At 36.6% G+C, this 144,179-nt stretch overlaps 3 protein-coding genes and 1 long non-coding RNA gene across 6 annotated transcripts; 2 read left to right on the top strand and 2 right to left on the bottom strand.

Annotated features, from left to right (window-relative positions):
* The first annotated feature begins 14,026 nt into the window (after positions 1 to 14,026).
* On the top strand, positions 14,027 to 15,483 carry LOC127547102 (olfactory receptor 6J1-like). The gene has a single exon (XM_051973935.1). It carries the CDS (start codon positions 14,249 to 14,251, stop codon positions 15,242 to 15,244), a length of 996 nt encoding a protein of 331 aa, XP_051829895.1. The 5' UTR covers positions 14,027 to 14,248; the 3' UTR covers positions 15,245 to 15,483.
* Positions 15,484 to 68,388: 52,905 nt separating this feature from the next.
* Positions 68,389 to 83,422, bottom strand: ABHD4 (abhydrolase domain containing 4, N-acyl phospholipase B). 2 transcript variants are annotated; one of them, XM_051980428.1, is made up of 7 exons: positions 83,309 to 83,422; positions 78,679 to 78,767; positions 76,745 to 77,117; positions 76,082 to 76,236; positions 73,095 to 73,206; positions 70,725 to 70,911; positions 68,389 to 69,871 (listed from the first exon to the last, which is right to left on the bottom strand). In XM_051980428.1, exons 1-7 carry the CDS (start codon positions 83,329 to 83,331, stop codon positions 69,782 to 69,784), a joined length of 1,029 nt encoding a protein of 342 aa, XP_051836388.1. In that variant the 5' UTR covers positions 83,332 to 83,422; the 3' UTR covers positions 68,389 to 69,781. The 2 variants fall into 2 exon arrangements, with proteins under 2 accessions (XP_051836388.1, XP_051836387.1); XM_051980427.1 differs by lacking the exon at positions 83,309 to 83,422 and adding an exon at positions 79,020 to 79,165.
* A 6,093-nt stretch (positions 83,423 to 89,515) lies between these two features.
* Positions 89,516 to 91,467, bottom strand: LOC127551030 (uncharacterized). Its single transcript, XR_007950999.1, has 2 exons — positions 91,295 to 91,467; positions 89,516 to 90,045 (listed from the first exon to the last, which is right to left on the bottom strand). It is a non-coding gene; the product is annotated as an uncharacterized LOC127551030 (long non-coding RNA).
* Positions 91,468 to 91,564: 97 nt separating this feature from the next.
* Positions 91,565 to 125,261, top strand: DAD1 (defender against cell death 1). 2 transcript variants are annotated; one of them, XM_051980426.1, is made up of 3 exons: positions 91,565 to 91,939; positions 112,176 to 112,347; positions 125,143 to 125,261. In XM_051980426.1, exons 1-2 carry the CDS (start codon positions 91,645 to 91,647, stop codon positions 112,304 to 112,306), a joined length of 426 nt encoding a protein of 141 aa, XP_051836386.1. In that variant the 5' UTR covers positions 91,565 to 91,644; the 3' UTR covers positions 112,307 to 112,347; positions 125,143 to 125,261. The 2 variants fall into 2 exon arrangements, with proteins under 2 accessions (XP_051836386.1, XP_051836383.1); XM_051980423.1 differs by lacking the exon at positions 125,143 to 125,261 and adding an exon at positions 122,802 to 123,065 and having other exon boundaries at positions 91,567 to 91,939.
* Positions 125,262 to 144,179: the final 18,918 nt, after the last annotated feature.

The following is a 144,179-nucleotide window of genomic DNA, read 5'->3' as shown; positions in this document are numbered from 1 at the left end:
TACTTTAGAATATTTTTATTTTTGTGAATATTCCATCTAATAAATGTAAGTTCTCTACTTTTTTCAGTCATTTTTCCTCCTCTGGCTATCAAATTCAGTTTCCTTCATGATATCTTGAAATCCATAACTCTTCTTGTTTATTTTGTTAAAAATGTATACTACTCCATTACTGAGGTAATGGAATCTCCTCTTACCAGTTAATCATCTAATCTTTTCTGTAGCTCAGTTTACCTCTGGGATCAGATGGATCAATCTTCATTCCCTTTTTTACTCTGCTTCTGACATTCTGGACTTTTCTATTACAGCTCAGCTGCAGCCTCCCCCAGGAACATCCTTCCATCATTTCTCTTCTTTCTCTCATTCGGTTACCTTCCTCCTTACTTCCTTGTTTTTCAGCTATTTTTTTTTTCTGTATTATCATCTTCTACTGGAATATAAACTTTCTGAGGTCAAGGATTGTTTTTCTTTTGCTTGTGTTTATGTAGCACAGTCCCCGATACATAGAAAATTATTTTTTTCTAGTTAATTAATTTATTTTTAATACACATTGTTTTGTTGGGAGGGAAAAATCAGAGCAAAAAGAAAAAGCTATGGCAGAGATTTAAAAAAAAAAAAGAAAAAAAGAAGTGAATACAGAATGTGTTGATGTACATTCAGTCTTAGTTCTTTTTATGGATACAGATGGCATTCTTTGTCCAAAGTCTGTTGGGATTGCTTTGAATTACTGACTGAACCATTGAAAAGAACCAAATCTTTCATGGTTGATCATCGCACATTCTTGCTGTCATGTTCAAAGTATTTCTGGTTCTGCTTGTTTCACTCAGCATCAGTTCATGTCAATCTTTCCAGGCCTTTCTAAAATAAGCTTATTCATCATTTTTTATAGAACAATAATATTCCATTACCTTTATATATCACAACTTGTTCAGCCATTCATTTCCCAATTGATGGGCATCTACACAATTTTCAAATTTTTTGCCACCACAAAAAGAGCTGCTAAAAACATTTTTGCACATGTGATTCTTTTTCCTCCTTTATGATTTCTTTGGGATACAGATCAGTAATGGCAATGGCAAGGTCAATTTTTGTGTAGGTGCCATGTGCTGTACCTATTCAATTTTCTCCATATTTAAGTTTTCTAGGATCCTACTTTTTTTCTTGTTTATTTTGTGGTTAGATTTGTCTGACTCTGAGAGGGAAAAGTTGAGATCCTAGAATAATTTTTTTGTCTATTTCTTCCTGTAAATGCTTTAAAATCTTCTCTAAGAATTTGCCCACTCTAACACTTGGCACATACATGCTTAGTATCCTTATTACTTCATTATTTATGGTACCCTTTATCAAGATGTACTTTCCTTCCTTATCTCTTAATAATATCTCTTTTTACTTTTACTTTATTTGAGATTAGAATTGCTACTCCTGCTTTTTTTTTTTTTTTTTACTTCAGCTGAAGCATAACAAATTCTGTTTTAGCCTTTTATCTTTACTCTGTATATGTCTCTGTGTCAAATGTGGTTCTTGTAAACAACATATTGTAGGACTTTTTTTTTTTTAATCCACTCTGCTATTTGTTTCCATTTTATGGGAGAGTTCATCCTATTCACATTCACACTCATGATTACCCGGCTGTATTTCCCTCCATCCATTTTCTCCCCTGTATATATCTTTCACCCTGTTCTTTGCAGTGTTTTTACCCACCCCAGCCATTACCTTATCTCCTATCACCTCTATTCACTCCACCCCACTACTTTATTTTCTATCACTCCTTACCCCCTTTCTCTTACTTTTTCCCCTAGTATTTCTGTCCTTCCTTCTATCCTGCCCCTCTCTTTTTGTTTCATCTTTCTCCTCCTACTTTTTATAGGGTTAGATAAATTTCCATGCCCAACTGAATAATTATTTCCTCTTAGAGCCAAAATTGATGAGATCAAGGTTCAGACAATGTTCACCCCCATAATAGAAAATTCTTAATAAATGTCTGTTGTCCATCTTTCCTTTATTAATTTAGTTGCTATATCACCAGTCACATATATTTAATTGTTAATAATACCTTTAAGCATGTTATAATTTTATTATATTTTGTTTGAATTTTTAAAATTTGAATTTAATAACCATTCAAGAAAGTATATTTTCATATACAAATTAGAATATAATAAAAGATTATATATGAAATCACATATCTCTACTTTTTACAGCGTGCATTTATAAGTATATAATAAATGTAGCATATTGCTTTTATAAGAAGACTTAAGTAGAAAAAGATTAGGTTATGAAAAGCTTTAAAAGTGAAATAGAATTTTAAATTTGATTCTGGAGGTAATAGAACACCACTGGAATTTATTGAACAGGAGAATGACATGGAAAGACCTGCTGTGATAGGCTCAGGTGTCTCTCTACCTAGTTTTCCACGATAAGAATTACTTTTCCCTAAAAGGCAACAAAGATATCCCCAGGATCCAGTTGATTGCTATCTCCCTTGACATAGCTTCCTGCTCACATAAGGGCATAAAGAGTCCCACTTGTGTGGAACAGAACTGGGGCTCAGCCAATTTGGTAGACATCTGAGGACCATAAGACTCGCCATATGATTCAGACCATTTCCAATGGTCTTGTGATGTAGGGAGCCATCTGCAACCAGAGAGAGGACTGTGGGAACTGAGTATGAATCACAACATAGTATTTCACTTTTTTGTTATTGTTTGCTTGCTTTTTTTTCTTTCTCATTTTTTTCCCTTTTTGGTCTGATTTTTTCTTTTGCAGCATGATAAGTGTGGAATTATATATAGAAGAAGTGCACATGTTTAACATATATTGGATTATTTGCCATGTAGGGGAGGAAGTTGGGAATGGGTGGGAAAAAAATTTAGAACACAAGATTTTGCAAGATGAATATTGAAAGTTATCTATGTTTTGAAAATAAAAAGCTTCAATTAATAAAAAATAAATTAAAAAGTCACCATACCCTACCCTGCTGAACAAACATGATTCTATATGGAGATGGGAAGAGCTATATCAACAGAAACTAAGGGCCATTGTATCATTGCTACATGTACTTGCTATGAACAAAAGTTCAGTTATTTCAATTGTGTTTGATTCTTTGTGATCCCATCTGAGATTTTCTAGGCAGAGATACTGAGGTGGTTTGCCATTTCCTTCTCTAACTCATTTCACAGATGAAAAAATATACTGAGGCAAACAGGATTAAGTGATTTGCTTAAGACCATACAGCTAGTAAATGTCCAAGTCCAGATCTGAACTCAGAGAGATAACTTGTACTGACTTTAGACCCAGTATTCTATTCCTGGTGTTATCTAGCTGCCCCATTTGTTATGTTAGGGCAAAGCAAGTCTTCTTTGATTAACTGTCAATGACTTGTGAGTGACCTATCATATCCACATCAAACCTGAATTAACAGTATGCAAGTTTCAGGCCTGCCCCTAATACTTTTGTTCCTTAAGAATATACCTTAAGAAGATTACTTTGGCAGCCAAATATCAAATGGAGTTGAGTGGAGAGAGATGAGTTTAGATGACAAACAAAAGTCTATTACAAAAGTCCAGTATGAAATAATGAGGGATTATGATATGAGAGATTTTATGAAGACAGAATTGTCAGGACTTGGAAGCAGATTGAGTATGTGGGATGAGTTAGAAGGAGAAGTGTAAGATGACCCCAAGAATGGGAGCCAGAGTGACTGGGAGTATTCTTGATGAAATCGGGAAGTTTGGAAGAGGGAATGGTTTGGGGATGATGTGGAAGAGATAACAAGTTCAGATTTGGACATGCTGATTTTGTGATCAGTACCAATCAATCATTCAGTTTAAGATGTTCAGTATGTAGTTAGGAATGTGAGACAGGAGAGCAGGAGAGAGGTTCGAATTGGATAAATAGTTCTAACAATGATCTACATAAAGATGATACAAGTCTTCTCACGTTTCTCTGAAACTGTCCCTTTTGTCTTTTCTTAATCTTCAGCCATGCTCTAGTTTCCAGAGCTAAAACACTACTGAATTAAAGTAAAACAAGAACAATTGCAATGTACCTAGCACTTTCAGGTTTGCAAAGCTCAACAATCTTGGAAGACAGGTGCTATTATTATTCTCATTTTATAAGTGGGGAAACAGGTGCAGACATAAATTAAAATAAGCCCATGTTCGTATAATTAATGAGTGCTTGAAACTAGATTTGAACTCAAAATTCTCAGTCCAGTGCTCTATCTATTATACCACTTTACCATTTTTCCTTTTGTTTTTGGTGAAGGAGATTAATCTGAAGTTTTCAACCTTGTGAATTTGGAAGGTCTAGAGAATAAAATCCTGGGATTCTGAGAGTCTTTAAATCCGGGAGTCTGACTGTCAGGTCAGGTTTTCCAGCCAGCCCAACATCAATGTTATGGGGCACAAAGAGTGATCTATAGGAGTGACCTATGGCAGAAACCAGTCCAGTGGTAACTCAGACAAGGATTCAACTTATAATGATGTCCAATTTAGACCTAAAACTGGTGGGACTAATTCTATTTAAAAAACTACACTAAATTTGAACCCACTTTCCCAAGAGACCAAGATAGTATAAGACAGAATGAATCTATAGGATGCCAGGGAGAAATGTTGGTACTTTTACTACCCTTTGTAAAAGCTATGTGATGTTAAGTAATTGTCACTGAGATGCTAGTTATTTTCTGACTACAATAGGGGGAATATAATTGGTGGGGACCTTAACTGATAGCATTAGATAAAAGACAAATCCTCAAGGTTCTAGGAAGATGTAGTAAGCCTCCCATTGAGAAGGGGAGACCAGACCATACTTGTTACTTAGTGATCCATATCCTTTTCAGTTGAAAGAGAGGAGTCTCCTGGGAGTCCTTTTAGCACTGTGATAACAAGGCCCCAGGCATTTCACACATACCCCCTGGCTCTTACTCTAGTTCTGGAACTGAAACTTTTCTCTATGATTAGATGTGACTAGGATTCTGCTTTTGATAAAGTTTATCAAACTTGATTATGGAGGAATATGGCTTGGCAACCTTGTGTCCCAACTCAGACTGTACTGTAATAGCCATGGACTAAGTATAGCAGGAGTAGCTGGTTTAGCCCAGTTTAGCCCAGATTTCTTGCGATATTAGTTGTAGAAATGGGTGAAAAAAAGAGAGTCTCACTTTTCTAAGAGCCCATCCTATCTCTTTACTACCATTACTTAAGTAAAATAGCAAAAGAATGGCACAGTTTGACCAGAGAAGCATATGCTTGCCCAGAAGCATACTGATCAATGGATATTTTATGGAAATTTATGGTATGAGATATAAAAACATTTTGGGGAATAAAGAGCAAGAAAAAAAAGCTAGTTTTGCCAAATGTGACCATTTTAATAAATTCCTATTTTCTGGAGTAAATGAGCTTTCTGTTTGAATTCTATTGATTATGCTTTTCTTTACTTTTCTCATCTGAAGTTTACGGCTTTTTAAAAAATATCTTACAGCCAGTGGCCTCATTAGGAGCCAATTGTACCTCAAAACAGTAACCTTGATTAAATCTGGAAGAAGCCCTAATATCTACTAGGAAGTGACCAGTTGCTTTATATTACACAATAAAGGAAAAAAACTACTCCAATTGAAGGCAATGATTCATAACCTGAATTTGTGAATGTCTTGATTTTGTCATTTGGTTGAAGAAATTTCTGTTGAACTATAAAGATAACTATATAAGCCACATGCTTCTTTATACTACATGCTTCCTTGGCCAACACCTATAAAAAAACCTTTCCAGGTTTTCTGGCCTAAATATGGCAATTCCTATTACCTTCATAATATTAGTCTTTGATGAATATATTATGATACCATATATTATGTCATATATTATCTAATTTGATAGCTATCCTGAAAGTAAGTGTGATATTATTATCTCCATTTTACAGATGAGGAAACTTAGATTTACAGAAGTGAAATGACTAGAATCATACAACTAGTAAGTATCTAAGAAATGATTTGAACTTGCGTCTTCCTAATTTGAAGTACAGTACTCTATCTATGGTACCATCTAACTGCTTCATTCATTTTTTTTAAGTGAAAGTATGCTGACTTTCTGCGTTGGACCTTCAAATCATGTAGGTCCCACCCAGAATATTACCATACAGGCACAGTTTTGTCAATTGTTTTTAAGTAATTGTGTTTCCAGGTAGAACTAAAAGTCTTTGCAAATACTAAGCATCTATTTATAATAGGCCCAGCACTTTACTAGGTACAATGGAATTATGAAAGAACTATAAGACAAAATCTGAACCTCAAGAATCCCAAGTTGAAACAATAAAACAAAGATACTTAGTTCACAACTAAACACTCACTAAGTTGTATGATCTTGAATGTAAGTCTAAATAATTAAAAAAAGAAAGAGAGAGAGAGAGAGAGAGAGAGAGAGAGAGAGAGAGAGAGGCAGACAGACAGACAGACAGACAGACTGGTGTGGGTTAGAATAGAATCAGAACTATAGAATATCAGAGCCAGGAGAGATTTCCTTCTAATATGGCTGATGGCTACCTCTGGGCATCATTATTTTAGTAAGTAAATTTACCTGGTCTAAATTTATTTTTCATTTTAAAAATACTATTTTGATGCCTTTTATCTTGATCTCATAGTTATTTCCTGCCTTAGTCTCTTCAGACAAAGAAAAACAATTAAGTAAAAACATTTAATAGACACAGTGTTTGACAGTGTATACGATATTCTGTCCTACTAATTCTCTAACTTCCTCCTATGAAGTAGGAGTTATTCTTTATTATTTCTTCTCTAGCCCATCATTGGGGGATTTTTCTCTCATTATTCAGAATTTAACTTCCTTCTTAGTGATTTTTTTCATCTTCATTGTTATAGTCATTCTATACATTATTCTCTTAGTTCTACTTATTTCATTCTGAATCCCTTCATAAAAATTCTCTTAACTGTTCACAGATCATTTCCTACCACACAGTTATATTACATTAATTTGCCATAGTGTCTCAATTATTTCCCAAAGGTCACCACATTGTTTCCAGTTATTTGTTACCACAAAGAGTGCTGTTATGAATATTTTGGCGTGTAATGGACCTTTGTTTCTGTATTTTACTTCCTTATATTATGTACCACACAGTAAGGGATATAGACAGCAGAATCACTTTTTTCATATTGCAAACAAATCTAGACTGTACTACTTCACAGTTTCACTACCAGTGTGTACATCATTGTGTCTATCTTTTTATACCCCCTCCAAAATTAACTATTCCCATTTTTCTGACTTTCATGGTGAGATATAAAACCTGTGTTATTTTACTTGGCATGTCTTGTAAAAAATGAGTTAGAACATATATTTTCATGTGGCCATTTATAGTTTGTTATTCTCCTTTTGGAAACTGTTTGATCTTTTGACTACTTATCCACTGGGGAATGGCTCTTCCTGTTGGATATCTACATCTAGTTCCATGGCTCTAGATTGGATTTTATATGCATCTTTATCACTACTGGCTCCTACAATATTGGTGCATATCATGATACCCTTTGGAGCAGCATGGTACTCAACCCTGGTCCAATAGAGAAACTCCTGAATTCTCTGCTTTGGTCATAATAAGGGGAAAGAGATTCAGATACCTTAAATATTTGTCAGTATCATTTTCCCAAGCTTCAATTAATCTTTCTGCCCACATGTACATAGCTTATTTTGTGATAATAATAACTGACATTACATAGGGCTATTATAAGACTTTCACAGTGCTTTATATACACTATTTTATTTGAACTTCCCAACAACCCTGTGAGGCAGATACTATCTCCATTTTACAGAAGAGGAACTTCAAGCTCAGAGACAGTGTGACTTTCCCATAGTCATAGAGTTTAAGTGTCAGAGGTGGAATTTGAAACTTAGTCTAATGTTTTGATCACTATCACATATTCTATTCATAGACTTGCCTGATTCAATGTACACCAGCATTCTTCTAATTGTGTGGCTTCCCTAAATATTGGCAGAACTACTGGTACAATCAGCCACCAACTCACAGTTGACTCATCTGTCTAATGCAGTTCCAAGGTAGCAGACATAGGTCAGGGAAGTCTTTTGTCTGCTTTCTAATAGATCATCTCTCCCTCACTGATCTCCATACTCTGCAATGCTTCATCTCCCCTGCTTCCACCTTTTTTTTTTTTTTCTGATCTTAGAGATTATCTAGTTCATCCCTTCATTTTACATATGATAAAACTGAGGTTCAGGGCAGGGAATTGGCCAATCAGAAAGGGTCTCATTGAGGAGATAAGGTCTGAACTAGGCTAAGATTTTTTTTTCAGCAAGAAAGGATTTGTGGTTTGACCTTCATTTTTGAAGAGGAACCAATTACATCATGGGTGATGTTTTGACTGTAAATTGGATTTAAGTGAGGCAGAATTGTACAAAGTTGTCAGCCTTACTCTCTCTTCCAGAGTAATGAAGTTCAATGGCAGGACAATCATCAAAGTTGGCTCTTGATCTGGGATGCAGTGGATTACCATGGCATCTTTGATGTCTAATGAAAGTCTAAGTGTTCCACAGCACTTGCTTTGGCCATCTTCATGGCTGTTGGAACAAATTGTCTTCGTCTGCCCATTCTGTTGGGGAATATGCTTGGGACAGACATCCCCCTACTCTCCCATGGGTTTAGGCCCATCATTTATAGGTTTAGTTCATTGGTATCTGTCAAGGCACTTTTACTGGGCTGTGGCCATGGGGCATGCAATGAATGAAGAGTTTCCAGGGAAGGAATGGGAGTGAGCAAAAATATGGCAGCATAAAGGCACAAGGAAGATTAGAAAGACAATAAACAGACTAATTTGACTGGAATGGAGAGTTAAGAAATAACATAGCATAGTGAAAAGATCCCTAATTTTGGATTTAGAGGACCTCTGCTACTTACTCCTTGGATGGCCTTGTTACTGGCTTTATCTTAGATCTATTTCCTCATCTGTAAAATGAGGTGGTTGAACTAGATGAATGTCTAGGTCTAAATCAAGATCCTATGACATCCTGAAAATTCTGACTCTGACATTACCCATAGAATTTTGGTAAGTCACTTGAGCCCTTGGCCTCAGCTATTTGATCTGTAAAATGAGGGGGATAGACTAAAGGATCTCCAAAATTCTTTTGACTTTTAAGACCTTTGTGACAAAGAAAACAAGGCTAGATCAAAGTTGTAGAGAGCAGTGAATCATAGACTAATAAATCTGGATTTTGTTCTACTAATAATGACTAGTTCTTACAGGTTTTGTTTTGTTTTAACAGGGGTATACATACAGATACATATAAAGATATGTATATTGTAAAGGGCTGAAACACTTAAATGGTGTGCTTGATCAGACAGCCCGGCACTTAAGGCTAATTACCTATTGGACAATAACTCTATTAGCATGTTTGGAATTTCTTTTCTCAGAGTTGATCATAGATAAATATTTGGAGTTAAGAGAATTGTAGGTAAGGATTAGGGGATGGAGTGAGAGAGGCAAGAGAACTTCACTTGGTCTCAGGACGAGGAAGAGAAAAGTGTAGAGATTCGTGGAGATTCTGGACTCTAGAATCAAGAAAGGATCATTGGCAAAACTCCTGGCAGTTTTGTCCATCTTTTTCACTTCTCCCCCTAAAGACTAAGGACTTTTGCTTATCCTGACTCTGGCTGATTCTGAGGCCTCCAAGGAGCTAGTCAGATTTTACAGTATATATTTAAAGTGAGATTTTAAGAAGATTAGTCTTGTAAAGGAAGTATAAGATAGACTGAAGAAGGAAGAACCTAAAGGTAGGAAGACAAGTTAGGAGATTTTATCTGTAACTTAGACATTCAATGAGAAAGGAAAAGATGGAAATAAAATGACAGATTTTAAAAAAATAATAATAAAATGACTGATTATTTCAAGAGTTCTTTACCTTTTCTGTGCGTCATGGACCACTTTGGTGGTCTGAAAAATCTTTATAGACCCCTTCTCAGAATAATGTTTATTATTTACATTTGTGATTGAAGGAAATACTAATTTTAATTGGAGGTTAGTAAAAATAAAAATATAAATTTCATTTCATCATCCAAATTTATGAATCACCTGGAATCTATTTATGGAACCTGAGTAATCCTCAGAGCATTGAAGTAAGATTTTGTGCTCAGGGACATGTTTGTAAATTGTGCCCTTTGAGAAATCCATACTGATTGGGTCCTAGAGGTGCCTTGACTGAATTACAGTAGTCTACATGTCTAGAGTACCCTGATGATGATACTGCCATTTCCCATAAGCCAATTCAAGCCCATAGCTGCTTTGTGACTTGTCTTTGATTGTCTTCTTAAGCCTGAATGTGTCTAAGACTAAAACCCAACAAGTCTGAGCAGGGGAAGTTTCAGTATAGAAGCTTCCTGAAGCACTGGATACCCCAGAACTCTGAGATCTCAAAGCACAGAGAAAGTAGTAGCAGCTCTAGCCAATTGCTCCAAGAGGTACATTAACCCAGGTGGTGACATTTCCTTTCTCAGGATAATATAAGTATTTTGCTGCTTCAAATTTGTTTTTTCTAGAGGAGAATGTAAGAAATAGGTGGAGAGCTTTCAATCCCGTGACTCATAGGGCACTTATTAACCTGGGTCACAAGGAAGTTTCTCAATAATAGGATATAAAGTCTCAGATAAATTTGTTTGTAATCACATTGAGTCCAGGATAGAATGCTGCTGGTAGGGAACAAGCTTAATCATAGTAAAGGAAAAGAAAGGCTTCCTACGATTTAGTGGGAAAGACAGTTTATGCTTATTGATATAAATGGAAAGTGTGAATGGAATTCCTTTACTACATTTTAGGAGTATGCGTGGTGTTATGGCTTGTTGGACTCTGAAACAGTCTCTTGAATGGGATGCTATGGTTAGAAGAAGAGGTAAGGGGGAAGTAGAAGGGTGGTGTTGAGCCATTTCAGTCATATCCAATTTCCTTCTCCAGATCATTTTATAGATAAGGAGAGTGAGGCAAACATGATTAAATGACTTCCCCAGGGTTACACAGCTAGTAAGTAGCTGAGACTGAATTTGAACTAAGGAATAGTTTTCCTGACTGCAATAGGGTATTCTATCACCTAGATGCCCCAGTCAATCAACCACAAGTTTAAAGCATTCATGATGTGCCTATTATGAGCTTGGATAGTCCAGTCAGAACTGCATCAACCTTCAAATCAGAGTCTAGGTTTCAAGTCTTTTTTATAGATTATTTATTTATAGGGGAAATACAGCTTTGGGGTTTTTTCCAGAAGAGAACTTAGAGAGTATACCAAAGAGTCAGATGGAATGTACTTGGCAGATTAGGTCCCAGACCTGTCTAAAGATATGCTAATCAATATTTCAAAGGTTGTTTAAAGGCTGAAGGATATATAGACAAAGGAGCTTAAGCGATCCTAACAATCATTATATAAACAAGACAGTCTGGGAATTGATTAGATCTAATAATAGTCATTTGGGCTTCTTCCTGATGAGAAAGAGGTTGTCCCATCACCATGACTTAAAGAGCTGACTTCCGAGCAAAGAAAGCCTGGGTTCACGCCCTCTAAACAAATATTGGCTAAATGACCTCAAGCAAGTCATTTAATCACTCTGCACTCTTGGCAACTCTCTTTTGCCTTAAATTGCTGAGGAGGTATCAGTCTGCATTAGTAGAAAGAGTTTCCTCCTTCAGAAATCCTCTACAGTAGTGAAATCTTAGGTCTAGTTCTCTTCCCTATCCCTATATGCCAGGCACCATGATGTGAACTTCATGACTGTTAGGTAACTTCCTTTTTCTCTTTTGAATCATATGATTATAGGTTTTAAGATTGGATACAATCTTTAAAATTATCTAGTTTAGTAGTTCTCAAATTCTTTGATCTCAAGGCCTCTTATATTCTTGAAAATTCTTGAGGATTCCAAAGCACTTTTGTTTAAATGGATTATTTCTTTCAATATCATATTAGACATTAAAACTGACAGATTTTTTTAATGTTTATTAATTCATTTTAAAATAGCAACAATAACATGTCATGACATGTTAAAATGAATATTTCACAAACCCCCAATATTTTCAAAAACAAAAATAGTAAGAATGCCATTTTTTTACAATTTTTTGTGAATTTTAAAAAATATATGGTGCAATAGAATAAAATTCTCATAATTGCTTTTGCATTCAATCTTTTGCTATTTTATTTGAATTATATGAAGAAAATTCAGCCTCACAGATAGGTAGTTCGAAAGGAGGAGGATTTTAATAGTCAAACAACAGATTATTTTGCAAACAGTTTTTATCCTGAGAACCCACAGGAATCTTTGGACCACACTCTGAGAATTGCTGATCCAGACCAAATTTTTCATTTTACAGCTCAAAGAATTCAAATGAATCCTCCAAAGTTTTTTTTTTTTTTTTTTTTTTTTTTTTTTTTTTTTTTTTTTTAGGAGTAAGTAGCAGAAACAGAATTTGTAGCTATGTCTTCAGACTCTAAATTCAGGGTAAATGACAACAACAGTGTTATATTCAGTTCCAAAACCTTAAGATTTAGATTTAGATTTTGGGATTTTATACTAGAAGAATTAAAAAAGAGACTAGGAAATTGAGTATTCCCAATAATTTATAATGTTGGCTTACTACTTTCTGTCTCCATCATATAGTCTAAAGATAAAAAGACATCATCTTCTTAGAAGAAATGTGCACACATTTTAAAAGAATTCACAGCAAGAGCCAAACAATAAAGTTCCACAGAATGAATCCAGTGGTGGGAATAGATCTGGGAAGAGACAGTTTATGTTTCTCAAGCATTATCCCTATAAATGTGTAAATCACTGTTTTTTGAGGAGATGTGGTTCAAAGTAATAATGATGAGATGCAACTATTGAGAGTAAGAGATCCCCTAACAGCAATGGGATCCCCTTGGCAGGTAGCAGGCTTTGCGAATAAACCTCAATGAATACAGACAAGAAGTTTGTGGCAAAGGACCTTACTCCTTACTCCTCTTTACCTCTCTGTCACCATTTCTCTGCTAGAAACTTTTTCTTTCTCTGCTAGAGGATTTCTCTACTAGACCTTTACTTCTCTGTTAGGATCTTGTCCCTAAGGAAGTCATCAAGCAAAAGCTGACTTCCCAGTGCCAATAAAAACTTCTTTTGCCTGTCTAACTTTTCAGGTTTGTACATTTATGAAGGATCTGCACCTACCAGAACGGGGTTCCCACAACTGTCTGCTCTGAGCTGAACCTCATCAATCCTAATTCTGGCAAGTATCTCACTTTTCATGCTATTGAATCCCAGGCAGTGAGTCAGGAAGACCAATGGTTTGGGTACAGAAAGTGCTATTTGATAAAATCAACTCCTAATACAGGTTCTCTAATTTGGTGGAGAGAATAAAAGACCATAAATCATTAAACAACTGCCTCTTTAATATATATAGCCCATACAATAGGAAGAGTAGATACTGGTAATAAAGCCATTTCAAGAAAAAGAGAGGAAGTATTTAGCTTGCTTAAGAAGTTTAGTTTAAGCAATTTTTCTACATTTTATCTATCAGGTTTAGGTTTATGCATAATAAACCTGAAAAAAAGACAAAGATTCAAATGTTCCTGCAAAATATGAGGAAGTTACCTAAGGTCAAGGAAATGATCTGTTTTCCATTAAGTTTTCAGTATTCAGTTTTCAGACTTAAAATGATAATTAGGCAAGTTCATTGTTTAACCTTATCTTGTAATTTCATAGAAATAAAGAATTTCAGAGGTGAATATTGAATTTTAGAACTAGTTATATCCCATCTTTTTGAAGCAAATGAGTCCCAACGAGACTTATACAAGATTATACAACTAATTAGTGGCAGACATGGAACTTAAGCCTAGGTCATCTAAGACCAGTGTTCTTTCCATTGCAGCAGGATTCCTCTATCATATTCAGATTTCCTAATTACAAAGTAGAAGATACCAGAAGATTTTAAAAAATAGTTGTTGGAGGATATTTGTCAAAAGTTAGTAAAGAAGATCTAAAGCTTCTATTTTTCAACATTTTTTTTCCTGCCTGGTCTTATACCATGATCATAACTCTAGTTTAAACACTAAAAAATTGTAGTATAATTTCTTAAGTTGTTATGTCCTGGAGCTGAGATGACCAAAATATTAATCTCTTCCCATAAGTTTCCTTTTCTTTCCTAATTACATAGTGACCAGTTGTGAATTTCACCCATTCCGATCCATCTCATTGAATTCTTTCCTATTGTTTCCCCAGGAAGAAGAGATCCAGGATGATCTTGCCCTTGAAGAATCAGACCACCACAGTGACTGAGTTCATTCTGCTCGGTTTTCCCATCAGCAGAGAGGTGGAACTACTGTTCTTTGTGCTCCTTTTGCCCACGTACCTGATGACACTTTTAGGGAACATCCTCATCATCTGTATTGTTGTGTCTTACTCACGCCTCTACACACCCATGTATTTCTTTCTCTGTAATCTCTCCATCTTAGACATTCTCTTCACCTCGGTCATTTCCCCAAGGGTTCTTGCCAATTTGGCCACTGGCAATAAGACCATCTCCTTTGCTGGGTGTATCACCCAGTGCTATTTCTACTTCTTCCTGGGGACAGTGGAGTTCCTTCTGTTGACATCCATGTCCTATGACCGCTACGCTGCCATCTGTAACCCACTGAGGTATAGCACCATCATGAGTCCTTCTGTGTGCATTGGGCTGGTTCTTTTCTCATGGGTGGGGGGTTTCTTGTCTGTTCTTTTCCCCACCATACTCATCTCCAGGCTACCCTTCTGTGGTTCCAACACCATTAACCACTTTTTCTGTGACAGTGGGCCTCTATTGGCCTTGGCCTGTACAGACACAACATCCATTGAGCTGATGGATTTTCTACTGTCATCCACAGTCATCCTCATCTCCTTAATTCTCATTGGATACTCCTATAGTTACATCATTATGACCATCTTACGCATCCCATCAGCCAGTGGAAGGAAGAAAGCCTTTAACACCTGTGCTTCTCATTTGACAGTTGTTGTGATAGCTGGTGGAATCACAGTCTTTATCTATGTGATTCCCTCCCAAAAAGAAACTCTGGAGATCAACAAGATACCCTCAGTGTTGAGCAGTGTGGTGGCCCCTTTTCTCAACCCCTTCATCTATACTCTGCGCAATGATACTGTGTGTGGGATACTCAGGGAAGTCTGGGTTGGTATCAGAGCTTCAATAGTCAAGAGAAGGAGGTCATTCCTGAAACTGCTGTCCCACAAAGGTCACTGACAAAGAGATTGGTGGTCTCTTTTTTCCTACCTTAATAATGGCCATTTTCTAATTCCTGAAAATGAATCTAAGGCACTTAGAAGTCTAGGACTGGGAGACACTACTTTTGACAAGAACAGATGCTAAGTTTGTGCCCCCAGATAGCCCCTATGGAGATGCTTGGATCTGTGTTACATTCTGATCTGCTCCTCTCTCGGAGGCAAGGCTTAGGCTGGCCTTCCAGTCAGGGAACATTTTTTTAAAAATGTACCATCCTTCCTATTGAACAACAATAACAACAAATATATATGTCTGTATGTATGTATGTATGCATCTTTTAAAACATTTTAAAGGTGTTTTTAAAATATCCATCATAGGAATTGTGGCTCTAGAATTGGAAGGTACTACAGCAGCCAATTGACCTGAACTCTTTCCTTTTTAAGCCAAGGAAACTAAGATTTGACAAAAGTCACACAGAAAGTTAAGTGTCAAAGGTGGAATTTGAATCCAGATCATTTTTCTTCAAATCTTCTTTTGCTGTAACATAACCTCCCATTCACTTCCCAATAGCTCCTCTCTTCTCGTTGAGCCTTTTAAAACAAAGAAAAATAGGCAAAAACATCCATGCAGACCTTATTTGTGGGTAACAGCTTGATTATTTGAGCTTCTCATACATCTGAATGAGTTGGTGTATTTGTTGAATGTAGCACAGTAGAATTATGGTTTCATTGACAGACGTCCCAAGGATAAGATCAGGCTCTGAAACTTAAAAACATTTCTTTGAGGCTTAGTTTTCTTATTTCTTTAAGTGGGGATGATGACACAATAATGATCTCATTGGGTTGTTTTGAAAGCAGCACTTTCCAAGACACAAAACATCCCATCAATAAGCAGGCATTTATTAAACTCTTAATATGTTCCAGGCATTGTACTAGATGCTGGGAATATGAATAAAATGAATGGAGAAAAAAATCCCTATTGGCAGGGCATTCACAAGTTTCCTAAACATGAGCTATCATTACCTCTAGCTATTATTAGAATCCAACAGCTTAACCCACGCATGATACATTGTTTACCTTAATACACTTTTGTATTGATGGTAAATAGACATTCAAAAAAATTTCATGTTCCTTTCTCATACTTCCCCTAGCTAAATTGCAAGTTTCTCAAGAACTGGTAACATGTTTTAAAGTTGATCCACTCTGTTCCATACTATAGAATCCTCTTCTGTTATTTCTTTAACGGGGGAGATTCTGGATTTCTAGATCCACAGAGTTTTGCTCACTGAAAATGTTACCCCGGAGCTTTAAACAAAATCCTTAATAAGTAACTCTCTGTAGATGTTTCCTGCTCTACAGGTACTATTAAATCCCCACATTTCCCAGGAACAGATAGCTGAAACAATCTGCTTGTATGGCAGAATTCCCAGCCTTGGCCAAGCTCATTCTTACTGTTTCTTGGCTCTGTTTGTTTCATTTTGGACTCTGCTATTCTTCATTCCTTCTCTCTCTGTTTCTGTCTCAGTCTCTCTATCTCTGTCTCTGTCTCTCTGTCTCCCTCTCCATCATCTTCTCCTCCTTCTCTTCCTCTTCCTCCTTTTCCTCCTCCTCTTTCTTCTTTTGTCTTCTTCTTCTTGTCTTCTCTCTGTGTCTTTCTAATTGTTTCTGTGTCTGTCTGTCTGTGTCTATCTTTCTGTCTGTTTGTCTGTCTTTCTGTGTCTGTCTCTCTGTGTCTCTCAATCTCTCTCATTCTACCCAATCCAAAGGGTACTCTTTTTGGAAGAATCACAGAATCAATGAGAAAATGAGAGTAAAATAAAAGTTGAATATTCACCCTTTTCATTTTCACTGTTAAGATCATCCCAATGATCCTATGGTCCTATCCCTTCTTTGAACTTCCTTTATCTCCATCATAAATGTGTTTGTTTTTGCCTTTAGCATTCATCAACAATATTAGTTCATTCTGGGATTTAGGGTTCCTGACTTTCTTATAAGAAAGTACTGTGTGCTCCATCTTCCATCATAAATTTTTTTCTGTACATATCAAATATCCCATTGTGCAAATGCTGTTGGAAGTAATTTGCTCACATTGCAGAATATCTGCAATTGCACAGTACTATTCTACTGCTTCCTTGCTGTCTGATCTTTTCAGCTATGGACTGCACTTTTGTCTATTCCCTCACTCAATAATTCTCCCTATTTTTGATTTGTACTGTCTTGGATCATTTCCTTGGTAACACCTCTTTGCATTATGACTTTTCAGTTTATGTCTTTCTGTTTAGTCTGAATATAGGATGCTCTTAGCCGGGAAGACTATTTCCCTCCACCAGGTTACAAATAGATGTTACCATACCTAAGGTCTGCTCCAAGGTTTTGGCTCATGCCAGGCAGTTTCTTCATTGCTGCAATTTGCAAATCCATTTCATGATTTTCTAACAAGAGGAGAAAGAAACACTACCAGGACAAGTTTGCTTGATGACCAAGGAAAGTTGGTGCTCTCTCCTAAATTGAATGAGTCAAGAAGCCTTTAAAGATGCTACCAGCTTTTTGATTCAAGTTACACAAAAATGGCTTTCCCAACTATTTACTTAGTCCAGTTAATTTACTTAACCAGTCCATCCCCCATGGATTTGAGAGTAAGTATTGTGGAATGGCTACTCAGTTGCTGTGAAAATTTTATCACTGAACTCCAAATGGTGTTTAAGAACTTATGGGTTCTCCTGAGTGTGGACCACAACATAGCATTTTCACTCTTTCTGTTGTTTGCTTGCATTTTTGTTTTCTTTCTCGGGTTTTTTTTTCCTTTTTGGATCGATTTTTCTTGTGCAGCAAGATAACTATATAAATATGTATATATATATATATTGGATTTAACATATATTTTAACATATTTAACATGTATTGGACTACCTGTCATCTGGGGGGATGAAGGGAAGGAGGGGAAATTTGGGAACAGAAGGTTTTGCAAGGGTCAATGTTGAAAAATTACTCATGCATATGTTTTGTAAATAAAAAGCTATAATAAAATTAAAAAAAATTATGAGTTCTCAAATGAAAAGTTATAAATGGCCTTTTGAGTTCTATAAGTTGTGTATAATAACTAACCCAGGATGCAGATTGGCATGAGGTGGTGAACCTGTTCTAGGAAGCCCTAGTGATCCTATATAGAATGACCTTTTGAAGAGATTTCATTCATCTTGCCTATCTTAATCTATTAGAACCTCTGATTTAAAGGATTACTGAATTTTGTAAAAACATTTTTTAAAAAATAGATTTTTATTGATGTCTTCTGTTTTAACTTCACCTTTCTCCATTCCCCACTTTCCCATAGGGGAAGCTTAAATTAATCCCTATATCCTATCAACCACAGACCTGGCATAGTTTAATTTTGCCCAGGTGAATTGATTTGGAACATAGCTGAGTCTTTGGATGAGGAGAATGTATAAAAAGTTTTAGAATTTTGGGCAGAAGATCTGATATCCCAGTGCTGATTGTTTTTAATTTCTTGCCTCTGGCTTTTACTTTCCTGGGTTGTTTTTTACTGTTTTGTGGATTGCCTTTTACCTGGGGGTTGTTGAATGTTTTTATTAAAGAGATTGTTTTTCTGAACCCTGAGGATCTGAAAGATTTATTGCACCAGATGTGAAATGATGCCAAGAATATCCCCCTACTCCCTCCCAGACAGCAATGCTTTATAACAGATTTTTTTAATAAGAGGAAGAGGAAAAAATCAGCAAAACCCTTCAACAACAAAAAAAATCTAATGTACAATGTTCTACTCCTTTGGATCTCCAGCTTCTGAAAAGGAGAAGAGGAAAGGAAAAGTGTCATCTCATATCTCTTCTTTGGGGCCAAACTTGCTTTTTCTTCAGCTTTGATTATTTTATGGCTATTGTTATTTCCATTCCCACTGTTGTAGTCATTGTGTTTATTGTTTTTCTGGCTCTGCTTAATGTATCTTGTATCAGTTCGCATGTCTTTCCATGCTTCTCTATATTCATCCAAGCCTTAATTTTATAATAGTAATATTCTATTATATTCATGTGCCACAACTGCTAAGCCGTTCCCTTTTCAATGAGAATCCATTTTGTTTAAAGTTCTATGCAACCACAAAAAGTATTGTAAATTTTAAAGAATAGAGGTGGAGTCAAGATGGCAGAGAAAAGGTACCCAACCTCTCTCCCAAACCACTCCAAATCCCTTTAAAGAACGACTCTAAACAAATTTAGAGCATAAGAACACCCAAAAGATGGAGTAGAACACTTTCCAGCCAAAGACAACTTAGGTCAGTAGCAAAAGTCTATGACACTAGGATGAGGGCCTGCAGTCCCAGCACAAGCGGCACCAGTGTAATCCCAGCCTAACCTGGGACTGAACATCAGCAAAGCAGAACTCTCTTGATTTAGCACACTAGATCTTATACTACCGTGGAGCAGAGACATTCCTAACAGCTCCAGGGCAGAAAAGAGGGCTTGTGGTCAGGTTCCTAGAAGGATTTCTGGAAACAGTTGCACAATACTCCTGAAGTTTGGGACTGCACCCTCCACCCTAGAAATAGAGCGCTAGTTAAACAAAGAGTTAAAAGCCAAATAATAGGCTAGGGAAATGAGCAGAAAACAAAAAAAAAAGTTTTTGACCATTGAAAGTTATGTTGACAAGGAAAATCAAAACACACACTTAAAAGATAATGACAAAAATCAAAATTCCTACATCCAAAACCTCCAAGAAAAATAATAATTAGGCTCAGGCCATGGAAAGACTCAAAAGAAATTTTGAAACTCAAGAAAGAGAGAGAAAAAATTAGGGAAAGAATTGAGAGTGGTACAAAAGGAAATGCAAAAAGCTAACGAGGAAAATGTCTTAAAAAGCAAAATTGATCAGTTAGGAAAAAAAGTACAAAAGCTCACCAAGGAAAATAATTTCTTAAAAAATAGAATTGAGCAAATGTGAGCTAATGACTTTATGAAAAATCAAGATATAATAAAGCAAAACCAACCCCCCCCCCCCAAAAAAATAGGAATAACTGATCTGGAAAATAGATCCAGGAGAGATAATTTAAAAATTATTGGTTTACCTGAAAGACTTGATCAAAAAAAGAACCTGATCATCATCTTTCAAGAAATTATCAAGGAAAACTGTCCTGATATTCTAAAATTAGAGGGCAAAATAAAAATTTAAAGAATCCACCTATCACCTCCTGAAAGAGATCCCAAAATGAAAACTCCCTGGAATATTATAGCCAAATTCCCAACCTTCAAGGTCAAAGAGAAAATATTGCAAGCATCCAAAAAGAAACACTTCAAATAGTAGAGCCACAGTCAGAATAACAAAAGATTTAGCAGCTTCTACATTAAAGGACTGAAGGGTTTGGAATATGGTGTTTTGGACAGCAATGGAACTGGGATTACAACCAAGAATCATCTACCAGTAAAACTGAGTATAATTTTTAAAAAAATAATTATAACTTTTTATTGACAGAACCCATGCCAGGGTAATTTTTTACAACATTATCCCTTACACTCACTTCTGTTCCAATTTTTCCTCTCCCTCCCTCCACCCCCTCCCCCAGATGTCAGGTAGTCCTATACATGTTAAATATATCACAGTATATCCTAGATACAATATATGTGTGTAGAATCGAACAGTTCTGAGTATAATTCTTCAGAGGAAAAAGTGGTTATACAGTGAAATAGAGGAGGATTTTCAAGTATTTGTGATGAAAATACCAGATCTCAATGAAAAATCTGATTTTCAAATACCAAGACTCTGGAGAAACATGAGGAATTAATCAGGAAAATGATCATCAAAAGGAACTTAATAAAGTTTATCTATTTACATTCCTACATGGGAGGATGATGCTTGTAACACATTAGAATGTTTTCATTATTATGGCATTCAAAAGGAATATATATAGACAAAGGGCACTGGTGTGAGTTAAATATGAAAGGATAGTATCTTTTTTAAAAATGATGAAATTAAGGGGTGAGAGAGAGGAATGTACTGGGAGAAAGGGAAAGGGAGAAGTGGAATGATGCAAATTATCTGCCATAAAATAGAGGCAAGAAAAAATTTTTACAGTGAGGGGAAGAGAAGAATTAAGAGGGTGAATGAGTGAACCTTACTCTCAAAAGAATTGGCTCAAAGAGGAAATAGCATACATACTTAATAAGATAGATATCTATCTTACTCTGAAGGAAAATAGGAGGGGAATAGAATATGGAAAGGGGGGAGAGGGTGATAAAAGAGAGGGCATGTTGGGAGAGGGAGTAGTCAGTACCAAAACACTTTTGAGGGGGCTAAAGGAGAAAGAGAATAAATGGAGGGAAATATTGTAAAAAGAATTTCAAAGCAATTTTCTCTGATAAGGCCTCATTTCTCAAACATAGAGGGAACTGAATCAAATTTATAAAAAATAAGAGCCATGCCTTGACTGATAAATGATCAAAAGATATGATCTGTGCCCAAAGAACTACAATTCATGCATATCCTTTGACCTAATAGCACCACTACTTGGCATGAATACCAAGAGATCCAGAAAAAGTGAAATTTACCCATATAGACAAAAAATATTCATAGAAACTTTCTTCTCAGGGTAAAAAAAAAAATTGGAAATTGAGGGGATGCCCATCAATTGGGGAATGGCTCAATAAACTATGGTGTGAGTTTGTGATGGAATATTATTGGAAAATCCTCCATGAACTCAAGCAAAGTGAAATATACTGTATACAAAGTAGAGCTATGTTCTGGGACGACTAGCTGTGAATAACTTTGCTGTTCTCAGTAGTACAATGATCCACAACTACTCTGAAGGATTTATGATGAAAAATCCTATCCATACTCAGAGAAGGAACTGATTGTGTTTGAATACAGATTGAAACATTCTCTGTCTCCATCTCTATCTCTGTCTCTATCTCTCGAAAGTTAATTTTTCTTGAGGATTTTTATTTTCATTAGAGTACAAGACCTATGGTTTTTTCTCCCACTTTTATGGAAATGTTTTATGTAACTTCATAAGTGGTTTCTTAATTGTGGGTGAGGATAAGGAAGAGAACCTATAACTCAAAATTTTTAAAAACAAATGCAAAACAATTTTTGTTTTGAATGTAACTAGGGAAAATATTAAATAAAACATACACACAAAAGAATATATAGAGACTTTCTTTTGTCATTGACATTATTGAGGTATATATAGGAGTGTTCTAATAGATGTTTAACAAGCAGCTGTTCGGGGAAAAAAAAGCATGCATAGCATTTTAAAGTTTAATCTGCATTATTAACATTTTCTCCATCATTTTCTTAAGTCTAAATCATCAATAAAATAATAAATCAAAACTTTATTAATAGCATTTATCAATTTCTAAGAGGTAAATGCTTACAAGCTGGCATAAGCAAGCTTTGGAATACCTATGATCTATGCTTAGCAAACATATAGGGAATAGCTATTTTAAAGGGAAAGATATTTTCAAGAGGAATGGATATCTTAATAATTTTATTTTCATTATTCCAAATTACTTTTCAGTGAGGTTTACCAATTCACACTTTTGCCAACAATGCATTAATATGCTTGTCTTCTCATAACACTCCCAATGTTGACTATTCCTATCTTTGACAATTTTGGAGTATAAGAAGAAACTATAGGTTTTAATAAGAGTTTGTATTATTAACAATATGGAACATTCTTTCACATGGTTATTAATAGTTTGCAGTTCTTTTGATAACTATCCTTTGACAACTTCTCCTTAACCACAGAGACAGAGAGAGAGAGAGAAACAGAAGCAGAGACAGAGAAGACAAAGACAAAGAAAGACAAAAGACAGAGAAGGAATGGCTTTTGGTTTTATATATATATGATCTGTTGGCTGTCTGTATATCTTGGATATCAATAGCTTTTTAGAATTCTTTATATTTTCCCCAGATATCTGCTTTTTAAATTCTATATATATTTAATTCTGGATAAAATCTTTCCAAATTTATATAATCAATATATTATTTATCTTAACTTTTATAATTGCCTCTATCCCTTGCTCAATTACAAATTCATTCTCTTCCTCTAGTTGTAATGGTATATAATTTGTTTCTTAAAAAATTTTTTTGATATGAAATTTAATCATATAATCTTTTGGAATTAATTTTGGAATGTGAATAGTTGAGTTCTTTACCTTCACCATGGAGGTGAGATTTCCTGTCCCATTCTATAGACCCTATGTCACTGATCTACAGATCAGAGTAGCCTGACTCTGACTCTCTCTAAGATAACATGAACTCCAATTCAATCTCTATATGTGACCAAGTGAGATGCTCTGTGGGTATCTTCCCTGTTAAATATCTAACTAGCTCCCGAGGGAGGGAAGGTTGTTGTTCCTCTTTTAAAAAATGGTCATGAGTACTACCCTGATCTCTGTATCCATACATACCGATCATATTCCATCTTCCAGACCAATATATCCTCTGAAATCTTGACATTGTTTAATAATCTCTGAGTGCTCAAGAGTGTCACTTCCTCTTTCAAGTCTTCACTGATTCCCACCACCATTAGTGTGCTTTCCTTAACATTACCTTAAATTTCTTGGGATTAAAAATCATGTATATATAACTAGAAGGAATAACTTTTTTTTGGGTACACTGAGGTATTTATCCAATAAAACAGGATCTCCTTGAAGTCAGGGACTAGTTTTTTTTCTTTTGCATCCCCAACACAGAGTAGACATTCAAGTTTCTAACAAAAAGCATTTACTAAGCACTATGTACTAGTCATTCTGTTAGGCACTGAGGATACAACGACAAAAAAGCAGAAGTTCCTACCCTTTGAGGTGCCTGCATTTTTAATGTTTGTTGAATTGTATAGAATGGTAGATTCAATCAGTTTGGGAAATAATAGATCAAGATTTTATTCATCTTTCATTTGCCATTTATCATTCATTCTCCTTTGGGTTGAAGGGCCACTATAATGTGTTCAACCCTTCTAAGGTCTACATCTTTTCATCTTCATCCCAGTGTTTGGTAGAGCGAATTTATTTTTTCTAGAATTAGGGGAAAAGGCGATTTGGGAGTTTCTGAAAACTAATTCTCTTTTGGGATTAATCTGTCTATTTACTTCTTACAGGGTTCAGATATTCTCCAGAAAGAACTAGATTATGCATTATCACAGTTGTAATGATTGTCGGGTTCTTGAACCAGTTACCATTTGCGTTTAGTATATGTTCCCATTGATCTCCAATCTTTTAGATTAGGTTTGATGGTACCACAATTTACAGAAAACTAGATCAATTTAGTTCTTATTCAATTAATTGTATGAAAAACTATACTAAATCTGGTTTGAATGTTAATAGAGTACCAAGATGCTGTTTGGACTCTATGAGCCCATAGTCTTCTAGTAGATTATGAATACCATATTTAAAGATCTGTTAGACCAAAAGATGACAATATATTCTTGGTATCCCATTCCCCACACCAGTTACATCTGGATAGACCTGGTATGCCTACAACAAGACTATTTATACCTTATATGCCGGGGAGAGATGAATAGGATTGTTAAAGGCCAAGTTTTGGGGTCACATTCTCTCTTTGAAGAGAATTTGAATTGAATCTCTAAAAACTGACAAAATTCTGAAATAACGGGCCTAAAAACACTTTAAAAACCCTATCTTCCAATAGTTTGTGAGGATTTGCATATTACTATTGTACAGAATATAGGAAACATTTCACTTGGAGTCAAAAGATATGATTTCAAGTTCAGGATCTGAAACTTCCAGCTTCTATGTCTTTGAAAGGACTTCTGTGCATCTCAATTTTCTCCATCTGTAAAATAAAGATTATAGTTCTTCCCTTGGGACTGATTTGAAGAAAATGCTATATAAAATTTAAAATGCTATTATAATACTAATTTTGTCATACTTTCCCTTGTCCCAGAGATAGCATTTGGCAAAATGCATATAGGCTGAGCTTTGTAGTCAAAAAGACTTGAATTCTGACATACCCCAGTTGTGTGGCCATGGGCAAATCACAACTTCTGTGACCCAGACTGTTTTTTAAGAGTAAGTTACAGATAAATGGCATGAGTACATGAGTGAAAGGAGTTCCCTATACCAGTTAGATTAAGTTCTGGATCAAAAAACCTTCATAACTCTTTATTTCCTATTTCTTCATCTTGACTTTCTTCCTGTCCCAATTTCTTTTTTTTTTCTTTTTTCTTTTCTTTTCTTTTCTTTTTAACTAAAGCTTTTTATATTTGTTTATTTTTTATTTTTTGCTGAAGCAATTGGGGTTAAGTTACTTGCCCAGGATCACACAGCTAGGAAGCGTTAAGTGTCTGAGGCCAGATTCAAAGTCAAACTCCTGACTTCAGGGTTGGTGCTCCATCCACTGCACCACCTAGATGCCCCTAAAGCTTTTTATTTTTAAAACATATATGTAGAGGACCACAGATAGTGAGAAAACTCTGGATAAGGTATAAGACCCTTCAGCACAAAGGGAACCTGCTAACAATGTCTGGTTTGATTCCCCATCTCCCCTAAGGGCTCTCCGCCTTCCTGAGAAGTAAGGGAGCAGTGACAATCTATGTTGTGATTGAACCAGAGCAATACCAGGTGGCAAACTACCTACAATAGCAAGTTTATGTGATCCCACAGGCACAGTATATACTTAGCGCATGCACAGTATTGCTTATATAAGGGGTCTGAGGGTATATAAAGGGGAAAGAACTAGGAATAAACAGACTCCATATTTTAGCCATCCTTGGAAGTCTTGCCACATCACTTCTTCACTAAAACAATATGTTTTTTTCACCTCTGTGTGGGGGCTCTAGAAAGCAGGACACAACACATATGCATGAGACAAGATTAGAAGGGAAGCAACAAACTGGAAAAACATTTTTACAGTCAAAGGTTCTGATAAAGGCCTCATTTCTAAAATATATAGAGAATTGACTCAAATTTATAAGAAATCAAGCCATTCTCCAATTGATAAATGGTCAAAGGATATGAACAGACAATTTTTCAGATGAAGAAATTGAAACTATTTGTAGCTACATGAAAAGGTGCTCCAAATCACTATTGATTAGAGAAATACAAATTAAGACAACTCTGAGATACCACTACACACCTGTCAGATTGGCTAAGGTGACAGGAAAAGATAATGACGAATGTTGGAGGGGATGTGGGAAAAATGGGACACTGATGCATTGTTGATGGAACTGTGAATGAATCCAGCCACTCTGGAGTGTGATTTGGAACTGTGCTCAAAACGTTATCAAACTGTGCATACCCTTTGATCTAGCAGTGTTACTACTGGGACCTGTATGTGCCAAAATGTTTGTGGCAGCCCTATTTGTAGTGGCAAGAAACTGGAAAGTGAATGGATGCCCACCAATTGAAGAATGGCTGAATAAATTGTGTTATATGAATGCAATGAAATATTATTGTTCTGTAAGAAATGACCAGCAGGGTGATTTCAGAGAGGCCTGGAGAGACTTCCATGAAGTAAGTGAAATGAGCAGAACCAGGAGATCATTGTACATAACAATAAGACTATATGATGATGAATTCTGATGGACACGGCTCTCTTCCACAATGATATAATTCAAACCAATTCCAATTGTTCAGTGATGAAAAAACCCATCTACACCCAGGGAGAGGACAGCAGGAACTGAATGTAGTTCACAACATGGCATTCTCACTCTTTTGTTGTTGTTTGCTTGCATTTTATTTTGCTTCTCTTTTTCTTTTCTTTCTTTCTTTTTTTTTTTTACTGGTTTGATGTGATTTTTCTTGTGCTGCATAATAATTGTATAAATATGTATGCATATATTGGATTTTATATATATTTCAACCATGTTTAACATATATTGGACTACTTGCCATCTAGGGGAAGGCGAGGGGAAAGGGGAAAATTGGAACATAAGGTGTTTTTCAAGGGCTAATGTTAAAGAATTGTCCATGTATATGTTTTGAAAAATAAAAAGCTTTAATAAACTTTAAAAAATATGCATGGATAATTTTTCAACATTGACCCCTGCAAAATCTTGTGTTCCAAATTTTCCCCTTCTTCTCTCCATCCTCTCCCCTAGATGGCAAATAATCCAATATATTAAGCATGTTAAAATATATGTTAATATATACATATTTATACAAATTATCTTGCTGCCCAAGAAAATCAGATCAAAAAGGAAACAAAAAAACAAGAAAACAAAATGCAAGCAAATAACAACAAAAAGAGTGAAAATGCTATGTTGTGATCCCCACTCAGTTGCCACAGTACTCTCTCTGATTGTAGATGGCTCTCTTCATCATAAGATCATTTCTGTCCTCTTGACTTCTCATTGCCTCTTTGAAGTACATCTTGTCAGTTTCCAATATAAAACATCCCAATTTATACCAGAGATTCACAATGGACAAAGATATCCCTGGTACCAAAGGTGGAGGAATATGAGATAAGTAATCTCTCAGGCTGGTTGGAATTTTATGCAGCCACACCTTTGTGCATTCTTAACTTACTTTTATTTATCCAGAATAGTACGATTTCAGGCTTTTTAAATTTTGTGTCTTTTTATTTTACATTTCAATAGTGCTTTATTTTTCCAATTACATATAAAGAGAGTTGTCAGCATTCATTTTTGTAAGATTTTGAATTCCATATTTTTCTTCTTCCCTCCCTTCTCTCTCTCCTCTCCCAAGCAATCTGATATAGGTTATACACACACAATTATTTTAAAGATATTTCCATAGTCATGCTGTTAAAGAAAAATAAAACAAAAGGAAAAAAAAAACAGAAGAAAGTAAATGCAAATGACAATAAAAAAGGTGAAATTTGACATATTCTTCAATTCACATTCAACCTTCATAGTTTTCCTTCTGGATATGAATGGCATTTTCCATACCAAGTCTACTGGAATTAATTAGCACTAGCATTTTCTAAGTGATAGATAAAAGGCAAGTGACTAAGTACTCAATTCGCGCTTCACTCTTGTGGCGTCAGAACTATTACATTCGATGTATCTGTGGAACTCTTCTTCCTCAACCTCTTCAGGCCTACCTTCTCAGCAAGCCAATTTGAATGACCTGTCAACCACTTTCAGTAATTTTAAAAAGAAATTGTGACTAGACAATATTCCAAGAGCAAAAAATGCTAAAGATTAGCATAGATAAACAGAGTTTATTTTAGTGGTTTAGGGAGGAGGCAGTTATGCTGATAGTCCTGGGTAGCTGCTAATATTTATACTCATGGCTAGTTGCTCCCACAAAAAGCAAGGCTGAATTTGGAGATAACTTTATTGTCAAGTAGTCACAGTCCAATCCAAGGAAAATAAAAGAACAGGTCAAACATTTCTGGGCTAAGCTGAAGAAAGGAGAAAGAAGGGAAGAGATGAAACACAGAACAGATTGGCTTGAAGTCTCAAAAAAATCTCCTCCCAATTCTTGATGGCATACTATTTTGTTATAAGAAGTGATGAGCAGAATGTCCTCAGAAAAACCTCAGAAAAAGATTTCTATGTGCTCATGAAAAGTGAAATGTACTGTGTACAAAGTAACAGCAATATTGTAAAATGATCAGCTGTGAATGACTTTGCTATTCTCAGCAATACAATAATTCAAGACAACTCTGAAGGACTTATGGAAAATGTTATCCACACTCAGAGAGAGAATTGATTGTCTGAATACAGATTGAAGCATACTTTAAAATTTTTATTTTTCTTGAGGTTTTTTTGAGGGGGATTTAAATTTTCTTTCACAACATAACTTATGGGAATGTTTTGCATGACTTCACAATGAGGTGGGGTAAGGAAGGAGAAGAGGGAAAGAATCTAGAATTCAAAGTTTTGAAAACAAATGCTAAGTTATTTCATATATAACTGAGGAAAATAAAATATTAAGGAAAAAGAAAAACAAGAAAAAAACCCATCAATTCTGATAACCCAGTGAAACTCAAATAATAATGTTCTATTTGTCCCATAAGACTCCAGGAGTGTCTCATTGCCAATGAAATGTCTCAGTGCTTTCTAAAATAGCAATTAGGATTCCTTTGAATTAATAAATTCCTTCTTCCAAACAATTTGGAAAGACTTGACAACTATGAGCAGCTTAACAACTCACCATGATTTCAAAGGATTAATGATTCATTAATACTCTCTTCCAGACAGGGCTGTAATGGTATTAAAATAAGACATATATATTTTGTACATGACCCTTGTGAGAATTTATTTTGCTGACCTATGCATATCTGTTATAAGTTTTTTCTTTTTGATAAATGAGTGTGGCATGAGAAAAAATAATTATTCATAATTTTAGAAAATTAAAAAAAACTATCCTTTTTTTTTTTTTTTGAAGCAACTGGGGTTAAGTGACTTGCACAGGGTGACACAGCTAGGAAGTGTTAAGTGTCTGAGGTTAGATTTGAACTCAGGCCCTCCTGATTTTAGGACTGGTGCTCTATCCACTGTACCACTTAGCTGTCCCACTATCCTTTCAAAGTACAGAAAAAAAAGTAAAGTTGTTGCTATTGGTGACAGTGGGGATGAGGAGGTAGTCATCCTTTAGTAAATTATTTAAGTTTATTGAGGGATTTAGACTCTTCATGGGGAAGAAGGAGCAGTAGTTTGGGAACTTGGAAAAGGCAAGAATGAAGGAAATGGTGATATAGGTTTTTGGATATCATGGAGGGAGCCACTAGAAAAGTTGAGGGCTTTTAGCACCTAAGTATGGAGTTAGAGGAGGAGATATCAAGAAGTAAGAGAGGGGCAGCTAGGTGGCGTAGTGAATAGAGCACCACCCCTAAAATCAGGAGGGCCTCAGTTCAAATATGACCTCAGACACTTAACACTTCCTAGCTATGTGACCCTGGGCAAGTCACTTAATCCCAATTGCCTCAGCCAAAAAAAGAAGAAGAAGAAGAAGAAGAAGAAATAAGAGAGGAATACAAATGGGGAGATGGAAGAATACCAAAAACAATTTTTCCCCCACTTCAAAATTTTGTCTAGAGTTGTTCCTGTCCTCTTTTCAAAGACTAAATTAGGTAGGAAGATTTTCTTGTTCAAAAATAGGATCCTAAATTGTGAAATAGTCCAACCATTCTGGAGAACAATCTTAAGCCCAAAGGGCTCTCAAACTGTGCATACTCTTAGGCCCAGAATAGCCACTACTGGGTCTGTATCCCAAGGAAATCATAAAGAAGGAAGAAGGACCCATATATGCAAAAATTTTTGTTGTTGTGTGTGAGGCAATTGGGCTGACATGACTTCCCCAGGGTCACACAGCCAGGAAGTGTTAAGTGTCTGAGTCCACATTTGAACTCAGGTCCTCCTGATTTCAGGGCTAGTGTTCTATCCACTGCACCACCTAGCTGTCCCTGCAAAAATTATAGTAGCATTTTTTTTTTTTTTTGTGGTAGCAAAGAATTAGAAAATGAGTAAATACCCATCAATTGAGGAATGACTGAATAAGTTGTAGTATATGAAGGTAATGGAATATTATTGTTCTATAAAAAATGATGAACAAGCTGATTTTAGAAAGATCTAGAAAGATTTACATAAACTGATGCTGAGCAAAACAAAAAGAACCAGGAATACAGTGTACACAATAACAGCAAGATTGTGTGAGGTCAACTATGAAAGACTTGGTTCTTTTCAGTATCTCAAATCCAAAGTAATCCCGATATACTTTGGACAGAGAATGCCATTTGTATCCATAAAAAAAACTAAGGAGACTGAATGTAAATCAACCTATGCTATATTCGCTTCTTTTTTCTGTTTTGTTTTTTTTTTTCATCTCTCCTACGGTTTTTCCCTTTTTTTCTGATCTTTCTCTCCCAACATGATTCATAAAGTGATATGTATTAAAAATAAATAAATTAAAACAAATGGAAAATAAGACCCTAGAGAAAGGGAAGTCCTGTTGTCTTGACTTCGAGACTGTGAAGTGACAGGGCATGAGGAAGGACCCTGGTTGCATAATTCCAGTCCTAAACCATGAGCCTCCCCTGGTCATTGAGAGATCCAGTTCCTTTTGTTTTTGATTTGCTTCTTGAACCTCCTTGTAAGATTTCCCCACCTGCCACAAAGACAATTTTTGAAATTGAATTAGGAGGGACCTAATGAGAGCTTCTATTTTCCCATCTTTGTCTGCTGAAATATTTTTCTTCCTTTTATATTTTATTTGATGCCTTTTAAAAAAACATCACAATCATTTTCTATGCTGTATCTCCCTTCCTAGCATTTCCCTGCCTCCAACAACTTTGTAACATCTTTCGTAACAAAGAAAAATATTCAGGCAAAACTGAATGATACAGTGACTGCTTCTGAGAATATATGATATATTCCAGTTCTCCAACACTCCACTGAGGGGACCTCAGTTTTTTGTCACCTGTTTTTTGGAACCAAGATTGGTCATTGTAATTCATCTGAATTCAGTTGCTATTTAGTTGTTTTATTTATATTTTATAGTCTTTATATAATTTTATTTGCTTTCTTTGTTCTATATCAGTTCACACAAGTCTTTCCATATTTCTATGAATTTTTCTTATTTGACATTTTTTATAGAACAATAATATTTATATGTGCATGTGTGAATATATATGCATGTTTACATGTACACATGCCTGGGAGTTTCCTATACTAATAAAATCACAGTTGTAGTCCCTATTTGTATATCATGTTTTGTTTAGCAGTTCTCCAATCTATGGTCATCTATTCTGTTTCCACTTTTTTTGCTGCCACAAAAAATCCTGCTACCATTATTTTGAATGTATGGGATCTATCTTTAACAACTTTGGGGTATATGGATCCAAGGGAATGAAGAGTTTTGTGATTTTTCTTACATGATTGAATCTTGTGTTCCAGAACGTTTGAATGAATTCATAATTTCATCAATACTGTACTAGTCTGCTAATCTTCCCATAGCTCCTTTAGTACGGATTTATTTCTGTCATTTATCATTTTACCAGTTTTAGATGTGATGTTAAACCTGAAAGTTTTTTTAGTTGCATTTCTCTTGTTACTAATGAATTGAAAATTTTTTCATATGGTTGTTAATAATTTACATTTCTTCTTTTGAAAAATATGTGTTCATATCCTTTGACCAAGTATTTAATTATTGTTGAATGGCTCTTGATCATATTTATTTTTTGAATTATCTTTATTATCAAGTTTCTATAAGATATTAAATATAGAGATTTTGACTTCATTCATTTTGCCTATGTCAAAACCTTTTAAGTATCATGTTATTAAAATTGTTTGGTTTTTGATGACCTCAATTTCTTCATTTTTAATTTATTTTTTGTCATAATAGCTTTTTTGTTTTTCAAAGTACATGCAAAGATAATTTTCAATATCCACCTCTGCAAATAATTTTGATCATTATTGCTTTTAAAAATATAGATCTATTATTGCTGGCCATCTTCATTCCTACATTTAACTTTCATTATTTCCTCTTGAGATTCTTGATCCGTGTTCCTTTAAATGATTTTTGTTACTATCTTACTAGTTTATAAAGTCACTTGGTGATAATTTGTTATAGCACTATATTGATAAATTCATTTTTATTACATTAGTGTAGCCCAACTATCAACAAAGAATGTGTCTAATTATTTGTCTTCTATTTCTTTCGAGGCAGTTTTGTAATTCTATTTATATGTCTGTGTGTGTCAAAATGGGTTAACACATATTTTATGCATGTTAGTTATTTTGACTGAAATTTTTCTATCTTTCCTTTTGGAAATTTTGCTAATAATTTCTGTGGGTTTATTTTATATCTTGCTACTTTACTGATTCATTTAATAGTTTCATTTAATTTCATTTAATTATTTTGTTGAACTTTTAGAGTTTTAAAATTAAATCATCCTTTTCAAATAAAAATTGTTTATTTGTTTATGTTTTCTGTTTTATTTTCTTATTTTATTACTATAGCTAGTTTTTCTAGAACTTTATCAATTAATAATGGAAATATAATCTCATGCTTTATTCTAATCATACTGGGAAACTTTTATTACAAATAATATTAGCTGTTGGTTTTAGATAGATATATGTGATCATATTAAGGGCAGGTCTCTTTATTCTCATGCTTTGTAGTGTTATAAACAAAAATTATTATTGTATTTTACCATATATTTTGTCATACTGTGTCTATTGAATAAATTTAATTTATTATTTTTAATTTAAATTTTTTTAAATTTATTTTTTACTTTTAAAATTATTTTCATTAATAATGTGGTTTATTGAGAGGACAAGAAGAGGGCAGAGTCAAGATGATGGAGAAGAGGCAATCCAGCTGAACTCTCTCAACATTCTCTTCCAAACAACTTTAAAATAATGCTTCAAATAAAATTTGGGGGTAGCAGAGCAACAAAAAATGAGGGCAGAACATTTTTATCATTTAAGAAAACTTAGGAAGTCAGCAATTGTAGTTTGTGACATTGTAGTAGAAACCTGTCCTCCCTTCTCCTCCCCCCCAACCCTGCACACAGCTGCAATAACAGTGGCAGCATGCAGCAGCAGCTAACCCTAAGTACAACTCATATTGATTGGAAACTATTGTACATACACAATTTTCTGCTTTGCAGTTTCAGGGCAGAGGTGAATACTGGGAATTGTTCTTAGAGAAATAGGAGTCTGATCTCACTTCCAGGGCCAAGAGGAGTGCTAATTCTTGAAGTTACAGACAAGTGTCCTTTTCTGGGTAGAAATCAGAGAATAAACCAAAGAACTGACTATACTTCTCCCCATATCATACCACCTTGAAAGCACCCAAAACCTGCAGACTTTTAGAACTACATCTGAAAATAATAGCACAAAAAAAGCATGAAGCTCAAAACAGTGCTCTCCTGTCTCCTGGTAAGCAGAGCCCAACATTACATAAAATTCAAAGTCAAGAAATGAGTAAATAACAAAGAAAAAACAGTGAGAGGAAAGACCAAGACATAAACTCAGAAAACAACTACAAACAAAGCCTGAAGGAAAAATGTTAATTGGATCCAAGTCCAACAAGAATTCTTGAAAGAGTTAAAAAGATAAAAGTGGTAGTGAAAAAATTGAAAAAAGAAATGAGAGTAAAGAAAATTATGAAAAGAGAATTAATGTCTTGGGGAAAGAGGCATCAAACATACTAAAGAAAATAACACCTTAAAAAAAAAAAAACAAATTGGCCAAATGACAAAAATTCACTGAAGGTCTCCTTGACAAGGGGAGCCCCGAAACTCTCTCACTTTTTCTCTTTGGGGGGAAAGTTTGGGAACTCCCTCAGAAAAGCTCTCCCCTGAGAGAACTGTCCCAGGGAATCGAGATAAAGTGGTTTCATTCTGTTATCTGGGTGGGACTAGTTGAGTCCAGGACCACTCCCTACTTAGCTCAAATTTAAGTAATCTCAAGATCTAGATTTGGAGATCTAGATTTCTGAGGACCTCTACTGAGCTGAAAATTGGCTCAAAACCACTCCAAGTAAGTAGTCTTATCTAGGCCTGGAGGCAGTAACAGCATTGAGGGAATCTCATTCAGTTATAACTTCTGTCTCAGATTTCCTTACAAAAATGGCAATTTTAAACTTGTTTTTTTTTGCAGAGGACCTAATATTCCATGCCAAGGAACCTCTCTCTCCCCTTGGCATAAGCTGCAACCCTCTGTCCACTGAAATGATATTGTCTTTCAGCATTACTTCCACTTTATCTCTCTCTCCTATTTCCCTAACAAGACCTTATTCACTTTCTCTGCTAGATCTTTAATAATAAACTTCTTTTGACAGTTTAATTTTTTGGGTTTGTAAATTCATTTATGAAGGACCTGCGCCGCCATAAGGAGTTCCCACAACTCCTTGTCCTGCACTGAACTTCATCATTTGGCCCCCTGACCAGGAATTGAGAGGAGCCGAACCTCATCATCCTTAAAAAAGCAAAATTGGTCAAATGGAAAAAGAGGTACAAAAATTCACTGAAAAGTTGGTGGGATTTTCTCTCTGTTTCAGGAAGTAAATTTGAGGCCATCATTTAGCTCTTTAAAAGTTTTCCAAATATAGTTTGCCTTTCTTAAATTTCTTTTGTCTGGTCATTTTCTTTCAAAGACATTACACACTTCTGATTTTCTCAGAAGGAATGCTTAGCAATCTAGTATTTGATAAACCCAAAGATCCTAACTTTTGGGAGAAGAATTCATTATTTGATAAAAACTGCTGGGATAACTGGAAATTAGCATGGCAGAAATTAGGCATAGACCCACATTTAACACCATATACCAAGATAAGATCAAAATGGGTCCATGATTTAGGAATAAAGAATGAGATTATAAATAAATTAGAGGAACATAGGATAGTTTATCTCTCAGACTTGTGGAAGAGAAAGAAATTTATGACCAAAGATGAACTGGAGACCATTACTGATTACAAAATAGAAAATTTTGATTTTATCAAATTAAAAAGTCTTTGTACAAACAAAACTAATGCAAACAAGATTAGAAGGGAAGCAACAAACTGGGAAAACATCTTCACAGTTAAAGGTTCTGATAAAGGCCTCATTTCCAAAATATATAGAGAATTGACTCTAATTTATAAGAAATCAAGCCATTCTCCAAATGATAAATGGTCAAAGGATAAGAACAAACAATTTTCAAATGATGAAATTGAAACTATTACCACTTATATGAAAGTGTTCCAAATCACTATTGATCAGAGAAATGCAAATTAAGACAACTCTGAGATACCACTACATACCTGTCAGATTGGCTAAGATGACAGGAAAAAATAATAATGAATGTTGGAGGGGATGCGGGAAAACGGGGACACTGATGCATTGTTGGTGGAGTTGTGAACGAACCCAACCATTCTGGAGAGCAATCTGGAATTATGCCCCAAAAGTTATCAAACTGTGCATACCCTTTGATCCAGCAGTGTTTCTACTGGGCTTATACCCCAAAGAGATACTAAAGAAGAGAAAGGGACCTGTATGTGCTAAAATGTTTGTGGCAGCCCTGTTTGTAGTGGCTAGAAACTGGAAATTGAATGGATCCCATCAATTGGAGAATGGCTGGGTAAATTGTGGTATATGAATGTTATGGAATATTATTGTTCTGTAAGAAATGACCAGCAGGATGAATACAGAGAGGTTTGGAGAGACATACTGATGCTAAGTGAAATGAGCAGAACCAGGAGACTATTATATACCTCAACAGCGATACTGTTTGAGGATGTATTCTGATGGAAGTGGATTTCTTTGACAAAGAGACCTAACTCAGTTTCAATTGATAAATGATGGACAGAAGCAGCTATACCCAAAGAAAGAACACTGGGAAATGAATGTAAACTATTTGCATTTTTGTTTTTCTTCCTGGGTTATTTTTACCTTCTGAATTCAATTCTTCCTGTGCAACAAGAGAACTGTTCAGTTCTGCACACGTATATTGTATCTAGAATATACTGCAACATATTTAACATATATAGGACAGCTTGCCATCTAGGGGAGGGAGTGGAGGGAGGGAGGGGAAAAATCGGAACAGAAGTGAGTGCAAGGGATAATGTTGTAAAAAATTATCCTGGCATGGGTTCTGTCAACAAAAGTTATTATAAAATTTAAAAAAATGCTTAGAAATATAGTTATCTCTTCCACATTGAGACTTTCTCCATCACAATTTCAATATATTGGGGTCAACATAAGAAATTAAAAGAGAAGTTTGGAGGAATTTTGCAGAAGTCCCAGACAACACGTAGCCTATGACCAAATACTTAACCCAAATTTTACAATAAGATAGTGTCAACACTCTATATAAGAAAAAGGAAAACATTCAGACTTCTCTGCTACAAAGGAGAACCAAAAAATTTTATACAGATTTTTCAGATCATCAGCCACACCCCTAATCACCATGATGTGGAAGAGTCTGTTAATAGAGTCTATTAAAAATCCACTTTCTTCTTATATTCCAGCTTCTTAAACTATGGTTCATGAGTTCATGGGGGGGGGGGGTTGTCTTGTAATTGAAATTATTGTGAAATTATGATTTATCAGTAAATGTTTAATTTATATATCTATTTTATATATTTATAGACTCTGCATCATGTAAAAATTTCTCCAGTGATAAGGAGTCACAAGTGGAAAAAAGTTTAAGAAGTCTTGCCCTATATGATTATACTGAAAACTTTCAGGATAAATTGAGCTCAAACCCTTATCCTTTTTCTTATGAGACATAATATAGCAGACACCTGCCATGTTCCTGAAATCTGTCCAACTAGGCATGCATCAAGACAAAAACCCACACTTTGACCCCATCCCCTTTCTCTAGTGTTGTAGAAAGCTCAGCTCCAAACTGTAGAAATCTGCTGAGGCCTTGATTAGTCAATGCCATAGCATCATTCTATGCTGCAACAAAGCTCTGCAGAAGAGTGAAGGACAGGACAGTGTGTTTATGGGTTTGTAATAAAGCTCAAACACTCCCCTTGACTTTCTCCCACCTTTCAGACCTCCCAGAGCCGTGGACAGCCATATCCAAGTCATAAGAAATCTCTACAGGCCATACCTGTGCTGACGATGTTAAGTGCTCTGTATTACTGGACAGAGAGCTAGCTAATGAATATAGGGAGAGGGCTCTTTGTTTATGGAACCATATAGCACCTCACTGAGCCTGAGGGAGAGTCCAGCTTCCATCTGGGGCTAGGTCTATCCCCCCCCAAAAAAAAAAATGGGACAGAGACATATGCTGGTGAACTGTGAATTATTCAGCATGGGAGAAAGTTGAGATGTATTGAAATCTAGTACCCAAAGGGCTAGAAAAAAATCTAAAAGTGAGCAATGGGAAAAAATAAGGGGAATTAAAAAAAAATAACCTAAGGTCTTAGAAAAAAGAGAACTCAAAAATCTTAAGCATAAGCAGGTAAAACAAAAGAGAAAAGACCATTAACATCAGAAGGAAATATGGCTTTCAGGTCTAACAAATTTGTTCAGATTATCTCTGAATAAATTACTGCAAAACAAAGGAAAATGATTCAATATTCAATTAAGACAAAGGACCTTGTGGTCTTCAAGAAAATGAAACTGATGTGGTTGAGGTAACAATACTAGTTCAAAGTAAACATGTGACAAATTCACAATAGCTCTTCCCTTTGACAAAAGCAGGTTTATTTAGCAGAATAGGTTACAGACAAAATGAAAGGATAAAATAAGTATCAGAAGTGGCAAATATGAAATAAAGTTGGGAGAGCATATATCAGCAAGGAAAATGACAAATTCCTCAAGGAAACTCACAATTAACCAGGAGAAAGTAACTACTTCATGAGGTAAGAGTAAGCTATTGAATGGCAGGTTAGTGATCTTGAATAAAGAGAAAGGCACCATTACAGGGAAGGCACTGAGGCGGAGAGAGACTTCCTCATAGTAGGCTTAGTTCTGAAAGGAACTTGGCAAAGATTTTCCTCCTCAGTAGATCTTTAATAGGGGAAACATGGCCTTGGGGTTTCTTAGGCCCAGTGACAGACTCAAAATGGAGGATCAGAGAGCTAGATGGAATGCACCTGACTTAAGAGGTCTAAAACCTGTCTAAAAGTATGGGAATCTATCTCAAAGATTGTTGTGAATATCTTTAAAGATGCTAAAGATGCTAACTAAAGATGCCATCCTGGAGACAGGATGGATGAATTAATAAATTCTGATTTCATGTTATTCTATGCAAACAGGATTTGGACTTCTTCCTGACAGAGGAAGATAATAGTTCACATCAAAACCACAACATGTTGTTTCTTAGTGATTTAGAAGAGAACTGAGAATTGTGAGGACAGAATTTATGGCTTGCATTACAGAAATAGCTGCAGAAGAGAACTTGAATCTGTGGAGACCAGTTTCATCAAAGAAACAAGAGAAGTAAAAATCAATTATTAAAAGATAATGTTGAAATTTTTTTCTTTCCTATATTTAATGAATAATGCTATGCAATTATGACTATAGTTTCATGGCATATACTCTGTCTCTTCTTAGCTAATTGCAGTATCTTTTTTCTGTAACCTATTAGCTCTGATTTGGAAATCATATTTCTGGATTATTTATGTAGAGTTTCTGGTGAGAAATTGTAGGTTTTTATCAGTTTGCACTTTGCCCTTTGCTTTTACATTTCTGGTAAATTTTAAGCTCTCTTGAAATATATATAGATATATAAAAAGCTCAGTGTTCTTCAGGCAGCCAGATAATACTTGCTTGGTCTTTTGTACTCGGGATTTTTTTTTTTTATAATAGCTATTTCACCTTTTTCCCAATATGTCTTTTTGACTAATATTTTGATGAGGTCGTGAATGGTGTGTGCAGAGAGAAACTAAAGAATTGATCCTTGAGCCAAGCAAGAAGAAGGCACGGATAGACATCACTTTAGCACCATGGTCCCATCCTTTGGGGTAGTCATCAGTCTAAAATCCAAGTTATGTCAAACCCCAGACCCACCCTCTATAGAGGTCTCAAGCAGTCTCATCTTGCCATTCACTGTCAGAAATCCCAGTCATGTCCCTAAGGTTAAGTTTTTCTTTACTCCTCCCTCGTGCCATGTGGTAGTGAAGAGGTTTGGGGTTGGGTCCCCAAATGATGAGGTTTGGCGCAGTGTCCCCTCCATTCCCCTAGGATTTGGTGCAAAGCAGAGAGATGTAGGAACCCCTTTGGTTGACACAGAGGTCCTTTGTAAAAGAATTTACGAACCCAAAAAGCTAGACTGGCAAAGAAGTTTATTATTGGTATGGGGAAGTCAGCCTTTACTAGAAAAACTGAATTCCTTGGGAAGGTCCCGACAGAGGGATATAAAGTTTCTAACAGAGAAATTCTCTAGCAGAGAAATCCCAGCAAAAAGGTAAAGAGGGCATAGTCCTGTTAGGGAAACAGGAGGAAGAGATAAAGATAAAGAGAGAGTAATGCCGAAGGAGAATATCATTTCAGCAGGCAGAGGCTTATGCCAAGGGGAGAGAGAGGTTCCTAGGCATGACATGTTAGGTCCTCTGCAAGGGGACCTCTCTGCAAGGAGTGAGCCCCTAGTTGCCTCTTTTTATAATTGAAACCTTGGCTAGAAGCTGGAGCAGCTCTTGATGGGGGCTGGGAGCAGTTTGAGCGGAATCAGAATAGAAAATCTTGGAATTGAATGAGTGTCTCTAGGCTAATTTCCAACTCAATAGAATTAGAAGTGGTACTGGACTCAACCAGTCCCATCCAGATAACAGAATGAAAACCACTTTATCTTGATTCCCTGGGGCTGGTCTCTCAGGGAAGAGCTTAGTGTTCCCCCCAGAGTCAGAGAAAGGGAAAGGGTTTTGGGGCTCCCCTCATCAGTATCTCCTCTAACTTCATTATGCTTCCCAATCCCAATTCTCCTCCTTACAGATAACTAACTCTTTTAGGTTAAGTCCTGTTCAAGATTTAGCCTGCCAGTTAAGGGCATACCCCATCCTCATAGGGTAATTGTGAGTTCCACTGGGGAACTTGTCTTTCATGTGCTCCCTTACTCTATTTCATATTTATCATTCTTGGTATCTAACTGTATTCTTTCATTTTGTTAGTAACTTCTTCCTAAATAAAAAATTGCAAAAAAAAAAAAAAATGGCCATTGTGAATTTGTGTGGGACTTGTACAAGACCCTCTTTCCCAAATTAACTAGTCAGAGACATCTCAGATACAAAGAGAAAGCATTTATTTAATCCCTGCAGAGAGAAGCCCAGACATACTTGGGAACCATCCCAACTCCTGCCATGTGCTCTTAGAACCTGGCCAGCTTCTGGCTTACCCAGGACTTAAAAGCAAAAAACTAGAGTCTTCTCACTAGTTAGATTAAAAGGATGTAATCATCCTTGACCAATGGTCACCAATGTTGGCTGCCTCCCACAGGTCACATCACTTCTTGCAATTTCACTGACTTCCGGTACCACAGGGTTCAAAGGGATTATCCCTCCAGAGATCATGTGAGCCCCCCCAGGGTCCCAGTTCTGGGAACAGAGATCATGTGACTCAGTACTGAGAAATACTCCATCCAATCAGTCACATTCAAATTCTTCACATGATCAAACCCCCAGCTTTTAGTCCCTGCCATCATCTGGTGTCTACATCACCCACATCAATTTCATTGAATTTTTGAATTGTTTCCTCCATTCTTTCTTCGGTTTCCTTTGCTTTCCTAAGATTTTTATCAACTTTATATTTTAAGTGCAGTCTTAGACTTGAGACAAAAATTGTTATTGAAGACTACAGTAGGAACTACTGTAGCAATCAGTCAGTTGGACTATGGATCTGATAAAGGCAGATTTGCCATTAAAAGTTTTTCTGTGGAGATTATCTTGCAGAAATTTTTCTTTTGTTGTCCATTTAATTGATTTGATACCCTTCTTATTGGAAGTGGAGGTGGAGAGTATGGGACTATTATTTGGCCATCTTTCCAGAGAACCATTGAATTGGATTGAATTCTTGGAAATGCTGTTTTAGAAAAACCTGGTTAGATGGATTTTCCCCCCTTAATTTTAGAATTCCTGAACTATCCCTATAGAGAGGAGTGATTTTTGGAGCCTCAACAACATTCACATCATCATCCTGGAAATGTCTTGTCAGAAACAGTCCTGGGCCATGATGCTTGGCATATGGGACTTTGTAAAGTGATTAAACACTGTCTCTGCTCTCTGATGATTGATACTCTCTCTGGTGATTGATACTCTACAACTGATACAGCTGAAATTGAAGAAGTGTGATTCATACATAATAAAGAACATAGCAACATAGTGTTCCTGAACTTGCCATTCTAAACTGGTATGGAGGTAGAAGTGGACATGGGCTCTTTGACAGGATTGATGTGGGCTTCATGAAAAAAAAAAAGCTGCAGATAATTATATAAATATGTATACATATATTGGGTTTAACATATATTGGATTACTTGCCATCTGGGGGAAGGGGTGGAGGAAGGGAGGAGAAAATTTGGAACACAAGGTTTTGCAAGGGTCAGTGTTGAAAATGTATGACATACATATGTTTTGAAAATAAAAGGCTTTAATTAAAAAATGGGCAACCTTTAATATATATAAATTTATTTATTTACTTTAAATCTATCATTTGTGTAACTGGAGGTAGGTAGCATATTTTAGTATGAGTCCTCTGGAATTATAGTTGGCCATCCCTAAATTCTTCAAGTTTTTTGTCTTCACAATATAATTGTTATTGTATTTAAAAAAATGCTGCAATAGGTAAAACTCATTGGATCTGAGTTCTGAGTCCAGCTTCCTGCTTATTATTATATGTGACCTTAGACAGAGGATATTACTCCTATGGGCTTCCTTTCTCTTTTTTGTAAAAAATAGCCATTTCTATAATCCTTCATTACTCTAAAATTCTGTGATTCCTATTGTCCTTTCTCAGGACCATGTGAATTTGAGGCCTATTTTCTTTCTTCAGAAAAGGAGTGGACTGCCAGAAAAAGGCATAGGCCAGCTTTGCTCCCCAAAGCAAGGTTATCTATTCCTCAGGCTGAATAATCCCATGATGTCAAGTTAATAAGTAGATTTTTCTAAATGGACCAGGACAATGTTACTTCATTGTTCTTCAATAGGAGGTCAAGTATATAATATTGGTCAGCATTGAAGGATGGAGAGACGAAGGATTAGTATTTTTTTTAATGAAAAAAGCAATAAGATAAACGATTCTGAGGGAAGAATAGTGATAATTGAATTTTCATTTTTTTTTTTATTATGGACTAGTATGGGAGAATGAACTGTATAGAAGTATCTACGTGGTCTATAAAATGAGATCTGTTATCTTTATAGCTGAAGATGATGGTATTTCCCTGTTATAAATAGGATAGCATTGTCTTACTGCTATTTTCTGCTAAATTTCCTTCAGAAAAGATATTTAATTCTGAAGTTTTGTTTGTCTCTCTTTTGCCCCAAAGCAATTGGGATTAAATGACTTGCTCAGAATCACATAACTAGGAAGGAGTAATTATTTGAGGTCACATTTGAACTCAGGTGCTCCTAATTTCAGGGATGGTGTTCTATCCGCTATATCATCTGGCTGTCTCTCTGAAACGTAATTTGAAAAGTCTGGTTAACCTGAGAAGGCAAAAGGGATAGAAGAAGGAATAAAGATGATAGAGGAAGAAAACTTTTTAAGGGAAAGATTATATTCATAGTGATATTAAGGCACATATACACATTTAGGGGCATAAGAGCTGGATGCAGCAAAATAATTCCATGGCTAAATAGGATTCAATGCTTTTGTCTTCATTATCCTTTAACTCCTAAAAATCAATTTCTCAAAGTCTTATTTACTCTTAAGCACAATAATACCTCTTTCATCCAGTATCACCAGGATTGAGACATTTCTCATAGGTGACTTGTCTTAGATAATTGAAACTTGCTCTCTAAGCACTAGTACATTTTTTTAAACAGTTGCACCAATTTGGAAAAGAACTTTCTCTGTGTTACAATCTTTAGCCCACATAACATGTTTAACATAATTCAATAATCTTATGAATGACTAGAAGTCATAATAATTACATTACAGTTTGCCTTGTAGGGCTATTTTCTCCTATATTAAATGATCATAGACTGGGATGCATTTTGAGTTCTTGAGTCTTCTATTATCTCTTTTGATGTCACCCTGAGTGCATTACTTTTTTACTGGTGATGTAGCAAGTTTTGTCCCAGTGGTCATTTTTATGATTTATTGTTGAAGCTATTCTGTTGAGAGTTGGGAAATCAGTTTTTAAATGTATCAGAATTCTTTACAAAATAAGAGTCAATAGGAGCAGTTCTATGAATAAATTATAAGAACTTCTGACAAATGACTTAGATTATCTAGATGAAACCTGTTTTTTTCTTTTCTTTTTTTTTTTAAAATACTTTTTCATTATTTGACATTGCTAAATGAATGGTTGGTATCCTTTATGTAAAATGTTACTATACTTAGGTAATGGGTTTATTTCATTATTTGGTTGACTGTGCTCATTATCACAAGTCCAACCAAATATCTTCACATTGGCATCACAAATTACCTTATTTCAAATTATGTTGACATTTCACCTGAAGATGAAAGGTTTTTAATTAGGATTCCAGTGGATAAAGCTCATTCTTTTTCTTATAAAATAGTAACCCAAGGACAAAATTTTAACACCTTTCAAGTTTGTTTTTCTTTTAATTCTCTTCTCTTCTCTCCATTCTTGTTACCTTATGTACTTCCAATGATTGTTCTGAGGTAGACAAGGTGTTAGATAATTAAAACTTACCCTTACCAGAACTACATATTTATATATATTACACATACATATGCATGTGTGTACATACACACACACACATCTTAAAGAATCTCTTAGGACCAAAAAGCTTGAAAGAACAGAAAATTAAAATTTAATGGTGGAACTTTGACCAATCAGTGGGGGAAGAGATCTTTTTTTTTTCTTTTTTGGATGGAAAGTTGTGGGGGCTCTCTGGTGTTGTTTTATTAAGATGGGAGCAGTGAAATAGTGCATGCAAAAGGGAAGTTTTTTTTTAGTTTAGTGATATGGTGCTCAAACAATTTTCAACTCTGGGATTCTGTTCTAGTCACAACCAAGTGAGAAGTGCCAGTCCCTTTATTCCATCTTCTCTGGTTCCTGCCTTTCCATGTGATCAGGAAAGGCTGAGTATATTAAGGAATCAGCCTCTGACAGCTAGGAATGCCCTATATTCACATGGTGGTCAAAGTTCCTCAATACCCAAAAAGTCCTAGGTGGAGTGTCTGTTACTCTGGGAGCAGTTCAGATTCCGTCAGTATCAAGGACACCAGAGTATTCCTTATCTGGTGGTACCTGTGATTCTCCTCCTTCTCACCCCCATCTCCAGCTTCCCATAGTTTGGAGTATGGGGGTATAGGTATCATAATTCCCATAGCTGGCTGACTCTGCCAGGCCCGGCTCTCATTCCTGGATGGTGATGTGTCAGTAAACAAAGTCTCCATGGTTGGATCCAGATTCTCTTGAGAGGTTAGGGAATCTCTTTTTTGCTGGAAGAGAACATAAAGAGCCAATTACTAAGGGCAACTGGCTGCAGAGGAGTAAGAGTGCTTTAGCCCAAGGTATCAAACTCAAGTAGAAAAACATGGACCACTAATCCATACATAAGGATCTTTGTAAGTCACATATTCACTAGGTTTTAAAATATATTATCTATGTTTTATTGTATTTTATTAATAATTTTAGTATATTTAATGTATATTATTAGATTATAATTTATTTTATTTTAAATAAATTTATTTTATAATTTATTCATTAATTAAAATTTTTTAAAAATTTTAAAACAATTTATATTATATTATTTTATTTTGTTAAAAATATTTTCCTGTGTTTTAATCTAGTTCAGCAAGACTAGGAAGAATACACTATGTCCCATCAGAAACAGAAGTAGGTTAGAAGCTGTAGAAAAATGAATGAGATGTTAGGAGATGTCTAAGCCTATTTTTTCCTATTTATTTCCCTACCAAAAAAAAAAAGTATCATGGAGATGCGTATGTTTGTACATTTGTGTTAATGAGAAATCAAGTCTCCATATTCTAGGCAGGATTTGTGTTTATATGATCTAATTTGAGAGATTGGGGGAGGGAAATCATTTTTCACTTTTGAGACTACAATATTAATGAGTGTTTTGTTGTTAATTTTGGCAATTTGGACCTTATCAGTACCCTACAAAAACTTAAATTGAATCATGTAATTGTTGCAAAGACCTGGTGTAGATAGGGAGAATATTATCACTCCCACTTTGCAAATAATGAATTTGAAACTCTAGAGGTTAAATGACTTTAAGGTCAGCAGGAGAGCTGGTATTTGAAACCAGGTCCTCTGGCTCCAAATTCAGTGTTTCTTTCAATATAGCAGGCTGTTTCTTGCCTTAACTTTATTTAGTTTTTTGGATTCAAAAATTTTAAATTGACTTTTGAGAGTCAGAATAGTATAGTGAATCCCCTGGCATGAAGATGTAGATTCAAGACACTCAAAACACATATGGATTGTGTGATGATGGACAAATCACTTAACCTCTTAATTAAATTTTTCCAGCAACTTTAAGAATCTAAGATATAGATAAGTTATTTAATCAAAGATTAGGATGTAGCCCCCATCTTCTCAAAAAAAAAAGAATGGTAAGAAATATATTTTTTAGGGGGCAGGTAGGTGGCACAATGGATAGAGCACCAACCTGAACTCAGGAGGACTTGAATTCAAATGTGACCTCAGACACTGAACACTGCCTAGCTGTGTGACCCTGGGCAAGTCACTTAACCCCAACTACCTCAGCGAAAAATAAATATTTTTTTTAGAGGCTTACAGCCTCTAGATTTCTTTAGTGAGATTTTCTGGGGACTCCAGTCTTCTGATGGGGTTCTAATGAAAGAGAAGAAAGATCAGAAAAAAATATATATAGTAAAGTGATGCTTTTCAAATTTACCCAGGGCTAACTCTGATACTGAATATATTTGTAGTGTGAATGTCATGTAAGTTGTGGTACTGTGCCATGTATGATCAATATCTCCCTATAGGATAATGCGATGGGATGATGGAGCTGAATGTTGGCAGGTGCATCCCAAGGCAGTGCCACTTGACCCTTTCCCCTAAGTCCCCTCCCTCAACACTTACAGCCCCATTTCTCCTTTTTACCTCTTCCAAGCCTGGGACTTGTCCCCTGGCCCTTTGCTTTGACTTTTGGTTTCTGGAGTAGAGATTTCCCATCCTGTGCCCAGGTAACCCCTCCTGATCCCACAAGAAGGCTAAGATGTCTCAGGAAAGAATAGCTGGAAAGGAGTCAGAAGAAGGAACTATTTGTGACCTCATTTGTAGCTACGGATACAGGAGGCAATTGAGCCTCCTGCCTGGCCCTGATTGGAAGGTAGAACTGTTCTTAAAGAAACAAGAGATGTGTAGTTTAAGAAAAGTGGGAAAGTAATTTTTTTAGATGCTTCTTCTCTGTGATGTCTTCTTGAAATGATTCAATAAGAGCTAAAAGATACCTGTCTTTAGCCTGCTCTTTATCCTAATGATATATTTATACTATCTTCCATGTCTAAAACCCACTTTTGTGTTTAATCTGTCATTCAAATGTATCCATATCACAGAACTGGAAGATCTTAAATTTGAAAGGAGAGGACTTCTGAACTGAATGAGGCAGGCAGATCAACTCTGTCCCTACTGCAGCAAAAACCTAAAAATTGATCTAGAATAATGATCAGCAAGTGCAATGAGCAACTACAGTAAGTGACTTTTGCTATCCTAAAACTGTATAAAAAGTCAGCCAGAAGTCCATGGGCAGTAGGAAAGGAGGGCTCCAGTAAAGTCAGGGCAAAGATAGGTAAACAAACCTGTAACCTCAGCTCAGCCAGAAACACATGTAGCCTGAAGAATTCTATTTTGGAGGAAACAAAAATGGAAGGCTCCAGTAGAAAGCCCCAGCGTGGTCAGGACCCAGTAGCTGGGACCTTGAAAACTATGAAGACCATGGGAGAGGTGTGTGGTGATATATGTTTCACCACCAACGCTCTGCTGCTCATGGCACACTGTTAAGATTAATTTGCATCACATATTTAACATATATAGGACTGCTTGCCATCTTGGGGGCGGGGGGTGGAGGGAGGGAAGGGAAAAAACGAAACATAAGCGAGTGCAAGGGATAATGTTGTAAAAAATTACCCTGGCATGGATTCTGTCAATACAAAGTTATTATTAAATAAAATAAAATTAAAATAAAAAAAAGATTAATTTGCATCATGAACATTTTCTCCATCACTTTTAAGTTCTGACAACACAAATCAAGCCCTGATTTGTAGCTGCTGATTTCTTGGGAATAAAGGCTCATGCTGAAGATTTAATAGTCAGCATTTTGGGAACCCTTGTGAGTTGTCCTTATGGGAGCCCCTGATAGAGACCAATGTTGGCAGGGTTTGGGCAAGGCCAGTCCAGGCCTCTACTAATCTGTCCTGAGACTTATCCTGAGAAGGCCTTAAGACCCAGAAATCTGAACTTCAAAGATCCAGAGTAGGGGGAGAATAACTCTACAAGATGGAAGGAAAACTAGAAGACTTAGGTCAACAACAAGTAGAGCCAATCTTTCCACCTAACAAAGCAGGAGAAGGAAGAACCAATCCCTAGTATGAAATCTTAATTCAGGCACTAAGGCTAGAGTGATAAGTAAATCAGAAATAGACCAATCATTATAAAAACTTATTGTAGTTCCAGAGGTGTCCCAATACAATCTAGTAGAGGACTAAATACTATAAAGAGAGATTCAGAGATGCTTTTCTGTCACTTCTGCTCCAGGTTCTTCTGGAGCAAAGCAAAATGACTTATACTACATAATAATCCTTATAAATCTTTTTTTTTTTTTAATAGTCCTCTTACTGTAGTTTCTAGATCTTTCACAATGCTATTACCACCATTCCTGATGTACCAGAAGCTTTGTTAAAATGAAATTGGAATGGAAGTTAATGGCACAATAGATTAATTAATACAGGGCATCTAATTAGCTTATCAGAGTTGCCAGCAAGTAAAAAGTGTCCAAGACAATGGAACATAAATAAACATTTATGTATTTATTATGTGCTAAGTGCTGTGGACAAAAAGAGGCAAAAGACAGTCTCTGGCCTCAAGGAGACTCCAGTCTAACAGGGGAGACAGAAATGTCCAACTTTGCATTTTGGAGTTCTCTTGAAAAAGATGCTGGAATGTTTTGCCATTTCTTTTTAAAATTCACTTTACAAATGAGGAAACTGATGCAAATAGCGTTAAATGACTTGCCCCAAAGCACATAGATAGTAAGTATGTAAGACGCATTTAAATTCAGATAGAGTCTTCCTGACTCCAGGCCTAGTGCTCTATCCACCTTGTCACTTAACTGCCTTCTTACAATGTTGTTATTTTATAAGTTGTCCCAGTTCATATAATTCTTCCCAGATTTCTTTTTTGATGATCATTTTTTCTATTCATCCTTAAATAAAAAATTATAAAACTCTTATAATAAACATAGTCAAGTAAAAATAAAAAGCTTACATTGGCCACATCACAAAATATATATTTCATTGTGCATTTTAGTCTATGACCTTTTTGTCATGAGGTGGGCAACATTTTTAATCAGCCCTCTGGAATAATGTTTGATTGCCCCATTGATCAAAGTTAATTCTTTAAAGACTGTCTGTTTTGACACAATGTTAATTCATAAATTATCCTTCTGGTTTTTCTTATTTTACTTTGCATCAGTTAATATCAATCTTCCCAAGCTTCTCTGAAACTGTCTCTTCATTTCTAATAGCACAGTAATATTCCAATATATATATGCATACATATATCCCTTTAGGTTGCATTTATTTTTCACTACAAAAAGAAATGCTATAAGAATTACATTAATTTTGTTTGTACAAACTTTTTATATAATCAAAATTATTCATTTTATTCTTGTGATCTTCTGTCCTTTGTTTAGTCATGAATTATCATCCTGCTTAAGGATCAGAAAGATGATTTCTTCTTTGTCCTTCTAATTTGTTTATGATATGACCTTTTATATCGAGGTCATATACTCATTTGGAATTTACCTTGATATATAGTATATAGTATATCTATATCTATTTATCTATCTATCTATCTAGTATGTGTCTAAACACATTTCTTGATTGATATTCAGTTTTCATGGAAGGTTTTGTCAGAGTGAGTCCTTACTTAAGTAGCTTATGTCTTTGGTTCTAGCAAATACTAGATTATAAATTTTTTTGTCTGCTTTTTTATGTTGTGTACTTATTCTGTTCCACTGATTAAATAGCTAGTACCAAATTGCTTTGATGATTTCTCCTTTGTAGTATTGTATGAGATCTAATATGGCTAGGTTCTTTTGTGTAGAATAGTGATTACTAACCCAAAATAATTCAGATAGATGTTTCTCAGATCCAGAGCAGAAAGCAGTTTATTCAGTTTCTGCAGAAAAAGGGCATCACCTCCATTATCATAGTTTAATGGAGTAAAGCAAAGGATAGGCAACAGAATAGATTTTTTATAGCCTAAAAATTTTATCACATCTTGGCCCCAGCTGTCCCTGACTTACTCCACTCTCAGGGTTCAAGAACAGGGAGACTATAGATTATAAAGCTAGTTTGCAAGATTAAGCAAAGGTACAGGCAAAGGGGGGTTTTCCTGGGATTGCAGCCCCAAACTTTGGCAAGGATCAGTTCTCTGAGAAGGGCTCACATTGATCCCACATAATGCCTCCTCTTTTTGACCATTTGAGGACTTCTCACACCAATCCTGATACAATTTTTCAACTCCTGTATCTATCTCCTCTTCAGGACTTCCCCTATCTTCCTGATTTATGAGGTCCCACCCCTGAATCCTCATTAATTGAATATTACAGAAGTTATAGGACATGAATCTCCATCTTTCATTATATAGCCAGTCCCTGAAGGTAAACTCTACCCCTGACTATTCCTTGCTGTCCTTGTGAGCTTCAATCCTCCAATTCAAGTTTTATCTCTCTAATCCAATTTTCACAACCGTGAAAATAACCAGTGCCCATCTATTCTTCATAATTCCACTTTTTTTCTTTTTAATAAGTTGGTTTCCACATCCTTTTCTAATCTCTCACGTTTGGCTAATAATTTTTTACATCCCACTTCATAAAAGACTATTAACCTCTGCAAAGATCTCCTTACACAGGATGGATAGTTAATCCCTTAATTCTTAGCTAATTCTTCTGATAGGCCTGTACTAGGAGAGAAATTTCCAATTGTAATTAATACATGTTCCTCCTCTTCCTCCCATTAACCTTTCTAGAGCAATTCTATTTTCCCATGCCATTTTGCTAATGCTACTCACCAGAGTAGAAATGACCCAAATCCAAAACTAGATTTCAAGCCCTGAATTCATCAATTACTACCCCTGACTTAATTCTTCCTGATTTAGTCTTTCTTATTTCATTGAATGCCAAGGTAAAAGGAATAGCCAATTGGATTGGTGCACAAGTGCCACTCAATTCCTGGGCAAAGCCAGTTTGAGAGTGTTACCTCCCCAAGATTTGCTTGGGGAATGCTCATCCAAGAAATTGCCAGAGCTAGTCTCAGTTACATTCCAGACTCGGGTACATGCTTCTACAGTCTGTGGATTTTGCAATCTTTCATCCTACTACAAGAGGCAAGCTTTTTAATTTCTAGAGATAAGGGATTAGTATAAAGTATTGCAATTTCCCCCAGGAATTTTATTTTGGGAACAGGAAGAATTCACTCTAGTGTTTTTCCATACCCAAAGGGCATGGTATTATCTGGACATGGGGTAACCTGCAGGACAGACATAGAAATTGCTTTTTGTTCAGGCTCTTTTTTTTTTTTTAACTTATTTTTACTTTACCAATTGTAAAGGTATTGGTATCTATCACTTACCTTATATCCTTAACTTGATTCTAAATCTTCCTAAGAGATCTATGCCTATTACATATAACCAACTTACTATTTGATCTGAATTTTTTAAATGTCTAGACCTTGTAGCAAACCAAACATTATTCCAAATTGGACTGGCAATTCCATAAAAGCCTATTAGGACACAATTGTACCTACTTGTCAAGGCTGATCAAGCCTCTACAATTCTTTAATTGGACAAGCATCAAAATGAATTGTTTATGTGATATCCTTTCCTAGTAATATTAAACCAAATCTTAACCTGATGTCCCTATCTTAAGCAGCAGAAGATAGCATTAACCTCCCCTCTTCACAGGATTGATGGATTCCTTACAGGAAACCCACTCAGATACTGGGTAGTTTGGGGTCTATTCACCAACCAGTTCCAGTTCCTTCTCAAATGGGGCCCAACGTCTTTTAGGGCATGGGGTGATGAGCTCAACTTCTGAAACTTCCTGCTGAGAATGGACTTTGAACTGAGTTATCTTACAGGGTCCCATTTAAAGGGGTTTAAGCTGATTGAAGATTCAGTAGATTGAGTCAGACCCCTGAAACAGGTCAATACAGCTGTCTTGTGCTGATCATTTGAAGGTGAATTGCTCAATCTATTGTCCATTGTTTCACCTGTCAGGGAACCCAATGATCCCCCCAAGTTTTTGAAGTCCTGCAAAAGTCTTTTTATATTTTAGGGAATCCAATGATTCCAGCAGATCTTGAAGTCCTGTAACAGTCTTATCATTTCTCAGAAAATCCAATGATTCCTGAGAGCTTTCAAGTCTTATGTCTCAAAGAATCCAATGATTCCTGAAGGTTTTCAAGTCCTACAACAATCTTATGTCTCAGAGAATCCAGTGATTCCTGAGGGTTTTCAAGTCCTACAACAATCTTATCATGTCTCAGAGAATCCAATGATTCCTGAGGGTTTTGAAGTCTTATGTCTCAAAGAATCCAATGATTCATGAGGGTTTTCAAGTCCTACAACAATCTTATGTCTCAGAGAATCCAGTGATTCCTGAGGGTTTTCAAGTCCTATAACAATCTTATCATGTCTCAGAGAATCCAGTGATTCCTGAGGGTTTTGAAGTCTTATGTCTCAAAGAATCCAATGATTCCTGAGGGTTTTCAAGTCCTACAACAATCTTATGTCTCAGAGAATCCAATGATTCCTGAGGGTTTTCAAGTCCTACAACAATCTTATCATGTCTCAGAGAATCCAATGATTCCTGAGGGTTTTGAAATCTTATGTCTCAAAGAATCCAATGATTCCTGAGGGTTTTCAAGTCCTACAACAATCTTATCATGTCTCAGAGAATCCAATGATTCCTGAGGGTTTTGAAGTCTTATGTCTCAAAGAATCCAATGATTCCTGAGGGTTTTCAAGTCCTATAACAATCTTATCATGTCTCAGAGAATCCAATGATTCCTGAGGGTTTTGAAATCTTATGTCTCAAAGAATCCAATGATTCCCGAGGGTTTTCAAGTTCTATAACAATCTTATCATGTCCCAGAGAATCCAGTGATTCCTGAGGGTTTTGAAGTCCAACAATTTTCTATGTTCATGAGTCAAACTCCATAACTGCCATGCTCTTTCAATGGTGAGCACAATCAGCAACAGGACCACCCGATATTTCTTGGGTCTTCTCCTTCATTTCAAGGGTCTGCTCCGTCTCTCTGCGGTGGACAAGGCTAATATGGCTCATTGGCACCCATCTGATTCCTTCTCTTCCTGTAAAAATATAAGCAAACCCTCTTCCCCAAGCAGTTAACCTATCTAATTCCCTTCTATTTACCACTTTCTGGATCTCTCCACATCACCTGGTGATTATCTAAAGATAGTGGAACTGTTTGCACTGGACACTGCCCTGTTGTGTTAAAAGGCCTGTAACCTCCCCAACTGTAATCCTGATTGCTTTTCTGTTGTTTGATGACATCAGAGTCCTGAATTTCTAAAGACTCTCTGGGTGTAATCTCAGTTGCTATCATGCCCCACCTATCTTTTGATTGATACCTTGGAACTGGGCCCTGCCTCTCATTTCTCTGGGTCAATCTACATTCAGAGGTCCAGTGAAAGCTTCGGTTACATTTTGGACGCGGGGTTTGGGGTTTTATTTTCTCACCCTGTCTTCTCATTCTATCTCCATATCTATAATGAGCTCTCAAATGTCCAACTTTTCCACACTGAAAGCATCTATGAGTCTCTCTGGAAGTCCCTTGCCACAAGGGACCCTGTCTCCCCATGTTTGGATTTTGGGAAGTCTGCATCATAACCTGGCTATAAAAGGCATTTGTGCCCACTGTGGCACAGTGTCTTATGAGCTCCTCTAAAGGAGCATCCTTGTGCAGTCCTAGTATGATTCTTCTGCAAACCTCATTAGCATTTTCCTTAGCAAGTTGCCTTATCAAAATGTCTGTTACTATATTTTTCCCATTTGTTCTTGTGATAGCTGTCTGCAAACGTTCCACAAAGTCAGCAAAAGGTTCATTTGGCCTTTGTGTTATTTTTGTGAAGGCCTCACCCTTGTCGTCTTAATTGTGGAGAGAAGCCCACGCTTTGATAGCATTAGCAGCAATTTGCTCATATGCTGCTATGGAATAATTAATCTGTACTGCGATATCTGTATAGAGACCTACACCTGTTAGTAGGTCACAGGTGATTGCAGCATGAACTCCACTTTGACTATTTTGTTGGGCTTGTATCCTACAGAGCTTACTATATTCAGAAAGCCACAAATAGTTTTGTCCAGGTTCTAGGCATATCCTTGCTATAGATTTCTAGTCATTAGGGATCAAGATTTCAAAAGTCAAATTCTGTAATAACATCTTAACATAAGCTGATGTAGCCCCATAATGAGTGCAAGCCTTTTTCAGATCTTTGAGGATTTCTATATCAAAAGGAGTGTATTTTCTACTTTCTTGACCTGAAGAATTAAACTGTTGAATTACAGGAAAAATGTGGTGTTGAAATTCCAATACATTTCTCCCTTCCACTTTGGCCTTAATTAGTCCCTTTTGCAATCTAGTCATAGGAGCGGCTGGATGCTGGGGGGGGGGGGGAGAGGGAGGGGCTGGTGCTATCACTGCCCTCCCCACTACCCCTCCTCCCTCCATCCCAGAGGGTGGAGTTGATGGAGGAGAGTCAATTACCTGCTCCTTAGGTGGGGCTGAAGCTGCCTCAGATTCACCACACCCTTGAACCTCACTTAAGTCTCCATGCCCTGTGGGGATATGGTCATTAATCTGTTTATTATCTTCCTCCTTTATCTGAGGCTTCTCCATTTGGCTATTCCTAGAGTTTTTTCCTTTTCTTCTATAACTTATCCGATTTCTTAAGGCCAACTGTATTATATTGTATAAATAGAATGACTCAATGGAAATTGAATGAAGACCGTTTTCATTGTAATATGCGGAGAGCTGTTGCCCAATTAATGTCCAATTATCTGGAGAGATTTGCTCTTCTCTAAGAACCAAGAGATGTGTTTTAATGTACCCAGAAGTCTAGCTGTCTGTTCCCAAGTTATAAGTAGCCCTTGATCTTCTATCAGCTTAAGCATGCTTTCTATAACGCCACTCCTGGGTGGGGGTGAGGGTGGGGTTGGGCTGGGGGATGGAGAATCTTTAGCTAGCATCTGGCCCATTTCAGCCAAAAAAGGTTACTAGTTTAGTCTTTAAGAAAATAAGTTCCCTGTTTATTACAATACTCACCTAAGTTCCTGGTCACAGGAGACTTATTCAGTGAAAGTAGGGTCCTTGGTTCCCACACTTGGGCGCCAAATGTATTGACCGCATATTTAAAATCAGCCAGAGTCAGGAGTTCAGGTTAAGAGCAAAATCTTCAATCTTTATTCTTTTTGAGGTGAAGAAGGATTGTGATAGCAATATAGGCAGCTGCAACAGGAAGCCAGCTAGCAGAGGGGGATTGGAGGTGAATGGGGGGGGTCACGATAGCAATGCGAGCAGCTGTGTCAAGATGCCAGCCATCAGTCTCTCTTTCCGCTTCCCTTTCTACTCCCTGGCCTCCACCCACCAAAAACATAATTTCCTATACAACACATCAGAACTTGCACAAAGAGTGGGAGGGGGCCATTCTTTCTCCAAGCATATATATTAATAGAGTATGGTCCAATTACTATTTAGCCTCACGTGCTTGGGACCTCAGTGCATCAACTCAAGCCTCAGCCCATTACACAGAGGTATTCACAGAATCCTTCATTAATAGGTCTCATTTATTTATCAAAAGCAGCATAGTGACAAAGATTAACCCAAATTTCTGCATGAGGCATATGTGTAAAGCCTCTGCCAATATATATGTGTGTGTGTGTGTATATATATATATATATATATTATATATATATATATATATATATATATATATATATATATATATAAAATTTTTATTTTTTTAGACAAGTATTCCTATAACTCTTAAGTTTCAGGAGAAGGGGGTTCAATGGCTCACTTGAGGAGTCACTTGGGCTCCTACTTTGAGACCAGTGAAAATAGATTTCACAAGAAACTTTATAGCCTGTTGTAGACTTTGAAGAGTTTCATGAGCCTGACTCTGGGATTAAAAGTTGGCCTGAAGGCATTTAAAAACCACTCAGATTTCTATAAATTTTCCCATTGATTTAACAAAATATTCCATAAGATGTAACTTATCTAAGAAATAAGTAAACCTTAGTACTAAGAAAACCTGAGTACACTAAAATCCTCTTCTCTAAACCATATGAAAAATATTTCAGCTTCAGTTTCAATAATAAAATAATAGATCCCACAGACAGTTGTATCAATTGTTTTTATATTTACATAAGGTTCTTAAAGGACCTTATTTCATACAGACACATGCATTTAACAAACAGGTGACCAGGACAAATATTTATTTAATTATAAGATATAGTGACTTCATATTTTCAGGTCAAAACTAACAAAATATAACATACTTAATCTGTGCTCATGGCTTCTATTAATTACTTACTCTGATTATATAAATTTGCTAAAAGAGGAAAAAGCAGATTTATGATGATAATAGCATCAAAACTGATCCTTCAAGGCCTCAGTCTGAAGGTATAGTTGGATAACCAATCATGTGGTAGTAATCCTACTTTAGCCAATTCAGTTCTTAAATGGTGAGTTACTAACTTAATAATTCATATAATCATTCAAACAAAAGCAAAACAATAACAGTTGTAATCTAATTTCAATAACAAATTTCACTAACCAGTTTTTAAATCCTAAACTATCTATCCCATGTGCCAAGAGGAAGAAAGCTCTAGATCATATTCATTTTTAAAAAGTGAATGCACTTAATAACTATGAGATGATTTGCTGAATGGATTTTAAAATAACCACTTTCAGAGAAATTGCAGTTAGCCAGAAATTTAACAAACTTCTCTTAGACGGTCCTTGCCTTGCTAAGTGGTAAAAACCTTTGAGATAGCATCACAAATGACTTTGCCTTAAAATAACCCCAGACTTGAAAAATGAAAACAAATATTCAGTTAACAGCATATTGATGTGGGTCTAGTGGTAGAGTATTGAGCTGGGAATCCTCTTTGGTTGGGGCAGGTCCAACATGAAAGAATTCACAAACCTGAAAAGTCTGAATGGCAAAAGGGATTTTTATTGGCACTGAGAAGTCAGCTTTTTTAGGAAGACAGACTCCTTAGTGGCAAGAGTCCTATTAGGGAAATAAAAGTTACCACTGAGAAGAGGGTATCTTCACAGAGGGCAGGAGTTCTGGCAGGCAGCTGTGCCAAGAACAGAGGTACCTTGGCAAAGCACAATCTTACTTCGGACTTCTGCAAAGATTTGGAGTTCAGAATTGTCCTTTATAGCAGTCTGAGGCTAGAGCTTCCATTCACTATTTAATGAGAATCCCTCAATGTTGTCAATGCCCCCAGGCCTAGATTTCCAATTGAAAAAGAATACTTATCTTGGAGTTTCAAGCCACTCACTAGGAATATCAGGCCCAGATCTCCAACTGAATGAGACCACTTAAGTTTGGGCTACTGGGAGTGGTCCTGGGCTAATCTTCAACTCAATAGTTGCTAAGTCTCTTTCAGGATTTAGCCTGGCTGGCTAAAGGCACATCCCAACCTCATGGAGTGTTTCCTTTCTCCTGAATCTCCATTCCATCATTAATTTTTAAAACCCCTTTCTATGCTCTCTCACTGTATTTCATATTTATCATTCCTGGTGCTTACTCTATCCCTCCATTTTTGGGATAACACATCTGGAAGCACATCTTCTGGTGTCACCCAAAATATCCTACTGTTCTCTGCAATACCCTATCACATCAATAATCCTTAACAATTTTAGGTTTCAGAGAAAGAAAATTATAGACCAATCTCCCTAATGAATATCGATGCTGAAATCTTAAATAAGATATTAGCAAAAAGACTATAGAAAATCATCCCCAGAATAATATACACCATGATCAAGTAGGATTTATGCCAGGAATGCAGGGCTGGTTCAATATTAGGAAAACTATCAGTATAATTGGCCATATTAATAACCAAATTAACAAAAATTATATGATCATCTCAATAGATGCAGAAAAAGCATTTGATAAAATCCAACATCCATTCCTATTAAAAACGCTTGAGAGTATAGGAATAAATGGACTTTTCCTTAAAATAATCAGTAGCATCTATTTAAAACCAGCAGTAAGCATCATATGTAACAGGGACAAACTGCAACCATTCCCAATAAGATCAGGAGTGAAACAAGGTTGCCCACTATCACTGTTACTATTTAATATTGTATTAGAAATGCTAGCTTTGGCAATAAGAGTTGAGAAAGAGATTAAAGGGATAAAAACAGGCAATGAGGAAACCAAATTATTACTCTTTGCTGATGATATGACGGTATACTTAGAGAACCCCAGAGACTCTACTAAAAAGTTATTAGAAACAATCCACACCTTTAGCAAAGTTGCAGGATACAAAATAAACCCACATAAGTCATCAGCATTCTTATATATCACTAACAAAACCTAACAGTTAGAGTTATAAAGAGAAATTCCATTTAAAGTAACTACTGATTGTATAACATATTTAGGAATCTATCTGCCAAGGGAAAATCAGAAACTTTATGAGCAAAACTACAAAACATTTTCCACACAAATTAAGTCTGATCTAACCAATTGGACAAATATTAAATGCTCTTGGATTGGGTGAGCAAATATAATAAAGATGACAATACTACCTAAACTAATCTATTTATTTAGCGCTATACCAATCAGACTCCTAAAAAACTATTTTGATGACCTAGAAAAAATAACAATAAAGTTCATATGGAAAAAGAAAAGGTCAAGAATTTCAATGGAATTAATGAAAAAAAAATCAAATGAAGGTGGCCTAGCTGTACCAGATCTAAAATTATATTATAAACCAGCAGTTACTAAAACCATCTGGTATTGGCTAAGAAATAGACTAGTTGATCAATGGAATAGGTTAGGTTCAAAGGACAAAACATCCAATAACTTTAATAATATAGTGTTTGACAAACCCAAAGATCCCAGTTTTTGGGATAAGAATGCATTATTTGACAAAAATTGCTGGGAAAATTGGAAATTAGTATGGCAGAAACTAGGCATTGACCCACACTTAACACCGTACACCAAGATAAGGTCAAAATGGGTTTATGACCTAGGCATAAAGAATGAGATTATAAATAAGTTGGAAGAGCATAGGACAGTTTACCTCTCAGACCTGTGGAAGAGGGAGGAATTTATGACCAAAGAAGAACTAGAGATCACTATTGACCACAAAATAGAAAATTTTGATTATATCAAATTGAAAAGTTTTTGTACATACAAAACAAATAAAGACAAGATTAGACGGGAAACAATAAACTGGGAAAACATTTTTACAATCAAAGGTTCTGATAAAGGCCTCATTTCCAAAATATATAGAGAACTGACCCTAATCTATAAGAAATCAAACCATTCTCCAATTGATAAATGGTCAAAGGATATGAACAGACAATTCTCAGACGAAGAAATTGAAACTATTTATAGACATATGAAAATATGCTCCAAATCATTATTAATCAGAGAAATGCAAATTAAGACAACTCTGAGATACCACTACACACCTGTCAGATTGGCTAGAATGACAAGGAAAGATAATGTGGAATGTTGGAGGGGATGTGGGAAAACAGGGACACTGATACATTGTTGGTGGAATTGTGGACACATCCAGCCATTCTGGAGAGTAATTTGGATCTATGCTCAAAAAGTTATCAAACTGTGCATACCCTTTGATCCAGCAGTGTTTCTACTGGGCATATATTCCAAAGAGATACTAAAGAAGGGAAAGGGACCTGTATGTGCCAAAATGTTTGTGGCAGCCCTGTCTGTAGTGTCTAGAAGCTGGAAAATGAATGGATACCCATCAATTGGAGAATGGTTGAGTAAATTGTGGTATATGAATGTTATGGAATATAATTGTTCTGTAAGGAATGACCAGCAGGATGAATACAGAGAGGACTGGCGAGACTTACATGAACCGATGCTAAGTGAAATGAGCAGAACCAGGAGATCATTATATACCTCAACAATGATACTGTTTGAGGATGTATTTTGATGGAAGTGGATCTCTTTGATAAAGAGAGCTAATTCAGTTTCAATTGATCAAGGACGGATAGAAGCAGCTACACCCAAAGAAAGAATGAATATAAACTGCTTGCATTTTTGTTTTTCTTCCCGGGTTATTTATATCTTCTGAATCCAATTCTTCCTGTGCAACAAGAAAACTGTTTGGTTCTGCACACGTATATTGTATCTAGGATATACTGTAACCTATTTAACATGTAAAGGACTGCTTGCCATCTGGGGGAGGGGGTGGAGGGAAGGAGGGAAAAAATCGGAACAGAAGTGAGTGCAAGGGATAATGTGTAAAAAATTATCCTGGCATGGGTTCTGTCAATAAAAAGTTATTTTAAAAAATGTAGGTTTCAATATTATGGCAAATAACTTAATTAGCAATTTCACAATTGTCATAAGTGATGGCCAAAAAGACATAACATAGGTTATCATAAAAATGGATAGGAATCTCATGTGATTTACAGTTAAGTTTCTAATTTCAACATACACCAATTGAGAAAAAAATTATTTTAAAAATAATACTTTAACCTGTGAAATTATAATTGAAGGTTCCATTCAAATGTATCAATTGCATTTGCAAAGCAATCTTTCTTGTCCCTCGTTTTTAAACCACTTGAAAAAAATTTCTAAACAACTTTGGACCAAATGTCATAAAACTTATACATATATCCAGCAGAGCTGGCTAAATTTTAAAGCATATTTCATAATTTTTATAAATTACCCAACATACAATTTAGAAAGCAACATATTTTATCTATTTAAGAGATACTAACGTGATCTTTGTAGGTTACCAGAGAACCAATTTTTTTAACATAAAATCAAATCAAAAACAAATTTAAACTTCTAGTATCAATACCACAATATTAATACACATATATTTCTAAAATCTTATTCCCAAGTGCATCAGTTGAAACTAATTCTATCATATACTATTTAAACACACAGTAATTTAAGTCACATTTTTGGAAGAAAACTTTTCCTCCTCAAAAACTCCTTTTTCCTAGACTGCCCAAAATCTTTGAAATGGCAATGAAAATATTTGAGACCTGAGATAGAACACAAGCCTCTGGGAGCTAAATGGCAATGGTTCCTATCCCCTCCCTAAATTTTGTACTCTTCCTTGTAAACTGCTATCCCCAAGCCACATGGAGATAGATCACACCCTTTTATAGAATCCAAAGTCCTCTGAGAAGTTGGGACTCTCTGGGATAGGGAACATAGGGACCCATCTAGAGAGAAACTGAGACTGACTCCAGAGCATGGGGTATTGGAGGAGGCTACCATTCTTTGGAGACGCTGGACTGGACCTAAGTCCATATGCGGCAGCCCTGGTCATTCCCAGTCCCCTCTTGAAAGAAAAAAGCTTGAAAGTTTAAGAGAAATTCAGCTTACTTTGCATCAGGATGCACAAAACAAGCACTTCTAAATCCCAAAATGGCCATTTCTTTTACTTTGTAATTCAGCTGACTGAGAAAAACATTGAAGATAAAACACAGACTCACACCCACATGTCGCTTTTAAATTCCTTACATATGAATTTAACTTTTGACATATCTAATCCTCAGAGGACTCATACTTGTACTAAATAGTATGTCTTCCAACTTACACCTAGGGCACTCACCCCAATTTTCAATTTGTTTCTAAGATTCACATTTTGATTTATTACTGAATACCAATTACAGAGGGGTTGCCTCCTTCCCTCATCATCTGAGGGCCTTACTGGGTGCTTCCCCTTTCACTGGATCATTATCTCTAATGATTCCAGGGCCCTGCTTCATCTCGGCTTACTAGACACTGCCCCTTTCAGGGGCTCCTTTCAGCTTTTACACCAGAGTATATGCCATACACCTTGTGTAACTATTTTTCTCACCACTGCCCAGGCTTTTCCTCTTTTTATTCTGTTGGAGCTTCTTCTGGTTTCTGCTTTGGCGAGTTCAACTCTTTGGGCTCCTGATTTTCCAACAGTGGGATCTCCCCTATCATGTCCAAAGATTATTGGGGCTGTTCCCCTGACAGATGCCTGCCTTTGGGAGTGACAAGAGTTGCTAGTGAGAGAGTACAATCCTGGATGAGCCCCCAGAAAACGGCATGTAATAGCAACCACTAACCCAAAATAATTCAAAGACACGTTTTTCAGAACCAGAGAAGAAAGCAATTTATTCAATTTATGCAGAAAAAGGATGTTTTCTCCATTATTATAATCTAATGAAGTGAGACAAAAGACAGGCAACAGCATGGTTTTTTTTTTTTTTTTAATATCCTAAAACTTGATCACATCTTGGGCTCCAGCTGTCCCTGAATTATTTAACTTTCAGGGTATAAGAGCAGGGATACTATAGATTTCAAAGTAGTTTGTGTGAGATCAAACAAGGGTACAGGCAAGGGTTTTTTCCTGGAACTGTAACTCCAAACTATGGCAGGGATCAGTTCTCCAAGAAGGCTTCACATTGATCTCACATACTTTCCTTCCCATTTTTCTCCCATTATCTTCCCTAAGATTTTTGACTTTTTGTTTGTACAGATAAATGTCTAGGTTTTTTTTTTTTTTCTTTCTAGTTCTATAAAGTAATCCTTTGAAACTGCAATAGAAGCAACACTGGGTCCAGAGCCAGGAAGTCCTGAGTTCGTATTTGTCTTCAGACATTCATTAATTGTGTGACCCTGGGCAAGCCACTCTACCTTGGTTTGTTTCATTTCTTTCAAATGTAAAATGGAGATAATAGCATCTCTTCCCTAGGCTTGTGAAGATCATATAAGATTGTTGTAAGAAGTCCTTAGCATAGTGCTTAATGAGTAATAGGTGCTACATAAATATTTATTCCCTTCCCTGCCTTTGCTGAATACATAAATTAATTTAGGGTAGTAATTTTTATTTTATTGGTTTGCTTTGTCTGGGAGTGATTATTACTTCAATTATTTTGGTCTGTCTTTATTTTTATAAGCAGTAATTTATGGTTGTATTCATATAGATCCTATAAATTTCAGGGGAGGCAGATTCTCAAATGTATTATACTTTCTATAATTATTTTAAATAGAAATTCTCAATTTTTCTTCCTTGTGAGCTTTGTTAGCTAGTAATATACAGAAGTACTGATAATCTGTGTGGTATATTTTATATTATGCAACTTTGTTGAAGCTATTGTTTAATTTTTAGTTGATGCTCTAGAGTTAAATGCATTATCTTATCATCTTATAAAAAGGGGATTTAGTTTTTCCTTCACTTATGCTTTTTTCTTTAATTTCTTTTTTTTTTTTTTTTGATTTCTAGAGAGAATTTTTAGGACTCTGTTAAATGTAAATAATAACAATGGACCTTTGTGTAATATTCTTCTCTAAAATGTATTGTTCTCTTGGAGCAGATTTCTTTTCAGTTCAATAGTTCAGTTCAGATTTAATAATCACCTCAAATGCAGCCGGGAGTTAAATTCCAAATCCTTTATTGTCTCTTTCCAAGTTATTGTCTCTTCCCTGCAGCCCGGTTAGCTTTCTGGAGGCCTATCTCTCTCTCCTTGGTTCTGAGAGGCCTGCCAATAGTCCTTTGCTTCTGCCAGCTTCTGCCTCTATCTCCCTCCAATTGAGCTTCTAGTAGGTTTCTGTCCTTTGGCCCTGAGAGCTCCTCCTTATATATGCTCTCTTAAAGGTGTGAATCTTGTGGAATTATAGTAAGTACTAAGTAGACGTAAATTAGGGAATCATTATCTCATCAATTCCACTGACTTGGCACCTTGTAAGAATCCAAAACCTTTGCTTTATCCCTGATCTTATTGGAAAGGACTCTTGGTTTATCCCCATTACATATATTGGTGGTTCTTGGATTTAATTATATACTATTTACTTTGTTAAGAAAGTTCTTTTATTCCTATTTTTTGATGTGTGTGTGTGTGTGTGTGTGTGTTTGTGTGTGTGTGTATGAATGTATGTGTTAAACAGAAATGTGTTTTTTCTTTTGTCAAAAAGTTTTTTCTTTGTTTAATTACATGATTTCTTAGGTTCTAGGTCTTTCATCTTTTGGATCAAGAGCAGATAGACTGAAGACCTCCTCTTTATGTCGGAGTCTATCCCTGATAAGAATATCAGTATTATCATACCATATCAATATTAGAAGTCCTGTTCCTCAAACTGACTCTGAAGTTCTCCCCTTTCTAAGGAACAAGATTAGAGTGACAATTATGCCTCTGGGGTTAGAAGATGTCATATTAGAGTCAGGGAATGAATTCTGTATTAGCAGGGGAGTTAAGCTGTATTTCTTCTTCCTACTTCAACATCTTGACAAGTTTCTTCCACATCTGTTTATTTGGCTCTGATCTTCTTTTGTTTCTCATCTGAATTACTTGTGATTATATTTCCTTTCTTGGAGCTTTCTGTACTTTTTGAATTTCTTTCTTTTTGCAGTGCCTAGTCATGAGACTGTGGTTTTTTTCGCCCCATAAATCATTTTAAATATGCTTTCCTCAAGTCTAGCATATATGTCTGACTATCCCAGATTCTTTTCCTTCAGTTTTGTAAACTCTCTGATGCTCTGGTCACTTTCTCCCAATGTAGTTGGTTGTTATGTCAACACCACCACGAGTTGTTTCTGTAGGACAAAATTGAATCTAAAAGTAATTATGCCTTTTACTACTTCCTCAAATTTATGGAAATGAAATAGTCAGAAAGGCATGTTTTTAAGAAATGATTTATTACAAGCAAATTGAGACTTTTTGCAGATTTCTGGAAGGTTGAAGAATCCCTGATAATTATATATTACCCTTTGATACTTATAATCAATATTCTGAAAGCATCATTTATAGCTTCCCCCTTATTTGATATTATGTTATGCTATGGTATATATCTATAATTTTATCACTTTGGCTTTTTCTCTTTTTACCATGCTTCAATGATCAGGTGATTCTAATAATAACAGCTAGTGTTTATAGTACTCTTGGCTTGCAAAGCACTTTGCAATTTTGCAAAGGAATTCTTACAAAACACCCTGAGAGAAGGGGTACTATTATTATCATTGCCATTTCATAGATGAGAAAATTGAGACACAAAAAGACAAATGACTTGCTCAATATCATGCATTTAGTAATAATGGATTTGAAATAAGATTTTCCTGACTCCAAGTAGCATTCTATGCACTGTTGTTTTTGTTATTTGTCCTTCATTCTCAAAGAGAATCATGACATTAGGAAGCTGATGCTATGACATGCAAGTAAGTTGGATTTAAGTGAGGGAGGGCTGTGCAAGGTCACCTGCTTTACCTTTTCTACCAGAGCCATCTGGGTCGAGTGGTCCTGGATGTAGTGGAAGAGAAGTGCTACTTCTATAGATGTATAATTTGACATAATGGTAATCTTCAATTCCTTCCATTATATTTGTTTCCTTTAAACTTCTTTTTTTGATTATATTAGAGTCATGTCTTCCTATCAAGTTTTAGTGATACCTATGGGATTATATTGACATCTTTATTTTAGAATTTCAAGTTCACTTTATTACCCATACTCTATACATTGATATAGTGACATCTGCAGTCATATGTATTTTTCCTGATCTTTTGTTCTTGTGTAACAACACAAATTATTAAATTGTACTTGTTATCCTCCAAGTTATCATATAGTTTTGTATAGTTTATTTGGGGAAGCTAGGTAGCACAGCAGATAGAGAACTGAGCCTGGAGTTAGAAAGACTCATCTTCCATAGTTCAAATCCACCCTCAGACACTTAACTAGCTGTGTGATCCTAGCTAAATCATTTAGCCCTGTTTGCCTCAGTTTCCTCATCTGTAAAACAAACTGGATAAAGAAATAGCACATCACTCCAGTATTTCTTCCAAAATAAACCCCACCACCAAACTACTCAAAAACCCTCAAACAAACAAAACTCAAGTAGGGTCATGAGGAGTCAGATGTGACTGAAAACAAATGAACAGCTTTTATCTGGGCATTTTTAATTCTTCCCTAAAATCATTTTGATCAAGTTAGTGACGTTGCTGCCAAACATATTCTTCTCAATGTCTTTGGTTTTGTTATATTCCTTTGTCAAGAGTTACAATTCAAGACAATGTAAAGATTGTTTTCTAGAGCTTAGTGGATATTTAATGAATGTTTACTGTTTTTGTCAATAATAAATATAATATAATAAATCATAGTCCAGAAAGCCAAACCTTAGTTTTGCTTTTTTTGTTGTTTTGTTTTGGGGGAGGCTACTAATTTTATCTCTTCGTCTTTTTTTTTTTTTTTTGGAAAGGAAATTGGGGTTAAATGACTTGCACACAACTAAAAAATGTGAAATGTCTGAGGTCACATTTGAACTCAGGTTCTCTTGACTCCATGGCCAGTGCTGTACCCACTGTACCATCTAGCTGCCCCTGGCTACTAACTCTATAATCAGCTTTCTACTTTCCTTCTCCTTGCTATTCCAAAGTTATGATCTTCAAGTAGAAAATAAGATAGACATCCTTGTCTTAAAGTCCTTCATTTTCCTACTTAAGATTTAGGTAAATCTCATAAGTATTGGTCAGCTCTCTTATCATGTGTCCATTCTGCTCTCCAGGAAGAGAGCACAATGATAGATTAAACAAGTTGGAAGTACTTATATATCCCCCATCAGTATGTCTTCCTCTTGCTGTAAATAACAGGAAAGCATCTCCTTTGTTGGCATCTTTAATTTCCTTTACTATTCTCTGGCACATAGAATGTGAAGCCTTTAGAAGTCTGGACCAGTGAACTCAACCTTATAGCTACAGTACTATAGAAAACTGTCCTTGTCCTTTGTCATATTTTTCACCTCTCTAACACAGAGTTTGATTATTCTTGGGCTCCTTAGAATACTTCTTTCTGGTTTCCTTGCATTATTTCTTCTGTCTTTTTAATGGACCTCTTCTTTCTTGTATTAAGATGAAGAATTAGAAGGTATTCTTCAAACCTTTTTTTTTCTCTTTAGTTGGGAATAAAGCTTACAACTATAGTATACAATTGGGGACCACCTCAGGCAGGAATATTATGGTAGATACCCCTGCAAAAAACTCAGTTTCCATCTATACCTTTAAAGATGTCAAGTTCAACTACTAAACTCTATGATTAGCCCTGGGAACTCCTTCAGAGTATCTATTTTGGCCATTAATCTTTCAACAAGTCTTTCATTCTTGTTGTCCCATTGTTATAGTTATGTTTGACCCTTTATGCCCCTATTTGGGGTTTTCTTAGCAAAGATACAGGACTGGTTTGCCATTTCCTTCTTCAGCTCATTTTACAGAGACAGGGATCACAGGACTAGTCAGTTGTCCAAGGCCACATTTGAATTCAGGAAGACGAGTCAACCTGACTCCAGGTCAGGCACTTTATCCACTGCACCAGCTAGCTGCCCCTATGAGTAGGCTTGTATTCAGAAAAATGAACTTTGTTGAGGATTGAACATTTGGGTATTCATACAAAGTAAATGACTCTTCTGGGAGCTGTCCCCAAGTAATACCTGTGGCAAGTAACTCCTATGGGAAGGCAGTGGCTAGAGCCAAAATGGCATATAATTCTGGAGACAACAGGACCCGATTCTCCCCATGAACTCCTCAAGCATAACTTGAGGTTGCCCTCAATCCTAGGCCCTGTTTCCTTATGAGGAAGAAATTAAATTTCCCTCTTCTCTGTAGGATCCTATATTGGTAGGCCTCAAAATCTTTCTGGTTCCATGAAATGGTCTTTGGAAGAGTAGAACTTTAATTGCAAGACTACATAACCAGGGAATGTGCCGTGAGAGTTGGCAGAGAACAGTGTTTTAGTTCGCCGTCAGGGTCTATAAGAACAGGATAATCACCCAACGCAGTCTTAATTTGAACTCATGGCATAGCTCATTTCCTCTTTCTTTCTCTGTAAAAACATGGCACAAAGTTCCATCCAGCTCTTCAATTCCATTATTTTAGTTGATTGTTTTTTGTTTAATGAGCTAAGTGGGTCAGTGAATAGAGCGCTGGGCTTGGAGTCAGGAAGTCCTGAGTTCAAATTTGACCCCAGTCACTTACTAGCTGTGTTACCCTGCGTAAGTCACTTACCGTTTGCCTTAACCCACTGAAGAAGGAAATGGCAAACCACTTCAGTGTCTTTGCCAAGACAATTTCATGGGCAGCGTTGGTGTTCTATGGTCCACGGGGTAACAAAAAGTCAGATGTCACTGAACAACAACAATCTGTGTTTGATACTATCCCCAGAGCCCTGGACAAAATACTAATTACCAACAATTTAAGCATTTTCTTCATTTCTTTATTAATATAGAAAAGGGTCCCATGGTGAATGGGCTGGTACAAATACTATTGAAATAACTGATTTAAAAAAATAAGTAAAGAAGGGTAGATGGAAGATGCTCTGCATTAGGTTGCTAGTCTCATTGACATTACCTAGCAGTGCCCCACTGAGGCACGGGAAGTCGATAGACCAGAAGCACAACATGACTGGCAACAATGACAAAGGGCTGAGATTGAGAGCAATCTCTGCACTGAGGACAAGGTGGCGTGAGGCTCCTTAATAGGGCCAGTGGCTTTGGGTTGGGGCTGATAGCTGGTGGCAAGACTCTGTTAATACTAGGGGATTCCAGCAACGGAGGAGGGGGTAAAGTCATTGCCTTCATCTCCCCACCAGGGATCACTCTTAATCCATGAGGGGCTTCAAGGCCCAAGGCACAGAGGGAGACTCAGAGGCCTTCCAGTGAATAGTCAGGAGGGGGCAGCGTAACACTAGCCTTAGTCTATGGTTTAATGCCAGCCCAAGCTGAGCTGGAACCAGGAGGGGGGGCTGCCACCCATCATAGGTGGGAACGGAACATTGAGACACCGATGGGCCAACACTTGTGGAGTTAATAACCAGATACATCCAGAGAGATGTGGCAGCTGGGCCCACTTCATTCTCCAAGAATACAAAATGTGGAGATGCACTGTCATATAGAGGAGACCTGAAATTTAGTCCTAGATTACTAACCTTATACCCTCAGATAAGTCCATGCTGTGTTAGAGAAAAACAGTGAAACACATAATCTCTAAGGTCTCTCCGAGTTCTAAGAAACCCAAAGGAATAAAGATTTCAGGTCTCAGGATAGGTTCAATGTAATGAAAATGGGCCTGAGCTATCTGGGTCTGACCAGAGAAAAAAGGTTGGAAAATATAAGAAGAGATGTGTCCACGGAGGGCCTATTCCCAGGAATAGTCATGAGAAATTCCCAATCTTCCTAGGAAAATCTAGGAAAGGTTTGATAGTCATAGTTTTTCTGTTCTACATGAGGAGAGGTGACCCCTACCCTTTGGCACATTAGGTATAGGAAGAGGAGCGTACATGAAGAAATCTATAGGTTTATGCAACACTTAAAATCAACTCATTGTTTAACACTTTGGCATGAGAGAATAGGATGGGATCTATGATCCTTTATGGAAATCCCTAGGGTGGGGAAGCTCCAGGCCACTACTGCCTTTCATCTCCAGGATGTGGACAGGAGGGGCTGTTCCATCACTATTGTCCTGCCCCACCCCTATGAAGAATATGTGACTCTGCCTAGACAAGGTATTGGTGAAGGGAAGGAGAGAGGGAAGCAGAGAGGGGGAGGAGGGCTGGGTTTCTATGCTCTTCCTTCCTGAGGTTGGCGGTTCAGTCCACAGATTCACAGATCTCTTCCACCACAGAATTGAAGACGTGTGGTTGGTCTGCATAGACATGGTGTGAGGCACCCTCAATCTCCTACAGGAGGAAGGAGAAATACTCAGGAGTAGGATAGGGGAAATCTTCCCATAGATTAAAAAGTTCTTCTACGATTCTTTCTACTTTCAATTCACTACTCTTTACATTACATTGCTTGCAGGAACTGAGCATTCCCATGGGAGCTGCTGGAACTTCAGCCATCATATATTTCCCCAAATTCCATTATCCTAGATTCATCCCGCCTTTGCCCTCGCCCTCTAACCTTAGAGCTGGCACTCTTGAGCTCACAGTGAGAGTCATCCCATTCAAAGATACCAGATTGATAGGAAAGGTAAAGGAGAGGAAAGAAAAGGTAGAATTTCAGTGACCACCCACCAACATCTCCCTACCACTGCCATCACCCTTGATAAAAACTACAGTATGAAACAGTGGGGAAGTATTTAAATGCCTTGGGAAGATGGTACAAATATGGTGCTGGTTGAGAATTATTCAGGTACTGTTCTGGCCACATCTGTGTATTTAGCAGTTCCCTATGGAACTCACTTTGCTCATCTGTTTCCTTCCTCAACTCCTACCCCAAACCTTTGCTAACCTCCCTTAATGCCAGTGTACTACCTCTAATTTACCCCACGTATATCTTGTCTGTACGTAGTTGCTGCATTTTGTCTCCTCCAGCATTTAATAAAAGCTTGCTGACTGACTAAACTCTTAACTCTGGGACCAAGAAATGATGTCAGGCCACCCCCACTTATCCCCTTGTCTTTCCCCAGCTAAGTCATTTTCCCCTTTTACTTCACATGTTCTCCACTTAAGAGTCATGAAGCGCTCTGAGTTTTAGCCTGAAGTATTTTTTTCACCTCTCATTGTCATTCCCCATTCCGCTCCGACTTACCACATCTCGGACATAGGAGCCTGGCCTCCTAAGTTTTACTTTCTCTCCAGTACTGGTATCTATCCAGGTGTTAGCTCCATAAATCATGGTGATAGGCACATCTTTCCGAATTAGGTGGATTCGCTCTAGCATGGGGCGCCGGGCCCAGCCAAAGGACTCCATCATGGCCTTGAATGCTGTTTCACCACTGGCAATAGAAAGACAGGCTCTATTGAGTCTTGGGATCTCTGATATAGCACAAGCTTTCAAAATAAGAGTTAGTCCTAAGAATGATTATCTAGACCAATTCCCTCCTTTTAATAAAAAAAAAAAACAATTGAAAACCAAAGAAGGCATATGGTGTATTTGGTATATCCAAATCACACAGCAGCTCTCCCCAACTCCCGGTATCTTTTCACTTAGAAGAAATAAAAAAGTAAGTATCCTTTTCTTGATAATAGATAAAGGAAGCAGCAATGTCTCTCTGGTTTCCCTAAGGATAAAAAATGGATCCCTAATTTCAGAAATAGAGGGGAAGACTAGATGGGGGAACTCCCTCTACAAATTCAATTATTCTGCAACTTAGGGTTTTAGAGAATGATCTGGAGAAACAATAATTCTTGAACATTTGGTCTCAGGATACATATACTCTAAAAATTATTAATCTAATAGACCCTGATCTTCATCTGCCAAGCACAAAAAATTATGGATTAATTATGGATTATTAGTCATTAGAGGTCAAGAACTGGAGAAGTCTGCCTAGAACACCTTTGTATCCTTTATGATATCTGGCATGGTTCCTTCCCCATAATGAGCACTCAAATATGTGGAAATAATTAAATTATTGAGGTTCTTTGTTATAAGAGATTATTTTGGACACAATGATGGACTTTCTGGTAGTAAAATATTGGGAGAGCTTACTGAGAGGTGAAATCTTAAGATTAAAAAAAAGCCACTTACCCAATTTGATACTAAGTGAGAAGTATCAAATTTATTTTGCCACCTGAATGTCTTCTCAAAAGGGCTAACTGGTAAATCATCTCATGTAGCTGTTTGCAAGGTTGGGAAGGCACTAATTTGGGTTACTTTAAATAAGTCTTCCTTAGAGTCAGAAATCCAATAGGATTTCTGGAGAGAAGAATTGAGGATGGATTTCTGGAAGCTAACTTGAACCTGTGTTGCCAAGACATAGGATCCTAGACCATCAGTGTCGAAAAAGCTTAGTGGTTGTCCAGTTGCTAACAATCCCTCCTTAGTCTATATATGTGGGTTCTATCCCTAGTGCCCTTATGGGACTTTACCATCCCTTTAATGGAGGAGAAGCAATAAATGATCTGACATTGCCTCGGGAACTGGTTATTGCATGGAGTTACTTACTATCTTTGTCACAGAAGCAAGAGCTCTCTGAACAGTCTATCTGATACTCTCAGGAACTAGTTATTATTACATGGAGTGAGTTACTATTCTTGTCTTAATCACATGTTCTCCTGGGAACAGGGAAAGTATTTGTAACCTTGATAAGGGCCTTAGTATAGTAGAATAATAACAATTTGGGAGACGGAGGAGGATTTTATAGTGCTGCAGTAGTCTTTCATGAGAGTTCCTCATCCAAAACAAAACATCCCTTCCTTCCTCCATTGGGATTTGGGAGGGTAACTAGCTGGGCAGGGCATGGTAAGGGAAAGGATTGATAGGAGTAGGGTCTGATGAGTGAGATCAGAAGCCGGATTTTGGGGAAAGCTGGGTATATGAAGCCCTATTTTTTTTTCCTGTGGAGTAGTCTCTTGCTCTTCTATTGATTGGGCTATTCCAATTCAGTGGAGTCTATGTTGTATGTGTGAGAGTCGACAAGATGTCGACTGTAAGCCCTAAGATTCCATGGTTTATATCAACCCCCTTGGAATCCTCCAGGCTTCTCCTGTAAGGCTCATCAAGTTTTCCACAAGGTTATGAAAGGCCCTTCTCATTCTAGTTTCAGTATAAGGTACTGATTGCATGTTGTAAATCAAACATACTACCAAATTCTTGCTTGCTAAGTTATCTGCCTACATTGAGGAAAGAGCCAATTCTTTCTCCTGAATAGGCAGGCAACCTAGTAGAGTTATTTTACAAAATATGTTCCAAAATAAATAATCTCTCTGTCACTTTGTGACATCTTTTCTTCTCAGTCCATTACTTGCGAATCTTTTAAAGAATGCTGTCATTAGTCTTCATGATATTTTTCTTGAGGAGAGAGGAGAAGGAAAAAGGAAATTTTAAAAATTGATAGGGAAAAAATAGGGAAGCAAGTAGTACTTCACAAATCATATGATAGAGCTGGGGCTTGGGCCTTCTAATTTAACACTTTTTGCAATCCCCTCCCGCCCTTCATTGTTCTCAAGATTGACTCACCTAGGATTCTGGGCATTACAGTGGTAGATATACTCTGATATTGTGTCATCATCAAAGAAATCAGCAAATTTTCGTTTAAAATCAGGACGGAATCGTTGTATTAGGCCAGGCCCTAGGAAAAAGGAGACGGGGCAAAGAGTCTGATCAGTGCCAAATAAAGAAATGAAATACACATAACTAGATTACCAGAGCAGCCACAGTATATTCTGCAAAAAATTCAAGGTTACCAGGAGATTTTTCTTTTCAAAGTTTTTAAGTCTCTAAACATTCTTGAAAATAAAGTATTTCTCAATATTACATGACATATTACTCTTCTTTTCCCACATATAACTCTTGCCTGTTTTACATATACTTGGCTTAATATTTTATTTGTCTGAAGCAAAGCATGGGACTAGGTGACTTTACTATCCTACTGAATCTTGGGATCTCTGAAATAGCACAGGCTTTCAAAATAAGAATTAGTCCTAAGAGTGATTATCTAGACCAATTCCCTCCTTTTAATAAAAAAGACAATTGAAAACTAAGGATGGCATATGCTGTATTTGGTATATCCAAATCACACAGCAGCTTTCCCCAACTCCCGGTATCTTTTCACTTAGAAGAAATAAAAAAGTAAGTATCCTTCTTGATAATAGATAAAGAAAGCAGCAGTGTCTCTCTGGTTTCCCTAAGGATAAAAAATGGATCCCTAATTTCAGAAATAGAGGGGAAGACTAGATGGGGGAACTCCCTCTACAAATTCAATTATTCTGCAACTTAGGGTTTTAGAGAATGATCTGGAGAAACAATAATTCTTGAACATTTGGTCTCAGGATACATTATAAAGTACTCTAAAAATTATTAAGGGCCCCTAAAGAACTTTGTACTGATTATATTAGAAATTAAAACATCTTGGTAATGTTACCAAAAGGGCCTCTGGGATCCCCAGGAGTCCTGAACCACACTTTGAGAACTATTGGCCTAGAGTTCTGTTGTCTTATTTAGTAAAGTCATGCAGGTGGGAGGTTTGAACCCAGGTCCTATGACACCACCAAATTCAGAATTCTTTACAATCCACCAGAAGGATAAAAGTTAAGCCAGGAATTTGCTCTCAGGTCCACTGACCTATTTTACAAGATTTTGCTGAGATTATTCTGAGGACAAAAATGACTTTATTGCCCAAACTGCACAAATTAGACCCAATAGTCAACTTCTTATCAGGTTCTCCTCTTGCCTTGTTTAATTCTCATTTTCTTTTCCCCTTCCTATGATTCTGTGATCCTTTTGTTTCTTCTCCCCTCTTCAAATGAAAATTGGTGATCAAAAGCAGCTCAAGGACCTTTCACTTCTCATCTTCCAAATCAATCACTTACCATCCTCACTAGAGTATCCCTCATGCTTATTTTTACCTTTGGCCAAACACAGAAAAGTTAGCAAAGTGTGGGGAAGCTAAGAAAGGAAGAAAAGGAGCTTGCTTCTGTGGGAACTGAACGAACTACACTGACTCTACCTTATGACTCAATTCCTGATCTAGCAGAGTTCCCCTTTTATTCAATTATGGGTCTAGTCCAACTTCTGTCTTGTGAGAAGATGGTACTGAATTATGGAAATTTTAAGAAAACTTTATTGTCCTGTTTGAACCTGGCCCCACATGGCTGAGAGGCTGGATTACCTCTTACCACTTGCTCAGAAACCCTTAACTAAGGATCTAAGTTATGTTGATCAGAAACCCAGCCACTTAGAGGGAATGGGACACTTTTTCTGATTTCAGGGAACTGCACCTATTAGCTCTATTCCTTCCAATTTGGAAAATCTTTAACCTTTCTTCCAATTATAAATCAGATGTCCTAATTTTGTATTCTCTCTTGTATGTTGGTTTCTTTTAATTAGCTTTATTTGATTAATTGTTTTTAATATATAACAATATCTTACTCTGTATTCAAGGTCTTTAGATTGACTGGGGAATCCACTGACCCATTTATTATGCTTGTTTTGCTAATAAATTGTGTAGCTCAGATATTTCCTCAGTTATACACTTCAGACATACAGACATGGGATCCAGAACTATTTTGTTCTTCCTAGAAGTAGCTTAGCTTAGTGAATAGAGAGCTAGCCTCTAAGTCTGTATTCCAGTCCTGCCTGTGTGACCCGAGTCAGTGTTGTCAAACTTAAATAGAAACAGAGACCACTAATCCATACATAAGGATCCCTGCAGGCTACATTTTGATTTAGTTTTTAAAATGTAATATACCATCTATATTACTGTTTTTGTAACTATACTTGGGGCTGCATGTAACCCATGACTGGCAATTAAAATTTGTGTTCTAGGTAACTCTTAAAAAAGACTCTGCATTGCTGAGAAACTGCACTTGTGGAGGAAGTTTCCTCATCTGAATATTCCCATATCCATAAAATAATGGGTCTAGTTTCTAGCTCTGGAGAAACCTGGGAGACACAATTTATTTGTTTATCCATTAACACAGAGGATAATTTACTTTTTATTTATTAGAAGTGAAAAGATACCCAGGTGTGGAGAAGAGTTGTTGGAAGGTGAACAGCAACTTACTTAAGAATGCAGAAAATAACTCACTGTTTTCTTTTGTAGGTCAAATGCTGGCCCTGTTGTGACCCTTGTGTGATCTGGGGCAAGTCATTTAATTTCTCAAGACTTTTATTTCCTCATTTATGAAACAAGAGGATTGGACTAGATGGCCTATGAAGTTACTTCCTTGGGAAATGATCCTTTTAGAAATCCAGTGTTCTCCTTGGTTGCACAGTTCATTCTGCTTTCTCTGTTTCTTGTAGGTGAAGATAGAGGCCCCAGAACTCAAACCTCAGTTAAGAGATAGCAGATTTAGCTCAACAGTGAAAAAAGATGATGCTATTGAATGTTGAGTTTACTCCTTTACTTTTTGAGAATAAACTCCTGTGAGGAGGCACAGGGCTTCCAAAATGGGATGGGATGCATTTATAAAGATAAGAGATCTTTTCTCTTTAGAGGGACTCACCCCAGGGTCCAGCCACTCTCAAGACGGCTAAAGGATTGGAACGACCCAGGACAGAGACAAGGGCCTTCACCCAGGTTGGAGGCGCCCGGATTTCACTGGGGTCGGTAGGTCGGAGGGGGAAACCCCAGGGGTCCACTAAGATGAGATGCTTGACTCTGTGTTAAAATAGAAAAAAAACAAAGATCAATAGCTCAGACAATTAACAGCTCATGACAATCCTTAAATCTTCTCAGAAGGAAGAAAGGACTGATGGCCCAAGATAGGGAATATGACTGGGAAGCGAATTCATTCCACAGACCCATTAGATCACTTGTGTATTCCATTTCTAGGCTCTGCCTTTGTACAAGCTGAGCCTTATCTATGAACCCCTCCTCTCCCTTAATGGCCACTTCTCAATTCCTGTATTCTTCTACAGCTCAATTCAAATCCCATCTCCTATAAAAGGCTTTCCCTCTTCCCTGTCAAAACCAAAACCAAAGCAGCTTTATGTTTACTTTGTATGCATGTTACATCTACTTCTATGATATGTTTCCTGAGGGTAAAACCTTTTTTGTCTTTGTACCCCTGACAATCTGGCACATAATAAGCATTTAATAAATCTTCATTGAGTTACTGGTCAATGGAGTGGGCTTTGTTGAGGCAAAAGAGAGACTCATCCCTTACCTTTCAGGATATTTGATAGAGTAAGATGTGGCGAGGAATCCTCCTAAGCTGTGTCCTAGGAGAATCATGTTGGGGATACCCATGGTCTCTCGCCAGGTCTCTATAGAGGTCACAAACTCATCCTCAGCACCTTGGGCATCACGGGGAAATATTGGCCGTGAACTTCTCCCAAAGCCCAGCAGGTCGAAGGTGTGCACTGTACGTCGAGTACTCAGTGAATCCATGTTTAAGATCCAGAGACCCACGCCACCCCCAAAACCATGCACCATCACCAAGGGCGTGCGATCCTCCAACTCTGGGCTCACTGTAACGGTCCAGATCTTGTTATGATTTGGGAGGGACACATAACGGGCCAAGAACTTATTCTGGAGACCTAAGGAGAGTGGGAGTCCATGGAAAATGAATAGTCTTTCAATTGATGATGTTATAGCATTGGCTATATTTTCAACATAGACTCTTAAGTATTTTCAATACCAAACCTTTGACATCAGTAACTTCCTGATATTCTTTTCTATGCTTCCCTGTGTCCCTACACAGAAAAATCCAACTTTTTATACATAATATAAACTAAAACAGTCCCCCGTCCCAAACATGATTTCTTAGTTTGCCCTAGTAACCAGAAAGCATTTAAAAAAGCTCTTTATTTCAATTTTTTTCTTGCAACTGACTGCTAGGTTTTCTTTGGGATGACACTTTGGCCAGTGCTAATTTGCATGACTTGCTTAAAATGTAGTCTAAGACAGATCAGGGTAGCTCCTCAAAAGCTTGTTGTGAGGTACAATTCTTGACTTCTGGGCCCATGTTTGCTTGGATCCTGGTGGCTGAGAGTCCTGCCTACTTAACAACTATGGGGGTTTTGTTTACTAATTCTGGAACACAGCATAGCAACAAAGGAATAGATTTTTGCCATGTGTTTATTTTGAAAAAATAAATGCATATTTAGAAAGAGAATTTGGGTTTTACTACATTGAGTTGAGCAGAGGATGGGCAGGAATGGTGGATTTGGTGAGTGTGAACAGCCTGACCTTCTGACTGAGGCCAGAGGGTTTTAACATGGTACTGTGATCTTGAAGTGAGAGTCTATTTTTTGACTCTTTTTGTATTCCCAGAACTTATAGCAGGTACTTAATACATGATTATTGACTGATTTGAGAGTTATATGACTTTCTTAGAGTAATAAAGGACATACCTTGGGAGATATTTGGCAAATGTGGAATTGTGATTCAGAAGCGCGGGAAAGAGCCAAAAGAGTACAAGTTATTCTACGTGACTATATGTAGCCAATAGGGTTAACTCTTACCATGTGATACGGGCTATGGGAGTAAGTTCTTGGCAGTCCAAAACAGCTGTGGTGACCAGATAAGTGCTGGTGCATGATAGTGAAGAACATTAAAAAAACAAAATAGTCATGTGTGTGCCAGTGAGTGTGTTGGAAGATTTAAGATGGAATGTGTATGTCTGGAAGAGGAACTTTGGCTCTGGCATTAAAGAAAAACAAAACCAAAGATGTTTATGATCAGAAAAAGAAAATGGGCCATTATTGTAGTAAGAAAGGAATGAACTGGTATCTGTCTAACATTAAAGGAATTGAAGAAAACATCCAGTGTGTTGGATGAATATTTTATGATGACAATCATAAGAAATAAATATAGAATAATATATAAGATAAAAGAATAAGAAAATAAGAAAAAAAAGGATTAAAATGAGAAGGCATGAAGGAGTGCCCCTTGAGGCTATTCATCAGCCCATATGTTTATTAAAAGATTAAAATAAGAGGGGGAAAGTTGAAGAACCATGATCCCTTAGGATCGATCCCTTCCCTCAGCTTCTTTCCTCTATTCTCTGGCTTACCCAATGAATTTAGACTTTGGATCTGCCCCTCACCCTTCTTGGGAAAATCCCCAAGACAGGACAAAATGATTTTGCCTACTTACACTGTAGGATCCTGGCTTCCACATTCTTCAACTGAGACATCGAAGTTGGACACCAGGTAGGTAGCCAGCTACTCAGCCAGCCCTGAGGCCTGGGATTGGGGAGAGACACAGACATATGTGATCACATTAGAAGGGGAACACGGATTCCCTTAGCTTTGTTGACAGCCACAACATGTATCAGGCAACAAATGTCATCTCCCAGCTTGTTTGTGTCAAATCTTCGCAAGCAGCACTCTTTTCTACTTAACTGTTAAAACTGTTTTTCTTCTTGGGTTAGTGGCTACTTGCAACAACACACACACACTAATATAACCTATTTACATGCAGAGAATGTCACTCACCTATATTCAAAGAGATCAAGAACCGACCAGACACTTTTTTCCCCTGTGATCCTTGAAGATGACCTTCACTAAGCAGGCTAAATTACCATAAGGTCTGCCAGCTTTTCCAGAGTAGCAGGCCTGGCTTTCTCTCTCCCTTTCTGCTCCTAAAAATATGACCTCCCAGATTACTAGTGATGTTCAATTTCCTTCTGGGGGTAGTTCAACACTGAATAAAGCAGGGGGAAATAGAGAGGAGCAGAAGGTAGGAGTTAGGAAACTTGGGTCCAATTTTTGGTTTTGGCTCATTGGATTTAAGTAAGTCACTACTCCCTAGGCCTGTTTCCAAATTATAAAACTGAGGAGAATAAGCCTCTACTTCTCATGCAATGGAGATAAGTGAAATAATCTTATTTTCATTTAATGTGCAGGAAAGTAATTTCTTTTCCCTCTGGTGTTATCTTATACTTATCTAAAACTCTGACCCAGAGGGAAAATTTTCAGATAGATAAGAGACTTCCTTTTTCTCAATACAAGCTCCTAGAAGGGATCTCCTTTATAGCGGGGCTATCCTAATCATAATCTTCCAAGATGGGAACACCTTTCACAGAATCCTACCATCAAAAAGGATAGCAAAAGGTCATTTGGTCTAGCCTCCATCTGTTAAGGCAATATAGCAGGTGATTTATAAATTTAGGATAGTAACACTAAGATAATCCTCTTCTGTTTACTGTAACGTAAATGACTCTGTGTTATCTGTAGTTTGAGAAACAGTCTAGCAAAATATAGAAAAAATTCAATCACTAGAAATCATCAAATGAAGATCTTCCTTTTTTCACAAATTATTAAGGCATTATGGAGTTGTTGCAGTATGTAATAGTAGAGTGGGCCTCCAACTGATAAAATTATAGATCTTATAAAGCTATTAAGTGTGGGAGAAAAAAGCATGGACTAATAGCCATGAGTCTTGGATTCTAGTTCTAGCGCTTCTCCTAATTTGTTGTGGAGCGTAGGATATATCATTTTACCTCTATAGGCCTAGTTTTCTTATTTATGAATGACAGCGTTAGAATAGATGACCTTGAAGGGTGCCTCTAACATCCTGAGATTCTGGGAGAAAGAAGGCTATTTGAACTGAAAGAAGACCTGATGGGAAAATAGAAGGATAAACATGCTACTATGTGACATTATACAAGACACTCAACTACTCAATGCTCTGGGAAACTCTCCAAGATTATAGGGTTGCAGAGAAGGTACCTACTTGTATTTGGAAAGAAAGGGGTTTCTTCACCAGAGAATCCCTTGAATCAAAGAAACAATAACTCTATTCCCTCTCCCTTCATTTCCAGGAAATGTAAGTATGTCCAATAGAAGTCTGATGTAAAAAGGTTGTTGGATTTGACTTAATATGTAGAAGATATTTTGAATCATGTGAATTCTCCAAAAATGAAATAAGTTTATTTGAAAGCTATCACTTAGGGTCTTCAAGTGGAATTTAGATGACTAGTCAGGGATGTTAATGAAGAGGTGTCTGTTCAGATACAAGTTATATTTGAGGTCCTCTATCCATCTCTTGAGATTTAAGCACCTTGAGAGAGATAATACCCTAGAGAGCTGTGCTTTGACACAGCTGATTTTGGTGTGTCTGGTGATTACAACATACTGTAGCATTCTCTTGATTCTCAAAACAACCTCAAAACAAGGTCATAATGCAAATATCATCTCCATTTTACAGATGAAAAAAGCTCAGAGAGATTAAATTGCCTAAAGTCACATTGCAATGAAGCCAGGATTGCATCCAATCCTGGGTTCAGAACTTTAGAACTATTAGTTCTTGCTTTTTTTTGGCTCCCTGAGACTGATCTGGGACTAGAACATGGTTTGTTTTTTAATTATAACCTTGACATCTCTTCTATACAACCCTAATCTGTTAGCCAAAGAGCAAATGTCTTTAAAATACTTTGTGCCCATACCCTCTGTGGGTCCTTATTTATAGAACTGAGTTCATGATCTTGCCCCAACAGCTTTGTCCCCTATCACTAGGACCCTCTGTATAGTCAGCCCATGCTATAACAAAACTAGATTACTAGCTTTATCTTGTATGTGTTAAATTTCTTCTGTTACTCATGGAGTTTTCCTCAACTTTCCCACTCCTATGTCCTTCATTTATTCTTCAGATGATCCTAGAATTATAGATCTAGGACTGGATCTATGCAAAAAGAGATCACCTATTCCTCATTTTACAGAGAAGGAAACAGTCAGTACTTGTTCAGGGTTACATGGGTAATAAACACTAGATATAGGATTTGAAGCTAGGACTGTGCTACTTTTACTTAATTCCTGTCCACAATAATCCACTCACTGTCTGTACCACTTACTGGCTATGGTATATTGTTTTATGTTTGCCATGTCTCCTACACTGCTATTACTTTTATTTTTTATTTTTTTATATTATTTTTGCTACTGAAGATTTGATATGTGATTAGAACACAGGTTGATTTTTAATTGCACTCTGGAAATCCTTGAGACCAGAGTGTAGTTTATATTCTCTGATCCTTAAAGCCTTGAACACAAAATTCAGTATTCAATAAATACTGTTTAAATTTAAAACTGTTTAGAAAGTCATCAAATAACTATGAAGTAAAATTTCTCTAGGAAGGGGAACATTTTATTAAGCAGTTACTAGGTGCCATGAAGTATATGCTAAGCATTTTAAAGATATTATCTCATTTGATCCTCAAAATACCTCTGAAATGTAAGTGTCACTACTCATTTTAAAGTCGAGGAACCTGAAACAAACAGATTTAGTCACTTGCCCAGTATTACACATTAGTGTCTAGGTCATATTTGAATTCAGGACTTCCTAATTCCAGGCCCAGTACTTTTTCTACTATGTTAATTACTTGCCTTTACTTCTAACAATGAGAATATTCTCCACCACCACCCCCCCCCCAAAAAAAAAAAAAAAAAAAAAGGGAAATGGATAACCTGATGAGATAGCTGAAGTAACAAAGATTTCCACATCATTAGAAGTGGCCAAAGCTAAATGTTAGTGATTTTTATAAAGGAGATGGGATGGGAGGTTAGATATATTGTGTATACTGCTTCACCTATCTGAGATTTTACCTATAAAATTAGGGAATTAGATGAAATAATTTTATAAATACAACTGTACCAATTGACATTCGTATAAGGCTACAGAATATTTTACATGGACTGTGTCATTCGAGACATTGCCACAACAACCTCATGCAGTAAGGACTAGAGTTATTATTACCCCAATTTTATAGGTGTGTTAAATGAGATTCAAGCCAGCTAAGCTAATAAGTGACAGAGCTGAGTCTCAAACTGGGGACTTCAGACTTCAGCCCGCTATACGACAAGAGGTTTTCAGCTTAGAAAGCTATGCTCTTTAAGACTTCTCAAGAGCTGAAGGAAGGCAATTCTTTTCCCCTCTCTTTTTTGAAGGCCACTTTTCTTTAGGAAATGCCAGTTCAGAACATCTGAGAAGGAGGCAACAAATACACGTGCACCAAAAAAAGGGTAGGTTCTGTTTGTTCCCAAGTAAGGTAGACAAGGCTAGCTGCTGAGTCATTCTTCATAAAGCAGTTGTTACTTTGCCTTAGGGGAGAAGGTTCAGGCAACAAAATAAGGACCCCAAACTTAATTGTAGATGAAATGAAACTACTGAAACTCTAAATCCAAGATGCTGTCTTGTGAGGATAATTATTACCCATTTATATGAAGTAGCCAAGATTTGCTTTTGGGAAAGAACCAAATAAATGGATTCCCTTACTCTGCTTCTGATTCCTTCAAGCACAGAAAAATACTCCATTCCTTCCTAAGCTTTTAATAATCTATACAAGTGAAAAAAAAAAGTTCTTTCCCAGGACTCTTCACTACAGGCCTGCAGAGGCATGTTGGAGAGCATTCCTGGGGCAAATGAAAAATAAGCTTCCCAGCTCTTCCTCCCAACTCCAGCCCAATCAGTATCCCACAGCCATCCATTCTCACAGCTAATGATTCCAAGATTTTCCAAACCCCTCAGCAGCAGGGGATCTCAGTAACAATAGGATGGGAAGAGGAAGAGAAAGAAAATACAGGCTATTACAGCTTTCAGCCAAGCCTCTGTCCTTTCTAGCCCTGCATCCGCCTTCTCTTAGTTTAGGTAAAAACCCTCATCCCTCCCCTTGGAGCAAGACTGAAAAAGGCAGGGGATGTCTAAAACCAGGCCTCTGCATCAGAGGGTCCTAAATTTATGACCACAGAGAGAGAGAGAAAAAGAGAGACAGACAGGGAAATTAACTCACTGCTGCTCCAGATCGTCAGCCATAGTAAACAAGCCAGGCTGGGTAGAAGTGAGCCTGCCTGTCCCTCTTCCTGACGGCAGCACCAGCTGACATCGAAAGCATTGGCTAACCAACTGGGGGCGTGGCCGGGAGAGCTTAGGAGAATGATGGGGTAAGCAGAAAGGTGGGTGGGACAAAGGGGATTATGAATGGAGTGGGAGGGGTTCAGGGGGGAACTTGGAAGTGGATAAGTGGGGAGCTGAATTAAGCAGGCATCTGCTGGGTTTCCAGATGAGCTGTCCCCCTCTTAGGGTAAATGCTTTAAGAAGATTTGCACTCTCCAAAGAGTCCCCAGCTGTGTGCACTTTGAGTGGCCCTGCGGCCGAGGCTCTGGAAAAATGTTGGGAGGTAGTGGTGAATGGAAAAGTTATCACTTCAGCTGAGGAATTTAAGAAAGGTTTTTCTTAAATAGACAGAAAACTTTCAAAAGGTTAGAGGTATAGTGGGGTTATATTCCAAGTATGGAGTCCAGAGAATATGGGATGTTGCTGCTGTTCAGTCATTTTCAGTCTTGTCCGACTTTGTAACCATTTGGGGTTCACTTAGCCAAAAGATACTGAAGCAGTTTGCCAATTTCTTCTCCAACTCTCTATTTTTTTAAACAGATGAAGCAAACAGGGTTAAATGACCTGTCCAGTGTCACCCAAGGGTCTGAGGCCAGATTTGAATTCAGGAAGATGTTTTCCTGGCCCCAGGCCTGGCATTGTATCCACTGCACTGCCTAACTATTGAATGGGCAATTACCCCAGTCAAACTGAAACCTGTTAAAGACCTTATTTTAAAAAGGCCAAGATTTGCCAAGGTCTCCCACTGTATCCAGGGCCATCTCCAGTCGTCCAGATCTATATCTGGCCACTGGACCTTGATGGTTCCAGAGGAGAAATTGAGGCTAGTGACCTTGTAATCTCCCTCACTTCAATCCAATTCACTCGAAGGTCAGATCATCCCAGAAATTGGGATTATGACAGTGCTGGCACTATTATCAGAAACAGGACAGTTGGGAGAAGCGGGTTTGGGAGCAAACTAGGATTAATTTATGCATAATGAATATTCAAGGAGAGAGTTGGATGTGAGGACCAGAGCACAAAGAAGAAAAGAGAATTTGGGAATTATTGACATAGAGGTGACAAATGAAGCTTTGAGTATGAGATTGCCAAAGGCAAAAAAAAAAAAAAATAGCAAAAAGGGGACTGAAGATAAAATCAGTGATACATAGGCAGCAAAAGACAGAATATGAATCCTAGACTAAAGAGAAGTGAGATAAGTACAGTCAAAAGAGAGCCCCTTCATGGAAGCTGAGGGAGGAAAGATTTAAGAAGGTCGGAAGGGGGGGATTTACCAGGAGGGGGAGTCACATCCCATAGAAGGGCCCAGGGGAATTTGAAGTGCTACAGGATGGTCCCAGGAGGAGCAGCTGGACCAAGAGAAACTGAAGAATTGATTCCTGAGGCAAGCGGTCAGAAATCCAAGTTGTATCAACCCCCTGAGACCACCTTCTGTAGACATCTCCAGTCTCATCTTGCTATATCTTGGCAGAAATCTCAGTCCTATCTCTGAGATTAAATTTTCCCTATAAAATATGCTTAAGGGCCATCCCATGGCTCTGTCCTCCTTTGGGTCAGTCTGCCTCATGGTGTCTTTGCCTTCCCCCATGCCATGTGGCATCTTCTCTAAATCCCCATGTGCTTCCCAAGCTCATTTCTAACTAACCCTTTTGGGGTTAGGTCCTTTTCAGGATTTACCCAGCCAGCTTAAGGGCATGCCCCATTGATACGGGTCTAGTGGTAGAGAATTGATGTGAGAATCCACTCTGGTCAGAGACCCAGGTCCAAAGTGAAAGAATTCATGAACCTGAAAAGTCTGAATGGCAAAAGGGATTTTTATTGGCATTGAGAAGCCAGCTTTGCTAGGAAGACAGACTCCTCTGTGGCAAGAGTCCTGGCAGGCAGCTGTGCCAAGAAGAGAGGTCCCTTGGCAAAGCACAATCCTACTTCCAACTTCTGCAAAGATTTGGGGTCCAAATTTGTCTTTTTATTAGCAGTCTGAAGCTTGGTTCCAGTTGAAAAGAGAGTCAATGCCCCCAGGCCTAGATATTTATCTTGGAGTTTCAAGCCACTCAACAAGCCCAGATCTCCAACTGAATAAAATCATTTTGAAGGCTTTTCCCCAGAGCTTGGAATTTCCTGAAGAGGATCTGGCTACCCCAAAAAGATCAATAGAGGGTGACTTGACCAAAATCTCCAATTGAATAAAGCCACTTGTCTGGGAACATATGCTTTCCCAGAATTTTTTGGAGTCACTCCGAATCTCCATTCTTTTACAGATCAAAGGAGACACAGTTTCAGAGTTCACCATTGCTTCCCCCCCAAAATCAAGGACAGTTTCAGGGTTCACCCCTGTCACCAACCTCATGGGGTGCTCCCTTGGGTAACTGTGAGTTCCCCTGAAGAATCTCATATGCTCTCTCCTTTCATATTTACCATTCCATGTGTCTATTGTATACCTTCATTTTGTCTGTAACCTCTTCCCTAAATAAATCTACCTTTTTCCAAAGAGAATGACCTCTCTGAATTCTTCACATGATTGAAGCCCAACTGTTAGTGCCTGCCATCACCTCGTATCTCCATCAACCCACATCAGAATGACTAACCAAAAGTCAGTGGGACTAGGGAGAAAGACTGTTTGGAGAGGACACCCTTGGTAATGGTGAAGCTGCCAGTCTGCAAGGAGTAATAAGGGATTCATGCTGGTGAGAAATGGAGAGATTAGGAGAGTCAATGAGTGTGTGGGCTAGAGCTGGAAGAGACCTTGGACAGCGTTTGCTTACCTCTAATTTAATTAATCCAAACCCTTGGGAGTCATAAATCTTTGAGGCAGGGGAAAGGTTTGGAATTGGTCTCAGGTCTCTAGATTACTTCTTAGGATAGGGCAGGAAAACGTTCTCTAAGCCTGTGCTTGATCAGCTTTATGGCAGGTTAATTGGCAGTAGGGAATTTTTTGTCTTTATTATTAACACCATTACCCTGATGCAATTTCTATAGTCCTACTCACAACTTGGGAAGGTTTACCTGAAAGAAAACAAAGCTGCCCTCAGGGTCTAGTTGGCCTCAGTTTTTCAGGCATAGTTTCCATAATCAAGCAGCATAAAATGTCTAGGCCTCTCAGAATTGGTAGATGCTTAAGACTACATAAATCAATATATCCAACTGACTTACTAAATGCATTTCAAGATGGGAGGAAGGAGCATAGGGATGTATCCAGAAAAGCTAAATGCTACTGTATCCTGTTGCATAATCTTGATATTAGGGAAAAGTACCCACTATGTGAAATGTTAATTACTTTTAAGTGCTTCATTTTGTCTCAATCTCAAGCTAGAACAATGAAGATAAAGGTATTGGAGCTTTGCCTCCCAATACCCCATATAAATAAACAATCCCTCCCCCCACTCCAAAAAAATCAAACTGACTAGAATCCTTAGGACATCTCTTGAGTTTAGGATAACCTGGAATTTTAAGGACTTTCTGAAATCACTCCAAAGTGGAAAGGACTTTTAATATCCATCAGCTAGCTGGGCCTCACAAAGATTGGAAGACCAAGTATTCTCTCCTGATATATTGTTGTGTGGTTTTTTTTTTTTTTAGTCATGTCTTACTCTTTGTATCTCCCTTTGGGTTTTCTTGGCAGATATATTGTAATGGTTTACTGTTTCCTTCTCCAATTCATTTTACACATAAAGAACCTTTTTGATAATTTTCACCCTCATTTGGAGGGCCTCAGTGTTAAGATCATAAAAATTTTCAGCCACATCAACACAAAATTAATTTTCCTTTTAATTTAAAGGGATAGGTTAGTTCTGTAGCTGCTAAAGAGACAGTGGCACAGGATAGTGGAAAAGCAATGGATTATAGGGGAGAGGGTGGGAAGAAGGGAAGAAAAAAATTAGAACATAAGGGTTAATGTTGTGGTACAGAATAGTGGAAAAGCAATGGATTATAGGGGAGAGGGTGGGAAGAAGGGAAGAAAAAAATTAGAACATAAGGGTTAAAGTTGAAAATTATCCATGTATATATTTTGAAAATAAAGCTTTAATTAAAAAAAAGAAAAGAAAAGCAATGGTTCAGAAGGCTTAGGTTTAAGTCCTATAATTATTGTTAGGATCAATCAGGTAACTTGATTGTCCAGTGAAAGATGAAAAAGTATTTGCATAAATTTCCCCAAAATACTAGGTGCTTCTGATAATATCCATTTAAAATGTTATTTGTATGAATATTGTGAATTTGCCCATCAGACTAAGAAATGCTGCAGGATTTTGCAGACATAACTGCAGATAGGCAGCAGGCCTTCTTGCTGTATTGCTTAAATAGTGCATAAAAATGCAGTGATTCAGTGTTTTGGTGTGACTGCAAAATTCTGCAATGTTTTCAACAAATCATTTTGATTTGATTTTCATGTTTCTTGTTTTCTCTTGAATCCCCTCTATGGAAAAGCAAATAATGATGACTGGAATAAAAGGCAGATCAAACAGGAGGGAGATACATCAACAAGGGTTTGGTTACCAATAGTAATATCACTACTTTGAGTAATCTGCCTCTAAATCAGAACAATGTCCTCTTGGAATATGTCTAAAGTTTATTTTTAGAGCTGAAACTATCCTTTTACTTCCTAATAAGGCAGGGAGGTAAAAAGGGTTCAAATTACCAAGGAAATTGACTGTACTTATACATAGTCTATCAGTATATGAGATTTTCAAATTCTCTTAATAATTCATAAACAAAAATCTTGGAATAATCCTATTTTCCCACCTTTTATTGGAAGCTAATTGAATATAATGACTCAAAAGTATACTAGATGCCACGTCAACATTAAAAAATGTTCCCTGTACTAGAATTGCAAAGGATATATTGTTACATATGATTCTTACTCTAAAGGGGCTGAATCAGAGAAATAAGTATCTATTAATCTACACATAAATTCAGTTGGGTCACATGACTTTCAACTTTAACCTAAAGCCCTGCTATAGAGTTGAAGGTAATAATCATCTATGTAGGGATAGCTAGATGGCATAGTAAACAGAATACTTGGGCTCAAGTCAAGTCAGGAGGCTCAAAGTTCAAAGCACCTTAAACACTTACTAGCTGTGTGACTAGCAAACCATTCTAGTACTTTTGCCAAGAAAACCCAGTGACCAGTATAGTCCATCGAGTGGTGAAGAGTTGAATATGACTGAACAGAGTAGTAAAGTTTGGATGGTTTCTACTGATATAAACTGAGATCTTTTAGGTGAAGGACTGAAAAGTCCCTGATGTGAACTGTGTCCCTTTTAATCTGTGGGGAAGGGTGATTCTAGGTCTCAAACTCTCCTGACCTCTAGGAGGGGCACACCCTCCTGTCCATAAAGGAAACTACCAAGATAAGTAATCTCATTCAATTTTGAATTAAGTTGAAAATCAGTCTCTCAGATTCATTCAGTGATTGGTCCTCATTTGGGGGCCAAAGATCAAAGCAGCCCCAATATATCTAGTGCTGTATATTCAGACATTTTGCAGAAGTTTTAACAGGATTTTGCCCACTGATGAAGATATTTTCTTCTCAGTGTAAAACAATCTCTGCAAAATCATCTTAACGGGATTTTTTGCCCACTAAGAAATCTGTCTTCTTAGTGTAAATAAATCCCTTTTTGTCACCAACTTCTTTCTCAAGAAATCTGCAAAATCGACCAGAGGGGATCTCTTGCCCTCAATTCTCACACCTCATCTATTAGGCTGTAAGATAGCAGATATAGTTTATCCTGGCAATTTATGCCCCCCTCTGCCCTTGCCTAGCACTAAAGCATTTGTGGATTGACTGCAATCAGTCAGAAGAGGAGCATATATGGGCAGGAGATGAAAGGGATTGAAGCTGCTGGCCCCCAAACCCTCTTAGAATTGCCATTATTCCATATTTGATCAGAGAAGCCAATGGGTACTACTTAATTTTATGCTCTGTCTTTTAAAGTTTTGATGTTGACTATATATATATAGTCTCTAGGTATGAAATATCATAGAATTAACAGGTCAGGAATAACAGAGATAGAGGACATGGGATTAATTGCCAGGATCAATCCTGGCAATTAAAAAAAAAATCAACCTGGATTATATAATTTAGATTTGGAAGGAGTCTGAGGGATCATTTTAATTCAATCCCTGGATTTTATTAATAAGAAAACTGAAGTCCAGAGAAGTTAAATGGCTTATCTAAATTTACATGTGTACAAAGCAGCAGAACCATGTCTAGAACCCAGCCCCTCAGACTACAAATATAAGATGTCCCAAAACTATTAGTGCATTCTAAGCTTTAATAACTTCAGAAGTATAAATGCTACAAACTAACAAATAACACTTAAAAATTATTTAAAATTTTAAAATACTGATAAGTTTCTTATTAAAATTCAACATAGCCACCATCTTGTGCTATAAATACTTCAGTTGCAATTTCAGCCACAGTGTCTTCACTTGCTCGAGGTCTCCCAGATCTGGGCTTGTCATGAATTGAGCCCGTTTCCTTGAATTTTTTCATCCAGTTGTTAATTAAATTTCTGTGGGGAGCCTCTTTCTTATAATGGGAAGCAAATTTTCTTCTTACAGCTGTTGCTGATTTGAGTTCAGCCAACCAGAGGACGCAGTTGACTTTTTCTTCAATATTTGCCATTTTCAGAGGGACTGAAACAAAAAATTAAAATTAAAAAAAAAAAACTTAAATTCATAAAACTGGTGTAAAAGAAATGTAAATTTGAAGAATTCAACGATTGATTAGGAATCAGGGTTCAAATCTTTCTCTGCGACTCTGTGTAACTACAAACTATTAAAGTTAACCTCTCTGAACCTCAGTTTCTTCTTTAAAATGGGTATAATAATTTTACTATTTAGAGATGACTAAGTGGTGCCAGCCCAGGAAGCAGGACACCAGAGTTCAAATCCACATAGTTTACTAGTAATGTGACCCTCAACAAGTCACTTAACTGCTATCTACCTCAAATTTTTTACCTGTAAAATGAGGAACAAGAGCACTTAATTCCCAGGATTGTTCTAAGGATAAAATAAGATATTTATAAAATAATTTTGCAAACCTTAAGGAGCTACATTAGGCTATAAGGTTATATATATGTAAGCTGATTGTTATGGCTAAATTTCCATATTAATATGAATAACAATGATATCTGTTATCATCAATACTATCAACAATGTCCATATTGCTATGACTAAGAGCAATAACATCCATTATGATATGAATCCTAGATTCCTAATATTAGCCCAATATTCTCCACATTAATGATAAATATTGCCATATTTATATTGCCTTAAGGGTTATGAGGAGCACAAATATGTAAATCATTTAGCAAACTTTAAAGAGCTATGAAGTTATTCATTTCTAAGACCCTACAAACACCCACTTATGAAAATTAATATATTCATTGAATGTTAGAGCTGGCAGGGATCCTTAGGAATAATTTAGGACTCCTCCCACCTACTTTCCTGCATTTTAGAGATGGCAGCTGGTACCCAGAGACAGATAGTGACTTACCTAAAACCCCACAGCAAGCCTCTGTCAAAGAGAGGCTTAATTAAGTACTTCGATTTAGATTTGATATTAATTTAAAAGCCAGTTAACGGCAATATTGTCCTCCCTCCCGCTTCTCTTTCTCCTTTTATTACTGGCTTCTCTCCTTCCTTTTCTCAGCAGTGTCTTCCCTTCCTCCTCTTCCCTTAACCCCCCCCTCCCTTTTCCTTCTCCTCAACCCCCTCCTCTAGAAATCTAACTGGGGGCTATGTCGGCGCTTGCGCAGTGAGGTGATACGGCCAGTCGAACTACGGTCGCTTCAGCTCCGCGCGAATGTGTCAGTAACAACTTAGGAACCCGACTGGGAACCGGCCCTACAAGACGCGGCATCGAAATCTTTTTCCAGATTACCCCTCTGGCGCGTGTTAGGAAAGGTGGGAGGAACGAAGAGACCCGGAACTCTTGGGCTGCAGCCCGGTCCGTTTTTTTCTCGTCCCCGCTTCCTGTTATTCTCTCGCCGGAGCAACTGCTTGCGTCACCTCCTGGGCTTCCAGAGATAGGACAGTAGGGACACGTCTCCCTAAGCGGGTGGCGCTCCTTTGCGCATCTCGTTCCGCCCAGAGGCGGTAGGCGGAGGACTCTGCTGCGCCTGCGCCGAGTGGGAGTCACATTTCGGGCCGGGCCGAGGCTCTGTTGGGCTGCTGCGCAGACTCGCACACTCGGGAGTGTCGGCGTGGCGGTGTCGGTGGTCGACAGTGCGCATGCGTGGGCACAGCACCGCTCGAATGGTGGTGGGATCCGGTCGCGGAGCGGGCGGTGCGGGCCGCGGGCAGGACGGCGGAGCCATGCCAGCCTCAGTGGCTTCGGTGATCTCGCGCTTCCTGGAGGAGTACATGAGCACCACGCCGCAGCGCCTGAAGCTCCTGGACGCCTACCTTCTCTACATCCTGTTGACCGGAGCGCTGCAGTTCGGTTACTGTCTCCTCGTGGGGACCTTCCCTTTCAACTCCTTCCTTTCCGGCTTCATCTCCTGTGTGGGCAGCTTCATCCTGGCGGGTAAAGATGACCACCAGAGAGGGCGTGCGGCCTTTGCGGGGCTCTCGTAACGTACACACTTCTTGCCCCTTCCTGGGACACAGAGCACAACTTAATGCTATTGCTGAGCCTCTGGCCCTCAGTTTCCCCTTCTGTAAAATGGAATTGTCTGAACTAAATTTGCCTTCTGTGGCCCTCTTTCTGGGTTGCTGGGTAAACTGAGGCACAGAATGAGTGAGCCTTTGGCCTTGTAACTGGACTCAGTGGCTCTAATTTGAAAGTATAGTGTCCTTCGTATCAGACAGTAATGTGAACCCCCACTCCATTCGTAACTTGCTCCCCGTTCAGTCTAGTAAAGCCTTTCTCATTCTGCTTGTTTGGAGGACCCACTTAAGCTTACTGCTTAGGTAAAATCCTTCCCATTGATAGTTTCTCTCTTGGAAGTACTCCTCTTTCATTCTAAACCAAGTGATTTACTAACTTCTCTCCAATTTATATTTGAACCTGGCCCAGTCTTTGGTTTTGCTTTAAGGCTGAGCTTGAAGTCTGGAAACCCTAAATTCAAATTCAGCCTCAGATATTAGCTCTGACCCTGGTCTAGATTACCAGTCAATCGGTAAACATTTATTAGCACTTAGTATATGTCAGACACTTTACTAAACACTGGAGATTCAAAAAGAAGCAGAAGACAACTCCTGCCCTCTAGGACATTACTGTCTAATGGGGAGATTACATACAAACAAAGATAAACCCAGGGTACTCTACAGAATAAATAAATTAATTTTATTATTAAATTACTAATAAATAATTAGCAGAGGGAACACATTGGACTTAAGAAGGGTTAGGGAAGATCTCCTTTAGAAGGTGAGATTTTTAAGTTAGGACATAAAGAAGCCAGGGAGGACTGTGTTTCCTCAACTGTCAAATGGGGATAATAATAATTACCTCCAAAGGATGCTGTAAAGATCAAATGGATTATTTGTAAAAGCTCTTGGCACATAGTAGGTATTTATTAAATGTTTCTTTCCTTCCTCCCCTAACACTGCCCCATCCCACCAGTAGAGTTCCAATTAACAGTGTGTATGGGTATGTAAATATTTGCTCACTTAATTTTTAAATCTAATACTGGTGATCTTTTTGAATGTCTCTTCTTCAAACCTTAGAACCTTGTATTTAACTTTCATACACTCAGCCTTGGACATCCTCTTACACCCACTTTTTTTTTTTTTAATGGCATTGTTTGTCTCTGATAAACTGATTTCTGCTTTTTAATATAACCCACACAAGCCTACACAGAATTTATATGTAGTACATTCAATTAATATTTGTTGATTTACTGACATGATTATTTCCTGTAGGTATTCATAGCTAGCTGATAATTCCAGAAACTGGGAAGGTCCATAAAGTGACATCCCATTGACTCATTGGCTAATGCTATAGAGGCAAATTCGGAACTCATTCTAAGCTGATTCCAGTTGAGTGATTTATCTTCGAATTTGAATATAGAATATGAAATCTTAGAGACAAAGAATTTTACTGATAATCTAATCCAGCCCTATCACTCTGTAGCTAAGAAAATTGGCCCAAAGAAAACTGTCATAATTAGTCATAATTTTAATATATAATACTAATAATTTAACCATGATTCATTAATATGTAGCGATATGGTGATAATGATAATGTAATTATCGTTATTTACATAGTTTTTCTTGCAAGGCAGACTTGCCCAAGGTCACACAGCTAGTGTCAAGTATCTGAAACCAGGTTTAAACTCTGGTCCTCCTGACTTCAGGGCTGGTTCTCTATATATTATTAATAGAAAGTAAATTGCTCGAGGATAGGAACTATTTTTATTATGGTCTTTAATCTCTATACCTAAGTATAATTCATTACATATACATATATATGCATCTAGTGGGTGCTTAATAAATGTTAATTTATAATTTTATACTCTCAGGGACAATGGGGCATTTAAACATACAAGCCAGTAATACATATTCCAGGATCTAGAATCTGTAACTTCTTTGTTATGAATACTTCCACTGATGCAGGTTGCAATTCTTCACAATTTGGGAGATCTTTGAAAACTTCTATGACTGTTTATTACCCTTTGGTCACTCTGGTAATGATTATTTTGTATTTTAGCCAGATTGGCTCTTGGATCAGACACAGGTTTGAGCTTAGATACATCTAGAATTGAGTTTGCTGTTGTAACTGCACAATCCAGCATCATTTCCATGAGTCATTGGGAAAAAAAGATTTTGACAATACATTTTTATTTCTTTCTGCTCAAGGCAGAAGCTTCTTCTACCAGTGTAGAATGATGCCACTAATGCAATTTGTAATCTTAGAGAGTTATTTGGGTTACTGAAAAGTGGTTAATGGGTTTGTAAGCAATTATTAAGCATTTATTCTCTGCAAACCTTTGTGCTAAGTGCTAAGGATACAAAGATAGGCAAAAATAATCCTTGCTCTTAAGGAGCTCATTCCATTGGGAGAGATAACATTTAAATAATTAATGTACATAATAAGATATTTGTGTGTCATATAATGTGACATACATATGAATATACCTGGTATATAGAGATGGCATTAAATATATATTACATACATGTAAAAAATTAGAGGTAAAACAGGGAAGGTACTAGCATAAAGGGATGTAGAGAGACTATAGAATATGGAGTTTTAGTTGTGACTTCAGGGGAGGTGAGAAGGGAAAACATTCTTTTATTTTCCCTCCCAAATTATAAAAGCCTTAATTCTTCAAAAATTTATTTACTTTTAATGTTTTTTTTTGTTGTTGTTTTAACTTTTGAGTTTTAAATTCTCTTCCTCCAGGCCATTGTGAAGATAAGAAAAATGAAATCTGTTATACATAGGAATTTTGCAAAACATTTCCATGTTAACTATGGCTGTATATTTCTCGCTCACACAGATACATACACAGACACAGACACACACACACACACACAGAGTCACACAAAAAAGCAAAAAATGAGAAATTGTGCTACTGGTTTCACTCATTCATGAGTTCTTTATCTGAAGAGCAGTAATATTTTTCCCATCATGAGTGCTTTGGAATTGTCTTGGATCATTTTATTGCTCAGAATAGACAAATCTTTCACAGTTGATCATCATTGGTATGTGCACAATGATCTCATTTCGCTTTATATGTTAATATGTTGTTTGGTCATGTCCAGTTCTTCATCCATTTGGGGTTTTCTTGGCCAAGATAATGGATTCATTTCTTTCTCTAGCTCATTTAAAAAAAAAATTCCAAATTTATTTTATTTGAAGAAACAGAATAAGTACAAAGGAAAAAAGAAATACAGTACAAAACAAAATAGAATATTATCATGTGCCCAACAGAACATCAGGGAGGATTCAAAATATAGAACAACAAATACCAATTTAAGAAAGTATATATATTAGTGGAAGAAATTATATTCATGCGTGTCGTCTTTACTTCCTTGTAAATTGTTCTTTTGTTCTCTGCTGCACCCTTACATTATTTTCTCCCCCTTTTCCCTAATTATAGTAGGCTATAGTTAAGAAAAGATATATTTATGTATACATATGTAAACATATACATACACATACATAGACACCTATCTCACTTTCATTCCCCCTAAGCAAGCTATAGTTAAGAAAAGATATTTATGTATACATATATAGATATATACATACACACACACACAACCCACATACACATGTCTTTCCTATCCAAACTGACTCTAATTAAATTATGTTTCATAACTTGGCTTACTATTACTTAACCTCCCCCAACTCAAAGATCCCTCTCTTGTCTTTTTCCTTTATCCTTTGCTTCCACATCTACCTATCCCTTCCCCCTTATTTCTTTATAGATTTTGAAGAGTGCTATATCTTTTATGGTATATATGTAATGTTGCCTATTTTACCAATTCCTGATGTGAGTAGGTTTTGGTAGTTTCTTTTTCTTTTTCTTTTTTTTTGCTGAGGCAATTGAAGTTAAGTGACTTGCCCAAGGTCACACAGCTAAGATGTTAAGTGTCTGAGATCAGATTTGAACTCTGGTCCTCCTGACTTCAGGAGCATAGCACTCTATCTGCTGCACCACCTAGCTGCCCCATGAGTGGGTTTTCAGAACTAAGAACCTTCCTCCTTTTTCTAATGTCTCTGTGTCTATTCTTTCTCTGCACCTCATTTGTATAACATGATTACTATTTTTATCTTTCTCTGCTAGTCTTTCTTTTGAGCGTAATCTATTGTTGTAAATCTTACACATAAAGTCTACATTTCCCATATTAAAAAAAAAATTGTTGAGTTTCTTAAAATTACTCTTTGATATTGGCTCTTATATGTTAAATTTTTTGTTAAATTCAGGTTTTGTTGATAGAAAGTCCTAAAAATCTTCAAGTCCATTGAATGTCTTTTTTTCTCATTGAAAATTATAATTTTGCTGGATATGATATTTTTGGCTATAGGACTAATTCTTTTGCTTTCTGTAGATGTAATTTCAAGACCTGTGGTATTTTATTGTAGCTGTTGATAAGTCTTGTACAATTCTAATTGTAGCTCCAGCATATTTGAATTGTTTTTTGTTTCTTGCAAAATTTTCTCTTTGATTTGGGGGTTTTGAAATTTAGCAATAATATTCCTAAGTATTTTTCACAAAGGATCTCTTTGACTTGGTGATCAGTGGTTCATTCTATTTCTACTTTCCCTTCATGATCTATCACTCCAGGACAATTTTTTAGGATTATTTCCTGCATTATTGTGTCAAGGTTCTCTTTTTGGTCACAATTTTCTGGCAGTCCAATTATTCTTAATATTTTCTTGATCTTTTCTCTGGATCTGTTGTTTTTTATATAACATATTTTCACATTGTGTTCTGTTTTCTCATTCTTGTAATCTCTTTTGTTATTTTTTGGTCTCTCATAGTTTCACTGGCTTCCCCTTGCCCAATTCGAATTTTCAAAGAGTTATTTTCCTCTTTGAGACTCTGTACCTCTTTTTGTAATTGGTTAATTTTTTTTTTTTTTATAATTTTGTTTTTCTTGGATGTTTTAATTTTTTTCTTTAGTTTTCCCTTAATGGCCCTCATATGATTTTTGAATTCTTTTTTGAGTTCTTCTATAAATTCTCTCTGGGCAGGGAGTCATTTCACATTACTCTTTGGGGTGTTCTTCCCTGCAGATGAATCTTGGTCTTCTCTGTTCCCATAATATGTATCAGTGGTGGGGCTCTTTCTTCTTTGCTGGTTCATTTTTGAAAAAATAAACAAAGAGTATTAATGTAAACACCTCTAATAGTGGGGTGGTGGGATGTTGCCTCAAGTTTCCTTTCAGCTCTTCACTCTAACCAGGAACCCCAAACTAAGAGCTGCCCTGCAAGTGCCCACAACCTGCCTGGTCTCTGCCCCACCAAGTGCTGGCTCCTTCTCACTTAAGGCCATCTTTCAGTAGCACAGTTGGGCCTGGAGTTCCCTTATCAGCAAAGGTTTACTGTGAAGGTTTCATCAGTGAAAGTCTCTCTGGTTCCTCTGATGGTCAGCCTGCAACCAGATAACCAGAGTGATCCCCACTAGATGTTTCTACAGAGCTAATCCAGAGGTGTTAATTAACCAGATAGGTTAATGCCTTCTGGGGACTTTCTTCAGATGTTGTCTGAAAAGACCCCTGTTCTGCCCCTAGTCTTCTTGATTTTTCACCAGTCTGTTTGCCCTATGGTGCAGATTTATTTGTTCTTTGTGTGTAGGAAATTGGGAGTTTACCTACCTACTCTGCCATCTTCCCGAATCTTCCTCCAGCTCATTTTACAAATTAAGAAAACTGAGTTAAAGTCACAAAGTTGGTAAGTGTCTGAGACCAGATTTGAATTAAAAAAAAAAATGAGCCTCTTTGATTACAGGCCAAGCACTCAATTTCCTCATGTAACTATACCAACAGTTCATATAAACCTTGCTATATTTTTTTTCCCTGAAACCATCCCTTCTCTCTCCCCACATCATTTTATCTAGCATCTTTAGTACTCCGTCACAAACATGTGCTACAATTTGGGTTCAACCCATTCCCCAATTGATGAACATCTCAGTTTCTAGTTTTTTGCCACCACAAAAAAGTACTATGATATAAATATTATAAAAATATTTATAATATTTTTGTACAAGTAATTCCTTTTAGTTTTTCTTTGATCTTTTTGGGATACTAACTTACTAGTTTGGTGAAGAACATGCACCGTTTTATAGCTCTTTAAGCGTATTTCCAAATTGTTCTCCAGAATGGTTGGACCAGTTCACAATTCCACCAATAGTTTATTAGTATACTTATTTCTCTCATTCACTCTAGCATTTGTCATTTCTAATAGATATGAAATGGTACCTCAGAGTTTTAATTTGGTTTTCTCTGCAATCTGTAGTGATTTAGGGAGCATTTATTCTACATGACTGTAGATAGCTTTAAAAACTGATTTTTATATTTCTTAACCATTCATCATTTGAGAAATGGATCTTATTTTTATGATTTTAACTCAATGCCCTATATATTTGAGAAATGAGACCTTTATCTCAAAATGAGACCTTTATTTTAGTAAAAAATTTTTGATATTCATTGTCTTTTTGGTATATTTTTGCAATGTTGTTTCCCTGGTTCTCTCTTTTAATTAGGTCTATTTTTGCTTTTACTTGACTGAGATAAAGATTCTTTTTTATTTTTAATGAAGCATAATAGTTTCTGTTCTAGCCCTTTATGTTAATTATATATCTTACTGTTTCGTGTACTTCTTATAAACAATATTATTGGATTTTGATTTCTAAACTGCTATTTACTTCATTTTTATGGGTAACTTCATCCCATTCACATTCACAGTTATGATTTCTGTATATTTCCCTCTATTCTGTTTTCTTCTGTTTATCCTTCTCTTTTTACTCTGTTCCTTAAAAGTCTGTTTGCTTCTGACCACACCTTCCTTAATCTACCCTTCCTTTTATAAATTCTGCCCCCTACTTCCTGAGTCCATATCTATTATCCCTTTTCCCTCCTATTTCTCTGTTGGGCAAGAGAAGTTTCTATACCCCATTAAGTGTGTATATATAGTCTTACCTATTTGAACCAATTTTGATGAATGTGGTTCAAGTTTTGCCTGTTACTCCCATATTTCTCCTGCACTATAAAAGTTCTTTCTTGCCTGCCTCTTTTATATGAGGAATTTTGCTTCATTCTGCCTCTCCTTTTCCTTTTTTCCTAGTGCATCCATTTTTCTCATCCCTTCACTTTTTTTGAGATCACCCCAGCACAATAGGCTTTCATCTTTGTTCTGTGTATACTTCTAACTGCCCTAGTAATGATAAAGTTCTTAAGAATTACATATATCATCTTCCCATATAGGAATGTAAGAATTTTACATTGAGACCCTTATCATTATTCTTTCATGTTTACTTTTTTTAATGCTATTCAACTCTTTCTTTTGACCCAATGATACCACTTTAGATGGTACAACAAAGAGATTAGAGAAAGAAGAAAAGGACCTATATGCATAAAAATATTTATAGTACCTCTTTTTGTAGTGGTAGAGAATGGAACTAAAGGAGTGCTCATCAATGGGGAATTATTTAACAAATATATGAGTATATATGGTATATGAGTGCAATGAAATGTTATGCTATAAGAAATAATGAAATGAATAGTTTCTGAGAAAACCTGGGAAGAATTGTGTGATTTGATGCAAAGTGAAGTGAGCAGGGTAAGAATGATTTATATAATAATATAAAGATAAGCAATTTTGAAAAACTTCAGAATTCTAATCAGTGTAGTAATCAATCAAGAATGTAGAGGACCCTTGATGTTACCTGCTTTTAATACAAAGCTACTAGACCCACCATACAGAATAAGACATGTTTTTGAATGTGGCTAGTATTTTATGCATATGGTACAAGGTCTTTTTTTCTCTTGTTTCTAATTAGAGGTAGAGTGGGATGGAGAAGAGACATGATAGAATAGAAAAAAAGAAAGGAGAATTGACACATTTTTAAAAAATGTACAAAAAAGAATAGTAGAAAGGCCAGAAAGACCTACAGAAATACTCCAGCTTTGGAAATAAAATCTTGGTTTTTTTTAATATTTAAAAGAAAAAGCATGCAGAATGCCATAGAAATCCTTAAGTTTTCTTTTATGCCATCTATATGGAAATGCTCATTTTATTTGGTGTTTTAAATTCAGAATAAAAAGAAAGAAAAAAATCAGAACTATGGAAAAAAGGATGTTTTAAAAAGAAAAGTTTCCTCAAAATTTAGGGCATAAAAACCAATTAGATACTTGCAGTTGTCTAGATGAGACAAGGAAAGGCAGGGAAGAGGCAAGGATTAATTCTAGGAGAGTTGATCTCATGGACACAAGAACATTGAAAAACAATTTGGGGCATGAGGAAGATGTGTCCTGTTTTAGATAGTTGTTTGAAAGACATTTAGGTAAATCATCCAACAAATAAGGAAGTAAGAATTGGAGTTCTGAGAAATGAGTGGAGAAAGATAAAGATTTGGAAATAAGCTGTATAAAGTTTTACCTTGAGCCAGATAGTACAGGGTAAAAAGAACCTAAATTAGAAAGCTTGGGAACATTAAAGGAGAAGTAGAAAAATAAGGAGACAGGATTCAGATATGTAGGGAAGTGGGCATTTGATTGAGAGAACCCAGGCAGAAATGTACAAAATATATTTGGAGAACATAAAGTTAATTCATTTGATTGGAGTGGAGGGTGTATAGTGAAGTGTTTGAATATTTAGAATTGAAGAGAGAAATTTGGAGCCATGTTGTATAGGGTTGGCCTTGATTTTATAATTGCTGGAAATCACTGGATATTTTTAAGTGGGGTAAAAATGTGGTATTGATATGTCGATTATAAAGCAGCATATAGTTGTCTGTGTTTCCATTACTGTCATGTATTTTTTATCTTTGTATGAACTGATTCTAAGCATAGATATTTTGAAAATTAACCTACAACTTTTAATCTGTGGTACCAGAGTTCCACAGATCCTAGTGTTTTTGTATACATTTTCTTTAATACCTTTATGACAACTAAAATATTTTCTGCTGAGTTTGATTGAACTCCCAATATGTCAAAGGCCTCTGGGTATTTTCATAGGAGGATTCCTTTAGTGTGTGGTTCATTTACTCAGTTCTTTGAATCAGCATATTGTCAATGTCCAATGTTGTTCTAGGATCTTGAGCTTGAAGAGATCTCAGAGCTTCCAGACAGGAAGCATGTCTTGCCTTTTCCTTGCAGCTAAAAACGATTTGGAGCAAATGAGTATTTATCCTATTCTTTGATATCTTTAGAGGAGAATATCCATTTCTTTTCCACAATAACCTAGTTTAGCACTCAATAGGATTTATAAATTTACATTTTTTTTTCTAGCTAACCAGAATCTTATTTCATGGAATAATAAATCTAGAACTAGAGAGGATCTCTGAAGATATCTAATATATTCCCCTCATTTTATATATGAGTTTTAGATTTGCCTTCTTGTATGGTCTTGAAGACGGATGCAGACATTTATTATCACTATTGTTATATTTGTCTAATAATGATAAGACAAGTCTGAAGCCAATTTTTTATAGCTTCCATCTAATCTCTAGACCAGTGGCCTTCAAAGTATGGACCATGAAATAGCACAAAGTGGGGCCATCAGAGGAGGGTAGGTTGCATTTTGCCTTACTCCTAGGGGATTTGTTTTTAATCTGTTGCTGCACCTTCACTGCTCCCTCTTCCATTGGCCTCCAGAGCAGTTATGACCTATTCCATCTCAACCAGCAGCAGCTGTGGTAAGCACTTCTCATTTGTGGGTTCTATTTTCTTTTTTTTTTTTAATTTAATTTTATTTAATAATAACTTTGTATTGACAGAATCCATGCCAGGATAATTTTTACACAACATTATCCCTTGCAATCACGTATGTTTCGTTTTTTTCCCCTCCCCCCCCCCCCCCAAGATGGCAAGCAGTCCTATATATGTTAAATATGTTGCAGTATATCCTAGATACAATACATATTTGCAGAACCGAACAGTTCTCCCGCTGCACAGGAGGGAGAATTGGATTCAGAAGGTAAAAATAACTCGGGAAGAAAATCAAAAATCAAATAGTTCACATTCATTTCCCAGTATTCCTTTTTTGGGTGTAGCTGTTTCTGTCCATCATTTATCCAATGAAACTCAGTTAAGTCTCTTTGTCAGAGAAATCCACTTCCATCAGAATACATCCTCATACAATATCGTTGTCGAAGTGTATAATGATCTCCTGGTTCTGCTTATCTCACTTAGCATCAGTCCATGTAGGTCTCTCCAAACCTCTCTGTATTCATCCTGCTGGTCATTCCTTACAAAGCAATAATATTCCATAACATTCATATACCACAATTTACCCAGCCATTCTCCAATTGATGGGCATCCATTCATTTTCCAGTTTCTAGCCACTACAAACAGGGCTGCTACAAACATTTTGGCACATACAGGTCCCTTTCTGTGGGTTCTATTTTCTTGTATAAAAATCAGAGTAACTGACTCTAGGATCAGATTTTTTTTTTTTTTTAATCTTAACTCATCCTTTTAAAATTCCTGTTTTTTGCTTAAATTTTATAATGTACTTAGTATAGTGTGATGTAAGTATATAATTCATATGTAAATATATTTAAATATTGGAGAATATGTTCCAATCAGTTTGGATATCATTGTACATGACCGAGTAATCTCATTCTTTTCTTATGTTTTCTAACTTTTGAATATGAGAACCACTGAGCAGCTATTTGAATCTGAAGAGTTGGATGGATTGTTGAAGTGAAGACTTCTTTGAGGTTCTTGTAATATGAAGTACTACTATTCCTTTGATGCATTAATCAGATTTGTGATGCCCAGGGTTAATTTCACTGCAGTGAACTTAATAATATTGACCCAATAATTTTTAGGTCCGGTGGCCAGATTGTGACTTTTTTCTCAATTTTTCTTTTGTAAAACTTGATTCACTATATGTTTTTAATTGCTTTCTCTTGATTAAATCATTAGCCAGTTCTGATCTCTTTGTAATAAATTTATGTAGGTCATTAAAAGAATTATGGAAAACTGGTTTTTATCATAATAGACTTCCTAGAAACAATGATTGTAGTAGTTGGCTGACTTTTGGGTAAATGTCAGTGGGTTGCTATTTTCTAATTGTCAGTGAGACTCCTTTTGGCCTTAGGCAAATTTTCTTTTTTAAGTGGTGCAATTATTTTTTCTCATTACAAGGATATTTTGGAACATGTACCTTTATGGTGTGGTGAAAATGCCACTTAAAAGATGAAACTGAAAAAGACCTTACATAGTGTATCCATATTTGAAGTGATCTTAGTTTTGAAAGCAGTGAGAGATTGATTTTTAAAATATATTCAGAGAAAGACAAAAGAATGAAAAAAATCATAGGCACTATTAATACTAAAAAAAAGAGGCAGGACAAAAAAAAGGTCAAGTACTGACTGTGTTTTATGAATATTGTATATAAGTATACATTTTCACAGTCAGTTGCTTAGAGGTATAAGGAGTATAAAGTCTTATTTTGATTATTTGACAAAAAAAAAGTATTTAGTCAGTAGAGCAAAGTGTAGCCTTAATTTAAGGCTTTCCCTCCATTCAGTTTTCTCTCACACATAAAATAAGAGATTCTAAGTATTCTCAATATATGCAATTGCAGAGATAATGGTGGACAGGCAAGCCAGATTAGCTGAAGTGTAGTGTACTTTGTAGAGCCCCCATGCTGGGGTACCAAAATATATTGTCTGGACTAGCTCTCTGGAGGATTTCGGGACCAGCCTGAGTCCTTGGTCTTAGTGGAGGAGTGATGGGGCAGGGACCCATGTGGATGGTCAAAGATGGGAGTGCATTTATTTCAAGTTCTCTTAACCCTAAATACCTTAGTATAATTACATCACTGTAGCACATTGAGCATGTACTAACTCCAGTATGATTACTCATGTGCTAACTATAAGCATCCTCCTACTGTACCTATCTCTGTTTCAAGTAGAACACAGGTGATCACCGCCTTCCCCCCACTCCCACCCCCCTCCCCTAATTTCTCAGTAAGGCTGAAATGTCCCCAAGGGGAGATGAGAGCCGAATCAGACATTATCAGCAGGTTCCCTTTGGCTGAAGGGTCTTGTACCTCACCCAGAGTTTTCCCATATACAGTCTGTGGCTCTCTACACTGAAGTAGCAGGACACTGGAGGAGAGACTGGAGGTGGCATTTTTCGGAGTAGGTCAAACCATCACAAAACCTCAACCATCCCTTTCCCTCAGTCTTTATTAGAGGTAACCCAGGAGCTTGAATCCCAAAGCCTTCAGAATAACAATGCTCAGTCTCTAGTCATCAATGAGGGAAGCAGTTACTGTAGAGAAAAGCCCTACCTTTTTTACCCTGACCAACATTTGAGCTAGTGAGCTCAAGAGCTCTCAAGAGTTTCAAAAGTTTCTGCATCACTGGTCCTTTTCCTATCTCATCCTATCCCTAGAGCACTTCTGCAGACATTGCAATTATAGGTATTATAGACCTAGAAAGAGGGTTCTTGCCATGAAAGTTATTATGCCAGGTACAGCATCAAAAACAGATAGGATTTTGTTGGTGGAAATTACATTAAAGATCTATTGCATTCCGGTTTGCTGTTGTATCTTAACCACACGACCTTTCATCTGACTAGCAATTGAAACTTTCTAGATTTTTTTGTCTTTCCTGTTGGAATATGAGCTCCTTATGTCTGACCTATGACAGAGTACTCCAAACTCATATTGATCTGATCAGCCATAGTCAAATATACTGTAACTCTCTAACATACTGATATCATTTTGGTCCTCTTCGAGAATGAAGGACAACCACCACCATGAACTCCTTGAAAGTAGGGAGTCTTTTTCTATATGCTTTGTGCATAGTTTTGATTTATTTAATACTACTCTGCTTATTAAGTAGCAAATAAGGTATATATGTATGTGTGTGTACATATGTATCTTTCTATGTATATTCATACATATAAGCATATATACATTTAGTAAAATTATTTATCCTTGTCATGAAAGCCTGCAACAGAATCTAAATAGAAAATTCTTTTTACATAGTGAAGCCCTCCAACAGCTTCAATTTGTAGGTGACATTATGATGATTATTTTGAACCTAAGAATATTACAAGTCCTTCTCAATAAGATCCATAGCCACTCAAATGATTTTTGTAACAGTTCCCACTTGGAGTATCAAATAGTTGAAAAAAGACGTATTGTGTGAGATTGTAATATGTAGTTAGATAGGCAGCATTTCTAATTAGTCTTATCAGTAGAGTGTGTTTATATGTATCTGGCAAGCATTGCTAATGAATGTTAAGCTGGGTACAGAATTGAAAAAAAGAGACTGAATTGCATTTGAGAAATTGTACAACACTTTTCAGCAGTCATAGATTATTTTCTGCCAAAAACTCATTTGTGTTTATCACTCTATATGACTGAATCATGAAATATCATGATTTCCCAAGAAACAAAATTGTGAAAGACCCAAAGGGCAATCGAGATATAATTGTTCTTGTATTATATTATCAGTGTTGTACAAGAAATATGATATCATTTCAGACAGTAATAAAAGAGGGGGTAATTGAGTCACATAGCAAAAGTAAGGAAAGACATGGACAGCTGAATGTTGTACTGGCTCTCGTGCTATTAGAAGAACCAGATGTGTTGTGTTGGTCCTTCCTAGAGACTATGTGATGATTTGGATAATAGTTGCATGAAATGAGTAGGCTTGGATATTGCTATCTATACTGTGAAAGGAAAATAGCTTCTTCATTGAATTTAACAGATCCATTGAACTGATCCACCCTGGTGCCTTTTTTTTTTTTAAATAACTTTTTATTGATAGAACGCATGCCAAGGTAATTTTTTTACAGCATTATCCCTTGCATTCACTTCTGTTCCAATTTTTCCCCTCCCTCCCTCCACCCCTTCCCCCAGATGGCAAACAATCCTTTACATGTTGAATGGGTTACAATATATCCTAGATACAATATATGTGTGCAGAACCGAACAGTTTTCTTGTTGCATAGGGAGAATTGAATTCAGAAGATATAAATAACCCGGAAAGAAAAACAAAAATGCAAGCAGTTTATATTCATTTCCCAGTGTTCTTTCTCTGGGTATAGCTGCTTCTGTCCATCTTTGATCAATTAAAGCTCTCTTTATTGAGGAGATCCACTTCCATCAGAATACGTCCTCAAATAGTATCATTGTTGAGGCATATAATGATCTCCTGGCTCTGCTCATTTCACTTAGCATCAGTTCATGTAAGTCTCGCCAGTCCTCTCTGTATTCATCCTGCTGGTCATTCCTTACAGAACAATAATATTCCATAACATTCATATACCACAATTTACTCAACCATTCTCCAATTGATGGGGATCCTCTCATTTTCCAGCTTTTAGCCACTACAAACAGGGCTGCCACAAACATTTTGGCACATACAGGTCCCTTTCCTTTCTTTAGTATCTCTTTGAGGTATAAGCCCAGTAGAAACACTGCTGGATCAAAGGGTATGCACAGTTTGATAACTTTTTGAGCATAGTTCCAAACTGCTCTCCAGAATGACTGGATGTGTTCACAATTCCACCAACAATGTATCAGTGTCCCTGTTTTCCCACATCCCCTCCAACATTCCCCATTATCTTTCCCTGTCATTCTAGCCAATCTGACAGGTGTGTAGTGTTATCTCAGAGTTGTCTTAATTTGCATTTCTCTGATTAATAATGATTTGGAGCATATTTTCATATGTCTGTAAATAGTTTCAATTTCTTCGTCTGAGAATTGTCTGTTCATATCCTTTGACCATTTATCAATTGGAGAATGGTTTGATTTCTTATAGATTAGAGTCAGTTCTCTATATATTTTGGAAATGAGGCCTTTATCAGAACCTTTGATTGTAAAAATGTTTTCCCAGTTTATTGTTTCCCTTCTAATCTTGTCTGCATTTGTTTTGTTTGTACAAAAACTTTTCAATTTGATATAATCAAAATTTTCTATGTTGTGGTCAATAGTGATCTCTAGTTCTTCTTTGGTCATAAATTCCTCCCTCTTCCACAGGTCTGAGAGGTAAACTATCCTATGCTCTTCCAACTTATTTATAATCTCATTCTTTATGCCTAGGTCATGAACCCATTTTGACCTAATCTTGCACCCTGGTGCCTTTCATAGTTGCTGATGGAATTTGATACTTTGATGCTATCCAAAGATTAGGGAAAGTAATTAGATCAAATATCAAGTAAGTACCGAAGGTGCTTAGATAATCATTTTTCACAAGGTAACTGAAGGATTATCAGGGTATTTGTTGTCTCCCTCAACCGACTATAAGCTATAAGGTGCAGCAGGAACTGGCATAGACTATGACAAATCCAGCCTTTTCATTTCATTGAGGAAGAAAAATAGGGGTTTTTTTTTTTTTTTTAACGATCAAGAAAAATTACTGTATGTATAGGTCATCTTTGCAAATGAATTTTCAGCTTTGTTCAATAAACAGATGTTTGAAAAATTATTAAACTCTTAATGTAAGTTTGAAAAAGATTTTCATTTTTGTCTTTGTATTTTTCAGAGGCCTAAGGCGTTATCTCAAAAGCTTCTATGACTTTTTTGCTCTAGCCTTTCTTATGACAGGCTGCATCTGCTCTGTCTTTTTCTTTTGACCTAACCCTTTGCTAGAAACTTTCATACTGAACAGTTTGCCCATGTTGCTAGAGTGAGAGGAATAAGGAAGGGAGATAGTTTTAATTCCTTTTGTCTCCTTGCCTGTAATGATAGATGTAGATAACTAATCAGATTGCTTGAGTAAGGCTTAAATTTCTGCTCCAATTGTTTTTTTCCCCTCCTATTCATGATCTTTCTATAACATTTAATCTTCCTTTAACATTTCAGACTATTAAACCATACTAGTTTGTGGGTATTCTGTGGCTTCTATGACACTTAGCTCTCCTGGTTCTCCTCCTATTCTTTATCTATATCTCCCTAGTTCATCATTTTCCTGTCAAAGGCCTTCTGTGTTTTTTCCCCTATACTTTGTCTTATAATCACTTTTATTCCCATAGTTTCAGTCTTCTGCAAATGATTCCTACACTTGTGAGAACAGCACTAGTTTCTTCTCCCTTGAGTTTATTTGCAAATGTATCCTGGACATATCTCCACTGAGATGTCCCTGGAAGACTTCAAATTCAACATATTGTCAAGCAAGTATTTATTAAGAACCTACTGTATGCCAGACCCTGGGATACAAGTACAAAGAATGAAATAGTTCCTGCTCAAAACTGAACATATCAACTCCTTCCCTACAACAGTGTAGTCTCTGCTCCTTCTTCCACATTTTAATTTTTATTGTTGATACTACTGTCTTTCAAGGTATCTAAACTTAAAAGTCATCCTTGATTCCTATTCCTTCTTTAGCTCACCACATTCAGCTAATTGCTGGTCTCTGGCCTCTAATAATCTCTTGCACTTAGATTCTTCACTTACTTTCACTACTCTAATTCAGATTGTTTTCATCTCTTGTTCAAACTACATATTGCCTTACAACAGGTCTTAACTGCTTTCATTGTTAACATTGTTCCTTTTTCCAATTCAGGCAGTAAACATTTTTATTTTGAATAATATTTTTTCTAATTATATGTAAAGATAGTTTTCAGCCCTCGTTTTTAATAAGAGTTTGAGGTCCAAATTTTTTTCTCTCCCTAAGATGAAAGCTACAAGTTGTACATATGTAGTTATGAATGCCTACAAAGAAAGGCAAAAGATAATTCTTTCTGCTCCTAAAGAGCTTACAATCTGTGAGAGGAGACAACAAATACCTTGATAATCCCCTCAGTTACCTTATGAAAAATGATCAACTCAGTATTTTCAACATTGTGCACCTTCAATGTGTATTTGATGTTTGATCTAATTATTTTCCCCAGCTTTAATAGATAAATTCTGATTTTACATCACAGGTATTTTTGAATGTAATCCTTTCTGCTTTTCTTCCACACCCCCAAAACCCTTCCTTACAACAAAGAAAAAGCTGAGCAAAGGCTACCAATACTGATTCTGACAATGTATGTGTAATATTGGTCCTATTGCCCCATCCTTCTACTGTTAGGACAGAAGAACATTTCCTAATCTGTTCTCTAGGATCAAAGTTGGTCATTATAATTACTAAGCTCAACTTTCAGTTAGTATCCTTTTCATTTATTTCACTATAATCATGTATAATGTACTCCCAATTCTGCTTACTTCATTCACATTCATACAACTCTTCCCATGTTTCTCTGAATTCCTTTAATACTTTGTCTGTTAAAAAAAATATTGATAATCTTTTGTTTTTATATTGTTATTATATTGTTTTTATATTGCATTTATTTTCAAGCGTGTCCTTCCTCCCTTCTTCAGAGAGCCATCCCTTTAAACAAAGAATTAAAAATGATATTCATCCGTTTTTACTGCACAGTCATATTCTATAACATATATATATCATACTGTATTCATATTTTAAAAATTATTTCAACTTCTTTGTATAGCACATCAGGGACTGAAGTGTTAGGATCCAAATGTAGTGCAGTTCCCATCATCTTTGACAATGAAAATAGATGGTTATAGAACTGCTGATGATTTCATTTTTCATTTTCCATTTGTTGTCTTCTTGCCAGTTTCTTCCTTGAATAGTCTTGTGATGATTTGTTTGGGTCTCGTGCCAGTCTTTTTGTAGATTTGTTTTCACTTTCACTTTTATCCTGCTATTTTATGAGGCAGTATAGTTATTTTTTGTCATTCTTAGTAGTGAAAACACTACAAATAAATTAATATTCTAAGCTGCAGTTGCCTCTGACTGCTATCTTTTTCTTTGGCAAGTAGTTCTAGTGTTGGCTGTTCAGGTGGTTTGTGTACTCATTTACTTCCTGCTGCTGGTAATTGATTAACACTGGTTAAACTTTGCAGGAAATAGTCACAATTAAGGAAAATGCCTTTGCTGTTTTTTATTTCCCCTTATTTACCCAAGCATTGGACTCATTTGAATAGAACTAGGTGAAATGTATTTTATATTCTTAGGGATCTTGCTTATTTTTTGTAATTTTGCAACAATTATTTTTAATTGTTTTGTGGTTATTCTTTCTAGTTACATTGTTTTCTTGGCTTTATTTATTGAATAAATTCTGGTAAACAGTTGTATCTATTGGGCAAGAAATAGCCCAGGAATATTTGAAAGGGTTCATCAGGATTTCCAAAGGAGTTATGGTGGTGATGGTAGGGATGTCACAAACCAACAAAATAACATTTCGTTATAATAGTGTAGAGTAACATAGATGGCCCTTAATCAAAGTGATGGTTTTAGTCTGTGTTTCTCTGACTGTCTGTCTCTCTGTCTTTGTGAGAGACTTAGATCATATGATTAGAGTCCCAAGGAAAGTAAACTGCTTGAGGCATGTCGAGGTTAAGTAACTTGTTCATGGTCACATAGCTAGTTAGAGATGTAACTTCATAAATGGCTTTCCCACAGTTACACTGCTAGTCTTAGGGACTTTAACTCAGGCCTTTTTGATACCAAATCCAGCAGTCTATTAATAAGCTACACTGTCTCTGTTGAACTGTAGTTTTTAAAAAGTCTTTTTTTCCTTCACTGGCATTTTCCAAGCCTCTTCCCTCTCTTCCCTCATCCCTTTTACCTTGTAACAAATTAATATAAGCAGTTAAGCCAAAAAGAAATCAATGCTTTGTCCATTTCTGAAAATATATACCTCATCCCTCATCTATAGTCCCTTTAACTCAGTGAGGATAACAAAGAGCCTCAAGATTATTTCCAAACCTTTGCAGGAAGAGTTGCATGATTGATCCTGCTTTGTTCTAGCTCCTTTGTCTAGAAGGTGTGTCCTTCTTCAACAGGTCCTCTAAATGGTCTTCTTAAAAATGTTTTTAAGTTAAATTTTTAGTTAAAATTTTAATTAATTTTTCTTCAAGGGACAAAAAGTCTTATTTTACCTTCTTACTTCTTTAAAAGAAAACAAAAATCTTGTAGCAAATTTTTAAAATAGTTCCATCTTTGGTAATGTCCAGAAATGTGTATGTCTGAGGTTGCATTCTTAAGAACATCATCTTTCTTTCAATAGGTTTGGGTAGCTTATTTTATTATCGTTCTCTGAAATTGTTATTGCTTATTTTATTGATCAGAGTTCTTAATCTTTTGAAGTGCCCCTCCCTCCCATCCCCTCCAACATCATTGTGGTTCTTATATAAATTATTTTGGTTCTACTCACTTCTCTGCATCAGGTCATACAGATACCTTGATTTGTGCAGCTGTTCCCTACTTGTTGACTACTCCCTTAGTTTCCAGTTTGTTGCACTGTGAAAAGCTGCTATAAATATTTTTTTTATATAAAAGTGCTATTTCCTCTTTCTTTGGTTTCTTTAGGGTATGGGCCTAGCAGTAGTATTCCCAAATATGCACAGTTTCATGACTTTGGGCATGGTTCTATATTGTTTTCCAGAATGATTGGAACATTTTATAACTATACCAACCATTCATTAATATGCCTATTTCTCCCTAAGCCCTGCCAACATTGATCATTTTCTTTTTGTCTCTTTGACAACCTGAGAGGAGTGAGGTAGAACCAGAAGAAATTGTTTTAATTTGCGTTTCTCTGATATTAATGATTTGGATCATTTTTTCATATTATTGTTGTTACTTAAATTTCTCTCTGTAAAAATGCCTATATATCTTCTTCTTCTTCTTCTTCTTTTTTTTTTTTGGCTGAGGCAATTGGGGTTAAGTGACTAGCCCAGGTCATGCAGCTAGGAAGTGTTAAGTGTCTGAGATCAGATTTGATCTTAGGTCCTCCTGACTTCAGGGCTGGTGCTCTATTCACTGCGCCACCTAGCTGCCCCAAAATGCCTATATATCTTAACCTTTTGTCAACAAGAAAATAGTCCTTATTCTTATATATTTGATTCAGTTCCTTATGTATCTTGGAAATAATACCTCGATCAGAGAAACTTGCTTCAATTTTTTTCTTTACTGTTTCTCATCTAATTTTATCTGATTTGGTTTTGTCTGACATAAACTTTTTTTTTGTTTTCTTTTCCCTATCTTTTAGTTATTGGAAATTTATATTAGTACATATGAGAGTTCTACACTACTATTCTTAATATTCCTCTATTTATAGTCCAATTGTTTTTGTGTATTTTTGACAATAACTTCTTATTTTTGTTGTCTTTACAGTTTGTCTAAGGATACAGATCAACCCACAGAACAAGGGAGATTTCCAGGGCATCTCTCCAGAACGAGCTTTTGCAGACTTCCTCTTTGCTAGCACCATCCTGCACCTTGTTGTCATGAACTTTGTTGGTTGACTTCTTCCCCTTTACAGAAACAAGGAGAAATAAAGAACAATGTAAGTAAACATTATTAGGTTTTTCAAGTCCTGATACCAGTTGATAAAGTCTTTTTCTGCAGACATTTTCACTAATTTATAAAATCCCTTGTTGGGCCCATCTTTTTTTGATATATTTGTGAAACTTAGGAAGTTTACTTTATCTTCATTATAGACAAGAAATCACTTCTAGCTATAAATCCTATGATCTTACTGTTAACCTCCATTCTTCTCTGTACTTTCTATACTATTAAAAAAAATCAAATTATTTGCCTATTAAAAATATATTTTCTCTGCAAATATAATCCAAACCTTTCCTTTAAGTTTATTGCCCAAGTTTCTATGATTTTGATCTGATTCCTTGTAAGTTCTTGGCATGTGACAGTGTGATACAATATTTATGAATGCGTTAGAATTTAGATGGGAGGTATTTGACTAATCATAGAGAAACATTTTTAAAGCCATAAAGCTTTAGAGATCACTAGCCAAATCCCTTTCATTTTATAGTTAGGAAACATTTAGTTTACTGTGGATCAGATAATTTGTCCATACCTATTTATCTGGCAGAAACAGACCTAGAATCTTATTCATAGTAGGAACATTATGAAATAAATAAAATGAAGACTGTTTATACCCTGGAAATTAGGAAAGCATTGGGCCAAGTTGGGGCTTAGGAAGATATTTTGCAAAATTATATTAGAAAGCTGATTGAATTTTTTAAATATATAGATAGTGTTCTTTCCTGAAAGTTGTCACAGGGCCATATCAGAAAAGAATAACTGCATAATCTTAGTTTTAATATAAGTTGCTATTATTGTTGTTGTTACAATTTTTATTTTTTTGGAAAAAGAATACTCTCTTCAAGCACATAGTTGTCTTAGTTAAGAATATTATGTATTAATATAGCTTAGAATATAGGATGCTCCTAAAGTCTTGGTGCAGTTTGAAACTTTAATAGTTTTAATAACTTTAAATGATGCTAAAACTTTTAGGCCACTGTAGAAACTGGTATTTTAGCTGAAATTCATTTAATGAAAGGAGAAAAGAAACAGATCTGAAGTAAACTGGTGAACTGAGAATTTTTCTGAAAAGTATGTGATTTGTAAGTGAAATATCTTGAGAAAAATAGAACTTTTTTGTTTCTAAGTCTATAAGTTTTTGAGATATATTTATAATGAATGAACTTAGAGCAAAATGGAGTATTAAATTAATTCTATAGGTAGATAACTTTTTTCTTTGAAATTATTATATTTTAATTATATTTTAAGAAATTGGAGCACAAAGCATGAAGAAAACATACTTTTTTGTTATGTGAATGATTGGCTCTTTTGCTTTTCTTAATTTTGTCTTAAAAACCAGACTGTCTTAAATATAGCTGCTTCAATAGATTTTCCTTTTTGACCTTGCCTAAAAAATAAAATTGGTTTACTACTCTAAATTGAAAAAAATGTTTTACTCTATTTAATGTGAAGTTTAGAATCATAAAGATTGATGCTTAGAATTCATATAGATGAACAGTCTCAAGTTTTTATGGTATTTCTTTCAATTTAGTATGGTGATTTTAATGCCCAGTTTCCGATTTGAGGATTTTCCAGATGCTCAACAGCCTTTGTAGCTTTCTATTTCAACATTAATTCAGTCAGTTAACTTATTGAGCACCTACTGTGTGCAAGTATAGGTAATATGTCTTAATATGCATATTATCAGCCATACTGTGGCTTATACTTTTTTTTTCAGTTTCTTTCTTTTTTTTTTTTATTATAGCTTTTTATTTACAAGTTATATGCATGGGTAATTTTACAGCATTGACAATTGCCAAACCTTTTGTTCCAATTTTCCCGCTCCTTCCCCTCCTCCTATCCCTTCCCCCCGATGGCAGATTGACCAATACATGTTAAGTATGTTAAAGTATAAATTAAATACAATATAAGCATACATGTCCTAACAGTTATTTTGCTGTACAAAAAGAATAGGAGTTTGAAATAGTATACTATTAGCCTGTGAAGGAAATCAAAAATGGAGGTAGACAAAAATAGAAGGATTGGGAATTCTATGTAATGATTCATAGTCATCTTCCAGAGTTCTTTCGCTGGGTGTAGCTGGTTTGGTTCATTACTGCTCTATTGGAACTGATTTGATTCATCTCATTGTTGAAGAGGGCCACATCCATCAGAATTGATCATCATATAATATTGTTGTTGAAGTATATAATAATCTTCTGGTCCTGCTCATTTCTCAGCATCAGTTCATGTAAGTCTCTCCAGGCCTTTCTGAAATCCTCCTGCTGGTCATTTCTTACAGAACAGTAATATTTCATAATTATTCATATACCACAATTTATTCATCCATTCTTCAACTGATAGGCATCCATTCAGTTTCCAGTTTCTCGCTGTGGCTTATACTTTGACCTGACAGTGGCCATACTTTGATTTTTTTTGAATGAATAAACTTATATTAACAAAAATAAGACATTAATGGACTCATAAAAATAATGATATGTATAACTCATAGTAGGTATTTAATAAATACTTGTTACTTTGTCCATCTAATTTTGAGGAAAGCTTTTCCCCTCTTTTATTTTGCTAGTGGCCTTAAGATTGTTTTGAGATTTATTGCTGTCTAGCACAGTTCTGAACTCTTTTAACTAATATTGCTTTCCCCAAACCTATGTAAATTTGTGTTATTCACCTATTATATTTAACCCATAGTTTTGGATTCTAGGCAGCATACATAGTATGTCCTTGAGTATTATCAACTGTGGAAGATACTTTGAATACATTTAAAAAGGGACAGAATAATATTAATCTCTTTATACTAGCATATAGCTCATACAGTTGTTGGGAATCCTGACTTGAGCTCTGGTGAATGGTATGTATTATTTGAAGATATCTGATCTGAATCAGAACTTCTTTTTGTAGCTGTTATGATGTTTGGGATATATAATTGGAATCAGAACCTCTTTTTGTAGCTGTTACAGTGTTTGATCAAGACAAGAGCAGAGAAAACATGACAAAAATATTTTCAAAGCAGGAGGAGATACAAATTCATGGGAAATTACTTTTTAGGACTGTCTTTATTGGAGTAGGCATCTGCTACAGGGAACTTAATATTTCAAAATTAGGACAATAGGAGATTAAAAAAAAAGCAGACTCAGCAGGAACTGAATACTGTAGATCAAATCAACAACAAGGGCAACAGTTTTCTTCAAAATTATTTGTCTGTGATGCAGCAGAATCCATCAACTCTTAATTGGTCTATAAAATCATTACATAGGTAGGTAAAATATATATTGAAAACTTTTTAGAAATTACCAAAGGGATTTTTTTTTACAAGGGCTTTTAATTCACATTCTATACTGCTTTACTTTCATTTCATCCATATTTACTTTTACCTTTCTAATAAAATAATTCATATTCATGTACAGATACAGCCATCACATGATTTCCAAGTGAATAATTTATACTAGCCTAGTAAATAGAAAAAAAAAGTTTGGGCATTTTTTCACACATAAAAATTAAGTTTTGTAATTGTGTGAAAGAAGTACTTAAAAACTTGTATACCTATGACATTCTAACTTTGTCCGAACTTGAGGTTATCTGGTAAACCAGAACCTAATTTGAATGGGAAAAATCAAGACAATTGGAATTATGTAACAGTTATACTAAAAGCTCGTACTTTTTCTGTTATTTTATATAACAATTTATTTCTAAGCATTTAATACTGTATGCCAGATAGTGTGTAAGTACAGTGGAAGATATAAATACAAAGAATGGCTCAATCCCTACTTTTAGGAAGTTTATATTCTTTTGAATGCGCTATCATGTTGCCATATTAAATACAATGGGAAGGAAGAGCACTTGCACTTGATAGTTTCAGGAAGAGCTTCATATAGAAGTACTGAGCCATCCCTAGCAGGAATAGAATCCCTTCTGTGAGAGGAGAATGTATGGGAGCATTTATCCTAGGCATAAGTAGTGGAGGTGGGAGATAAAATTTTGTATGTGAGGAATAAAGAGAATGCTGCATTATAGAGTTTGCAAAGAGTAGTATAATATAATGAGTCTGGAAAGAAAGAAAAATTTGGGGTCAAATTGGGAAGGGTTATAAAAGCCAATAGCTTATATTTTATCTTGGTGTAATATGGAACAACTAGAATTTATTAAATAGGGGAATGAATTAATCTGGTACAGACTACAGACTCGAGGAAAATTGTTTTGGCAGTTGTATGGAAGATGAATTGTATGGGAAGAGACTTAGTAGGGAGTCTAAACAGGAAGTCATTGCAGTAGGCTAGGTGAGAAGTGATGAGAGCCTGAGTTAAAATGAATAGATCATCAAATGGAGAGGTCTCAAATTAATTTTAGTTCAGTAAACATTTAATAATGCTTGGTGCTGGGGGATGCTGGGGATATCAAGAAAAAAGGAAGTTTTTGACCTTAGGAAATATATAAGCTATCTTGGGGTTGGAGGAGGGGGAGGTCACCCTCCTAGATAGTTTTCTTTTTGTTGGTGTCCTAAGAGGTGGCAACTAAAACTAAACATAGGCATGGTCTGACCCAGAGTTGGGACTGACCCTTCTCTGCCTTTCTTAATATAGCCTAAGAGAACATTGGCTTTTTTGGCTATTGTGCCTGAAAGTCATATCTATCTTATGAGAATATTTTCTAGGCAGATTTCCTCCATCTGATACTTGGAATATATTTTTTTCATTTTGGAAAGTTTTATTTAAAATTTGCTAATAAAGCAAAACAATTTTCTTGAATTTTGATTGAGCTTTCAGATGGAAGAAAGCTTGGTAAATACAGGGTTTAATAAGATGATGATTTATTCTTTTATCTCTGTATACCAGTGCCCAAATAGTGTTCCTCTTTGTTGTAACTTCAAGTGAAGGGAACGAACATTTATTAGATAGCTTCTATATTCTAGGTATTGTACTAAATGTTGGGGATAGAAAGAAAAACCAAATATGATCTTTCCCCTCAAGAATTTCACAAGTTTATAATATTATACAAAAATCAGTAGCCATTAGATTGATACTTATTTAACTGGCAAAGAAATTCTAAACAAACAAATTAGTCAAGTAATTTTATAGAATAGAGTAAGCTGTGGCATAAGCTTTTTTTTTGCCCTTTGTGCAGAGAGGTGGGGGGAGGGGGGGAAGGAGGCAAGGGAAGACTATTATGTTCAAAATCTGGTGGTACTTAATATTTTGAACCCAGTTTACGACTTGTTACTTATTCCTATTATATTTCATCTTCTTAGATTTGTCTCATCATTCTAACCCACTGAAATAATTTTTGATCCTGTCACATTGACATGTTAGCCATCATCATCATCTTCAGTATTTTTTTTTTTTTGAAATAGCCCTTAATCATCTTCAGTATTTACCATATTCATGTAAGTAGTAATGGGTTGCAGAACCTGAATTCAAATCTAGATTTTCTGATTATTAAGTCCATTGTTTTGGTTCTTTTTCCCCCTTCTTCTATAAAGGACTTGAAGTGGAAAAAACTTTAGGGTGGTAAGTTCAAGACTTTATCAACTTGACAAAGCATTTAACTTAATTGGACCTCAGTTTCCTCATCTTTTCATTGAGGATATTGTATTATCTAACCTCTAAAGTCCATAAGGGGGTTGTATTATTTGACCTCTAAAGTCCCTTAGAATTCTCAGTCTGTGCTATTAGGATCCTATGATTTTATTTTATTAGGAACAATCTTCTAGTATATGTCTATATATTTTCCCTTTTAAGTGGTGTTCACTTTAACAATAAAATAATGTGTAGTTATCAATACCAACTTGTCAGTAATTTATTCTTTACCTCTTCCTGATTTCTATGATTGCACATTGTCATATATATAAGTGCATATTTTTAAAATACATTTTTAAATTTATAGTGCTTAACTACTACCCAGGAGAAGGGCTGGCTGCAGAGAATGAACTGAACACCCACTGCTGTCAACTTTTTTGGATTTTACATCAGTGAGATATCTAAAAAATGCATGAATGGAATGGGCTGCTATTTTTTAATTCTTTACTGCCATCTAGTGGTATTTTAATTTCATTTTGCTGTGAAGCACAAGAACCTGAAGTGTGGGGCAGGAAGCCTAGGCATTTATTTGGTCAACAAAACTTTTTTCCTTCTAGTCGTAGGAGGGCAGCAGAGATGCAAGAGGCTTTGAGTGAAATTAAAGTTGCCTTGTCCACACGTGGGCAGTGTAGAGTAAGGATCAAGAAAGGATTTGTTTCCTCTCTCTCCCTCACAAAAATAACATTTCCGCTTCCTGTTTTATTAGAAGTAGAATTATAGCACATCTAGGCCATAGAGCAGGTTATTTAACCTTTTTTGTATGTCATGGATTCATTATCAGACTGTTTTTAAATGCAAAAATAAAGTATATAGAATAGCCAAGTAGGAAAAAAAGGCATTTAAATTCCTGTATCCAGGGCTCATAGATTCTTTTAGAAAAGCTGAGTGCTCCAGTCTCTTGTAGTGTAACTCTTTCCTTTATTTCAATGATGAGATTCTAGAGTACCTTTTGTGTTCTGGTCTTAAATTGCCATTGATTATAACCATTTACCACCACCACCCATGATAATGACCAAGAAATATTAAATGTTAATTTTATACTAGGCATTGGTAATATAGTATTAGAATAAAATAACCTGTGCTCTCAAGGAACTTATATTCATGTTTAATCTATATGGTACCAAATAATTCCCCCAATGTATGCAGTTGGCAGAACACTTTATATTAATCACATTTGAGTTTCACAGCAATGCTGTGAAGAAGTAGGGTACTATATTTCTTATTCCTTTTTTTTTAAGATGATGAAGAAATTGAGGCTCAGGGTAAACTAGTAAATAGCACTGGTGGGATTTGAATCCAGACCTTCTGGATTACAAGCTCAGCATTCTTCCTTACAATATTTCCTATATTTTGTAGAATGCCATTTAGGAGTACACCATAGTATTCTTTTCCCTGATGTGATTTCTACTTTTTTAAGAGGTTAAGTTTATTCTTTGTCTTCACTGCTAAATATTCTTGATATAATTTAGAATAATTACTAGGAAAACATTTTCCTGCTGAAAACTTTATCTTCTTGATTATAGTTTAACATAAGGCTTTTCTATTAGAAATTTGCGAAAAGAATTTGTCGTATATTTTTTTTGTGTGTGTACTTCTCTGGCCTCTTTTTTTTCATTTTTGAAATGAAAAGATTGAATTAGATGGTCTGAGGTTTCTCCTAACTTTGTGCTTCTGTGATTACTACTTGGGCTTCCTGTGTTCATTTCCCTACCTATAGAGTTGGTGATTTTTTGTGATGTTTTCAGGGTCATTGGGGTCAAGTGCAAAATATTTTGGGTGAAAAGAATTACATAATGGAAAACCCACTGATGAGAGGCAGTGTGATCTAATGTAAAGACTAGTTGGCAGTATTGGCTGGTGACTGAACAGATTCACTTAATCTCTCTGGATCTCTGTTTCATCTCCAAAATGAAGGGAATTGGACAGGTGATCTCCAAGTTAGTTAGCTTTAGCTATAAAAATCTTGTTCTCATGTAAGTTTTCCTTGTGTTTGATGTTGGTTGCTCATTGGTTGAAGGATATGGGCTTTTTAATAGCCAGTTAGTCTCATTTATCATTTTTACTTATATTCCCATGATCCAGTGACTCTCTCATTGAGACTGGACAAAAATAAGGGATCAATTTTGCAACAAAGGGAATCCTAATAAATGAGTATTCTACATATAATGCATAGCTATATAACATGATGCATGTATGATTCTTTGTGATAAACACCTGTTTCATATTAATTTTGAGTATTCCTTTCATCAAAGACTAATGAAAAACTATAATCATTTTATTGCTCTAAGATGGCAAATGTTGGGCTTCTTTCTCTTTTATAAATGGCAAAACAGATTATAGAATCACATAAATTAGGACTGGAAGGAACCTAAGATCCTGCTGCCCAACTCCTTCATTTTATATTTGAGTAAATTAAGGTTCAGAGAGGTCTTACTGACCACTTTTGCTTTTATTTTTGCAGTTTATTTCTATTGATTGAATCCAGGGTGAAAATTTTCACATTTTGACAGATTTCAAAGGAAATCCGGTTTTGTGAGAATTTGTTTGATAATGCTGTCCATCCAGAACTCACTATTCAAAAGAAAATTCCAAATAGAAATCAGTTTGTGAAGTTTTATGTTATATGAATGTAGAAATTAATTCCTTATACATTGTCACGGATTGCTCTAAGCTTATTAGAAGGCTGATCTAATCACTGATTTTTTTTTCCTGTAGAGATACCTCTCCTATTTTATATTTCCCAGCATTAGGGGAGGGAAATTGTATGTCAGGCTCCCAGCTTGTCATTCTTCTCTTGTGCTATTAAGCTGAGTTCATTTTTATTGGTTTAACTTTTCAAAGATTGTCACCACTTTTGCTTTCATGGCAACATCCTGGAAACATCCCTAAGAAAGGGAAAGAGCAGGAGCTTTATTCAGCTCTCATAAAATTGTCATCAAGGAGATTCTTTGTTCCCTGAGTCAGTTTTGCCTTTGTGGGCTGCAATGAAACAAGTTTCAGAAAGGGACATTTCTCACCGCCTCCTATCACTGAATGTAGAATATTTTATAGAACTTCATTTTGATGAATGAGAAACTCACCATATGTTCTAAACTGTATTTTTATTCTATTTCTCTAAATTTGTTGAGGATTTTTCCTTTGACTGGAATACCCTCATCAATCAGTCTAGTCTTCTTAATTAGTACTTTTGGGGGAACAGGGAAATGTCTAATGTTGAAGAAATTACATTTAACAAACATTTATTATTTGGTTTCAGTTTGCATTGGATAGGGCATAACTTTGAAAAGTTGAATGGGGCTTGTTGAGATTATTGTGCTTAATTTAGGATATTGATAACATCATCTGGTACAAAAGGTGTATGAGCAATACCTTTATGCTATTCCCCTTTTCCTGATTCTCTCCCCTCTTCTATCAAGTGCGAGGTGTTCCACACTTGTGTATTTTTAACAAAAGCCATTATTAGTGATTTGCTACAAAGGAAGCACACAAATCAAGAAAATGATGAAATCTTATCTCTAAGCTCTGACCCTGTAAGTCCACTAACATTATAAGATCAGATGGCCTTTTCCCTTCTGTGACTCGTTTAGGTTTTTACCCAGGACAGCAGAGGCCTGAACTATGTGTGAGACCTCAACAACCTATTAGTCTTTGTGATCCTGATCAAGTCACCTAGTCTCTTAGCTTCAGTGACTCACAGGATTATTGTGAGGATCAAATTAGATAATATATTTAAAGTAAATCACATTAGGTAGGGTTGCATAGTTACTGGTAAAGCCTCTGTCTCCTGATTTGTATTCTGTGGCTTCCCATGCTGTGAATAAGGCTTCCTTGTTTTTGGCATTCATGTCTTTGTACATTCTTTTTGCCATCTTCCATTCCTGCAAACCACTTCCTTGTGCTGATGGAAACACTTGCAGAGCTCAGTTACATCAGTTGTGCATATTTGAGGTGATAGAGCATTTCTTCAGTCTTTTGGGGATTTTGAGTTTAGAGTAGGGTATGTGGTAGATCATCTATAGCCTTTTCAAGACTTTTTTTTTTTAATTATAACTTTTTATTTACAAGATATATACATGGGTAATTTTTCAGCATTGACAATTGCAAAACCTTTTGTTCCAACTTTTCCCCTCCTTCCCTCCACCCCCTCCCCAAGATGTCAGGTTGACCAATACATGGTAAATATGTTAAAGTATAAGTTAAATATAATATACGTATACATGTCCATACAGTTATTTTGCTGTACAAAAAGAATCAGCCTTTGAAATAGTGTACAATTAGCTTTATGTAGTGGTTCACACTCATTTCTCAGAGTTCTTTCACTGGGTGTAGTTGGTTCAATTCATTACTACTCTATTGAAACTGATTTGGTTAATCTCATTGTTGAAGAGGGTCATGTCTATCAGAATTGATAATCATATAGTATTATTGTTGAAGTATATAATGATCTCTTGATTCTGCTCATTTCACTCAGCATCAGTTCATGTAAATCTCTCCAGGCCTTTCTGAAATCATCCTGCTGGTCATTTCTTATAGGACAATAATATTCCATAATATTCATATACCACAGTTTATTCAGCCATTTTCCAATTGATGGGCATCCACTCAGTTTCCAGTTTCTGGCCACTACAAAGAGGGCTGCCACAAACATTCTTGTACATACAGATTCCTTTCCCTTCTTTAATATTTCTTTGGGATATAAGCCCATTAGTAACACTGCTGGGTTATGGGATATGCACAGTTTGATAACTTTTTGAGCATAGTTCCAAATTGCTCTTCAGAATGGCTAGATATATTCACAATTCCACCAACAATGTATCTGTGTCCTCTAAAAGACTTTTAAAGATATTGGGTGTTTATTTACATATATTCTATTACTGTTTTTCAGATTTTCACTTCAAGGTTTCTTCGGATAGAAATGACAGAAGATTGAGGACAAGCAGATTTTCATGCTTCAGACTTCAAACTTAATGCAAATATCATTTTATTTTGAAGTTTGAGGGGGAAAATACAGAAATATACTTCTCTGGTATCCTTCCTCTGAAGTACTTTATAATGAGCATTTTAATACCATGACCTCAGCCATCCCCTCAATGTAATAAATAACCTATTTGCCTTCCAAATAAAGTGCTTCTTGTTAGTCTTCCCTGGACTTTGTGTTTTAATTTCATTTTTATCTGGTATTGGAATTCTTTGCTTTATATGATCCTCATATCAAAGTTTATAGGATGACAACATGCAGTAAATAATAAGCCCACCATAACGTCCTGGTTTTCATTAAATGCAGTGGAAATTGGTAAAAGACTGTACTAAGTGTTTTTGGAAAACTGAAATCTTTTGTCATCTTTGAGAAGACAGTCCCTTAATAATTTTTTAGAATTTCTACAGGCAGTCTTTGATATTATGAGAAAATGCATCCTAGGAAATCTGATTGTAAAGCAGTGACATAAATTGAATTGGCTAAATGCTAGTGTTCATCACCCAAGGGATGGGGCAAAAGTGTTAGCAAGTAAAATGCAGCTTTGAGTAGGTAATGTTGAAAGAGAAAGAAAGTGGTGAAATATAAATTGGAAGAAAGCAAAGATTGTTTCATGGTGGTCCCCTGCTATGAGTAGAGATTCTTTTTGCCATCTTTACACTTTCCAAAAGTGCTTCCATACGCTCTCTGACTCTCATGATTCTGAAGTAAAGGGCGTGATCTCACATTTTGATAACTGAGGGGATTGAAAACATAATGTTAAATGACTTATCTATGTTACTGGGAAAAGTCAGGCTTACAATGTAAGACGCTGATTCTTCTTTAGGACTATTCCCCCTGCACTATTCTGGGAAAACATTGCAGAGCAAACAAGATTATGGTGAAAGTTACATTTTTAAAACTTGGATGTTTTAGGTAGGCAGCCTATGTTAAAAATAATATTGAGGGGGCCCACAGGTTGGTTAAATAGCTTTCATGTGTCTCTGGCTTGTTTATAAGGCTAAATAGGATAAAAGTGGATACCATAGGTAGACATGGCTTTAAGTTCTATAGTATATTCTTATTGAAACCCAAGATTTAAAGGGTTGAAAATTTAGGAACAACAGATATATTTGATGTGTTCATTATTCCTAAAAATATCCCTTAAGAATGTTCTGGACTCTTCATTCATTCTTGGGTTTAAGTATCTATGCAGATGACTCCCAATCCAGTTCTGATTTCTTCAGTACCAAAATCAGCTACCTTCTATACATAGGATTATAGGATTTAAGGCTGAATGGGACATTTTAGCTCATCTAATCCATTTATTTTACAAATGAGGAAATTGAGGCCCAGGTAGGTAAACTCTGTGTCACACTGTTAACACAAGTCGTTAATGATAAGAGTTGGAATTAAATCTGTTTATCTTATTCCAAATCCAGTAATTTTGTTTGCATGCCAAACTATCACATCTCTACCTGATTGTCTCTACCATATGAAAATTTATGTGCTTAAAATGGAGCTTGTCACTTCCCTGAATTTACCCCTCTAAAATTCCTGATTTCTATTGGGTACCATCATCCTAGTACCCCAAATTATTACCAGTGTGGAGTCAGCCTACACTATAACATATCTTGAATCTGTCTCTTGTTCCCTCAAAACTCCTAATCTAGTTCAAACCATTATTACCTCTCAATGGGCTATTGCAGTAGCTTCCTAATGCAGTCTCCCTCCCATTATATAGCTGCCAAAGCCCAAAGCCCCAGTTAGGCCTGACCATATTACTCTTTGTTCAGAAATCATTAATAGACCCTTATTTCCTTTGGGAAAAAATGTGAACTCTTTAGCGTGCATTTATAGTCCTCACACAATCTATCTTCAACTCACCTTCCCAGACAATTCATATTCCTCCCTCTTGTTGCATTCTATAAAACTTGATTGACTTGTTTCTCAAACACATTTCATATCTTTTCTGTGTGTACTGGCTATACTTAGTGCCAAAAATGCTCTTTCCACCTCTGCTTCCTATGACCTCTCCAGCTTGCTTCAAGATTCAGCTCTGGTAAACATCTCTTAACAGAAAGCCTTTTTGATCTCCCACCTCAAATTACTTCATATCTAGTAGTCACTTTTCAATGTTATTATCATAGCATGTAAGCTCCTTGAAGGCAGGTACTACTCAATTTCTTTGTATCTCTTGTGCTTAATTGATTAAATATGTAACACACAGTACTTACAATGTCTGTTGAATTGGCCTTTCATATTTTTGCAGAGCAAAACTGAGGAAAAGTAAAAACTTGGAACTGAGGAAAAACACCTTATGGAAGATACAAGGATGTCTGCTGAGATGCCTGAGGAGAAGAGTGAAATAAAGTCATCCATAGATACAGATGACTGCTTTGTGTATTTACTTGGGTGTTCCAATTAGATTAATTTCTGGAAGTAACAGCAGGTGGGTGGTGGGTGGCATCTGATTTAAAAGGTTAACAGTGTTCTCACTTAAAATGAAGCATGTCTTTTCTACTTCAATGGTGGAAATTTCACCACAATTAGTTCTTTGGGTTTGGACTTGATTATATAGCAACATAATGCTAAACTTTGCTTTTCTTCTTGAGTATATAGTGTCATGAATCGGATATCTTGTATTGATCTTCAAATTCAGCTGTACTGGTAACTTAGTATAAGTATAGTAGAAAGAACACTGTATATATTGAGTCAGGCTACCAAGCAGATAGTAGACACTTAAATGTCCCTGTTACTTAGTACCTCTGTAGCACTGGGAGATCACTTCATCAGTCTTGGGCTTTAGTTTGCTTCTCTGAACTAAAAGCTAAGATCCCTTTTGGTTCCAAATCCTTTGATTTTGGTTTTGTATTTCTATAATGCTTTTGTACAAATATTGTATTGAACGTTGAAAATAATTGTCTTAAAATTATATATTGGCAGTGTTATGATCTTGCATTTGCAATTTTCTTTGTTCTCTTCTGCATCAGTCCAATACCTCTATAGGGTGGATTTATTTTTGTTTAGTGTGCTCTGTGTAGGACCGGAAGTATTTACCACAACCCCTGTACACAACTTATTCCCTGCTATTCTCTGAAATGGCAGGAAGCCCAGCACAGAACAACTCCAGCCTACACATTTCCTGTCCCCTATCACATGGAAACCATCTCTCTTGTTTTCTTCTTTTAACAGCTGACACCCATGGCCTCCTTGCTGATCAACCTCTTTAATTTCAAGCTTCAAAACATGTTTTTAAAATGAGTGAAAAATAGGGAGTCACCAAAACCTGTTTTTTTGCCTTTGGAACTAGCAAACTTCCTCAGACAGGTTATACTTTGGGCTAATAACCTTTCTAAAATCTGAAGTAATTTTATCCCAAATGATTTTGTTGCTTTCCAATTTGGATTCAATATTGCTTTTAAACTGTGAGGGTCAGAGTCTTGGATTTTGTCGTGGGCCATTGCAGTCTCCTAACTCCATCACGTTAAAAACAAGTCTCTCAATTAAAGGTAAAATGATCCTTTGGGAGCTCCCTGATACTTGGGTGATACTGTGAAGAGAGGAAGAATTCACTTCCCAAATTCAAGAAGTGACTAGTTTTATTTCAGCTCAAGAATAAGTGGGTCAGAACTTGTGTATACTGAACATATAGATGAAAAGGAATGGAGGTATTTCTAAAATAACACTCCTTGCTTTAGTTGTGGAAAAGGTTTCTATAATAATAGCTGACATTTATATAGTGTATTACATATATTATCTCATTTTATTCTTGCAGCAGCCCTGCACAATAGGTGCTATTATTGTCATCATTTTAGAGATGAATAGACTTTGGCAGACAGAAATCAAGTACTTCACCTAGGGTCACATAGTAAGTGAAGCTAAATTCAAACTCAGATCTTTCTAACTCCGAGGCCAGCATTCTCCACTGTGGCATGTGTCTAAGAGGAATGATGCTGTACACCTGACTGCACATCTAGAGCCACTGGTTTTTAATAAAAAGATCAGTGCAGCTATTGGTGGGTCTTGTGCTTTGTTTTAGGAGAATGAGACCAACATGCCTCACTGAATTGCTACTGAGTACTTGTCAGTTAAGTAGACCAATCTTTGAAGAATATTTTGAGTCTTAAGATATTAGACCCCAGTAGTCTTTTGTTCATTTCCTCTTCAGTCTTCATGAGTAACAAGAGAAAGGGGACAACTGGTGGTTCTATTCTCTAATCCTGAGAAATACATTTGAGAAGTAGAATATTTGTAACAAGTCCCATCACCACCATCAAAAAACCTTTATATGTGCCTATTAAATATGTCACTGTGCTATTACTCTCCTCCAGTGATCAGAGTTCAGATGTGGAAGTAGAGAAAGGAAGGAAAAGAGCATTAGGCTAGGATTTGGAGGACGTGGTCCAATCTGGCATCTGCCATCCCTCCCTGGGTTGACCTATGCTTCCTCCACTCCCAACCCAAATTAGTACTACATTTACCTATCTTGCTGGGGCCACTGGGCTCAGAAAAGCATAAGTCCAACATATACCCATCACTGACATCAGTTCACTTTGGGCAAGTCACAAGGAGCTCTTGACTTCCATAAGTTCAATAGTCATTCAATAGTCACACAGATGATTCAAAAATTTATATTTAATCACAATCTCTCCTGGTCAGTTATCATTTTGGGTGGCTTCACTCCCAGTTATCCTGTAGTGCTCTCAAATTCAACATGTCTAAGACACTTTGTCTTCCCATTTGGTTCCCACTCCTCCAGCTTGCTTGTGAACAGCACTATCTTCCCAGTTACAAAGATTTATAACCTTGGTATCATCCTTTTGCTCTTCTCTCATGATCTGCTCACCAAGGTTTGTTGATTCTACTCCTACATTTCTCATATCTTTCTTTTTTTCTACTCAGTCACCATCTCTTGCCTATGAACTTATAATAGCCTCCTTTCTATTTGGTTTCACTGCTTCTAGTCTACTCTATTTCAGTTCCACACAACTGCCAAAATAATTTCTCTAAGGAACCAATCATGTGATTCTCCCATTCAAAAACTTCAGTGACTTTTTATGGGTAAAATACAAATTCCTGAGCACAGTTTTCAATTCCTACTACATTCTGGTTTCTGTAATGGGAAGATTGCTGGATTTAGTGTTAGGATTTAGAGTTTAAATCCCAGCACCAACACTTGCCTGTCTTAACTTTTGCTTGTTACCCCACTGTTCATTTGTAAAATGAGAGGGTTGGATTAGATGATTTCGAAGTCTCTTCTATCTCTAAATCTACAATCCTCTCTTCACTACATTATTTCATACTACCCTTCTTGAATATTGTGTTCCAGCCAAACTCAACTATTAATTGTTCTCTAAACTTGAAAATCCATTTCTGATTATCCCCATAAGTAATTCTCTATTTTGCTGAATTTCTGCCTCATAACTCTTATCTTCTAGTTTCCATTCAGGTACCATCACGGTGAAGCCTTTACTGATTCCTTCCCTGCTTCTCCCATTACCTACTTATTAATGCTCTTGTTCTTCATTGTCTATCCTCACTTGTAAATGTGTTATATCCTGCTCCATTCAAGCTTTCTCTCTGAAGGAAGCAACTTTTGTTTCTGTATATTTAGTGCCTTGCACATAGAAACAAGGATTAAATTGACAATATCATTGGTATAAGGAATTCTGAATGAGGAAACTGTTAGTACCAGTGTAAGTCAGCATCTTTTCTTTAACTTAGTCTTTAAGAATAACTGCTTAGAGCACTGAGGCTAAATGACTTGACCATAGTTACACAGTTAATAATCTACTATGTCAAAGCAGTACTTGAATCCAAGCCTTTTAGCTTCCAATCCTGTTTTGCCTTATATTCCTGATTTGCATACAAGTAGGAGCTTAATGATATACTATTATATTTATATATAATTTACTGTATATTAAATAATACATGTTGAATTATTCATCTTTTTCATCTCATGGAATTAGTGAAGCACTTTGAAAAATGTGTGAAATTTTATATAAATATGATTAGAACATAAGCTCCTTGTATATAGGGATTATTTTATTCTTTGTATTTCTATTTCCTGAGCACACAGAAATTGGTTGATTGAATAATGAACACTTTCCTTTGGTAATTTATTGTATTGCTTCACTAACTTCACTGGAAGAAAGTATCTTCTAAGGAAAACCTAATTCCCTTCTAGTGTGATTTCTTATATTCATCATTACACAAGAAAGGGTCCATTGTAATAATTCCAATTTATATAGCATTTTAGCTATGATGTTCCTATCCACAGAAAGTTTAAGAATATATAAATATCAAGTTCATATTTGTCCTGTCCTCAGGATGATAGTTGTTTTTCACTGTCAATGTAATAAGTCTTTCACGAATCTGATGTTTTACTTCTCTTTTCATATTTGTATGCTATTTGCTTTGAATGATTTCATGTCTTTTCTTCTTTGATAAATTTGATGTTACGGAGAAAGGTGGTTGGATCACCTTGTTCTTAGAAGGATTTGTGTAGGTCTTTGAAAAATGGAAACATACCTCTTTCCTGCCTGTGGTTGCATCTGGTAGAAGCAACATTCCACCATTTCTATGACAACACATATAGCTCCATATAGCTATTTTATATATAATATATAAAATATAACAGCTGTTACGTTGCTAATGTGATGTTTTAATTTAAAAACATACCCTATATATCATGAGTTTAACTTAGAAAATCCTTCTAAACTCTATCTCACATACATACAGATGAAGAAACTAGCCCAGAGAAATTTAAATGATTTGCCTAAGTTCATATGGACAATAAGTGGAGAATCAATATTTGAACATAATAAAGTGCTTTTCCTACTATTCTATATTTCTTATAAAGGGAATGTCCGGATTTGAGATCATGAATCTATTGATTTATTCAAATATTTCTTAACTAGAAGGTTGATGTACATAGTTCAAGTATTATTAGCCCTATATTAGGAGTAAATGGAAGCCAAGAAACGGGGAGTGTTTTGTTCAAGGTCACTTGGCTAATAAGTAATAGTACCACCAATTACACAGGTCAAATTCCACCATGTTACAAAAGTGCATACCTAAGCCATCCTTACACGAAGATGAAAGAGCCTCATTATAGCAAATGACTTTAAAATTATAATAGGTGGGGAAGGAATGACAAAAACATTTTAAAAGAAGTTGCATTCATAGTTTAATCACTTAAACTTGTAACTTTAGATATTGATGTTATAGCCAAATTGTGCTCAGAACTACTCTAAGCCTGGGAAACTTCTACTAAATTTAATATAAAGCTTGACATAAAGCTTTATAGCAATGAGAACAATTGAAAAGGAGTGTGAAAAACTACAGGAGATAGTGAGTCCCTTCCATAGCAAAGGCCTTCAAACAAGGTCACACTCACTGCTTGTAGGATAAATTGTAGAGCAATGATGAACTCGAATAGACATAAGGCCACTAAACTGTACAGAAGGATCCCTGCAACTGTATATTGACTTAGAAAATCACATGTTAATATTAGACATCTTCTATTGTATTTTATTAAATATTTCCAATTATATTTTACTCTGATTCTGGCTATAGGAGAGTATTGTAGGAACCTTAAGAAGTAGTGTGTTTGACACCTTTTGAAGAGGTTAGTATTATTCAGGGTAGCTAGGTGGTACAGTGAATAGAATGTCTGGCCTGAAATCAAGAAGACTCCTCTTTCTGAGTGTGACCTCAGACACATACATGTGTCATCCTGGGCAAGTCATTTTGCCCAAGTCATTTGAGGTTTACCTCAGTTTCCTCATCTATAAAATAAGCTGGAGAAGAAAATGGCCAAGTACTCTGTTACCTTTGCCAAGATAACTCCAAAAGAAATTAGAATCAGACATAATTGAAATGACTGAACATTATTATTCAGATATGCATTAGATTAAAATGGCTTCTGAAGTCCCACTTCTGAGATTGTGGTTTTGACAAGTGTGATGGAGATTAGTAGTCAGGGCAATATCAAGATGAAAGGAATAAAATAGAATTATTTGTATGTCATTCCTCTGCTAAAAACCTTCATTAACATCATTTCTCACTCTTTTTTCTTCCTCACACTCTGAAAGAGAGGTGATTTTTCTCTTTGCTAAGGCTAACCTCTCATATATGCAGTTGATCTCATCCCCTTCTCTCTTCTCCAACAGATTTCATTCTCCATCATCACTCCTACCCTTGAATCTACTATATCTATATATGTAGTCTTAAAAAAATACCCAAATCTCCTTCATCCTAAAACAAAACAAAATAACTTCAATAGACCCAACCACTCCCACAAACTATTTTCTTATATTTCCTTCCCTTCTCACACAAACCCCTTGAAGAAGCTAACCACATTCATTGTCTGAACTTCCTCTTCTCTTTTGATCAGTGAAATGCTTTACAACATGGCTCCTAACCTCATCAAGCTTGACAAATCTGAAAGTCTTTTCTCAGTCCTCATTCTTGCTGCAATTGATATTGTTGATCATCTTTCATTCCTCTATATTCTCTTATCTCTGGGTTTTTATGACTTTATTACTGGTTCATTTCCTACTTGTCTGAATGCCTTTTCTCACTCATAAACCATATTTCATCCCTTAACTATTCTCCAAGATTTAGTCCTAGGTCCTCTTCCCTTCTCCCTTCACCTCCCATAGCCTTATCAACTCCCCTGGGTTTAACTATCACATTTACTATATAGATACAGATACTCAATTCATTTCAGTCATAAGCTTCGATTCTATTTTATTCTTTAGTGAACTTTCAAATTAGATATCCTAGACATCTCAAACTCAGCATGTTGAAAAATAAATTCATCTTTCTCCACAAACCTTCCCTCTTACACATGTCCCTGTTTCTGTTGAAGGCACCATTAACTTTTCAGTGTTCCAGGTACATAACTTTGGTACTTTTCTCAACTCACTCTCCCACAACCCAAATCTTGCTAAACCTTATTATTTCTACCTTCACAACATTTGACATTTAGACCCTTCTCTCCACATACACAGCTATTACCTGAGTTCAGGCTCTCATCATTTCTTATCTAGAGTATTGCAAGTCTAATTTGTTCCCTGCTTCAAGTTTCTTGCCTTTCCATCATACAGCTGCCCAAAGTAATTTTTTTAAAAGCAAATTTGACCCTACTCAATCAACTCTAGTGGCTTTCTGTTGCCACTAGGATAAAATATATCTTTATTTTATTTAAAGTTTTTAAAGCCCATTATAACTTGGTCCTGACCTCTTCTTTCTAGTCTCATTAGAATGACATCATACCCCTCTTCCCATTTCCATACTCTGTGTCTTGTTCAAATTGGCCCCTCAGGCACTCCAACTCCAAGAACCAGGCCTTGGCCCTGGTTATTCCGCATTCCTGAAATTCTTTCTGCCTCATATAGTCCCTCTTTCTTTTAAGTCAAAACTCAAATATCATTTTCTGTATGAAGTCTTTTTTGATCTCACAAATGCCATTACTGTCCCACTTAAACTATTTTGTATTTAACTATTTGCCATACATTTATATAGCATATTTATTCATATTTATTCTGTATGTAGTTATGTAAGATCCTTATAAGGATTGTTTTATTGTACAACAGTGCCTAGCACAGGGATTAGCATATAGTAGGCTCTTAATAAAATGTTTATTGATTCAGTAACTATGCCTAATGAATAAAGTTAATATTTCTTTGTACATGGTAATATGTAGTGCTGCTCTCTTGTATAGAAATTATTGGCATTCAACGGAGTTGCTACTAACAGGCCTTATGTTCAGTTCAGAGCTACAATCTAAGCTGACACTTTGGGCAGATCTTAGCCAGTCTCTGAGATAGGCTAACTCAGTGTGATACAGGAGGAGCTGAGAAATGGGAGACTGAGGATTCAATCCAATCTCTCCCCCTTCTTCTTATCTTTTAGGCTTTATGTTAGGTTTCAGGTAAGAAGACAAAAACTAAAAAGTCCCTTCATTTTCTGAGTGCTTTAATCTTCTATAATTGGCTTTCAACCAATTTGACAGCAGATTATATATCTATTACCTGGTGATGTTTTATAATTAAATCAGAGGACCTGGATTTGAATCTTGACTTGATACTATGTGACCTTGATCTTCCTTTTGTGAAGGTTTTCCTCCAGGTCTAGAAATGCCCTCTCTCCTTACCTATGCCCCTTAAAATTCAGTTTCTTCCAGAGCTCAATTTTAAATTTAAAAGGCCACCAGGTTATATATGAGACTCTTCCTTTTGTCTTCCTTTGTTTACTGGCACTTCAGACCCTTCACAACTGCTCCCAACCTACTCTTGCAACTTTATTACATCTTTCTGCCCTCCACCCCCCTTTGCATACCATGATCCAGCTAAAGTGACTTTTCTACTACTGGATATTCAATCCTTCCTTCCTTCTCCTCCCCTATGCTCTCATACTTGAAGTATTCTCCTTCTTTTTGAAATTCTAGTTTCCTTTCAGGTTCAGCTCCAGCAGTAACCTCCATAGTAAAAACCTTTCCTGAATGTCCTAGAATAGTGTTCACTATTTTCCCTCCCCCAATAATCTAGCATATATTTTGCTTATATCCAAACTTTATAGGTTATCCCACTATACTGCAAATTCTTGGAGACAGAGACTACTTAATACTTGTATACTTATTCGTTTCCCTCTTCTCTTTCCCTAATTGTAACGTTTCTGATCCTTGATAAATCACTTAATCTGTCTGTCCTTAACTATCCCATTAGTAAAATGCAGATAATAATAGCATCTGCCTCACAAGATTGTGGGGAACAAATGAAATATGTATGCATATGTATGTACATACATAAATATATATATATATACATAAACATTCATATATGTATATATTAAATGAAATGTTTTGCAAACCTTAAAGCAGTTTATGTGTGTGTGTGCACCATTACCACTATTATTAGTAGTTTCTCTGTGAAAAGGCTGTAACTTCCTTAGGGACAGGCACTGTCTTTATCCCCAGCACCTAATGGAGTGGATGGTACATAGCTTTGTTCTGTCTCTCCGATACCTCTTTTGTCAATGCTACTCTCCTGGTCCAGGACCTTATCACCCAGTGACAACTCTAATAACTTTTCTGGTTGGTCTTCCTGCTTCAAGTCCCTTCCCCACTCGAGTTCATCCTCCACCTGTGAAATTTTCCTAAAGTACAAGTGTCATCAGGTCACCACCCCCATCTCTTCCTAGTAAACTCCAGTGGCTCCTCTTTACCTCTAAGATGCAATATAAAATCGGCTGGTGTTCAAAGCCCTGAATAATATGGATTTTTTTCTACCTTTCTAGCATTCTCTCACGTTTTTACACATCGACTACTCTGATGCAGACTCTGCCTTCTTCCTGCTCCTCCTACATTCCATTCCATTTTCTGGCTCCAGACATTTTCACTGGCTGAGCCCCATGCCTGGACTTCTCTTCCTCCTGCCCTCCCCTGCGTACATCTCGCTAGTACTTAGTGGTTTGCGCGCTGTCTCCCCCATTAGACTAGGAATTCCTTTTGCTACGTTAAATCCCTGAGGAAACTAACTGTGGCACATTGGCATTTTATAAGTGATTATTTATGTGAGGGTTTAGCACATAGTAGGTTCTTAATAAGTGCTTCTTGAATGACCGATTTATCAAGTTACTTCATAAAAGAGAACTCCGGTGTCTTTGTGTATAAAAAGAAGTCATTGGTTGAGATGACCTTTAAGGTCATAACCTCTGGCAGTCCCGAGTTCTCACGCTCCCCTGCAGTCCAGCCCAACCTCTGGAAGGCAGCGCCCCCTGCTGCCTCTATTGCGCCGGACCCCCATACCGCCTCGGCATGGAAGTGACCGGGGACCCTTGAATCTGGGGCTCGCCCCGAAGGCGCTGGGGACCTGAAAAGCCAGAAGCCGCCGCAGAGGGGAATGGTCCAATCTAGAATCATCCCCGAAGAGCTCAGAGGCGTCCCCGCGTCAGCCTCGGCCTCCGGCTTCTGCCCTGAGAGCCGTGGCGGACGCGGGAGGCAATAACGGTGGAGCGCGGGCTCCCCCAGGTGGGGCCCAGTGTGAACTGCGCGGGGCTGTGGGCCTCGTGGGCGCCGCTCTCCGAACCCTTGAGGCCTGGCGGTCACACGGAGGGAAGAGCCCGAACCAGGGCATACAGGCCGGTTCATGGTCGCCTTTCCGGAGAGAGCCGAGACCCTCCTCCGGGTCTCCGTAGGGCATCCTTGGGTTGAGGGGCGTGTGTGTGCAAGGTGGTGAAATGTCATGGGATTCCCGAGGGCCAGACGGCTACCGTGCTCCCCTTCGAGCCTTGCTTTCGGGGGGTGGGGGGGTGAGGGGAGGGAGCGGAGGGAGGATGCGAGCTCCGGCAGCTTCCTGATCGTGACGTCACAAGCTGCAGCCCCGCCCGGGGTTCACCCATCCCCACCTCTCTCCCAGGGCACCGGCAAGGGGCGGGGGATCGCGACGAGTGGCTTGGCTTTTGGGTGAGGGAGGGTCCCGAAGCGCCGCCCTGACGGCTGCGCACCTGCTGCCTGTGGTTTAACGGCCCTGCCCTCCTCTCCCTGACACGTGGCCTCGGGAGATAGTATCTCGCAGTGGGCCCCACGGCGCGAGCTGCACCTAAAGCCTCTGTATTTTTAACTCGGCTTTCCATAGGAAGTGGCTTCTGTGGGGGAGCTTCAAAGGATGCCCTACTTGTCCCTGCTCTTGCCGCAGTGACGTCACGGAAATGAGGCGCGGCCTCTCAGCCCCCCCCAACTTTGAGGGGGTTATGTCCCCTCCCCCACTTCATCTAGCACCTGGGAGGAAGTGGTAGAGTTTTCCACTTCCTGGCCTACTTTGGGTTCCTGAGTCTGTCTGTCCCGCGTGTAAATTTAAACTCAAATAATCTATGATGCAATGAGGAAACTCGAATTTGTGGGGGGAGGTGGAGGTGGATAGGAACCCCCTCCTGTATTCACCTTTGTGCTCTGGCAGACATTCCCGGAAGTTCCTGGGACCTTTATTGTAACAGGCATTTCTTTATTCTGTTGTCAGTTGCCAATAATGAGGTCCTAAATTCGGATGATGGCCCCAAATTTCTTGTAGCACCTGATAGAAGGTCAGACTTCTCACCCCTTTATGATGAGGAAGGGCTAGAATCTCTTTAGAATAACCAAGCAAGCATTAAGCACCTATTCTGTGCAGACGTAGGATGAGACTTCTGATGCCCTATCTAGTGAATTTTAAAAATGAATACTTCTGCCGAATCTGGTGTAGTGAAGAGAGTTTCATCTTGGATCCAGGAAATGAGAGTGTAAGGTCTTTGCTTTGCTATGTAATTAGGAGTGTGACCTTGGGCAAGTGACTGAGGTGTTTCATCTGTACAATATTTCTATTTTCTTTGTTGTTGTTGGGAAATATGTCAAATACCATAAATAAATGGGGCTAGTATAGTGTTTGTTTAGATGACAGAAAATTTAAGCTTGGAATATATGCCCTTGATAATATGGTAATTATCAATATATCCTGATTTGTACTTTAATTTTCTAATATTTCTAAGTAGGATCAGGACTTGTCCTTGGCAAAGGACCCACATTTATTGTTGTTGTTGTTTTCATTTTTGGGTCCTGGCAGTGATTGGACTTTTACAGATGGGTAATTTATTAGAGCATTGCCTGAGAATACTGAAAGACTTGATCATGGTCTGGTTGTATCAGAGGCAGGATTTGAACCAGGTCTTCTTGATCCAAACATCTGCTATGCAATATTACCACTGAAAAATCCCCCAATCTTCACCTTGGTTCAATTGAACAAACATCAGTTGATGCTCTATTAGCATATATGAGCAATAGTTCCTGCCCTTATGGAGCATTCATTCCGTTGCAACACATACAGTTTGCTGACTTAAATTTTATTTTGATAGCTCTGTTATCTCCTCAAAATGGTATTTTACAGAAGGTTCATCCAGTGAGGGATGCAAGAGGTGTCTCCCTCTCAACTTCTTGACATTATCTGATATAATATGTATACTATCCTTCAATTATCCTTGCATTTCATCTCCTTTTCCAGGGATAAAACTCCAATGATATCCTTCCTGCTGCTTTTCCTATGCAATTTTTTTACTGGCAATTGTAATTACTCATGTCCACCACATACCTCTCTATTGATAGCTTTTTTTCCTTTAAAAATTAAAAAAAAAAATAGCTTTTTATTTCCGGAATCCAGGCAAAGATAGTTTTCAACATTCACCTTTGCAAAACCTTGTGTTCTCGAGTTTTCTCCCTCTTTTCTATCCCTAGGCAGAAAGTAGTCCAATATAGGTTAAACATGTGCAGTTCTTCTAAACATTTCACTTTTATCATGCAGCACAAGAAAAATCAGATCAAAAAGGAAAAAAAAAATTAGAGGGAAAAAAAAAACCCAAGCAAACAACAAAAAAGGTGAAAATACTATCTTGTGATCCACATTCAGTTCCCATAGTCTTCTTTCTGGATGCAGATGGCATCCATCTCAAGTCTTATCGGAATTGGCCTGAATCACTTCATTGTTGAAAAGAATCAAGTCCATCAGAGTTGATCATATAATCTTTTTGTTGCTGTGTACAATCTGAACCTTATTTCTTCAGAGACTGTGGTATTATATGATCTTCCTGCCATGTTGCATGAGTAGAAGAACATTGATTTTTAAAAGAGGTAGTTTTTTTCCAGAGAGAAGCTTAAGGTTATTAAAAATATTGCATAGTTTCCCACAGGAAATCTAGATCATTTTCCTATTTGATTCTAGACCCAATTCATTATCATCTATAGTGTCTGTCTAAATTATCTGTACTGATGGATCTGCTTCATGGTCCATCTAACTGCATGTGATAGAATGGGCAAAAATCATTCTTTATGTGCTTGGTTTTTACTGTGGATTTGAATTCTTTTGGATGGATCAGATTTCAGGAAAGAAACTAATAACCTGAAGTGGCAAGGTTGCAGGAAAGGTTTCATGTTAAGGAGATACCTGAACTGACTTTTGAAAGAAACTAGTATTTGTAAAATGTAGAGAAGTGAGGAAGGAGTAAGTTCCAGCATGGGAACAGCCTATTTTGGAGACTAGAGATGGAATGGTGAGTTCAGGGAACTCAATAGAACAGTTGGCTAGAATGCAGAGTTGTGGGAAGAGAAATAACATTGAAAAGTCTTGAAAGGTAGCTGGAAGGTCAGATTGCAAAAAGGTTTTAAATGCCAGATTGAATAATTTGTACCTTTTTCCCAGAGCAGAGACCCTTTGCCGTGTGTGTGTGTGTGTGTGTGTGTGTGTGTGTGAGAGACTGTATGTGTATATGTGCATGCACATGCTAAATTTCAGCTAACATTTAGTAAAAATGAAAATAATTTTTTTTTTTGCATCCAAGCTTACAGATCCCCTGAAATCTATTCATGAACCCATGTGAAGAATTCACATCTTACAGGCAATATGGAGCCATTGACAATTTTTGAATAAGTGACATCATCAGATTTGTCTTAATTTGCCAGCTATGTGGAGGATGGATTAGAGCAGGGAAATGCTGGAATTAAGGGGACCAATTGGAGGCTATTTAGTCTGATGAAAAGGTAATGAGGGGCCTATACTTGTGTAGTTTTAATGTGAGAGGAAGAAACAGATGTGTTTAAGAATTGTTATGGAAGTGAGACAAAATATAACAACTATTTGGATACAGGGATGAGGGAAAAGGAAGCATAGACTCAGGCCAGCTCTCAACACCTACTTTTGTCCCACTTCTGATCATAATTTCCCTCTTCAATAAACTCCAGTGGCTCCCTTTTGCCTTTATGACAAAATATCAACTCTATTTGACTTTTAAAATCCCTCACAACTTAGCTTCAGGCTATATATCTAGCTTTACCACATATTGTTTCTCTTTCCTCATTCAGTAGTATATAGCCAAACTAGCTTTTTTTCTATTTATGTGTGGGATTCCATCTCACATCTACCTACCTTTGTCCACTGACTTGAAATATAGCTCCATTTTATCACTGCCTTATCTAATCTTTCACTTCCTTCAACACAACATTTCAGGCATCTTCTGCATTAAGGCTTTTTTGATCTCCACAATTTCTAGTACCCTCTTTCCCTAACTACTTTGTACTTAACCACATTGTAATTTATTTAATACTTTGGAATGAAATATATTGTATTTATTTTATATTAGTATTTAACAATGTTGTATTGATATTATATTTATTCTGCATATAGTTTCATTTTTATATCCACGTACCTAGAACAGTACTTGGCATAAGAATGTGCTTCATAAACAAATGTTTGTTGATTGAAAATCTATAATGATTCACATACATATTCATATTAATATTTACAAACTACTTGCTTTGCAACAGTTTTGTGAAGTAGATGGTACAAATGTTTATCTACTTATTGCTAATTATTATTATTATTCCAAATTATTCCCATTTTGAAAATGAAATAACTGAGGTTCAACGAGTTCAGTTAAATAATCTGATCACATCACATGACTAAGAGAATATCAGAACTAGGGTTCAAATCTACACTTATCCTCATTTCAGCATTTTTCCCTCTCAGGCAGTTTCTTTAATACTGTGTTGCTTAAGGTATTTGCTAAAAAGAGCTTTTAATATTCAGGGGGCAATTGCATTTTAATAAAGGACCAGGGCAAACTGAAAAACCTTCAAGATTCACAGGAATAAAGCTGTAATATTGGAATGATAAGTGATAAGTGATCAGTGATATATGGGGCAAGGGATTCTTTCCAGGGTCTCTCAGATCATACCATATTCGTCTTCACTTACTCATTAGGTTAATTACACCTCTAGTGAAAATGACCTCACTGGATTATAGCTCTCTTTCTCAGGTACTGTTGAAGTAATTTAAAAACTGGGTAGTAGCTTAAACCATGTGTAGGCATTGTAGAGATGACTTAAAACCAAATTGAATAAGGTTTTAAACATCCTCCCAGTCTTCAGGCTGAAATCTTGAGAGATCATTTAGTCTGTTTCCCAACTTTTTCTTCTTGGGTGGATTGTACCTAAATCATTTTGCTAAGAGTATCCCATCCCATCATGTTCCTTTTAACTCTCTCTCCATCAGAATATGCTCACTCAGTTTCATTCTTCCTGTGTTAGCTTGCACTTATTTTCATAGACAATTGTCCTATGGGGGAAGCCATTTCTTCCTTTTTGTGACTGGTCTTTTACCTTCTTAGCCTTTTCTTCTCCAGATGAAATAATAACCTTAATTTCCTTACCTCTATATCAGGCTCTCTTGCTTAGAAGGATTTTGCTTCTTGGTCCAAGCTCAGAACCCATAACTCTTTCTTATGCCCCTTTGCTCTTCTTTTAAACTACTTAACTCCTATCAGGCCCTAGATCTACTTCTGGGAGAAGTGGTGATCTTTTCATATCACTTGTTGATTGACTTCATTTTACTCTTGGACTTCATTTTACTCTTTAAGAGAAGGGACTCCTTGACACAAACCCTTTATCTATTAATGGCAAGATCTCTGAAGAGACAGTGCTGACCCTTCTCTTGGTAATGGCCTTTGACTTATCTTGATGAACCACATAAACATATTTAAGCTTAGATGCAGATGGGCAAAGGAAGGAGAATTATCTGAAGATTGTCTGAATATTCCAGGCCTAACCTTTTTTTTTTTTTAAATAACTTTTTATTGATAGAACTCATGCCAGGGTAATTTTTTACAACATTATCCCTTGCATTCACTTCTGTTCCGATTTTTCCCCTCCCTCCCTCCACCCTCTCCCCCAGATGGCAAGCAATCCTTTACATGTTGAATAGGTTACAGTATATCCTGGATACAATATACATGTGTAGAACTGAACAGTTTTCTTGTTGCATAGGGAGAATTGAATTCAGAAGGTATAAATAGTCCGGGAAGAAAAACAAAAATGCAAGCAGTTTATATTCATCTCCCAGTGTTCTTTCTTTGAGTGTAGCTGCTTCTGCCCATCTTTGATCAATTGAAACTGAATTAGCTCTCTTTCTCGAAGAGATCCACTTCCATCAGAATACATCCTCAAATAGTATCATTGTTTTTTTTTTTTTTTTTTTTTTTTTTACAACATTATCCCTTGCACTCGTTTCTGTTCCGATTTTTTTTCCCCTCCCTTCCTCCACCCCCTCCCCTAGATGGCAAGCAGTCCTTTATATGTTGGATATGTTGCAGTATATCCTAGATACAATATATGTTTGCAGAACCGAACAGTTCTCTTGTTGCTTAGGGAGAATTGGATTCAGAAGGTATAAATAACCCGGGAAGAAAAACAAAAATGCAGATAGTTCACATTCGTTTCCCAGTGTTCTTTCTTTGGGTGTAGCTGCTTTTGTCCATCATTTATCAATTGAAACTCAGGTCTCTTTGTCAAAGAAATCCACTTCCATCAAAATATGTCCTCATACAATATTGTTGTCGAAGTGTATAATGATCTCCTGGTTCTGCTCATTTCACTCAGCATCAGTTCATGTAAGTTTTGCCAGTCCTCTCTGTATTCATCCTGCTGGTCATTTCTTACAGAACAATAATATTCCATAACGTTCATATACCACAATTTACTCAACCATTCTCCAATTGATGGGCATCCATTCATTTTCCAGCTTCTAGCCACTACAAACAGGGCTGCCACAAACATTTTTGGCACATACAGGTCCCTTTCCCTTCTTTAGTATCTTTTTCAGGCCTAACCTTAACAGCCAATGTCAGCAGTATCAATCAATCAGTAAACATTTATTAAATGTCTACTTTGTGCCAGGCTCTGTGTAAAGTGCTGGGGATACAAAAAGAGAAAAAAAAAAGTCTTTGCCCTCAAAGAGTTTATAGTCTAGCTGATTTGCCTTTGGCTCTTTCCATCTTCTTATTCAAACCATTTCTCCTTGTGTTTTTTCCTATTCTTACCAGGTATTTTTTATACAAGAGAGAAGAGCTGATGAAGAGATGGGAAATAGGGCCATCTTCTTAATTTAAGTCTTCTACTCCCCTACTTCTCAATCCCCTGTCATGATCCTACCCAGGACTAGCAAGTATCCCTTGTTTTTAGATATTTTTTTTTGTCTCATGAAACCTTCCCCCGTCCACATCTTATTCCTGCTGAATCCTGCTCCCACAAAGCTATCATCCAGTGTGCTATAAAAGGACTTGGAGTCAGAAGGACTGGATTTGAATTATGGCTCTGTCACTTTTTAATTAAGTGATGTTGGTCAAAGGGACCTTAGATATCATTTTGTTCAGCCTCCTCATTATTCAAGTGAAGAGTTTATGGCTCTTTGGGATGAAGGCATTGTCCAAAATTGTCCAAAATTATGCAAATAGTCTAATGGATTTGAATTTGAAGTCAGAAGATTGTAAATCTAGTTCCCTTCCTACTACACCCTATTGTTTTCAGTTTCTTAATCGATAAGATGGGGACAATATAATATTGCTCTACAGGCTTATTTCTATCAAGTAATGTAACATGGGTAGTTGGGAATGTAATTCTTCAACTCAAAGGAATGAATTAGTAATAGTAAAAATCTCTGGGAGGCTCATGGGGGGAGATATTTTTGGAGTCAGTATAACCTACCTTGCTCCTTCCTAAATCATACCAGGTAGATAACTGAGATCATCTCTGTTGTGACATGAGATCTTTTCCAAGGCCTTCTTCTCATTTCAATAGTGAAACTTGCTCACTAATTCTGATTAGCAGCCTTTCTATTTTTAACTACCATGAGTCATCTGATTGACTATAGCTTTTACATAAAAAACAGTTATTTGGAAAGGATTGATTTGGACTGTGAGGAGAAGAGGATAACAGCAACTGAGGGATGGTGACTAAACTCTCTATTTAGTGGAAGTAGTGCCCCATGAAACATATGAGAATGGACCTGTGGAGTTTTATTATATGGATTATGTTCTGAATATCCCCAGAAGTTGCCATCATAATTAAATATATGTTCTCTAATGGGGGTAAACCTCCTACCTCTCCTTCCATTGCGTTTAGTCTCAATAGGATTATCACATAGAAAAGAGAGTGTGTCTATATTTTCATGAAGAATGAGATAAGAGGAAATAGGATTTAATTCTAAGCTGAGCACAGGAAATTTCTGGCCGATGTGATCTGGGAGATTAGATTAAGTTTTGCAAAGACTAGTAATAGAAATCCTCCTTCCCTGAAAAGATTGATTCGAATTGGTTTAAATATGGAAAAGTAGGAGGATGAATAAAGTGACCTTTATAGTTCCTTCCAGATAGAGTTCCCCCAACCCCATGAAAAGATTAGCGTTTTGTAGGATTATGGATCTAGAGCTGGAAGAGACCTTTGAGGTAAACCATATCCAACTCCAAGATTAAGTGATTTACCCAGAGTCATAGCAGCCTTAAGTGACAGAGCTCAACTGTCCACCAAGAGATTGAGGGAGGAGGGAGGGTTGGATTAGGACTCAGCCTCGAGGCAGTGAAAAAAGAACCATTTTTTTGGAAGAGAATCTTCTTTCAGTAAAATTGCTTTCCTTTATATTCCTATGTATTTATTTAAAAACATTCTGAGAAAGGGCTGTAGATTTTACTAGGCTGCCTTGACACTCCTAGGGTAGAAGAACTTGCTTCAGGAATATCTTTTGGAAAGAATGAGTGCCTTGAGGCTTGAGAACATTGGGATTGTTGTACCTAAATCAGAGGGGGTATCTCCTTTTTCTGTTTCTCTCTGTGGGGAATGTTGTTCCTCTGGTGTGGTTCAGATTTTAAGGAAATCCATTTTCTTCAAACCAAGTGTGCCTCTAAGCACTGGAGGAATGACTCTCTCCCTTTCTGCATTCTCATTGGTGAATTTCTATTCAATAGAATTTATGCTACTTGAGCGTAAGGAATACTTAATTTCTTAATGTCTAAAATACCAATTATAGTGCTTCATATGTAATAGATGCTTTAATATTTGTTGTTTATGGAAATGCAGAAGATTTGAGCCTCAGATTTCTTCTGTGTATCACTAAGGATATGGCTGGCCTTGAGACCATTCAAACCTTTGTCAAAAATCAAATGTTTGCTGAGGCTTTACAGTATACCCGTTATATCAGCCATCATACCAGAGAGGATATGTATGGTAGAGGAGAATAGTGGTCCAACCTGTCTTGAAGCTGGGGCTCAATGATATAACATTTTTAGAAACTACCCAACGATGGTCTAGCTGAAGGGAGATGATGCCAGAGGGCACTGATCTGTATGAATGTTCCGTATTTAAAGTTTTACTTAAAGGAGAAACTTATTCTGAAACTCATGCCTGTCACCATTCTACTTCTCTCCACTATGAAGTGTCTTTCTGGTCTCCCA

Source organism: Antechinus flavipes, chromosome 2, assembly GCF_016432865.1.
Source record: "Antechinus flavipes isolate AdamAnt ecotype Samford, QLD, Australia chromosome 2, AdamAnt_v2, whole genome shotgun sequence".
NCBI classification, from domain to species: Eukaryota; Metazoa; Chordata; class Mammalia; order Dasyuromorphia; family Dasyuridae; genus Antechinus; species Antechinus flavipes.
The sequence above is the reverse complement of the archived record's forward strand: the minus strand, read 5'-3'. Positions and strand labels throughout refer to the sequence as shown.

Bases quoted from the DNA above. Each gene is read 5' to 3' on its own strand.
- LOC127547102 (XM_051973935.1), top strand. From the start codon at position 14,249: ATGATCTTGCCCTTGAAGAATCAGACCACCACAGTGACTGAGTTCATT.
- ABHD4 (XM_051980428.1), bottom strand. From the start codon at position 83,331: ATGGCTGACGATCTGGAGCAGCA. The intron at 78,768-83,308 runs GTGAGTTAATTT...CCCCAATCCCAG, and splicing joins GCTGACGATCTGGAGCAGCA to GCCTCAGGGCTGGCTGAGTA. The intron at 76,237-76,744 runs GTAAGGGATGAG...ATTTTAACACAG, and splicing joins TCTATCAAATATCCTGAAAG to AGTCAAGCATCTCATCTTAG.
- DAD1 (XM_051980426.1), top strand. From the start codon at position 91,645: ATGCGTGGGCACAGCACCGCTCGAATGGTGGTGGGATCCGGTCGCGGA. The intron at 91,940-112,175 runs GTAAAGATGACC...TTGTCTTTACAG, and splicing joins GGGCAGCTTCATCCTGGCGG to TTTGTCTAAGGATACAGATC.